The 144,179-nt window shown below is 36.4% G+C and overlaps 3 protein-coding genes across 3 annotated transcripts; 2 read left to right on the plus strand and 1 right to left on the minus strand.

The window, feature by feature from the left end:
• The first annotated feature begins 15,453 nt into the window (after positions 1-15,453).
• Positions 15,454-110,819, plus strand: LOC144447117 (uncharacterized). Its single transcript, XM_078137023.1, has 58 exons — positions 15,454-15,571; positions 50,835-51,373; positions 54,035-54,247; positions 57,194-57,396; positions 59,105-59,208; positions 60,927-61,166; positions 61,934-62,056; positions 62,358-62,480; positions 63,115-63,240; positions 63,566-63,676; positions 64,476-64,586; positions 65,121-65,231; positions 66,476-66,613; positions 67,062-67,202; positions 68,171-68,302; positions 68,917-69,068; positions 69,713-69,880; positions 71,491-71,664; positions 72,469-72,955; positions 73,487-73,681; positions 74,283-74,402; positions 75,325-75,542; positions 76,008-76,092; positions 78,275-78,469; positions 78,960-79,061; positions 79,522-79,773; positions 80,403-80,558; positions 80,886-81,094; positions 82,001-82,193; positions 82,929-83,066; positions 83,653-83,775; positions 85,426-85,551; positions 85,862-86,119; positions 86,668-86,796; positions 87,314-87,436; positions 87,840-87,959; positions 88,763-88,894; positions 89,562-89,696; positions 90,449-90,571; positions 90,928-91,056; positions 92,006-92,131; positions 92,471-92,596; positions 93,305-93,442; positions 94,319-94,444; positions 95,497-95,619; positions 96,670-96,927; positions 97,459-97,599; positions 98,377-98,508; positions 99,308-99,430; positions 100,192-100,322; positions 100,788-101,028; positions 103,610-103,747; positions 105,458-105,588; positions 105,930-106,164; positions 107,633-107,818; positions 108,701-109,038; positions 109,905-110,012; positions 110,682-110,819. Exons 1-58 carry the CDS (start codon positions 15,454-15,456, stop codon positions 110,817-110,819), a joined length of 9,714 nt encoding a protein of 3,237 aa, XP_077993149.1.
• Positions 110,820-120,581: 9,762 nt separating this feature from the next.
• LOC144447322 (rho-related protein racA-like) lies at positions 120,582-131,051 on the minus strand. The gene is made up of 12 exons (XM_078137281.1): positions 130,943-131,051; positions 130,261-130,367; positions 129,525-129,731; positions 128,918-129,086; positions 128,019-128,176; positions 127,264-127,381; positions 125,489-125,679; positions 123,937-124,141; positions 123,213-123,443; positions 122,312-122,409; positions 121,838-122,077; positions 120,582-121,164 (listed from the first exon to the last, which is right to left on the minus strand). Exons 3-12 carry the CDS (start codon positions 129,705-129,707, stop codon positions 120,952-120,954), a joined length of 1,806 nt encoding a protein of 601 aa, XP_077993407.1. The 5' UTR covers positions 129,708-129,731; positions 130,261-130,367; positions 130,943-131,051; the 3' UTR covers positions 120,582-120,951.
• LOC144447321 (protein zer-1 homolog) lies at positions 130,700-136,191 on the plus strand. Its single transcript, XM_078137280.1, has 2 exons — positions 130,700-130,734; positions 133,812-136,191. The coding sequence occupies exon 2, from the start codon at positions 133,843-133,845 to the stop codon at positions 136,093-136,095; it is 2,253 nt and encodes a 750-aa protein (XP_077993406.1). The 5' UTR covers positions 130,700-130,734; positions 133,812-133,842; the 3' UTR covers positions 136,096-136,191.
• Positions 136,192-144,179: the final 7,988 nt, after the last annotated feature.

Below are 144,179 nucleotides of genomic sequence, written 5' to 3' on the forward strand. Positions count from 1 at the left end.
ATCCTCTGAAATTCCTAGAGACCCATGGCAATGACTATGGCAACAGCTAACTGAACTACTGACCAATCATAGTTTCAACATGAACAAAACTAATTTACTAACATTAGTAATGTTATAGTTCCCGAGTTGTTGTTTTCTGCAAATGTTATGTATAGTATAAACGATGCACAACTGTGCATTGGAAATGATTAATCAGAAAAGATACAAGGTGACTATACTGAATACACAATTGAGGTTAGAGACCTGACTGAACTAAATGTTGGACGGTGTCGTAGGTTCAAATTTCCCATTGTAGTCAGGGGGGCAATCGACTAATATCCAGGTTGCGTGTTGGATAGGCAGTGCTCTGAAACTGCACCACTCGATCTGCCTTTATTAAGATTTTATATAGGGTACATTAATTTATTTAGATTTGTTTGCGGCGCACTTGATGATAAATTAGGTAAGTAAAGCTTGTCTTTTACCTAATTGGTTGTCTACAAGGTGTAAATGCTTGCATTAATCAATCAGTGGACATGCACATGGGAAGATATTGACCCCAGTGTATATTTAAAAAAATTACCATGCATGCAATACATGTGTGATGCAATGATACTACCAAACCAGAGTGACTATAGAGTTTCAATTAGGCGGTATGATGAAACGTACAAGGTTTTCCTTTACAAATTACATAAAACAAAATACAGGCACTGATAGTGCGCAAGCACATGGAATGATACATTTTGAGAATCAACAACACTGTTGGATGAATCAAGGAAGATTCAGACACAAAACTGTTTATTTGTGTTCACAGTGAGATAAAATAGGACATTTCATGTGCTTGAGCACTACCAGTGCCTGTATGATGTTCGAGTAATTCATAACAAAAAACGATGTGTGAGATGTAATATAACATAATACCGCCTACTTAAAAGTCAATAGTCTATAGTCACTCTAGTTTGGTAGTACGCAAGATAAAGAAGACACATATGTACATGACGCAAGGATAATTCATTTGCTGGATTTTAGAGGTCCATATATTGTATCTCAGTCTGTACCAGCTATTAAATGCCACTTTGGGAAAGGGTTCTCTGTATTTGTGGTGACATTTTTATCAAATAAGGGTTTTCTCACTAGGGCTTTGGGTGCTTATTTTACTTTCATGCCCATAACCCACGAATACACCTTGCCTGTGCACTTGGGAGATTTAGTCAGATCTATATCACCCCAACTGGTATTGATAAACCCACATCTGGTGAATTTTAACAAAGACATTATTGACTGAAGAATGAGCTGACCTTCTGGTTTAACTTAATAAGGATTACTTATGTGATGAAGTAGACTAGATATATTAGACACATATTGTAATCAAGCGTACCTAAAACTTCTTATTGTAACCTAGGTACACATCATTCTATATTGAGCTGAAATTGTGTCAACCGGGTTTTTCAAAGTAGTAATGTTATGTGATTTATATTGTGGTCTCCGCTACGAACAACATATTAGTCTGAACATTAATTATCTTTCAAAGTGCCATACATTTTGTATGATACAGGACATGAACAATGGAATAATAAATTCAAGTCAATTTCAAAAACAGTATACAAATCATTATTTCATCATGTTTATCTAAAAACATTACTGTATGCATGTTACACAGCCAATCTTTACCCTGTGTCCTGGCCTGTTCAGACTCTTGCAATGCAAACATCTGCCATATAAAATAATTTGATATCACAAACTCGATGGCTTTGCATCATAACTCGTGGTCAAGGGCATTGCCATGTCAAAACAGGCACTTGTAACATTAATCATAATGTAATTAATTTTACATTGAAGAGTGACCAGGGGTCATGAATCGAATAGATATCGGATCGATTATACATTATATAACTTATAGCTGGTTAATGTGTGGTGCTAGCTTCACTTCTGATTGCAATTGGGTAAAGTATAGATACATAATCATAATTCATGTTTGTTCAAGTGGAGAAGTTGGGGGGGGGGGGGGTTTTCTGACTGCCTTCTCAACTCTGATGGTTATAAACGTCTAGTTTACGAAAATATTTGTGAGTCTTCTGTATCTCGATCGAGGAGGGAGATACAACATCGAGGAGAGCAATTATGGCTGATATATATAGAGAAGGAGGAATAAATCACGCAGGATCAGTTTCTTATCGATAAACATGAAAAGTACCGAAGGCATGGGAAGAATTCAACTACTACAGAGACCGTAAATTAGCCTTGGTTGATACAAATAGGTCGATAACACTACCGATATGTATGTCATAAATTTTCCATTCTCATCTAACATGTCAGCACGTACAGTTTAATATTTGTCTTCTTTTCTTTTATCTATTCTGCTGGCTATTTAGAGTTGTTGACTGATGTTAGGTATCTAGTAGTGTATTTAGCATCTGAAGACGTCGAACTCGCACACTCCTACACGGCAGCGAATCCGAATCATGTCACGAAAAAAAATAGTTTACAAAAGCTATGAATTGCGTGCATGGACTATTTGACTTGTAGCCTTGGTTTTCAACGTATAAGTGTTTGCAAGGCGAGCCACCTGACAACGGAGAGTTTTAAATAAGTTAGCGTCAGAAACTCTACAAGGTTGGCGTCCGTGTCTTGTTTAGCGTAGTCATTTGATCAGTTATCATAAATGACAAACCGTTGCTACTGTCATGCGTTGCTGCGTGACATGCAGCGTGGTGTTAAATGACTGTAGAAAGTCAAACTCTTAGCCTAGACATCACTGACAACGTGAATGACTATCAATATTTGATGCGATTTGACGTTCCCATTACAGTTTCAGCGGCACCGGCACTGGTAGATTCACAGAATCTCCGAAATAATCATGACTTTTATAAATGTTTGTCGCGCAGGCTTTCAGCTGAGAATTTCCCAAGTTCGTTCTACAGGTACGCAATCAAAAGAGAACACAATATCACACTGTAAAGATCATAGTAAATATCATTTGAGAACTATACCGATAGCCTACTTTTATATTGTGAGGGGCGTCCCCCCCACCCCCGCTCTACTCCAGAAAGTGTGAAACTATCGAATCAGGTTATTGTTGTACAACGAATGGTTACAAAACTCCTGATACTTTCACGAATTTCTGTCAAACAACGTATGTAGTAACCGTGCTTAAAATGTCTACACTTTTAATTTCGACTTGATTTACTGCCACAGGTGTATGGAACTGTAAACTGCTGTGAACAACCAGCCTTTTTTGGGACCATTTTAATTATGTTTCTCAATTAATACTTTAAAGTTGCCTACATAGCCCTTATGGCGGAAAACGTGGGCTTACAGTGGTGATTTAACATTGTCATTGGCGATTTCGAATTATGCCTATAGTTAAAAAAAAGAAGGAACGAATTACATGTAAAATGATGAAATGACACAAGTGGTTCATTTATATGGTCAGTCTAATCACATAGTGATCAAGCGGATGATAAGTACAAGAATGTACGGCAGTTGACTGTACAAAAGATACATGTCAGTTTGAGTCAAAGCTAGGGCGAGGTCACAATAGATCATGGGCAGAGAGAGAACGGGACCGAAGGTGGGTGTGTGTATAATGTAATGAAAACTTCTGAATGGCGGGTTTACGGTATAATATAGGAGTACGGCTATATCTACTCGTTGGTATCGTCGACAACGAGTAACTACGTTTGCCCCCAAAATAAACTCCTCTCAGAAGAATTAAACACCGCTTGATATAGATTCAAAAACCTAAAGCAATTGGTCACTACAGTATAACATTGTTTTTCACTAAGCATGTTAGTTGCGTGTTTTTTTCTTGTCTGGAACAGAGATAACATAGTGCATCTATATTTACGTAATTCTGTCACACAGTATTACAAGAACTACAAATAATTCACAAGCTAAATTTAAGCTTTTAAAGCAAATGGAAATACTTGGGTAAAACTCCGATTAAACTGTTCTAGTATGTTAATATCGATGCTTCTAAGACATTACGACTGCCGTTAGAACGGTTGATTGTTTGGTAGGACTTCCTCCACATTTTTATACGCACGATAAAGTACGTCATCGGATCCTAAGCATGCTTGGTTTGTGTAATTATTCAAAATTGAGAATTAGATGATGTAAATTCACCAACAACGTACACGGGGAAGGGTGTAGGTACATGAAAGTGTCACAGACAAGAAATCCACTCTTTACTGTAGAGTTGACTATCGTATGCAAATATAGCTCTAGTAGGTGTGCCAAGTCTAGATTCAGATCATCCCTGTTATCAACACGTTAAAGCATCACCTGATCGATGTCATAACCTGCAAACAGCGACTTCATAGGTTATCAAATTAATATTATGTATGACATATTAACTTATAAAACGTTGGAGCACACGTGATCTCCATGTACAATGTGAAACCTTCCGACTTAAATGTAAAAAATAAAACGAAATTTTAAATTAAAAAAGTGTTGATTTGTTAAATGACTTTCGATTTAGTAATTAAACGCGTGCTACTGGTTGGTTACCTTGAAACATTAGAGTGACCAAGTTGTTCTGTTTACTTTCGTTTCTGTAATCAGATGACACTTACTCACATAAATCATGTTTATCGATAACATAAAACACATCAAAACCATAAATATGGACCCCCTAAGTTGTTTGAAACTCTTACCAAAGAATAAAGTTGTATTTCTTCCGCCCTTGATCAATTCTACTAAATACTTCAAAAACTGGATTCTCTACTTGTTATTGCATATTAGCCTTTAGAGGGGTATAGAAAACTAACTTTAACAAGTGTTCAAGATCTATTATAGTATTACATTGACTTCCACACTCAATGGCTAGTCGTTTATCTATTGAATGTTGGTTTTAAAATTTACACTGTTCGCATAGCAAACATGTATTCAAAATGGCCTGTGTGTTGCTTACTTAGCTATAGGACTACTTAACTTGATATGTAGCCAGTGAATATATTCTAAAAGGTCAATTGTCAGTGGGAGGGGAGCAAAGATAGCAATTGTGGATGGGCAAACTGCATTTTAGTTCAGCGAGTAGGAAAAACACTGAAAATGGGTCAGCGGGGAGGTAAAAAACCTATGAGGAAAGTGTAGAAAATTTGAACATGAATATTGGCAGGGAGCTTTATGTTCTAAATCAATAAAATGTGTAGAGGGGAGTAGACATCGGGAGGGACCTGAAAAGGGGCTGGTGAGTATGTTTAAAGCTGATGGGAGGGTGGAGGGGTAGTTTTGCTTTACCACAGGAGGGAGGACACATGGAAATAGCTCTCATCCATCCCTCAGTTTTTAGATGGGTAGTTTTACATCTGTATTGTTCGTTTGGTCTTTAAACCGACATTGGCGATTAAAACAACATGTTCGTTATAATTTGTATGTTCACCACGGAAGCACTAAGATTTATACACAAGTTCTCTTCTTCCAGTTTTGATTGAGAAGCAGGCATATTTCGAACAAATCACCTGTCTGCTTCATATATTGAAGTTAATCTTTTCACACCTCTAGTTTTCAACACCTAAAGCAAATTTGACCCAGCTAAACACTGAAGAAAGACAATTTGTTCGCAACATGTCTGTTTCTCAATTAGAAGTGGCAGAAGAGAACATGTGTATGAACATGTTCGTTGGCTTGACTGTAATATTTTCAAAGTGATGTTTAACTGATATGAATCACTAGCGTCTTAGTCATATGATGAATTATGTCTTTCGATTTAGTGCAGCATTGAAGTCACTGACCCTCCACAAACAGTTTTGGAGGGTCTATGAGCAAGTCAACTAAAAAGCACTTGTATTTCTCGATAAGGAATTTCCTGATTCATGTAGACATACGCTTATAGTTAAAGTATATGTATTATCAAGTATTCGTGGAATCAGACAAACAACTAAATGCAAGGTTGACAACCTCTCCACCGCAAGTGTCATTAAATAGAAATAAGTCAGTGGCACTTGGTATCAGGCAGTGCTTACATCTTACATGCCATTGGTACTCACTCAATGGCAGTCAGGCCAGGTCAGTCGTCTGCTTATGTTGAGATAGACAGATAAAATATTACGAATGACAACTTAGACTTACATGAACGTAATACATACATATGCCAACAAAAATTGAACAGTAGCGCATTTCTTATCGGGAAGAACATGACTAAATCTAAATAACTGGAAACAATCGAATTTGAATGTTTGCTTCAGTGCTTAGGCTCTTCAGACCCTGTCTAATTTCTCAATGTTCTCGTCAATATTACCAACATAAGATAATTTGCAGATTCAATTCAACATTTTAAACTAAATGTTCACCCTTGATGATACCATTGCATAATGTATTAAACTTTAGATGAAAACCTCAACTACCATAATAACATTACAACACACGGGGGTTTTTTTAAAGAGAGAGATGACGTTAAAAATTATGAATGCTGCAAACAAATATTTCTATACTGAGATAAACTATTTTGTAGCATTGTGGATCAAATTGAAATGCACAATCACGAAAGTTCAAGACAACCGTGGGAAAAATATGAAAAAGTAATAGATGTTCAGGACGACCGCAAATTTAACATATCGATCAAATATCTGTAGGTGAGACACAGTTCACGAAAATTAACTTGTTTTTTTATTTAAATACCATGCTTGTGCAGCTTTGCATATACCCCTATATAACCAATGGTGTTACTAGGCGACAAGGTGGATTCGTTCACAACATGTACTCTGACAGTGTCAATTAGAAACACTTTAGGACAGTCACCAAACTATCAAAATCATTTTGTTACACCAATATCAGAATGGTCTTGTTGGCTAAAATAACGATAATCATGTATCTAATTGTCACAAAAATCCTTATCATGAGGTTATATCGACAGATTTCAATAACACACAGGTGTTGCTATGATAACCAATACACCTTACAAAAGAAGTCAAACCTACTGCACACACTGTTCCATTTGGAGAGAGAAAAGGTCAGGCAGGTTCATGAGCTAAAATAAATAAAAACACAGCAACAGCTGATATAGTTAATGTTATCACGTGCACGCTTTATCTATACCATTACTGACTAATTGACTAATCATATGCATCTAAGCACACAAATTACAAAATAATTTATCTATGTTATCTCTGTCACATCATTTCGACGAAAGATTAGCATTTTCTTTCTTGAAGGGAAACGCCAATGGAGAATTGATGATGGCCAGAAGTTGACTGGGACAGACGGACGGACAGAGTCCATTGTAAACGCCCCCCCCCCCCCACCTTCAGGGGGCTACTAACATAACACTTTAAGACTGTCTATATTTCCTAGAGTAGCATGAGTACTGTCCCCCTTTTACAACATGACTTGCATAACAGCTGAGTAAACATCACGAAACTGTCCAACGAACAAAGCTTGTAGATTTACAGTTTGTCAGTGTTTCTTTGAAATATGCGGACTGGCAAAAGTAAAAATGTGATGATTTGAAGTAAAACCAATAAAATTGTATGCATGACTTGGTCAGCAGCTATTAATATTGATAGTGCAAGTAATACTGCAATATGGCATTTGATTATGGCTTATTTCTCTTGAAAGAATAATGCCGACGACAGTAGTCGTCATACTGAACATGATTGCGTATAGTATCTTGGTGTACGATGAAAGGAAACCATGGGAAAAACGATGACTTACAAACCTATACACCGAAGTCATAAAGGTAGACTTCATTGGTTATTGCTGATAATTATAAATCATCTACAAATAGTAGTGAGAATCATGCGTTGATCAAATTATCAATATACCTAGATCGCTTAACACAGCAGCCATACTGCAAAGAATATGTAATATATTCAATTTTCTCACACACATATATATAAGAGCTGTATTTCACTGCCCACAGTATTTGTTAATGTACTTATCTGCAGGAATGCCAATGATTATAGCCATTTTCAGTAATGTAAGCCTTTTAAGCCCTGTTCTTTTATAATTGTTGACTCACATTGCGCAGAAATATATATAGCATTATCATTTACATAAGCCAGATTTATGGAATAGATTTAAACTTCCACATTTTTTATTTGCATATGAACGCCATCTTGAAAACACACTAAGCTTACTCTGTCCTCTGAACAGAATGAGAAAAGCAGAAATTAAAAAAATAAGTTTTACGAATGTGTTCACTTTTCAAAAAATTAATATTACATATGTTTTGTGACTAGGGGGCAGAATTGGATTGTCATATCCTAATTCAAGTCAATGTTACGCCATATATCGTTGTTTTACACATATGGAAGTTTTCATTTGGTAAATGAGAGATTTCTCTATATTTTGTTGTTGTGCATGTCAAAGATTGATAGTCATCTGGGCGCTATTAGACCTCAACAGGCAGAGCTAGTAAGGTTTATAAGAATGTGTTCAGTCCGTCCGTGCGTGCATGTGTATATTAGGTATTGGTGTCAAACCGTATTCTTTGTGCGCACAAACACATTACTTCCAAACATGGCACAAAGATGACACGTGTGGCAAATTAATGCATGTTACTTGTTTTCACGGTCTTATCAAATTTTTACTGAATTTCAGCCATAATTGTACAAAGCTCACAAACTATAACTAAGAACGACTCAGTTAAAGTGTCTGTTCATTCAGTCTCACATATAATCCTTTCTGCTTTCTCATCAAAACCACATTGTGCAAGGGTGTTTCAGGATATGGGGCCTATTGTCAGCTATGACTGAATAGCGGCCATATTCATCATCACAAAACACAGAATTGTGGCTTCAGTGCACATTTCTTCAGTAAATGTCAAACTCATCGCATTGTTTAAAGGTACCATACCTGTATTATGTCATTTTACTTATACTTGTCAATTACCCTAAATAGGAAAGAGTATCTAACAGAAAATTAGGCGTATGATATAACTGTCTAATATTAAATCATTAGATTAAAAAGTGGACAAATGAGTTTTTATTTGGATTTTTAATTTATGAAGTAACTTTACCATGCGTTTTCGAAATATTAGTGTGAAACAGTGTCCACCAAGGCCAAGTTTGTACATCAGTAATCACAAAAAAGTGTATAAAAAGTTTGTTATTGTACCTACAATAAACATTTTACTCACTTTTTATATTTTTTACTATCTGTTGCGTTACATACAAGGGTTTGGTATATTATATATATATCTATATATATATATATCACATTATTTATGTTCAAGTTGAAAACACTAAGAGTTGCTTTATTGACTAAATATTCAAAATAAATATCTAATTTTCATTCACATCGTCACCTTAAAGATAGTGACTGTGAATAACACAAGGGTAGCTAAGTGTAAATTTGTTTAAAGGCGCTGTGTCTCTCCCACGAACACACATTAGGATCCATAATTGAACCTTCTTCAAATTCCAACCCAATTTGCATACAATACAATCATAAATACTATAACGTGATTAACCGTTGTATAGTTCGATATTGACCTGTGCTTTGTGTCTGTCAAAATGAGAGTGTTTACCAGTATAAAGGATCTAGAGATGGCTGTGAGTCTCTCAATATCCACTTAACATTCCATGTTGTAAATACAATTGCCTGTTTTGCACAAACACCATTGCAATTTTGAATAGTTATCATTAAAAGGTCTAAAACACCTTTCACATATTAACAAATTATTTCCACTTTTCCACTACATTACCAAATATGAAGCGCACTAACCGTTTATTTCTAAATCGAATATTCTGATTCCTAAGCATCACTGTCATGTATTTTTTAAAAAGAAATTTAAGATGAAGATGTAACATCCTGTTTAATTTTTTCCTGGCTGTGGTGACTAGATAGACCAGCTTTAGTAAGGCCTAAAAAAGTTGTGTGGTTCCGGTTACCCGATCCCACCTAGTTTTTCACTGCCAACCCTAAACCTTTTCTTTTATATTCGAGAGAAAAAATGATAAAATCACGAAAATTGTGCATTCTCGCTAGAAATAGTGGATACGGAAACTGGAAACTTAAAAAGTCAATATAAAACTGTTCTTCCAAAATGTAATGGCTGTATATCTGATGAGAAGTAACCAAAAACACAGACAATTTGAAAAACAACGGAAAACGTAACTACCTGAACTTGACTCTTACACATAAAAATATATAATAATACGATAAAACATAAAAAAATCTACCTACCCCACCTATTCTAGAAATTGAGTGTAATCGGAACCACACAATTATTTTTATCAGGCATAAATAGTGTAGGTGATACTCGATGTGAGGAGATATTAACACTGTTTTAAAAAAGAGCAAAATCTTTATCAAACTAGCTTGTTATGCAATTTGCTGCCTGCTATATCATAAACTATCAATCATAACGTGTACACATGCCCAGACAGGTTATTTAAAGTATATACAATGTCATGTCAATTTTAAAACAATCAAACGTTCTTAGAAATTCTGCTTTATCATCATTTTGAAATTTGTTTTAAGTGGGCATGTTGGTGAAAATCCCTAACCCTGATTAATGACGCCCTTTCACTTCATTCAATTTATATAATAAAGGTGAATAGTTTATCACCAGTTAATCAGCCGATATGTTTGAACCAGTTCGAAGGTATTTACAGCTGTCGTGTTTGGCAAAGACGTCGCTAGTTGTGAATACATTTTGACTGCAACTAAAACTAAATCTAATTTACAGTTCTAAACGCAATTGTATCATATTTTGGACTAGATGTATACCATATGGTATAAATCTTAAAACCAGTATAAAAACAACAAGATAGAGTTATTATGATAAATTAGAACAAACATTTGCTTTCCCTTTCGAATCCTTTAGACATTATTAGACATTAAGAGCAGGTTATGAAGATCACAGTGGTATATTTAAATCTAATTACGAGTAGATTTATTCAGTAAGTAGGCTTAATTATTTGTATTTCTCTCAAAAGAAAGATAGTGATGGTTGTACCAGTCGCTGGATTGTTATGTCAAGGGATATCTAAAATCCAGCTGTGGAGATGAAATCAGTCAAGTACCTCCCCCACATCAATCATGATAAACTACCCCCATGGGGCACAGTTCAAAATAGTTTTATCATATGATCATCATTCATCCATTGCCACAGCACTACTTTAAATATTTACAACATCACAATAATAAATAAAGGTGAAATATACGTGCTATCTGATGAAAATAATTCTCAGACATGTTACATGTACTAAGAAATATATTTAGGGTTCTAAAGTATTCATTAGTGTTCCTTTGTGTTAACTAGATACAGATCTAGACTCGTGGACTATGTCCATCTAGCCAGTCAGCCGGGCATTCATTCATCAATTCACCTATCTATCCGTCCAACCATTTCTCAGCTCACTATCCATCCATACATCCACACAGATAATCAGCTAGCCATTCATTCACTCTTTCATCCATCCATCCATCCATCCAACAACCAACCAACCAACAAACAAACAAACAAACAAACAAACAAACAAACACACAACCAACTATCCATTTATCAATTTATCCCATCCACTATCCACGCACCCACCCATTCACCAATCCAGGTATATCAACTATCTATCAACTCGCATTCATTCATCCATCCATCCATCCATCCATCCATCCATACATACATACATACATACATACATACATACATACATACATACATACATACATACATACGTACATACATACATACATACACACACATACATACATACATACATACATACATACATACATTCATCTATAATTCGTTCATCCATTTATGTATGTATTCATTAATTCATTAATTCATTAATTCATTCATTCATCCATCTATTCGTGTATGTATGTATTCATTCGTATAGCGGTTTTCTTCATTTCTGTTATCTCTAGTCATCCATGTGTTTATTTCCCATTCACTGAATACTGGATATTAAGATATATAATACAACTATTTCAATTACCTATTTTCCTGATTTCCTATGTTTAACTGACTGTTCATGATTCCTTTATCGTTATCAATTGGCTAGTGATTATGTTATACAAAGGTTTATAAAGCAACGATTATTATGTTTGTAATACAATATAAGTTTGCAACGAGTCGTGATAGCTACATTGAGAGCATACACACCATAGAGCAAAGTTCTTGAACCCAGCTTGGGGATTTCCCCACAGCTTGAATATGTTTATCGCTCTCCAACTAATGTAACGATTTTGAATTCGAGGCATGAACATATATATACATGTATGTGTAACGTATTTCACAGGATAAGTTGTGTCTGGAAATCAGTCACAAGCAGCTGTATTGATGAGTTATTCGATTTTCAACATCGTAAATCATTATATTATGTCGGGTAGTGTTTAACTATAACTACGCTATAAGTACGTGTCTTACATTTCGTCAACAGCGTTCAAACATACTCAATCATCATGTACGACGTGGAAAAATGAACTGTCTGGAGGTACTGCAGGGAGTAGAAAGGTTTAAAATGAACACTGACAAGACGTGTCACAAACTGACATGTTTCGTAGACAGGTGAATGGAATTCCACGTAAATGCAGATACGATCCATATCTTTGCTATGTCTGTCGATGACAAACACATTAAACAAGTCAGTATATGTTTTACAACTTTGGATGGGTTTTACTGTCTTCTCAGCAATATTTAAATAAACTCGGCCATACACTTGTTCATTGACGACAAGAGTGAAAAAAAACGCCTTACTCGTTTCCTTTCAAAAGGTATATTGGTAACCAAATATCAATTTGGAAAGTTACAGTGATGTCAGCTGGTTCACCTTTTTGTTAATTATTTACTCCAATGTATTTGAATTTTGTAACTTGTGCACTTATATATTTTCAACATCCTATCATATTTTACTAAAAAGTCTCTAATTATTTTAATCTTCATTTTTCTTGCTCTGAAAATACCCAATCACTACTTAAAGATATTGTCTTCAGTATTATATAAAGGTTTGAATGTGTTTACTCAGTTACCAAGGCCACGGTTAACCTTTGCTTCTTTAGTTAGCAAATAACTCGGTTTTTCTGATGTCAGTGTGGGCAAAAGGTTATGTGAGGTCAAAATGGCACGTTTGCCAGGCTGTGTTTACCTGTTGTCGTTACCCCGGGCGATTCTACATATTCTGTGTCTAATTCTTATCAGACATTTTATGTGAAAATGTTGTTGGTAAATGTTGGTGTATCTTATGTCAATAAAGTGGAGATTTTCGAGTTATTTAGATATTACCGTTGAATATGCCAATAGAAATTGTACTCGTAAAGCTAATAACGTGGAGGTATACCTCCATGCTAATAAGTAGCAAGTTTTCCTTTGCACTAAAATTGAACGTATTATAACAAAGTGGTCAAAATTAGTCACTACGTCTTGTTGTTTATCTTTCCAATGGTGTTTGTTGTGTACTTATGGTTTAACGTTTTCGAGAGTTTCATTTTTTCCACGGTGGCTGAACTTGTTCTCTTCACTCCCTCGTAAATTAAAAATCAATCGCATCTGTGTATTCTGAATTCAGCAACTATACATCCAAGCGACACACGTTATCTTTCTGCACATTTTCGGTACTAATATTTGCTTTTGCCACTTGTATGGTCACTATATTAGTTTGTTTTGTCAACTACTGAACTATTTCATCTAAATGCTTAGATGTGATCAAATGATACTGTCTTGTAGGGGATTTCCCGGTATAAGTTGGTGTAAATGTAATAGTGGACTTGTGTATACCTATTGCTTATCAACCAGAGGTGATCTATTATCGCGGTGAACCTACTAGTTCCACACATAAATTTCCCCAGCTATGTAACGAACTGGTGGCAGTGCACTCGTGTCACGTTGTCCCCTCCTGTAATGATGTATCTAATGTTATACCTAGTGTAGAGCGCAACTCGCCTATAACTTTAATATTGAGACTCCGTTACAAATACATTTTATGTACATTGCATTGAGTATAAACGGTTGTTTGTTTATTGTGTGTACTTATAGTGTGGAGTCAGTGGTAGCGTACCATCAATGGTATGTTAACCCTACAGTAAATTGTACACACTGGTATAGTACCAATAGTACCTATAAAATTCTAGGTATATCAATAAAGTAGCAAATATCTAAGTAACGCTGTTGGTACACAGGCGCTCGGTAGAATCACACTGATGGGGCTTTGTGTGTTTCGTTGTGGAACATCAAGCCCCTATTTGGAAGGGAAAAGCCAAAGCGAGGATTTCCAGTGTAACACCTAAGTGCAAACTTTTCGACAGCAGTGTATAGGTGTTGGAGTCAGCACAGAGTTGTGCATTTATGTACAACTGGCTTGGTAACCACGGCTCGATGCAGGTCTGAGCAAGCGGTTCAGTGCCATACAGTACAAAAGAAAAATAAAGTATAGTTCCGTTCATCACATTACATTACATTACAGTTCCAGGCCTACATTTTCACCACTGTGCACAACTGTTACAGTATACTGCACTACATTGTCACCACCGTAGAGTATACTAATGATACATTATATTACAGTGATCACACCTACTGAGACTACAAACAGGAGCTGCATTGTATGGTAAAGGAAACACACGCTCTGAATTTTAACTTAAATAACAATTTATATCTTATTTGTCTCCGCAACAGAATATAGTACCATTCAGTAATCCATTGCTATTACGTATTTCAAATAAGTGCATAAATTGCCATTCTTGCTGGGTGAGAGCTGATATATATTTTTCGTATCAATTTCTGCATAAAGCGGAACGTCAAAACTCACATGCTGCCTTTGTGACAATTTTTTGTAAGTTTGTTCCCTTCAATGTTTCAAATAGCGTCGCGACATTCCTCATCCTTGATCAGTTGGAATCACTTACACGATAAAAGTAGACAGGTAGATCAGAATCGACTACAGCCAGTTCCCTGCTGGTATTAGTATCATCGAAATGAACAAAATGTTGCCATTTTCAATCCAAAAAGAAAGAATTGTAACCGCCAAACTTACCTCTACCATCCTCGACACAGGTAGGAAAACCTAACACCGCAAAGTGGGGGTAAGCTGAGTGGTCACCTAAGCAACATCGGTGACGGATGAATCGGTTCGACGTTGACACATGATGGGCGGGGACTAGTTTCGGAGAATCATTGTGCAATTTAATATGACTTTTGTGCTGGTATACCGTACCCAAGGTGCTGTGCGTCTAGTTTACAGCTCAGAGACCAGTATCTGTGTGTATGTGTGTATGTGTGCTACTCTTCCATACCGAGGATTCAATAGGTGGTGAATTTCAAAGTTATCAAGGCGATCTTTACCAGTGTTATTTACACAGAGGGTTTTCTTAGCGGAAACGTTCTACCGGACACCGTTTATCAGGACACACTAGACGTGATGGTAGATGTCCATCAACGAACACCGTTAGGAAAGACGGATCTCTCTTAAGGTCAGCATACAGGTGGTATTCAAAACAATGCGTTACGCTATGAGTACTAACTATCTGTGTCTATTATATTTGATGACTTTCTACATCTACACTTCTCATGGCGCTGTTTACGATGAAACCATGGCAAGAGACACGATTGAAGTATCCTTCATGTCGTTGCCAAGGAAAATTAGCTTTTTCGTGGAGGAAAATGAAAGACCAACGCCCTTTGTCCCAGAACGAACAGACATCGATTCAGGTAAGTTTATCTTTCGTTTTAATGTTCAATCGACGTTGACATCACATTCCTGGCTCACGTCTGTAACTGATATGCAATGCAAAATAAATTTCCTGTCTAGCTACATGCTTGTGTACAAAGACTTTCTAAACATGACAAAATACTGTAGATATGGAGTCAGTAACATGATTTTGTGTCTCATGGTGACAAACAACCTGTCGTTGTTATTTCGCATGGGTGTGGTGAGTATGGAATCTAGGGCCATATAAATCAATATAAACCACTGTGCTGAGAGTTCAGTGTTGCCGCGTTAAATGATAAAAAGGGAAACGGACTCGTCTAAAATAAAACACTTTAGCCACTACCACGGCGATAATTGATTTCTCGCTGGTCTAAACGTTCATGACCTAAAAATCGAGACAAAATTATACAGATACATTTAGATACATTTTTGTTGGGATATCATGCATGGGATGGACACAGTAGCCTAGGTCAACGATTATGCCCTTGATTTGAAGTGTAGTCACCAATCCAATTTTCTTTAGAGACAAATTTAACATTTTCAGTTAACATTTTCAATGCTTCGGTATATCATAGTACGAACTGCGCATGTCACTATATTGTAGTGCTAAGATGAGTGCTCTTGCTGAAACGCAATCTCAGGGGACAAAAATACCAAGGCGTTGTGTGTTTTCGTGGAATCAAATGTTAGCCGGGCATATCGCCGTACAACTACACCACTCTGCGGGTGCAAACACAACCGATGGACCTAAATGGATACGGTGTCAATCCAACTGGTTAAGCCATAATAAGAACTTAGAGCATGGATAAGTGGAACATTTGCTCAATCAATTATTGTAGTTGAGAAAAGCCGTACTTTGAACACTAAAAGTCCTAACTTTGATTAGACTGTTTATTTTTCACTTGTACAATTTGTTCAATGTCTTCACTGTCAGAATAGAACACTATATTCGCCATCTTGTTTCCGAAGTAACGTTTGATATATGAGACACGTGTAATTAACATTAGCTATTAAACGAATACCATACAATACCGCGATATCCAACATCACAATCTAAGGATAAACCCTAAATACATTTTCATACTCAGATGTTGAACCCCCCCCCCCCCTAGTTTTTGACATCTTTGACTGCCCAGTTCCGTTCAAACCATAACAATTATACCATATTATCAGTAAGCCATAAATTCCTGGGTAATACAACCAAACCAGAGTGACTTTACAGTTTCAATTTATGTAACACGGTATTTGCGCTACCAGTCTCTTATGTTGTTGGTCTCGCCTAACTCTATAGTCTTTCTGGTTTAGTAGTGAAATGGGTGAAATTGAATCTCCTGTTTATCACTTTTTTACTTGCGGAAGGACGTAAGAATTTGGCTCTCCTGAAGACCACACGGTTCTTTCCACCGTGGAGCATGTTTGCACGTGGTCATTTCACCAAACACTGTTATTTTAAGTATACACAGCTGACAAGGTCTCAATAATCTCCGTTAATCTTAACCTATAAATGGGATTCCACGTGCAGTTCATGTGTAAAAGACAGAACGATTCATTTCGGGACCCTCCTACAGAATTACATACCCACTCACACTGTGTTTTCACCGATCGGGATGAACGTTTTATGATAACCCTCTAATTTATAAAGCTATAAAGTCGGGTAGTGAGAAGCATAGAATTAAATAGGTCCACCAGTTGGTAAATCAGTGCTTTTATGACATAGTTAAATGTGAGTGAAAGTTGTTTCTCGACCGGTCATACTGGAGTCATTTAAATAAAGCTTGTATGTAGGTCACGTCGATATGTTGGTGGCATTGAATCTTTAGATCCAGACAAACCAACAAATATGTAACCTAATAACAGGAAGATATATTTTTGAAATGCCAATGTTTGATTAGTGTCACGATCAACGCGATGACCCGTACGCTGAAAGTTTGACCGTCCAACCCGAAGTGGGAGTAAGGTGCACCTAACATATACAAAGGTGTAAATGGATAATTATTGCCAGCAGTATATTTATGGCTTGTGAAACCAAAGCTGTATGTGAATGGGAATTAAATAAACACGGATGTACATGTATAATGATAAGATTACGGCTGTTACCTGTGTATTTTGTTATACGTGTACTACACCACCTATGTATTGCAGCAATGTCACTTTATGGCTGTAAAGCATGGACCCAATTACAATGTACAAGCCCTGAAAAAAATACAATAATTGCGTTTAGATTGAGCTGCTAATAGAAGACTGCTTGACGTCACCTTTAAACAGCACCACACTAATGAATAAGGTTATCAAAGAAATCAAGTAGAAAAGCTGGAGAATATGAACCTCTAATTTAAATAATTACCCGATGAAGGAAGCTACAGTACTAGTAGTTTGGTTATGTCACCCACCAATCTAGTTCATTTGCATACGTAATTGGGCATGGACATATGGAGGGAAGTAGGAGCAAAGTGAGTCTGCGTGCCAACATGTGCTATAGATGACATACATATGTCAAGAAGTGGGCTAACCACAGCATGATAGAGTGTATTTAAGAAGTGCAGAGGATCGTGATGAGTGGAGGGGATGTGGTGGAGTTGTCATCAAAGTGGCCCAACGACCTAACGGCTACGAGAGTGACCTGTCGTGACCTAATACATTTCTGCGACCTTGACATCGCAAGACCATTCCACAAAGTAATTTTCTCGTTATTCAACAAGTTTTTACCTGGCTTTAAAATGAGTCAGGAAATGCAATTGTGGTGCGCTTTCTTATATACCACGTTTCTAACAAGGTCACACCGATTGGTTTAGGCTCTTGTACTAGGATCGTCTATCTCCCTCTTTCAATGCGATGTGTACTGACACTCGTTGAACCAGGAAAGGGATATACTCAATATATAGTTGCCCAGTTACTTGAATACGTTGGTTGGTGTGATCAGCCAAGTTTGGTAGATTGTTAATTCTTTCACTCCTTTTATTCAAACATACATTTTAAATCATGTCTGTTAAATGACGTTCCAGTCGAAATTTGCAAGCAGGTTACATACCTTTCAACACAAGACAGGGTTTTGGTGCGTAAATTAAACACTGTGTAAACCGTTACTCCAGGCGAAGAACAAAACCGACGGTTGCCTTAGTATACATTTGGTTGATATGGCGAACGGAAAATCCTGTGTAATTACTAAGTCTCACTCACAGAAATTTAAAAACTGGATTTTCAAGGAGAGGATATATAGACTTGTTCAAAGCACAGGAACACGTATTATTATTTTCCTAAAAAATATCACACGAATCCTGCCACCAAACTGTATCAAAACACGTCCTATAGTGTTTTTTTCTATAAATACTACGCGTCCCTATGGTTCGAAGTATCTTTTATACAGGGAAAATTTCCTCGTGATTATCTTCTGACTGATTATTAGCATATACAAGCTCTATAGTGAGGATAATTCAGGTGGTTTCTGGTTGTTAACAGTGCTCGCGTGATAATTAATTGACGATCGATGACTTATCAACGAACTCATGATGGAATGCAAGGTTGTATGAAGTAGTACCCGATGATACATCAAGGTGTCAAGGCAGAGATAACGGATTACGTTTGAATTTCAACGTATTCCCTTTATGTCCATGACAAACATCTCACTGACAATAGCAATATTGTGTGTTCTGTGTAATAAATGTGTGGTACGTATTGTGTATTCTGTGTACTGTGTGGTGCGTATTTTCGGACAAAGACTATTGCCCCCATAACATGGTTCAAGGTTTGTCTTAGTGCCGTTACCTGCCGTATCGCCACTGTACATGTCTGGTGCATGGTGTTTGTTGGTTATCAGTGATACCTGTCATCTACCCATCACTATCCCTGTCTGTCTGTCTGTTTGGTCTGACTGTTTGCCTGTCTGTCTGTCTGCCTGCCTGTCTGTCTGTCTGTCTGTCTGTCTGTCTGTTCGATATGACTGTTTGCCTGCCTGTCTGTATGTCTAGCTGGTTGGCTGGCTGTCTACGCATACGTACGTGTGTTCGTGTGAACGTGTTCATATACATGCGGTTATTACTTCACTCAAATTATTCTTTAAAATTCCAAACATTGCAAACATACCTAATAGAAAGATTGAAGTTTTTTACAGCCTCTTGATGCCCTAATATTACATTACGTACAATATTGAGTGTGTGCTTCGTTACCAGTAAATTTGAAAAATAAACATTGAGAATTAGGCCATTCTTTTATTCAGTCCGCGGAACTGAGAATGTTCGCATCTTTAGTAAAGAAACGGCCTTTCTGAGAATATACTAGTTGCGGAAACAAACTATGTACTAATAATTGCTTTTTTACGAAACCTGTTTGTCATTATGTTTTGCAGCAGCTTTCAGTACGTGATTTTGATGGTACTTTATTAAGCTATAATAGATTGCAATTTTTTAACATCTGGAATCAGGCAGGTTTGTGAAGCGTGGCTATGAATTAGAAGGCTGCTTTTAGAAAGAAAACAGACAAATATACAAACAGGATGTGATCTTTAGACAGGCATGGATTGGTTGAATCATGTGACGTGAGCTACATATTCATCACTGAATCATGCGAGCTTCATATTCACTCATAACTTTATCGTGAGACCCATCCCTTGGTTGAGGTGACTAGAGAGTAATCGTAAGTAACTGGTACTAAAACAATTCTAAAGAGACTTAGATCGCTCGATGCCAATCAAATGAGTTAGTATACTCGAGTGCAATACACGTTGCCTTATATCATGTATTTGTTTGTTTGTTTGTTTGTTTGTCTGTCTGTCTGTCTGTCTGTCTGTCTGTCTGTCTGTCTGTCTGTCTGTGTGTCTGTCTGTGTGTATGTATGTATGTATGTATGTATGTATGTATGTATGTATGTATGTATGTATGTATGGATGGATGGATGGATGCATGCATGCATGCAAGCATGTACGCACGCACGCACGCACGTACGTACGTACGTGTGTGTGTATGTATGTATGTATGTATGTATGTATGTATGTATGTATGTATGTATGTGTATGTGTATGTATGTATGTTATCTTAATTCACCATGGATTATACAGTAACAGACTGAAGTTCACTAGCATGCATGTGTGTGTGTGTATGTGCGCGCGCGCGAGTGTGTGTGTGTGCGCGCGCGTGCGTGTGTGTGTGTGTGTGTGTGTGTGTGTGTGTGTGTGTGTGACATTTAATTGGGCATGGGTGGAGTATCTGTATGTTACAGACATAGGGGATTGTTTGTGTATCCTACTAGGTATGCGAGTGTATGTTGTTGGTAACCATGTGAGCATTCATGGCTGCTATTTCACGCAACGATAAGAGAAAAAACTTCCCACTCCCAGACTACACGCCCAGCAAATGTAATTTGTTACCCGTCGGTAGTATTGATCGCATTGCGCCTGAGTTCAGATATCGTTACTATGGAGATGCGATCACTCGGGAACAGAGGTAAAAGATTGACTAGCACATCTACACTGGACTGCACATGAAGCTTCATGTCCTATACAGCCAACCCCATCTCCATCACAGAACCAGTGATAGGATCTCACCTTAGTACAAAAACTTGCATTAATAAAGGTTTCTCAATTTGATAACCTATTGGGAAACTTACAGAGCTAAGGGCAAAGGGACACACGGCAATGGTAACACACATTATGGCAAGGATGTGGTTAACCAAACCGCCCCCCCAACCGTACCACTGATACGCTACAGACCAATGTTTGCACGTAGGTGAAGACCAAAGTACGATGCTTCATTAGGCAACGCCTCTCTGGAGACGTTTTCATTTCAGTATGTATTGCATTTGAACTAGCGCCACCAGACAATAGGATCTGCAATATGCCTCAATCGAGGCGCGTTTCCTTCTATATTTCCGCTCAGAAAAAATATGTAAGAAACTGAGAACAGCGAGATATCTGCAGCACCTCCATTGTACTAAGTTTTAAAACTATTACGACAATGCAAAGATCTCATTGTCCAATGAATTCATATCACGTGATACTGTAGACCACAATGGGATGTTAAAGGTATAGATAATACAGCCCCTAACAGTTATGTAGCAGTACTGACATTTCGAATACAATTCTTTAACAACATGAAGGCAAGAAAATCGTTAGTATACTTGTAGACTTGCTATTAATCAACCAGTACACAACACGATAGAAAGTGTTGGAGTGAGATTGCAGCCCTTTTCTATTAAGATTCATGGAAAAAAATCCTTCCAAATTATGGTGATAGGGCTTTTACTGTATACACATCAAAACTGTGGAACCATCTTCCATCTGATCTTCGGTTTAATATTATTAGAGAATTTTGAAGCATTCAAGGCAAGTCTTAAAACATTCATATTTCGTCAATGTTATTGTTGAAGTGGCCCAACAATTCAATAATAATCTTGATGTCTGAAGAACCGTTAATTTCATAGCTATCAAAGTTTTAAAGATGCACTAACACCGTTTTTTTAGAACTGTTTATATGGCGACTTATTCGTAATAATACATCTTGAACAGTATTAAATCAACTATTTGTAAAGGTATTGTGTAGCGGTGCACATGATAGTGCAATAAATCCAATCAAATTAATATTTGAGTCCTCATCCTAAAATCAGCGCCCTCAGCGGCGATCACGACTTCAACCTAAAGTGTACTACTTATGGATAAAATAGACACTAATTAACATGTAAAATATTTAAGTATTGGTAAATTTTCAGTGAATATATTCAACTTGTTGGTTGTCCAATCGCAAACAATACAGCTATTGCAGGTTTACAATACTTCATCTTCGCGTAAGTGTTCGTATTTACGAAAATAGGATTGTCATTACTAATAACTTACATTCAAGGTAGAATTTCCCTACAATTCAAAGTTGTCCAAATCTCTTCAAACTATGCTATGTGTAAACTTCTTAGTCATTTCGGGGTAATAAAAGAAACTTGGCCACCGTCTCGTCAAAGAAACTAACAATCCTTTCTTGATCTTTTCCTATCCAGTTAACACAGTTGTAAAATGGACGTCAATATGACCAATATGATCTTCAAACTTTGTACGATTAACACTTAATTTTTCTATTTAATTTTAACTGAGAAAGGGGTTGAATTTTCTTGACCAAAGTATTGGCGGCAGTGTAAGATTTTTTTTTTATCTTAGAGGCGCTACACAACAGTATATAACTATACACAACTGTATAAAACTATAACCATTGTCGACATTGCTATTTGAGAACATAAATGATCTCAAGCATTTTTGTTTTGAATTTCAAAACACTAGAGTCAGATATTTCTTTTTCACTTTTAGTACGAGTCACCTTCTTGTACAAAAAAAACTTTTCGCAACTTCTCCTCACAAACAAGAGCCTTTATCTAGGTATTAAAATCTTAAAGTAAACACCTATATAACTCTCCAGCTGAAATTAAACAAATATCCTAAATCTTCTAAAAAAATTCCATATAAGTTTACTAGTTGGCAGAATAGCCCGTCAACCAGTGGATAAAATAGTCATTGTAGAGATTAATATCTAGGTGTGGTACCGGTACATAAGGGTAGAGTCCAGAGAAAAGTACCCGAGTTTGGTATTTCAATTCGTAATAATGCATATCTTGAATAGTAGTAAATCACCTGTTTGTAAAGGAATTTATGTAGCGGTGCACGTGATAGTGCAATCAATCCAATCAAATTAAGTTTGGGTCCTCACCCTTAAATCAGCGCCCTCAACGGCGATCACGACTTCAACCGAAAGTGTACTACTTATGGATAAAATAGACATCTAATTAACATGTAAAATTTAAGTATTGGTATTTAGAAATTTTCAGTGAATATATTCAAGTTTTTGGTTGTCTGATCGAAAAAATTCAGCTATTGCAGGTTTACTGGTTTATAAGACTTACACTTCACATAAGTGTTCGTATTTACAAAAAAAAAACAGGATCGCCACTTACTAATAACTCACATTCAAGCAAGGTAGGATGTGCCTCGGTACGAATTTCCCTACAATTCAAAGTTGTCCAAATCTCTTCAAACTTTGCTATGTGTAAACTTATTCCTGGTCCTTAAAAGAAACTTGGCCATCATCTTGTCAAAGAAATCAAAAATCCTTTATTTTCCTATCCGGTTAACACAGTATTTATTGGTCATATTGGATTCTAAACTGATCGATATCCTTTTCACCTCTCTTTCACAACTTTGTATGTTAACCCTTATTTTTCTTCTTAATTGTAACCGAGAAAGTGTTTTTTTTAGCAAACTATTGACAGAAGTTCGGGATTTTTATTTTGGAGGCATATTCATACAACTGTATATAAGTTATAACTGTAACCATTGTCGACATTGATATTTGACAATGTGAGATTAAACATGAATGATCTCAAGCATTTTTTTAAAATTAGTTATAGATATTTCTTTTCGCCTTTAGTATGGGTCACTTTCTTGTACAAAAAACGTTTCGCAACATCTCCTCGCAAACAAGAGCATTTATCCAGGTATTGAAATCTTAAAGTAAACACCAATAACTCTCCGGCTGAAATTAAACAAATATCCCACATAATATATCTTCTAAAAAAATTCCATACAAGTTTGCTAGTTGGCAGAGTAGCCATCAATCAATGGGTAAAATAGTCATTGCAGCGATTAATATCTAGGTGTGGTACAGGTATATAAGGGTAAAGTCCAGAGAAAAGTACTACAGTTCTGACCATCACAATGCAATAAATCAAGTTTGGTATTTGAATGATTACATTGGATACAAGTAAACAATGGTGAACATTGTGAACTGCATCCAGACAATGGTGGGAATGTGTGTAACCGCAAATAATACATGATGGATTTTGATTATGATGGAAATCTTGAGAAATTTATAGGCAACTCAGAAGTACTTGACAATTGACAAAGCGCTGCATTTATTGAAAAAATATATTAAAACAGTCTATTTTAGACACATAAATATACAAACAAGAAACAGATCTAGACATTTCGAGAAAAAGTAATCTTCTGCCACTTCCAATTTCTGCTGGGCCGACATACATCGCCACGTGAGTATCATTTAATTCATAAACATTCTCATAGTTTTTTCTCTAGAAATTGCAATTTGGTAACGTTACATTTGCAAAATGAAAAAGTGCTATGCAATTTTTTAAACTAAAAGTTGCACCATTATTGGTATAATGACGTCACTTAACACCACCCTCTGGATTTAATGCCTTGCGATCGATTCAAAAATGCATGGTTGGGTATGTTGTACAACAGACTCTTCATACGGGAAAATGGTTGTACTCCCGACCGCCCAAGCCAGCTCTCCTCCTTTCCGACATTTGGCGACAATGTAATCTGATGTTGGGATATTATTAACAGAATAGTGCGGTATCATTTGCATGACAGGCAGTGTAAAACACAAACAAAATAAACTATGTGGGATATGAGACAGTTTCCTTTTTAAGTTGAATTAATTGCAACTACAAGCAGGTTAATAAACGTTCCTTTATCATATTGACGAATTGCGCAACTCCACCATACCACAGTCGTTCATAGTTATAGGGACAGTGAACGGAGATTACTTGTTTCTCTCGTTGTTTGACTGCTGTGCAAATGTCAAATAAAACGACTAACAAGAGAAAATAATTTGACATAACGTTATTATCTAGTCTTTATTACATGTGTTTGTTTTACTTATTGTTTGTTTATTTGTTTTATTTATTTATTTACGTGTCCTATGTGGGTTTACCAAGTGAACATTTCGTTCAATACAAGTACGTGTACCGTATAAATTAAAGAGTTGCCACATCCAGCCCACTGGGCTTATAAGACACAAAAGAGCAGTATAAATATACATATTGAAAATTGTTATACATTGATTGCCTCATACAATCATCGCGCACTCTATTGTATTATTTTAATCATCACCAGGAGAAAGCACTGTTGAAGTAGCAGTCAGAATAGTTCGGTCCTTGCTGAAATCAACCCGTATCTGTTTTGTACCTGGCCAAAAGCAACCAGGAACTATTTTTGAGTAGACTTTTATTAGTTTTGTTCACATGAAAATCAAACGTTATTTATGGGCTACCTTATGGTGTGCTGGTAGAGTGAAACACATGGAAACTTCTATCGAAACCCATATAGCACACCAAGCATAAATTTTGAATAATATATATGTAACCTGTACGAAAAATTGATTTATCATCCTTTACTTAACCTTAATTTAACCATAGACAGTGGGAGGGGGTGAGCTAGTATATATCCATACAATATGTTACAATAAAACATGTACGTGTTCATATGAAATGCAAAATAAAAGCAAGGTAAGGTATGGTGCTGCAAATATGATGTGATAGAGTGTGATACAATAAGTAGGACACGATACTATGAAAACTCCTTCCCTCTTGATACATAGTTGGCATTCCCCTAGATCACACCAATTTCAGCTGTACGAGGGACCAGCCGAACGGCCCAGTCCAGCTTTTGGGATATGCCATTCTGCATGGCAAATTAAACTTTCAGGTTTATCAAAGGAGATAGAGATAGTGGTATGATTTATTCAACTGTGTTTGCTGTATGAGGGGTATCTTGACTAGATTTGTATTCAACACCACGAGTCTCAACTTTAGACTCAGCATGTCATTGTGTAGGGATGTTGGGACAGCAGATTTTTTCACACATACAGATTGTTTGGTTCCGGCTACCCAACCCCATCGACGTCGGTGATACTCACAATGCATCAAACAAGCACTGACGTTTACTTGTGGACAATCATAACCACCCCCCCCCCCCCTCCCGCCCTCCATAAGTAATAGTCCAGTTATTTGACCTCCATCTTATTAATATTTTGTGATTGTGATTTTGCTACTTTACGGACTTACCTACAACTTTTGCACCGTTAAACAATTAACCCACCCCCTCTACTCATGAATACAATGTACAAATTTCTGACCAAATCCCAATCACATCTATGGAATTGTCACGGCTTTCCCGGTCAGACTGCTTGTCCCGAGCTCTATAACCACTACGCTACAGGGAGCCGCGGCAACCACACTTCCAGAGAACCAAACAGATCTAGATGTTGATTTCTGTACATAATTGCAGTAGGATAGAGAGCAAAGATTAATATACTCACCGTCACGAACAAAGCCAAACATTTATGTCTTCCAAACAATTGAACGTTTATGGACGTAAAAGATAAGAATGCGCATTTTAATTCTAGCTTGGAAAAGTTCTGGTTCGAATATCTAACAATTACCCGAAACACCTTTTGTAAGATTCAAGCCAAAGTGCATATCGTTTCGTTAGTGTACTGACTAGCATCGACATAAAAATAAAATGTGAGCAATTCCTGTTACAGTATTATATTCTATTTTTGCTACCAACAATCCGTGGAAACCATGTGGTATATGTTGTCTCACGTGCTTTTCTCAACGTATCTTGCATCCCTAAGTCTGTTCATTCGGTTACCAAACAATTCTCTGTTCAAAGGACTTCAGTGTTATTTCAAGGAACACAACCATTCACTAGTGGTTGCATTTGTCAACTCTTTGATCATATTTCACCGTATTAAAAAAATAATCTAAAAAAAATCAACATACTCTTGAGAGGGCAAGGGGCAAAGCAAGAAATGTTATGTTAAAACAAGCAACAGTAGTCAGTTTGTTTATCTTTCTGGCTTACTATTTATTATCAAAAGTACTATTTATCTATTAAAATTAGCACCAATGGCGTTGTAGCACAACTGTACAGTTTTTAAAAATGTTTATCCACATGTTGATCCATGCTAGGTATAGGTGTTCATTTGCTGAATGACTTTCCAGTTCCCTATCCAACCATATTGTTATCTTTGCAATACACGCGATCATTTGGCTGTTGGTATGGGTGTGGTCCTGTTGTTTTTGAATGTTTACTCACTTGCCTACCAGATGATATTGTTATTTGACCAAAATATACTGTCATGTGGTTGTTGCTAAGGGCGTGGTCATGGTTGCTAGGGCCAATTGTGTCAAAATAGTTTGAAGAAAATGTGCAGAATAACACTTCTGGAAACATCTCACCAAGTTTCAGTCTCATTGACCAAGTACTTTTTGAGATATAAATTTTGACCAAAATTCACATTTTTACACCTAATTTGCCTATTACTGATGAGATCATGAAACGCTTAATATTTCTTCATCTATACACTCCCAGATACATCCACATTAAATTTCGGCCCAATCTGCAGAGTAGTTTTGGAATTAAAGAGTTTTGACCAAAAAGGGCACATTTTTAGCCCTAATTTGCATATTACTAATGGAATCATCATGTCACGAACAAATCGTAATTTATTCACCACTAAGAACGTTCCCACCAAATTTCAGGCCAATCTGCCCAGTAGTTTTTGACTTTAAGTTTTTAGACCAAAATCACATTTTCTGACCCAAAACGCACATCTCTGATGCGATCATTTTGATTTGAACAATTTCCCAACTAGACCCCTAAAGTTTTTTACTTTAAGTTGTTTATACACACACACACACACACATACACACACACACACACACACACACACACACACATACATACATACATACATACATACATACATACATAAATACATACATACATACAGACAGACAGACAGACAGACAGACAATTTGCCTTATCAGTTCATTTGTGCTAAAAATGGTAATATATGTTCGTATCAAATTTGTCCTCAGATTTCAAGACCTTGAAGATTGCATCAACATATACTTTGATACAAACACATCATGTAAACGAGTCCAAAGAACAGTCGAACAAAATAGGTATTCGATGTGTTCATATCATGGCCATGGAAGGCACGTATAAAGAACAAAACAAAGAATCTGTCATCAAAGCCAGTTCTGCCGGGACTTACAAGTTGAAAGAAATACTCAAGACAGTATTTCAACAAGTAATTTTACTATGTGTAAATGGCATACCAATTCTACTCTTTCAGTTCCTAAAGCTCACCAATCAATATCAAATAAAAATGTGTATGTTTGTTCTCTGTATAATGTTACAACTTACATTGCGGGCGGGATATATAAATGCTCAAAATAACACTCTGGAACAGACAACAACATACACTGTAACTACCAATGAAGAACCAACAACTACAGAGTCTGTAACTAGTACTGAGGAACCTACAACAACAGACACTGTAACTACCACAGAGGAACCAACAACTAAAGAAACTATTACTACCTCTGAGGAACCAACAACTACAGAAACTATAACTACAACCGAGGAACCAACAACAACAGACACTGTAACTACCACAGAGGAACCAACAACAACAGACACTTTAACTACCGCTGAGGAACCAACAACAACAGACACTGTAACTACCACTGAGGAACCAACAACAACAGACACATTAACTACCACAGAGGAACCAACAACTACAGAAACTGTAACTACCTCTGAGGAACCAACAACTACAGAGTCTGTAACTACCACTGAGGAACCTACGACAACAGAAACTGTAACTACCACTGAGGAACCAACAACAACAGACACTGTAACTACCACTGAGGAACCAACAACTACAGAGTCTGTAACTACCACTGAGGAACCTACGACAACAGAAACTGTAACTACCACAGAGGAACCAACAACTACAGAGTCTGTAACTACCACTGAAGAACCTACGACAACAGAAACTGTAACTACCACTGAGGAACCAACAACAACAGACACTGTAACTACCACAGAGGAACCAACAACTACAGAAACTATTACTACCTCTGAGGAACCAACAACTACAGAAACTATAACTACAACCGAGGAACCAACAACAACAGACACTGTAACTACCACTGAGGAACCAACAACAACAGACACTTTAACTACCACAGAGGAACCAACAACTACAGAAACTGTAACTACCACAGAGGAACCAACAACAACAGACACTATAACTAACACTGGGGAACCAACAACAACAGACACTGTAACTACCACAGAGGAACCAACAACTACAGAAACTATAACTACCACTGAGGAACCAACAACAACAGACACTGTAACTACCACAGAGGAACCAACAACAACAGACACTGTAACTACCACTGAGGAACCAACAACAACAGACACTGTAACTACCACAGAGGAACCAACAACTACAGAAACTGTAACTACCACTGTGGAACCAACAACAACAGACACTGTAACTACCACAGAGGAACCAACAACAACAGACACTGTAACTACCTCTGAGGAACCAACAACAACAGACTCTGTAACTACCACTGAGGAACCAACAACTACAGACACTGTAACTACCACAGAGGAACCAACAACTACAGAAACTGTAACTACCTCTGAGGAACCAACAACTACAGAGTCTGTAACTACCACTGAGGAACCTACGACAACAGAAACTGTAACTACCACTGAGGAACCAACAACAACAGACACATTAACTACCACAGAGGAACCAACAACTACAGAAACTATTACTACCTCTGAGGAACCAACAACTACAGAAACTATAACTACAACCGAGGAACCAACAACAACAGACACAGTAACTACCACTGAGGAACCAACAACTACAGAAACTGTAACTACCACTGGGGAACCAACAACTACAGAGTTTGTAACTACCACTGAGGAACCTACGACAACAGAAACTGTAACTACTACTGAGGAACCAACAACAACAACAGACACTTTAACTACCACAGAGGAACCAACAACTACAGAAACTGTAACTACCACTGAGGAACCAACAACAACAGAAACTGTAACTACCACTGAGGAACCAACAACAATAGACACATTAACTACCACAGAGGAACCAACAAAAACAGAAACTGTAACTACCTCTGAGGAACCAACAACTACAGAGTCTGTAACTACCACTGAGGAACCTACGACAACAGAAACTGTAACTACTACTGAGGAACCAACAACTACAGAATCTGTAACTACCACTAAGGAACCTACGACAACAGAAACTGTAACTACCACTGAGGAACCAACAACAACAGACACTGTAACTACCACAGAGGAACCAACAACTACAGAAACTATTACTACCTCTGAGGAACCAAAAACTACAGAAACTATAACTACAACCGAGGAACCAACAACAACAGACACTGTAACTACCACTGAGGAACCAACAACAACAGACACTTTAACTACCACAGAGGAACCAACAACTACAGAAACTGTAACTACCACAGAGGAATCAACAACAACAGACACTATAACTAACACTGGGGAACCAACAACAACAGACACTGTAACTACCACAGAGGAACCAACAACAACAGAAACTATAACTACCACTGAGGAACCAACAACAACAGACACTGTAACTACCACACAGGAACCAACAACAACAGACACTGTAACTACCACTGAGGAACCAACAACAACAGACACTGTAACTACCACAGAGGAACCAACAACTACAGACACTGTAACTACCTCTGAGGAACCAACAACAACAGACTCTGTAACTACCACTGAGGAACCAACAACTACAGACACTGTAACTACCACAGAGGAACCAACAACTACAGAAACTGTAACTACCTCTGAGGAACCAACAACTACTGAGTCTGTAACTACCACTGAGGAACCAACAACTACAGACACTGTAACTACCACAGAGGAACCAACAACAACAGACACTGTAACTACCTCTGAGGAACCAACAACAACAGACTCTGTAACTACCACTGAGGAACCAACAACTACAGACACTGTAACTACCACTGAGGAACCAACAACAACAGACACTGTAACTACCACTGAGGAACCAACAACAACAGACTCTGTAACTAACACAGAGGAACCAACAACAACAGACACTGTAACTACCACTGCGGAACCAACAACAACAGACACTGTAACTACCACAGAGGAACCAACAACTACAGAAACTGTAACTACCACTGTGGAACCAACAACTACAGACACTGTAACTACCACACAGGAACCAACAACAACAGACACTGTAACTACCACTGAGGAACCAACAACAACAGACACTGTAACTACCACAGAGGAACCAACAACTACAGACACTGTAACTACCTCTGAGGAACCAACAACAACAGACTCTGTAACTACCACTGAGGAACCAACAACTACAGACACTGTAACTACCACAGAGGAACCAACAACTACAGAAACTGTAACTACCTCTGAGGAACCAACAACTACTGAGTCTGTAACTACCACTGAGGAACCTACGACAACAGAAACTGTAACTACCACTGAGGAACCAACAACTACAGACACTGTAACTACCACAGAGGAACCAACAACAACAGACACTGTAACTACCTCTGAGGAACCAACAACAACAGACTCTGTAATTACCACTGAGGAACCAACAACTACAGACACTGTAACTACCACTGAGGAACCAACAACAACAGACACTGTAACTACCACTGAGGAACCAACAACAACAGACTCTGTAACTAACACAGAGGAACCAACAACAACAGACACTGTAACTACCACTGCGGAACCAACAACAACAGACACTGTAACTACCACAGAGGAACCAACAACTACAGAAACTGTAACTACCACTGTGGAACCAACAACTACAGACACTGTAACTACCAGAGAGGAACCAACAACTACAGAAACTGTAACTACCACTGTGGAACCAACAACAACAGACACTATAACTACCACAGAGAAACCAACAACAACAGACACTGTAACTACCACAGAGGAACCAACAACAACAGACACTGTAACTACCACTGAGGAACCAACAACAACAGACATTGTAACTACCACAGAGGAACCAACAACAACAGAAACTATAACTACCACTGAGGAACCAACAACAACAGACACTGTAACTACCACACAGGAACCAACAACAACAGACACTGTAACTACCACTGAGGAACCAACAACAACAGATACTGTAACTACCACAGAGGAACCAACAACTACAGACACTGTAACTACCTCTGAGGAACCAACAACAACAGACTCTGTAACTACCACTGAGGAACCAACAACTACAGACACTGTAACTACCACAGAGGAACCAACAACTACAGAAACTGTAACTACCTCTGAGGAACCAACAACTACTGAGTCTGTAACTACCACTGAGGAACCTACGACAACAGAAACTGTAACTACCACTGAGGAACCAACAACTACAGACACTGTAACTACCACAGAGGAACCAACAACAACAGACACTGTAACTACCTCTGAGGAACCAACAACAACAGACTCTGTAACTACCACTGAGGAACCAACAACTACAGACACTGTAACTACCACTGAGGAACCAACAACAACAGACACTGTAACTACCACTGAGGAACCAACAACAACAGACTCTGTAACTAACACAGAGGAACCAACAACAACAGACACTGTAAATACCACTGCGGAACCAACAACAACAGACACTGTAACTACCACAGAGGAACCAACAACTACAGAAACTGTAACTACCACTGTGGAACCAACAACTACAGACACTGTAACTACCAGAGAGGAACCAACAACTACAGAAACTGTAACTACCACTGTGGAACCAACAACAACTGACACTGTAACTACCACAGAGAAACCAACAACAACAGACACTGTAACTACCACAGAGGAACCAACAACAACAGACACTGTAACTACCACTGAGGAACCAACAACAACAGACATTGTAACTACCACAGAGGAACCAATAACTACAGAAACTGTAACTACCACTGTGGAACCAACAACAACAGACACTGTAACTACCACAGAGGAACCAACAACAACAGACACTGTAACTACCTCTGAGGAATCAACAACAACAGACTCTGTAACTACCACTGAGGAACCAACAACTACAGACACTGTAACTACCACTGAGGAACCAACAACAACAGAAACTGTAACTACCACTGAGGAACCAACAACAACAGACTCTGTAACTACCACAGAGGAACCAACAACAACAGACACTGTAACTACCACTGCGGAACCAACAACAACAGACACTGTAACTACCACAGAGGAACCAACAACTACAGAAACTGTAACTACCACTGTGGAACAAACAACAACAGACACTGTAACTACCACAGCGGAACCAACAACTACAGAAACTGTAACTACCACTGTGGAACCAACAACAACAGACACTGTAACTACCACAGAGAAACCAACAACAACAGACACTGTAACTACCTCTGAGGAACCAACAACAACAGACTCTGTAACTACCACTGAGGAACCAACAACTACAGACACTATAACTACAACAGAGGAACCAACAACAACAGACACAGTAACTACCACTGAGGAACCAACAACAACAGACACTTTAACTACCACAGAGGAACCAACAACTACAGAAACTGTAACTACCTCTGAGGAACCAACAACTACAGAGTCTGTAACTACCACTGAGGAACCTACGACAACAGAAACTGTAACTACCACTGAGGAACCAACAACTACAGAGTCTGTAACTACCACTGAGGAACCTACGACAACAGAAACTGTAACTACCACAGAGGAACCAACAACAACAGACACTATAACTACCTCTGAGGAACCAACAACAACATACTCTGTAACTACCACTGAGGAACCAACAACTACAGAAACTGTAACTACCACTGTGGAACCAACAACAACAGACACTGTAACTACCTCTGAGGAACCAACAACAACAGACTCTGTAACTACCATTGAGGAACCAACAACTACAGACACTGTAACTACCACTGAGGAACCAACAACAACAGACACTGTAACTACCTCTGAGGAACCAACAACTACAGAGTCTGTAACTACCACTGAGGAACCTACGACAACAGAAACTGTAACTACCACAGAGGAACCAACAACTACAGAGTCTGTAACTACCACTGAGGAACCTACGACAACAGAAACTGTAACTACCACTGAGGAACCAACAACTACAGAAACTATAACTACAACCGAGGAACCAACAACAACAGACACTGTAACTACCACTGAGGAACCAACAACAACAGACACTTTAACTACCACAGAGGAACCAACAACTACAGAAACTGTAACTACCACTGGGGAACCAACAACAACAGACACTTTAACTACCACAGAGGAACCAACAACTACAGAAACTGTAACTACCACAGTGGAACCAACAACAACAGACACAATAACTACCACTGGGGAACCAACAACTACAGAAACTATAACTACAACAGAGGAACCAACAACAACAGACACTATAACTACCACTGAGAAATCAACAACAACAGACACTTTAACTACCACAGAGGAACCAACAACTACAGAAACTGTAACTACCTCTGAGGAACCAACAACTACAGAAACTATAACTACAACCGAGGAACCAACAACAACAGACACTTTAACTACCACAGATGAACCAACAACTACAGAAACTGTAACTACCACTGAGGAACCAACAACAACAGACACTGTAACTACCACTGAGGAACCAACAAAAACAGACACATTAACTACCACAGAGGAACCAACAACTACAGAAACTGTAACTACCTCTGAGGAACCAACAACTACAGAGTCTGTAACTACCACTGAGGAACCTACGACAACAGAAACTGTAACTACCACTGAGGAACCAACAACTACAGAGTCTGTAACTACCACTGCGGAACCTATGACAACAGAAACTGTAACTACCACAGAGGAACCAACAACAACAGACACTATAACTACCTCTGAGGAACCAACAACAACATACTCTGTAACTACCACTGAGGAACCAACAACTACAGAGTATGTAACTACCACTGAGGAATCTACGACAACAGAAACTGTAACTACCACTGAGGAACCAACAACTACAGAGTCTGTAACTACCACTGAGGAACCTACGACAACAGAAACTGTAACTACCACAGAGGAACCAACAACAACAGACACTATAACTACCTCTGAGGAACCAACAACAACATACTCTGTAACTACCACTGAGGAACCAACAACTACAGAAACTGTAACTACCACTGTGGAACCAACAACAATAGACACTGTAACTACCACAGAGGAACCAACAACAACAGACACTATAACTAACTCTGAGCAACCAACAACAACAGACTCTGTAACTACCACTGAGGAACCAACAACTACAGACACTGTAACTACCACTGAGGAACCAACAACAACATACACTGTAACTACCTCTGAGGAAACAACAACTACAGAGTCTGTAACTACCACTGAGGAACCTACGACAACAGAAACTGTAACTACCACTGAGGAACCAACAACTACAGAGTCTGTAACTACCACTGAGGAACCTACGACAACAGAAACTGTAACTACCACTGAGGAACCAACAACAACAGACACTGTAACTATCACAGAGGAACCAACAACTACAGAAACTGTAACTACCACTGTGGAACCAACAACAACAGACACTGTAACTACCACAGAGGAATCAACAACAACAGACACTGTAACTACCTCTGAGGAACCAACAACAACAGACTCTGTAACTACCACTGAGGAACCAACAACTACAGACACTGTAACTACCTCTGAGGAACCAACAACAACAGACTCTGTAACTACCACTGAGGAACCAACAACTACAGAGTCTGTAACTACCACTGAGGAACCTACGACAACAGAAACTGTAACTACCACTGAGGAACCAACAACAACAGACACTGTAACTACCACAGAGGAACCAACAACTACAGAAACTATTACTACCTCTGAGGAACCAACAACTACAGAAACTATAACTACAACCGAGGAACCAACAACAACAGACACTGTAACTACCACTGAGGAACCAACAACAACAGACACTTTAACTACCACAGAGGAACCACCAACTACAGAAACTGTAACTACCACTGGGGAACCAACAACAACAGACACTTTAACTACCACAGAGGAACCAACAACTACAGAAACTGTAACTACCACAGTGGAACCAACAACAAAAGACACAATAACTACCACTGAGGAACCTACGACAACAGAAACTGTAACTACCACTGAGGAACCAACAACTACAGAGTCTGTAACTACCACTGAGGAACCTACGACAACAGAAACTGTAACTACCACAGAGGAACCAACAACAACAGACACTATAACTACCTCTGAGGAACCAACAACAACATACTCTGTAACTACCACTGAGGAACCAACAACTACAGAAACTGTAACTACCACTGTGGAACCAACAACAACAGACACTGTAACTACCACAGAGGAATCAACAACAACAGACACTGTAACTACCTCTGAGGAACCAACAACAACAGACTCTGTAACTACCACTGAGGAACCAACAACTACAGACACTGTAACTACCTCTGAGGAACCAACAACAACAGACTCTGTAACTACCACTGAGGAACCAACAACTACAGAGTCTGTAACTACCACTGAGGAACCTACGACAACAGAAACTGTAACTACCACTGAGGAACCAACAACAACAGACACTGTAACTACCACAGAGGAACCAACAACTACAGAAACTATTACTACCTCTGAGGAACCAACAACTACAGAAACTATAACTACAACCGAGGAACCAACAACAACAGACACTGTAACTACCACTGAGGAACCAACAACAACAGACACTTTAACTACCACAGAGGAACCAACAACTACAGAAACTGTAACTACAACTGGGGAACCAACAACAACAGACACTTTAACTACCACAGAGGAACCAACAACTACAGAAACTGTAACTACCACAGTGGAACCAACAACAACAGACACTATAACTACCACTGGGGAACCAACAACTACAGAAACTATAACTACAACAGAGGAACCAACAACAACAGACACAGTAACTACCACTGAGGAACCAACAACAACAGACACTTTAACTACCACAGAGGAACCAACAACTACAGAAACTGTAACTACCTCTGAGGAACCAACAACTACAGAAACTATAACTACAACCGAGGAACCAACAACAACAGACACTTTAACTACCACAGATGAACCAACAACTACAGAAACGGTAACTACCACTGAGGAACCAACAACAACAGACACTGTAACTACCACTGAGGAACCAACAACAACAGACACATTAACTACCACAGAGGAACCAACAACTACAGACACTGTAACTACCACTGAGGAACCAACAACAACAGACACTGTAACTACCTCTGAGGAACCAACAACTACAGAGTCTGTAACTACCACTGAGGAACCTACGACAACAGAAACTGTAACTACCACTGAGGAACCAACAACTACAGAGTCTGTAACTACCACTGAGGAACCTACGACAACAGAAACTGTAACTACCACTGAGGAACCATTAACAACAGACACTGTAACTATCACAGAGGAACCAACAACTACAGAAACTGTAACTACCACTGCGGAACCAACAACAACAGACACTGTAACTACCACAGAGGATTCAACAACAACAGACACTGTAACTACCTCTGAGGAACCAACAACAACAGACTCTGTAACTACCACTGAGGAACCAACAACTACAGACACTGTAACTACCTCTGAGGAACCAACAACAACAGACTCTGTAACTACCACTGAGGAACCAACAACTACAGATTCTGTAACTACCACTGAGGAACCTACGACAACAGAAACTGTAACTACCACTGAGGAACCAACAACAACAGACACTGTAACTACCACAGAGGAACCAACAACTACAGAAACTATTACTACCTCTGAGGAACCAACAACTACAGAAACTATAACTACAACCGAGGAACCAACAACAACAGACACTGTAACTACCACTGAGGAACCAACAACTACAGAAACTGTAACTACCTCTGAGGAACCAACAACTACAGAAACTATAACTACAACCGAGGAACCAACAACAACAGACACTTTAACTACCACAGATGAACCAACAACTACAGAAACTGTAACTACCACTGAGGAACCAACAACAACAGACACTGTAACTACCACTGAGGAACCAACAACAACAGACACATTAACTACCACAGAGGAACCAACAACTACAGACACTGTAACTACCACTGAGGAACCAACAACAACAGACACTGTAACTACCTCTGAGGAACCAACAACTACAGAGTCTGTAACTACCACTGAGGAACCTACGACAACAGAAACTGTAACTACCACTGAGGAACCAACAACTACAGAGTCTGTAACTACCACTGAGGAACCTACGACAACAGAAACTGTAACTACCACTGAGGAACCATTAACAACAGACACTGTAACTATCACAGAGGAACCAACAACTACAGAAACTGTAACTACCACTGCGGAACCAACAACAACAGACACTGTAACTACCACAGAGGATTCAACAACAACAGACACTGTAACTACCTCTGAGGAACCAACAACAACAGACTCTGTAACTACCACTGAGGAACCAACAACTACAGACACTGTAACTACCTCTGAGGAACCAACAACAACAGACTCTGTAACTACCACTGAGGAACCAACAACTACAGATTCTGTAACTACCACTGAGGAACCTACGACAACAGAAACTGTAACTACCACTGAGGAACCAACAACAACAGACACTGTAACTACCACAGAGGAACCAACAACTACAGAAACTATTACTACCTCTGAGGAACCAACAACTACAGAAACTATAACTACAACCGAGGAACCAACAACAACAGACACTGTAACTACCACTGAGGAACCAACAACAACAGACACTTTAACTACCACAGAGGAACCAACAACTACAGAAACTGTAACTACCACTGGGGAACCAACAACAACAGACACTTTAACTACCACAGAGGAACCAACAACTACAGAAACTGTAACTACCACAGTGGAACCAACAACAACAGACACTATAACTACCACTGGGGAACCAACAACTACAGAAACTACAACTACAACAGAGGAACCAACAACAACAGACACAGTAACTACCACTGAGGAACCAACAACAACAGACACTTTAACTACCACAGAGGAACCAACAACTACAGAAACTGTAACTACCTCTGAGGAACCAACAACTACAGAAACTATAACTACAACCGAGGAACCAACAACAACAGACACTTTAACTACCACAGATGAACCAACAACTACAGAAACTGTAACTACCACTGAGGAACCAACAACAACATACTCTGTAACTACCACTGAGGAACCAACAACTACAGACACTGTAACTACCACTGAGGAACCAACAACAACAGACACTGTAACTACCTCTGAGGAACCAACAACTACAGAGTCTGTAACTACCACTGAGGAACCTACGACAACAGAAACTGTAACTACCACTGAGGAACCAACAACTACAGAGTCTGTAACTACCACTGAGGAACCTACGACAACAGAAACTGTAACTACCACTGAGGAACCAACAACTACAGAAACTATAACTACAACCGAGGAACCAACAACAACAGACACTGTAACTACCACTGAGGAACCAACAACAGACACTTTAACTACCACAGAGGAACCAACAACTACAGAAACTGTAACTACCACTGGGGAACCAACAACAACAGACACTTTAACTACCACAGAGGAACCAACAACTACAGAAACTGTAACTACCACAGTGGAACCAACAACAACAGACACTATAACTACCACTGGGGAACCAACAACTACAGAAACTATAACTACAACAGAGGAACCAACAACAACAGACACTGTAACTACCACTGAGGAACCAACAACAACAGACACTTTAACTACCACAGAGGAACCAACAACTACAGAAACTGTAACTACCTCTGAGGAACCAACAACTACAGAAACTATAACAACAACCGAGGAACCAACAACAACAGACACTGTAACTACCACTGAGGAACCAACAACAATAGACACTGTAACTACCACTGAGGAACCAACAACAACAGACACTTTAACTACCACAGATGAACCAACAACTACAGAAACTGTAACTACCACTGAGGAACCAACAACAACAGACACTGTAACTACCACTGAGGAACCAACAACAACAGACACATTAACTACCACAGAGGAACCAACAACTACAGAAACTGTAACTACCTCTCAGGAACCAACAACTACAGAGTCTGTAACTACCACTGAGGAACCTACGACAACAGAAACTGTAACTACCACTGAGGAACCAACAACTACAGAGTCTGTAACTACCACTAAGGAACCTACGACAACAGAAACTGTAACTACCACTGAGGAACCAACAACAACAGACACTATAACTACCTCTGAGGAACCAACAACAACATACTCTGTAACTACCACTGAGGAACCAACAACTACAGAGTATGTAACTACCACTGAGGAATCTACGACAACAGAAACTGTAACTACCACTGAGGAACCAACAACTACAGAGTCTGTAACTACCACTGAGGAACCTACGACAACAGAAACTGTAACTACCACTGAGGAACCATTAACAACAGACACTGTAACTATCACAGAGGAACCAACAACTACAGAAACTGTAACTACCACTGCGGAACCAACAACAACAGACACTGTAACTACCACAGAGGATTCAACAACAACAGACACTGTAACTACCTCTGAGGAACCAACAACAACAGACTCTGTAACTACCACTGAGGAACCAACAACTACAGACACTGTAACTACCTCTGAGGAACCAACAACAACAGACTCTGTAACTACCACTGAGGAACCAACAACTACAGATTCTGTAACTACCACTGAGGAACCTACGACAACAGAAACTGTAACTACCACTGAGGAACCAACAACAACAGACACTGTAACTACCACAGAGGAACCAACAACTACAGAAACTATTACTACCTCTGAGGAACCAACAACTACAGAAACTATAACTACAACCGAGGAACCAACAACAACAGACACTGTAACTACCACTGAGGAACCAACAACAACAGACACTTTAACTACCACAGAGGAACCAACAACTACAGAAACTGTAACTACCACTGGGGAACCAACAACAACAGACACTTTAACTACCACAGAGGAACCAACAACTACAGAAACTGTAACTACCACAGTGGAACCAACAACAACAGACACTATAACTACCACTGGGGAACCAACAACTACAGAAACTACAACTACAACAGAGGAACCAACAACAACAGACACAGTAACTACCACTGAGGAACCAACAACAACAGACACTTTAACTACCACAGAGGAACCAACAACTACAGAAACTGTAACTACCTCTGAGGAACCAACAACTACAGAAACTATAACTACAACCGAGGAACCAACAACAACAGACACTTTAACTACCACAGATGAACCAACAACTACAGAAACTGTAACTACCACTGAGGAACCAACAACAACATACTCTGTAACTACCACTGAGGAACCAACAACTACAGACACTGTAACTACCACTGAGGAACCAACAACAACAGACACTGTAACTACCTCTGAGGAACCAACAACTACAGAGTCTGTAACTACCACTGAGGAACCTACGACAACAGAAACTGTAACTACCACTGAGGAACCAACAACTACAGAGTCTGTAACTACCACTGAGGAACCTACGACAACAGAAACTGTAACTACCACTGAGGAACCAACAACTACAGAAACTATAACTACAACCGAGGAACCAACAACAACAGACACTGTAACTACCACTGAGGAACCAACAACAGACACTTTAACTACCACAGAGGAACCAACAACTACAGAAACTGTAACTACCACTGGGGAACCAACAACAACAGACACTTTAACTACCACAGAGGAACCAACAACTACAGAAACTGTAACTACCACAGTGGAACCAACAACAACAGACACTATAACTACCACTGGGGAACCAACAACTACAGAAACTATAACTACAACAGAGGAACCAACAACAACAGACACTGTAACTACCACTGAGGAACCAACAACAACAGACACTTTAACTACCACAGAGGAACCAACAACTACAGAAACTGTAACTACCTCTGAGGAACCAACAACTACAGAAACTATAACAACAACCGAGGAACCAACAACAACAGACACTGTAACTACCACTGAGGAACCAACAACAATAGACACTGTAACTACCACTGAGGAACCAACAACAACAGACACTTTAACTACCACAGATGAACCAACAACTACAGAAACTGTAACTACCACTGAGGAACCAACAACAACAGACACTGTAACTACCACTGAGGAACCAACAACAACAGACACATTAACTACCACAGAGGAACCAACAACTACAGAAACTGTAACTACCTCTCAGGAACCAACAACTACAGAGTCTGTAACTACCACTGAGGAACCTACGACAACAGAAACTGTAACTACCACTGAGGAACCAACAACTACAGAGTCTGTAACTACCACTAAGGAACCTACGACAACAGAAACTGTAACTACCACTGAGGAACCAACAACAACAGACACTATAACTACCTCTGAGGAACCAACAACAACATACTCTGTAACTACCACTGAGGAACCAACAACTACAGAAACTGTAACTACCACTGTGGAACCAACAACAACAGACACTGTAACTACCACAGAGGAACCAACAACAACAGACACTATAACTACCTCTGAGGAACCAACAACAACAGACTCTGTAACTACCACTGAGGAACCAACAACTACAGACACTGTAACTACCACTGAGGAACCAACAACAACAGACACTGTAACTACCTCTGAGGAACCAACAACTACAGAGTCTGTAACTACCACTGAGGAACCTACGACAACAGAAACTATAACTACCACTGAGGAACCAACAACAACAGACACTGTAACTATCACAGAGGAACCAACAACTACAGAAACTGTAACTACCACTGTGGAACCAACAACAACAGACACTGTAACTACCACAGAGGAATCAACAACAACAGACACTGTAACTACCTCTGAGGAACCAACAACAACAGACTCTGTAACTACCACTGAGGAACCAACAACTACAGAGTCTGTAACTACCACTGAGGAACCTACGACAACAGAAACTGTAACTACCACTGAGGAACCAACAACAACAGACACTGTAACTACCACAGAGGAACCAACAACTACAGAAACTATTACTACCTCTGAGGAACCAACAACTACAGAAACTATAACTACAACCGAGGAACCAACAACAACAGACACTGTAACTACCACTGAGGAACCAACAACAACAGACACTTTAACTACCACAGAGGAACCAACAACTACAGAAACTGTAACTACCACTGGGGAACCAACAACAACAGACACTTTAACTACCACAGAGGAACCAACAACTACAGAAACTGTAACTACCACAGTGGAACCAACAACAACAGACACTATAACTACCACTGGGGAACCAACAACTACAGAAACTATAACTACAACAGAGGAACCAACAACAACAGACACTGTAACTACCACTGAGGAACCAACAACAACATACTCTGTAACTACCACTGAGGAACCAACAACAACAGACACTTTAACTACCACAGAGGAACCAACAACTACAGAAACTGTAACTACCTCTGAGGAACCAACAACTACAGAAACTATAACTACAACCGAGGAACCAACAACAAAAGACACTTTAACTACCACAGATGAACCAACAACTACAGAAACTGTAACTACCACTGAGGAACCAACAACAACAGACACTGTAACTACCACTGAGGAACCAACAACAACAGACACATTAACTACCACAGAGGAACCAACAACTACAGAAACTGTAACTACCTCTGAGGAACCAACAACTACAGAGTCTGTAACTACCACTGAGGAACCTACGACAACAGGAACTGTAACCACCACTGAGGAACCAACAACAACAGACTCTGTAACTACCACAGAGGAACCAACAACTACAGAAACTATTACTACCTCTGAGGAACCAACAACTACAGAAACTATAACTACAACCGAGGAACCAACAACAACAGACACTGTAACTACCACTGGGGAACCAACAACAACAGACACTTTAACTACCACAGAGGAACCAACAACTACAGAAACTGTAACTACCACTGTGGAACCAACAACAACAGCCACTGTAACTACCACAGAGGAACCAACAACAACAGACACTATAACTACCTCTGAGGAACCAACAACAACATACTCTGTAACTACCACTGAGGAACCAACAACTACAGAAACTGTAACTACCACTGTGGAACCAACAACAACAGACACTGTAACTACCACAGAGGAACCAACAACAACAGACACTATAACTACCTCTGAGGAACCAACAACAACAGACTCTGTAACTACCACTGAGGAACCAACAACTACAGACACTGTAACTACCACTGAGGAACCAACAACAACAGACACTGTAACTACCTCTGAGGAACCAACAACTACAGAGTCTGTAACTACCACTGAGGAACCTACGACAACAGAAACTATAACTACCACTGAGGAACCAACAACAACAGACACTGTAACTATCACAGAGGAACCAACAACTACAGAAACTGTAACTACCACTGTGGAACCAACAACAACAGACACTGTAACTACCACAGAGGAATCAACAACAACAGACACTGTAACTACCTCTGAGGAACCAACAACAACAGACTCTGTAACTACCACTGAGGAACCAACAACTACAGAGTCTGTAACTACCACTGAGGAACCTACGACAACAGAAACTGTAACTACCACTGAGGAACCAACAACAACAGACACTGTAACTACCACAGAGGAACCAACAACTACAGAAACTATTACTACCTCTGAGGAACCAACAACTACAGAAACTATAACTACAACCGAGGAACCAACAACAACAGACACTGTAACTACCACTGAGGAACCAACAACAACAGACACTTTAACTACCACAGAGGAACCAACAACTACAGAAACTGTAACTACCACTGGGGAACCAACAACAACAGACACTTTAACTACCACAGAGGAACCAACAACTACAGAAACTGTAACTACCACAGTGGAACCAACAACAACAGACACTATAACTACCACTGGGGAACCAACAACTACAGAAACTATAACTACAACAGAGGAACCAACAACAACAGACACTGTAACTACCACTGAGGAACCAACAACAACATACTCTGTAACTACCACTGAGGAACCAACAACAACAGACACTTTAACTACCACAGAGGAACCAACAACTACAGAAACTGTAACTACCTCTGAGGAACCAACAACTACAGAAACTATAACTACAACCGAGGAACCAACAACAAAAGACACTTTAACTACCACAGATGAACCAACAACTACAGAAACTGTAACTACCACTGAGGAACCAACAACAACAGACACTGTAACTACCACTGAGGAACCAACAACAACAGACACATTAACTACCACAGAGGAACCAACAACTACAGAAACTGTAACTACCTCTGAGGAACCAACAACTACAGAGTCTGTAACTACCACTGAGGAACCTACGACAACAGGAACTGTAACTACCACTGAGGAACCAACAACAACAGACTCTGTAACTACCACAGAGGAACCAACAACTACAGAAACTATTACTACCTCTGAGGAACCAACAACTACAGAAACTATAACTACAACCGAGGAACCAACAACAACAGACACTGTAACTACCACTGGGGAACCAACAACAACAGACACTTTAACTACCACAGAGGAACCAACAACTACAGAAACTGTAACTACCACTGTGGAACCAACAACAACAGACACTGTAACTACCACAGAGGAACCAACAACAACAGACACTATAACTACCTCTGAGGAACCAACAACAACAGACTCTGTAACTACCACTGAGGAACCAACAACTACAGACACTGTAACTACCACTGAGGAACCAACAACAACAGACACTGTAACTACCTCTGAGGAACCAACAACTACAGAGTCTGTAACTACCACTGAGGAACCTACGACAACAGAAACTGTAACTACCACTGAGGAACCAACAACAACAGACACTGTAACTATCACAGAGGAACCAACAACTACAGAAACTGTAACTACCACTGTGGAACCAACAACAACAGACACTGTAACTACCACAGAGGAATCAACAACAACAGACACTGTAACTACCTCTGAGGAACCAACAACAACAGACTCTGTAACTACCACTGAGGAACCAACAACTACAGACACTGTAACTACCTCTGAGGAACCAACAACAACAGACTCTGTAACTACCACTGAGGAACCAACAACTACAGAGTCTGTTACTACCACTGAGGAACCTACGACAACAGAAACTGTAACTACCACTGAGGAACCAACAACAACAGACACTGTAACTACCACAGAGGAACCAACAACTACAGAAACTATAACTACAACTGAGGAACCAAAAACAACAGACACTGTAACTACCACTGAGGAACCAACAACAACAGACACTTTAACTACCACAGAGGAACCAACAACTACAGAAAGTGTAACTACCACTGGGGAACCAACAACAACAGACACTTTAACTACCACAGAGGAACCAACAACTACAGAAACTGTAACTACCACAGTGGAACCAACAACAACAGACACTATAATTACCACTGGGGAACCAACAACTACAGAAACTATAACTACAACAGAGGAACCAACAATTACAGAAACTGTAACTACAACTGAGGAACCAACAACAACAGACACTTTAACTACCACAGAGGAACCAACAATTACAGAAACTGTAACTACCACTGAGGAACCAACAACAACAGACAGTGTAACTACCACTGAGGAACCAACAACAACAGACACATTAACTACCACAGAGGAACCAACAACTACAGAAACTGTAACTACCTCTGAGGAACCAACAACTACAGAGTCTGTAACTACCACTGAGGAACCTACGACAACAGAAACTGTAACTACCACTGAGGAAACAACAACAACAGACACTGTAACTACCACAGAGGAACCAACAACTACAGAAACTATTACTACCACTGAGGAACAAACAACTACAGAAAATGTAACTACCACAGTGGAACCAACAACAATAGACACTATAACTACCACTGGGGAACAAACAACAACAGACACTGTAACTACCACAGAGGAACCAACAACTACAGAAACTATAACTACCACTGAGAAACCAACAACAACAGACACTGTAACTACCACAGAGGAACCAACAACAACAGACACTGTAACTACCACTGAGGAACCAACAACAACAGACACTGTAACTAACACAGAGGAACCAACAACTACAGAAACTGTAACTACCACTGTGGAACCAACAACAACAGACACTGTAACTACCACAGAGGAACCAACAACAACAGACACTTTAACTACCACAGAGGAACCAACAACTACAGAAACAGTAACTACCACTGAGGAACCAACAACAACAGACACTGTAACTACCACTGAGGAACCAACAACAACAGACACTTTAACTACCACAGAGGAACCAACAACAACAGACACTGTAACTACCTCTGAGGAACCAACAACTACAGAGTCTGTAACTACCACTGAGGAACCTACGACAATAGAAACTGTAACTACCACTGAGGAACCAACAACTACAGAGTCTGTAACTACCACTGAGGAACCTACGACAATAGAAACTGTAACTACCACTGAGGAACCAACAACTACAGAGTCTGTAACTACCACTGAGAAACCTACGGCAACAGAAACTGTAACTACCACTGAGGAACCAACAACTACAGAGTCTGTAACTACCACTAAGGAACCTACGACAACAGAAACTGTAACTACCACTGAGGAACCAACAACTACAGAAACTATTACTACCTCTGAGGAACCAACAACTACAGAAACTATAACTACAACCGAGGAACCAACAACAACAGACACTGTAACTACCACTGGGGAACTAACAACAACAGACACTTTAACTACCACAGAGGAACCAGCAACTACAGAAACTGTAACTACCACTGTGGAACCAACAACAACAGACACTGTAACTACCACAGAGGAACCAACAACAACAAACACTATAACTACCTCTGAGGAACCAACAACTACAGAGTCTGTAACTACCACTGAGGAACCTACGACAACAGAAACTGTAACTACCACTGAGGAACCAACAACAACAGACACTATAATTACCACTGGGGAACCAACAACTACAGAAACTATAACTACAACAGAGGAACCAACAATTACAGAAACTGTAACTACAACTGAGGAACCAACAACAACAGACACTTTAACTACCACAGAGGAACCAACAATTACAGAAACTGTAACTACCACTGAGGAACCAACAACAACAGACAGTGTAACTACCACTGAGGAACCAACAACAACAGACACATTAACTACCACAGAGGAACCAACAACTACAGAAACTGTAACTACCTCTGAGGAACCAACAACTACAGAGTCTGTAACTACCACTGAGGAACCTACGACAACAGAAACTGTAACTACCACTGAGGAACCAACAACAACAGACACTGTAACTACCACAGAGGAACCAACAACTACAGAAACTATTACTACCACTGAGGAACCAACAACTACAGAAAATGTAACTACCACAGTGGAATCAACAACAATAGACACTATAACTACCACTGGGGAACAAACAACAACAGACACTGTAACTACCACAGAGGAACCAACAACTACAGAAACTATAACTACCACTGAGAAACCAACAACAACAGACACTGTAACTACCACAGAGGAACCAACAACAACAGACACTGTAACTACCACTGAGGAACCAACAACAACAGACACTGTAACTAACACAGAGGAACCAACAACTACAGAAACTGTAACTACCACTGTGGAACCAACAACAACAGACACTGTAACTACCACAGAGGAACCAACAACAACAGACACTTTAACTACCACAGAGGAACCAACAACTACAGAAACAGTAACTACCACTGAGGAACCAACAACAACAGACACTGTAACTACCACTGAGGAACCAACAACAACAGACACTTTAACTACCACAGAGGAACCAACAACAACAGACACTGTAACTACCTCTGAGGAATCAACAACTACAGAGTCTGTAACTACCACTGAGGAACCTACGACAATAGAAACTGTAACTACCACTGAGGAACCAACAACTACAGAGTCTGTAACTACCACTGAGAAACCTACGGCAACAGAAACTGTAACTACCACTGAGGAACCAACAACTACAGAGTCTGTAACTACCACTAAGGAACCTACGACAACAGAAACTGTAACTACCACTGAGGAACCAACAACTACAGAAACTATTACTACCTCTGAGGAACCAACAACTACAGAAACTATAACTACAACCGAGGAACCAACAACAACAGACACTGTAACTACCACTGGGGAACTAACAACAACAGACACTTTAACTACCACAGAGGAACCAGCAACTACAGAAACTGTAACTACCACTGTGGAACCAACAACAACAGACACTGTAACTACCACAGAGGAACCAACAACAACAAACACTATAACTACCTCTGAGGAATCAACAACTACAGAGTCTGTAACTACCACTGAGGAACCTACGACAACAGAAACTGTAACTACCACTGAGGAACCAACAACAACAGACACTGTAACTATCACAGAGGAACCAACAACTACAGAAACTGTAACTACCACTGTGGAACCAACAACAACAGACACTGTAACTACCACAGAGGAATCAACAACAACAGACACTGTAACTACCTTTGAGGAACCAACAACAACAGACTCTGTAACTACCACTGAGGAACCAACAACTACAGACACTGTAACTACCTCTGAGGAACCAACAACAACAGACTCTGTAACTACCACTGAGGAACCAACAACTACAGAGTCTGTAACTACCACTGAGGAACCTACAACAACAGAAACTGTAACTACCACTGAGGAACCAACAACAACAGACACTGTAACTACCACAGAGGAACCAACAACTACAGAATCTATTACTACCTCTGAGGAACCAACAACTACAGAAACTATAACTACAACCGAGGAACCAACAACAACAGACACTGTAACTACCACTGAGGAACCAACAACAACAGACACTTTAACTACCACAGAGGAACCAACAACTACAGAAACTGAAACTACCACTGGGGAACCAACAACAACAGACACTTTAACTACCACAGAGGAACCACCAACTACAGAAACTGTAACTACCACAGTGGAACCAACAACAACAGACACTATAACTACAACAGAGGAACCAACAACAACAGACACTGTAACTACCACTGAGGAACCGACAACAGACACTTTAACTACCACAGAGGAACCAACAACTACAGAAACTGTAATTACCTCTGAGGAACCAACAACTACAGAAACTATAACTACAACCGAGGAACCAACAACAACAGACACTTTAACTACCACAGAGGAACCAACAACTACAGAAACTGTAACTACCACTGAGGAACCAACAACAACAGACAGTGTAACTACCACTGAGGAACCAACAACAACAGACATATTAACTACCACAGAGGAACCAACAACTACAGAAACTGTAACTACCACTGAGGAACCTACGACAACAGAAACTGTAACTACCACAGAGGAACCAACAACTACAGCGTCTATAACTACCACTGAGGAACCTACGACAACAGAAACTGTAACTACCACTGAGGAACCAACAACTACAGAGTCTGTAACTACCACTGAGGAACCTACGACAACAGAAACTGTAACTACCACTGAGGAACCAACAACAACAGACACTGTAACTACCACTGAGGAACCAACAACTACAGAAACTATTACTACCTCTGAGGAACCAACAACTACAGAAACTATAACTACAACCGAGGAACCAACAACAACAGACACTGTAACTACCACTGGTGAACCAACAACAACAGACACTTTAACTACCACAGAGGAACCAACAACTACAGAAACTGTAACTACCACAGTGGAACCAACAACAATAGACACTATAACTACCACTGGGGAACAAACAACAACAGACACTGTAACTACCACAGAGGAACCAACAACTACAGAAACTATAACTACCACTGAGAAACCAACAACAACAGAAACTATAACTAACACCGAGGAACCAACAACAACAGACACTTTAACTACCACAGAGGAACCAACAACTACAGAAACTGTAACTACCACTGAGGAACCAACAACAACAGTCACCTTAACTACCACTGAGGAACCAACAACAACAGACATATTAACTACCACAGAGGAACCAACAACAACAGAAACTGTAACTACCTCTGAGGAACCAACAACTACAGAGTCTGTAACTACCACTGAGGAACCTACGACAACAGAAACTGTAACTACCACTGAGGAAACAACAACTACAGAGTCTGTAACTACCACTGAGGAACCTACGACAACAGAAACTGTAACTACCACTGAGGCACCAACAACAACAGACACTGTAACTACCACAGAGGAACCAACAACTATAGAAAATATTACTACCTCTGAGGAACCAACAACTACAGAAACTATAACTACAACCGAGGAACCAACAACAGACACTGTAACTACCACTGGGGAACCAACAACAACAGACACTTTAACTACCACAGAGGAACCAACAACTACAGAAACTGTAACTACCACTGTGGAACCAACAACAACAGACACTGTAACTACCACAGAGGAACCAACAACAACAGATACTATAACTACCTCTGAGGAACCAACAACAACAGACTCTGTAACTACCACTGAGGAACCAACAACTACAGACACTGTAACTACCACTGAGGAACAAACAACAACAGACACTGTAACTACCTCTGAGGAACCAACAACTACAGAGTCTGTAACTACCACTGAGGAACCAACAACAACAGAAACTGTAACTACCACTGAGGAACCAACAACTACAGAGTCCGTAACTACCACTGAGGAACCTACGACAACAGAAACTGTAACTACCACTGAGGAACCAACACCAACAGACACTGTAACTATCACAGAGGAACCAACATCTACAGAAACTGTAACTACCACTGTGGAACCAACAACAACAGACACTGTAACTACCACAGAGGAATCAACAACAACAGACACTGTAACTACCTCTGAGGAACCAACAACAACAGACTCTGTAACTACCACTGAGGAACCAACAACTACAGACACTGTAACTACCTCTGCGGAACCAACAACAACAGACTCTGTAACTACCACTGAGGAACCAACAACTACAGAGTCTGTAACTACCACTGAGGAACCTACGACAACAGAAACTGTAACTACCACTGAGGCACCAACAACAACAGACACTGTAACTACCACAGAGGAACCAACAACTATAGAAAATATTACTACCTCTGAGGAACCAACAACTACAGAAACTATAACTACAACCGAGGAACCAACAACAGACACTGTAACTACCACTGGGGAACCAACAACAACAGACACTTTAACTACCACAGAGGAACCAACAACTACAGAAACTGTAACTACCACTGTGGAACCAACAACAACAGACACTGTAACTACCACAGAGGAACCAACAACAACAGATACTATAACTACCTCTGAGGAACCAACAACAACAGACTCTGTAACTACCACTGAGGAACCAACAACTACAGACACTGTAACTACCACTGAGGAACAAACAACAACAGACACTGTAACTACCTCTGAGGAACCAACAACTACAGAGTCTGTAACTACCACTGAGGAACCAACAACAACAGAAACTGTAACTACCACTGAGGAACCAACAACTACAGAGTCCGTAACTACCACTGAGGAACCTACGACAACAGAAACTGTAACTACCACTGAGGAACCAACACCAACAGACACTGTAACTATCACAGAGGAACCAACATCTACAGAAACTGTAACTACCACTGTGGAACCAACAACAACAGACACTGTAACTACCACAGAGGAATCAACAACAACAGACACTGTAACTACCTCTGAGGAACCAACAACTACAGACACTGTAACTACCTCTGCGGAACCAACAACAACAGACTCTGTAACTACCACTGAGGAACCAACAACTACAGAGTCTGTAACTACCACTGAGGAACCTACGACAACAGAAACTGTAACTACCACTGAGGAACCAACAACAACAGACACTGTAACTACCACAGAGGAACCAACAACTACAGAAACTATTACTACCTCTGAGGAACCAACAACTACAGAACCTATAACTACAACCGAGGAACCAACAACTACAGACACTGTAACTACCACTGAGGAACCAACAACAACAGACACTTTAACTACCACAGAGGAACCAACAACTACAGAAACTGTAACTACCACTGGGGAACCAACAACAACAGACACTGTAACTACCTCTGAGGAACCAACAACAACAGACTCTGTAACTACCACTGAGGAACAAACAACTACAGACACTGTAACTACCTCTGAGGAACCAACAACAACAGACTCTGTAACTACCACTGAGGAACCAACAACTACAGAGTCTGCAACTACCACTGAGGAACCTACGACAACAGAAACTGTAACTACCACTGAGGAACTAACAACAACAGACACTGTAACTACCACAGAGGAACCAACAACTACAGAAACTATTACTACCTCTGAGGAACAAACAACTACAGAAACTATAACTACAACCGAGGAACCAACAACAACAGACACTGTAACTACCACTGAGGAACCAACAACAACAGACATTTTAACTACCACAGAGGAACCAACAACTACAGAAACTGTAACTACCACTGGGGAACCAACAACAACAGACACTTTAACTACCACAGAGGAACCAACAACTACAGAAACTGTAACTACCACAGTGGAACCAACAACAACAGACACTATAACTACTACTGGGGAACCAACAACTACAGAAATTATAACTACAACAGAGGAACCAACAACAACAGACACTGTAACTACCACTGAGGAACCAACAACAACAGACACTTTAACTACCACAGAGGAACCAACAACTACAGAGTCTGTAACTACCACTGAGGAACCTACGACAACAGAAACTGTAACTACCACTGAGGAACCAACAACAACAGACACTGTAGCTACCACTGAGGAACCAACAACAACAGACACTGTAACTACCACAGAGGAACCAACAACTACAGAAACTATTACTACCTCTGAGGAACCAACAACTACAGAAACTATAACTACAACCGAGGAACCAACAACAACAGACACTGTAACTACCACTGGGGAACCAACAATAACAGACACTGTAACTACCACAAAGGAGCCAACAACAACAGACACTGTAACTACCACTGAGGAACCAACAACAACAGACACTGTAACTACCACAGAGGAACCAACAACTACAGAAACTGTAACTATCACTGAGGAACCAACAACAACAGACACTGTAACTACCACAGAGGAACCAACAACAACAGACACTTTAACTACCACAGAGGAACCAACAACTACAGAAACAGTAACTACCACTGAGGAACCAACAACAAAAGATACTGTAACTACCACTGAGGAACCAACAACTACAGCGTCTGTAACTACTTCTGAGGAACCTACGACAACAGAAACTGTAACTACCTCTGAGGAACCAACAACAACAGACACTGTAACTACCACTGAGGAACCAACAACAACAGACACTGTAACTACCTCTGAGGAACCAACAACAACAGATACTGTAACTACCACTGAGGAACAAACAACAACAGACACTGTAACTACGTCTGAGGAACCAACAACAACACACACTGTAACTACCACAGAGGAACCAACAACTACAGAAACTATTACTACCTCTGAGGAACCAACAACTACAGAAACTATAACTACAACCGAGGAACCAACAACAGACACTGTAGCTACCACTGAGGAACCAACAACAACAGACACTATTACTACCTCTGAGGAACCAACAACTACAGAAACTATAACTACAACCGAGGAACCAACAACAGACACTGTAGCTACCACTGAGGAACCAACAACAACATACACTGTAACTACCTCTGAGGAACAAACAACAACAGATACTGTAACTACCACAGAGGAACCAACAACAACAGACACTGTGACTACCTCTGAGGAACCAACAACAACAGACTCTGTAACTATCACTGAGGAACCAACAACTACAGCGTCTGTAACTACCTCTGAGGAACCAACAACAACAGACACTGTAACTACCTCTGAGGAACAAACAACAACAGATACTGTAACTACCTCTGAGGAACCAACAACAACAGACTCTGTAACTACCACTGAGGAACCAACAACAACAGACACTGTAACTACCACTGATGAACCAACAACAACAGACACTGTAACTACCTCTGAGGAACAAACAACAACAGATACTGTAACTACCTCTGAGGAACCAACAACAACAGACACTGTAACTACCTCTGAGGAACCAACAACAACAGACTCTGTAACTACCACTGAGGAACCAACAACTACAGCGTCTGTAACTACCTCTGAGGAACCTACGACAACAGAAACTGTAACTACCACTGAGGAACCAACACCAACAGACACTTTAACTACCACAGAGGAACCAACAACTACAGAAACAGTAACTATCACTGAGGAACCAACAACAACAGACACTGTAACTACCACTGAGGAACCAACAACTACAGCGTCTGTAACTACTTCTGAGGAACCTACGACAACAGAAACTGTAACTACCTCTGAGGAACCAACAACAACAGACACTGTAACTACCACTGAGGAACCAACAACAACAGACACTGTAACTACCTCTGAGGAACCAACAACAACAGATACTGTAACTACCACTGAGGAACAAACAACAGACACTGTAACTACCTCTGAGGAACCAACAACAACACACACTGTAACTACCACTGAGGAACCAACAACTACAGCGTCTTTAACTACCTCTGAGGAACCTACGACAACAGACACTGTAACTACCTCTGAGAAACCAACAACAACAGACACTGTAACTACCTCTGAGGAACCAACAACAACAGATACTGTAACTACCTCTGAGGAACCAACAACAACAGACACTGTAACTACCTCTGAGGAACAAACAACAACAGATACTGTAACTACCTCTGAGGAACCAACAACAACAGACACTGTAACTACCTCTGAGGAACCAACAACAACATACACTGTAACTACCACTGAGGAACCAACAACAACAGACACTGTAACTACCTCTGAGGACCCAACAACAACAGACACTGTAAATACCACTGAGGAACCAACAACTACAGCGTCTGTAACTACTTCTGAGGAACCTACGACAACAGAAACTGTAACTACCTCTGAGGAACCAACAACAACAGAAACTGTAACTACCACTGAGGAACCAACAACAACACACACTGTAACTACCTCTGAGGAACCAACAACAACAGATACTGTAACTACCACTGAGGAACCAACAACAACAGACACTGTAACTACCTCTGGGGAACAAACAACAACAGATACTGTAACTACCTCTGAGGAACCAACAACAACACACACTGTAACTACCACTGAGGAACCAACAACAACAGACACTGTAACTACCTCTGAGGAACCAACAACAACAGACTCTGTAACTACCACTGAGGAACCAACAACTACAGCGTCGATAACTACCTCTGAGGAACCTACGACAACAGCCACTGTAACTACCACTGAGGAACCAACAACAACAGCGTCTGTAACTACCTCTGAAGAACCAACAACAACAGACTCTGTAACTACCACTGAGGAACCAACAACTACAGCGTCTGTAACTACCTCCGAGGAAGTAACAACAGATACTGTAACTACCACTGAGGAACCTACAACTACAGAGTCTGTAACTACCTCTGAGGAACCTACGACAACAGACACTGTAACTACCTCTGAGGAACCAACAACAACAGATACTGTAACTACCTCTGAGGAACCTACGACAACAGAAACTGTAACTACCTCTGAGGAACAAACAATAACAGACACTGTAACTACCACTGAGGAACAAACAACAACAGATACTGTAACTACCACAGAGGAACCAACAACAACAGACACTGTAACTACCTCTGAGGAACCAACAACAACAGACTCTGTAACTACCACAGAGGAACCAACAACAACAGACACTGTAACTACCTCTGAGGAACCAACAACAACAGACTCTGTAACTACCACTGAGGAACCAATAACTACAGTGTCTTTAACTACCTCTGAGGAACCTACGACAACAGAAACTGTAAGTACCACTGAGGAACCAACAACAACAGACACTGTAACTACCTCTGAGGAACAAACAACAACAGATACTGTAACTACCACTGAGGAACCAACAACAACAGACTCTGTAACAACCTCTGAGGAACCAACAACAACAGACTCTGTAACTACCACTGAGGAACCAACAACTACAGCGTCGATAACTACCTCTGAGGAACCTACAACAACAGCCACTGTAACTACCACTGAGGAACCAACAACAACAGCGTCTGTAACTACCTCTGAGGAACCAACAACAACAGACTCTGTAACTACCACTGAGGAACCAACAACTACAGCGTCTGTAACTACCTCTGAGGAACCTATGACAACAGAAACGGTAGCTACCTCTGAGGAACCAACAACAACAGACACTGTAACTACCACTGAGGAACCAACAACAATAGACACTGTAACTACCTCTGAGGAACAAACAACAACAGATACTGTAACTACCTCTGAGGAACCAACAACAACAGACACTGTAACTACCACTGAGGAACCAACAACTACAGCGTCTGTAACTACCTCTGAGGAACCTACGACAACAGAAACGGTAACTACCTCTGAGGAACCAACAACAACAGTCACTGTAACTACCACAGAGGAACCAACAACTACAGATGTTCCGTGTCTAAATGGTAAATAATTACTTTGCATAACATTGATTGATTGTGTTATAATGATTAGATTGTAGACCTCTAAATGAAATAGTACATGTTGTAACTTTTTTTGAGAAGTGACATGAGAAGTAGAGAACCAAAGTTAAATGATGTAGTCAATGATGTAGTTACTAGAAGTGTTATAAATTATGTTATATGTATATCTACTATAATAATGTTGATGGTTTGAGTCTGCATGATTGTAATTTGAGTTGTTAGAAGTTGGTGATAGTTAATTTAAAATTGGTGAACTGTAATCTATAACATATTTTATTACATGAGTATGTAGTGGAATTTAATTTGAATATACAGGTGTCATGTATTAACTGGGTATACCATAGTGTATGGCATAGCACACATGAACACAGCATGACCAAACTAAACATAACACAACAGAGTCTATAGTAGTGGTATGTATAGCATAACATACGAATGATACAATCGCCTTAATATAACTTATAAGTAGAGCCCAGGGGTGTACTATCTCAGAAGCGGGTGAAGTGTGCAGCTCAAACCATCAATTTTCTTAAACTTTGAGAAAAGCAATTTAAGCCCTTTTCCACAATACAGACAAATTTTGACACCCCTTTGCAGCTTAACTAGGAAATATCAGCACTCCTTTCAGGAAATCATATTAAAAACTAACACCCTTTCCTAAAACAATGTTTTATTAACCTTAGGCTCATGTAATGATACAAAGCATTCACATATAATTTGTTTTAATAACAGGATGTAAACTGACTGACCACGTTCTGTTGTACTTTACTTATAGTTACTGTCTGTAATCCTGAATGTCAAAATGGTGGAACCTGTGAGCAGTGTGGTGATGATGACCCTTACTGTAAATGTCCAAGTAACTGGCAAGGAAATACATGTGGAAATGGTATGTACAAGACATGAATCGTTATTAAAACTATTTATTATAATTGCATTTACATATGTCCAAATATGGAATCGATTGTTGCTTTTGTGACCATGTGACACTTGCCAAGGCCTTTGCTAATATCACTGCTGTAATTGTGTTTTATGGCCACATTCAATCTGCAGTAGCTGCAACTGCAGGGGACATACCGTTTCATGAAATGACCAAATATATGTTAGTATAATAATTAGTTAATTGCATATGAAAAGACGAGATCCTATTCTGTTAATTAGTGGTCAATATTATCAGTAGGCAGTGTAGTGACAAATTAAATTTGAGTGAAAGCTCTGGTTTGAATCTGTCACAAGCTATATTCACTGAAAATTGTAAAATACTAACAATTATACATTGTACATGTTAATCAGTGGTCGATATTATCTATATTCAGTACAGAAACAGGTTGAATATCATTGTTGAGGGTGCTGACTTGGGTGCGGACCAAAAAAATTAAGTTAATATGACATAGTATGTATATAGCTACAAAAAATATGTTTATCCACAGGCGATACAATACTGTATCTATATTACGATATTATGAGTGAGTTATTGCACCTAAGAAACATTTTTAACACGTTCTAGTCACAGTAAATCTGCTGTATTCTTCTTATAACCTATAACATGAACATTTTGTTGTTATCCAGAATATATAACCTGCCCTTTTAAATACTGGTATCATGTATGTTCTAAGACATGTATGTTGCATATGGCGTGTTTGTTATTAAAGGAAGCAACAACTGATCTAAATATGAGAGAATATGTGATTATGCAATGTGCTGGAAATATAAGGATTAAGACCAGATGAATCAGATAGTATGACTGTCCTAAAAGAGACATTGCAAGTGTTATAGTTGTGGATCATATTTACCTTCATGGGTTTATAATATCCTGTTTACATAGCGATCTGATTTTGCTTCGCTGCCTCACTAACCGCTTGTAATTCTAGTTATGACAAACGATTAATGCGGCCACGCCCCCAATGGCAGTTATCAACATACCTGTTTGTAGATATTTACATAATATTTGCTATATGTCGCTCCTGTGCTCATGCCAGAGAAGGCATATTTACATATTGACTTCCCTTGAATATAGTAAAGTAGGATGGTGTACATTATCATCCCTATTGCAACAGATTTTTCTTTAAACAAATCAGTTTGAACGTACCATTTTCAAACAACATTATTCATTTGATGTTGCTAACAATATAAGAGGGCGGTGAGACAACGATCCAAAACATGTCGATGTAAACAGACTAGGTTTATTATAGATCAAAGAAGAAATACATTTACATTGAAAAAATATTACTTAAGTGGCAGAAGCTGAGTTAATAAGCTTTCTACTAATTTAAAGTGAAAACACTTGCATAAAACCTTGATTAAACTATTCTAGAATATGGTCAATTTGAACGCATGCGTTCTATGTCTTTTGGCTTTGTTGTAACAGTTGACTGTATAATAAATTAAGTCATTGGACAGTTTATAAGTTTTATCTTAATGCCAGGCTTAATTACAAGTGATGGTTAACAATGATTCAGTAACTTAAAATAGGATTAAACTGTGTGTACCTTTCGAATGTGCAGCAAAGTTGACACCAAAAGAGTGTAAACTCAGTTTGTGCCCCTTCAAAGGAAGATATTGGCAGTGAAAGAATATTACTTTCCTTCTCTATTTTTACCTAAATAGATGTGGATGAATGTCAGAATGATGACTTAAATGATTGTCACGAGGTAGCCACATGTACAAATACCATAGGTTCATTTGAATGTACCTGTCCAAGTGTTGGTTACCGTGGAGACGGTAAACATTGTGAAGATATTGATGAGTGCGCAGAAGGTACAGATGAATGCTTTGGAAACTCAACATGTGAAAACACAGATGGTTCATATGAATGTATCTGTTTGGATGGCAGTGAAATTTGTAAAGGTGAGATACGGCTCCTTTATTTGTGTTACGAGTGCTATTCATATAGTGTAGTAACACCTCTTTTGTAAAAGTAAGAGTACGAAGGTAGGTAGTGACAATCACAATAACATCAGAGTTCGCAGGACTAATGAACAAAAAATACACAATTATTTTTGGATTCATGAACTGCAAAACAACAAATGTAATCTATGGTATTCACTTTGCGAAATGTGGGCTGATGTTGGAGAAACAGGACAAGAGATGCCATCTACACCCTCATGGACAACCACATATCACTTATAAGGAATAAAAACAAAACAGACCAAATCATTCCAACTCGGTCAACCACTCCCTTGTCGAGTTCAAAATAATATGACTTGAACAGATATGAAAAAAGAAATCATATTATTAAGCTTACGGACTAACACGCGAAAGCTTCTAGATAAAAATGCTTACGACATACGTAAAAATTGGAATAAACCGCAAACACTAGTATAGTAACTGTTCCGATTAACTGATCACGTGATTCAACATAAGTGATAATTGGAATGGGATTACTGAGACGTAGACATCTCAGCAAAGCCAGGGCAGAACTTTAAATATTAGTCAGAAACACTTTACTGTTTAATGTATATATAATGTTCATGTCAAACTGTTTGGCCTGGTATCAAAATGATGTAAGCTTATATGTCTGAATCTCGTCCAATTATGAGATATCAGTAAATTGTCATTGTCAAATGTATTACCCTCTACTCTCTTCTTTTTTGTAAATATCTATTAATATACAGATATTGATGAATGTGCCCTGAATCTTGATGACTGTCACCAACTCTGTAACAACACACTGGGAAGTTTTGTATGCTATTGTGAAGACGGTTTCGTTTTAGGTGAAGATGGAAAAACTTGTGAACGTGAGTTAAATTGTGCTCTAAATACATTCACCTAACGTTTGTCAATAGGCGAAATAGGTTCTAAAGTGGAAAAGTTAGGAGATAATACTTGGAAAGAATGGTTTCTTTTGAAGATCCTAATGAAATCAAACATGATTTACACTCGGTCTTCAATATGAATAATCGAAGCTCTGCACGTTATTGGCAATGCTTTGTCCCAAAAAGATCTTTCGTTTAAATTAATGATGGATATGGTAAAGAATTCTACAGTATAAGTTTTGCCTGGTAGTCTAGTTTTTCTAAATTCTAATTTCGTTTACAGCTGATACCACATGCAATAAAAACTGTCAACATGGAACGTGTTATTTGGATGAGCATTATCAGCAACGTTGTCAGTGTGATCGTGGATATGAACTCAACCCGGACAATGATGAACTCTGCGAAGGTATGGATCAAATATAAAATAATATAATTTATACAACAAATCGTTTAAAATGATGACAGCGAGACGATTGAAAAACAAACAAACAAACAAACAGACAGACAAACAAACAAACAAACAAACATGATAAATAAACAAATTATTTTCAATATTAATACAAAGTTTTACAAAGAAAAAGTATGAACAGTGAGATGGCGGAAAGTAATAGGGGGCATAGTATATATGTTACATATACATCGACGACTAGCAAACGTACAACATTTAATGCACACAGGTGCCTAATAGTATTGGTACCAGTCAATAGATTAAGGTGCTATTATTGGTTACCTCTGATAATGAAACATGGTTTCTGTCATTGCAAAAACCACAATACCTCTTTGTAGCAATGGTAGTATACGATTAATTTTGTTTTCGCGAGGATGAATACTCGGTGGCTCGCTAGAACGAGTTGCACTGGATTACTTCAAACATGTTGAGACCATTCAAACTTTACATATGTGCTGGGGCTTTTTATAATACTTTCTAACTTCTTAAACTAACAATGATGGTATTCAATTACCTGTACACAACAATCTAATGGCAATGTTAGACATTTTGTTTCAAATAGCGTTAAACAATCTCTCTCTCTCTCTCACAGATATTAACGAATGTCTAAGTGATGACACAAATCTTTGCCAGCAAAGATGTACAAACACTGAAGGAAGCTACGTATGTTCATGTGATCCTGGTTACTCATTAAACCCGGATAGTCGGACGTGTAGTAGTAAGTATTACACTTATTGCATTCACTTCAGCAGTCGATTGGCATCTTGTGGTTTTCGATCTGTACTATGGTAATTATAAAGTGATTTCATCTATACAACATCAAATATCAAATAATTAAATAATTATGTTGAATTTATATTTAAAAATATAATTAATAATGTTTTGGCACAATTGATGAATGGAGAAATCAATATTTTCACAAATCAAACTTAGGAACAATATGATAATAGACCCACAACCAAAGAAAAACGCAATAAAGAGTGCACAAACGACTTACCACTGTACATAATATTATTATTATGTTTTCGAATTCTTTTCTCCAGATATCGATGAATGTGATCCAGATCCTTGTGTACACGGTACATGTGTAGATGGAATCAATTCTTACACTTGTGACTGTGATGATGGATGGACAGGAACAATCTGTGATATAGGTAAAATATTGGTTTGATATAATCACTGACAATATAATAATAAACATGATCACATATATCACAAATGAAGCTGTTGGTTTGTACACGTACAAGGTTTTAATGCAGCAAAGCTAAGCTACTCTAGATCTATACTTGATATGGAAGACAAGCTACATAAATTACATTAACGTTGGTAAAACAAATCCTTAGTCATACTGCAATTAGAAAGAACAAATAAATCATTGTGCTGTTCAAGAAGGCGTTAAAATAAAAGAGTCTGAGTTGCAAAAAGTTACATCATTTGCTATATCTATCTGATATATACAAAGTCATCTAGAGAATGCTTCGATACCATTACTTTACCTGAGCATATATTGTATCTATCCATTCTTTTGCAATTGTGTAAAACTCGTTGACACCAACCTCATGCTATGTATGGGATATTTAGTTTATAGTTAAAGTTACTTTTTGCTATATGAAATAAAGTATTCCAAAGCACGACAAGCAACTTCTCTCTTCTATCTACTGTTACCACCTACCTCACAGTACATGTACATGTACTAATCTACCTGCTTTCTAATGTGCTTTAATAGCCAAAATATCCCTTGTTATGTAGTCAAGATGTATAGATGATCCTTGTCGTCTATTAAAAACTGTATGTGTCAAGCAAAACCTCATATTGCCCATTTTGTCTTTCTATCTGTCTGTCACACCCATACACATAGATGCAAAACATACAGGTAAACAAATATCCTCTGTTGTGTAGAATTTTGCAATATTTTGACTGATTTTTTGTGTTTTGTTTTAATCTTCAAAACAGATATTGACGAATGTGCTAGTGGTCCGTGTATTAATGGAGATTGTGAAGATAAAGTGAATGGTTATGAATGTCATTGTGATCCTGGCTGGGAAGGAAATAATTGCAATATAGGTAAAATACATTTTCCACTGAACACTCAGAGTTAAGAAAGTAGAACATCACAATATTTGTATTTTCATATGAACTTTTTGAATTACAATGTACACAATTTAGATAGTTAAACTTTTATTTTTTAAATGTTTATATTAAGTTTTAAAAAAACCATACAGATTGATTTGAGTGCCGGTGGTATAATAGTAGAATTTGTTAAAATCATACAGATTCTCTGATTGATTCAAGTGCCTGTGGTTTGGCTGTCCATCTCACAAAATTGTTTCACAAAATTTGTGTTCCTTGATTTTGAAAGGATGCTTCCCTCAAATGCCATCCATTATCTCACAGACAAGGAAGAAATTTCCATCTTTTCTGTGAGTAATTTCAAGTTTCTACAACTATAAAGTGTACTTAGGGGCTGCATGGGGGGGGGGGGGGTAAAGTTAAATGTAATACTATATTACTGTTACAATAACAAATATCATTTGGATATATACATGTAATATTGACTATTTTAATTGTTTTGATTTTATTTTTTTATGATTTTTGCAGACATTGATGAATGTTTATCCGACCCATGTTTCTATGGTAACTGTATTGATGGCGTCAATAGATATACATGTGAATGCTTCACAGGATGGACTGGAACACATTGTGATGAAGGTATTTTTCTTTTCCTCTTTTCTACATATTTAATATAGATTGTGCCTCAGGAACCAATTGATATGAAAATCAATTTCTTCAAATCACTCCAAACTCCAGCAAGATCTGTTTGTATAAGACATCAATCATAGGCCTGCCATATGGGATTCATCAAATATAACAGTCTTTGCAACAGACTTTTAACTTCAATATAAGTAACATATACTATGACTACAGACCTCTGTGAGTGCAATGTGGTGTACTCTGGGTATTTGCACGAGTGCTTGCAACTGTCTGTGGCAGTACTTCATGAGTGTTATTATAGCAATTGAGTGAAAGAGCAGCAGAAAACAGTGCAAGCTAGTATGTACCTACATGCACTTACATTTGTACACTAACACGGCACAGGATTGTTATTATTATATTATGTATGATTGTTTATAATTATCAGAAACAACAAATTCCCCCAACAATGTGATCACAGTACACTTTCGCATAGAATGATCAATGCTCATGTCCTTATTTGCATACAATTTGCATGCAGTATACAACGTTTTTGGTATTGCACTGCAGTGCAAATGCCACTAGTATGAACATACACTAGTGCAAGTAATCTCTGATATAATAAATCAGAATAAAAGTACTAAGAATATCTCCAATTGTTTAATTCAAACAAATCTGCATTTGATAACCCAATACCTATGTTATGAATGGTACAATCTGCCAAAGGATGTATGTAACCTGTATACATGTTATACAATGTGTCCTCTAAGCCAATCTGATGTACTACTATGGTACTACATGATAGATGCACACAATTTTAGTGATGCACAAAAGATTTGATGTCCACCTATCTCTTACCATGTGATGACCAGTCTCCCCTTTAAGCCAATATGACACACCACTGATGCACACAAGTTCTTTTAATACATAAGAGTTGGTATTCTCCAATCTCTTACTATGTTATAACCATGCCCTTGCCCCTCTAAGTCAATTTGACATGCCACTGCAGATATACAAATGTACTACACTCAATTTCTAATAATGCACGACACCAAGTTTAGCATTTTCCTTTACAATGTATAGAAACTTACAATGTGGTGACTCTCAAGAAATTGCCAGTTTTTTTTTTTATCATGTTGACTCACAACAACAAAAATTGGCTATCATTAGAAGGCATGATACTGATGTTATATGTTGTAACTTCCAAATGATGATTACATGTAATTCACCTAATGATCACTATCATTTGATTTTAATCACAGATGTTAATGAATGTAACATTAACCATGAGTGTGAACAAATCTGTGTCAATGTTAACCGTACTGTAAATCCAGAGAATGGATATAAATGTGAATGTAATGATGGTTATGAACTCGAGAATGATGACAAATCCTGTGAAGGTAATTACAACTTTTTCTGAAGTAGTTTGCTGGTTACTTATTAGTAAAAATGAGGAAACATATAAAAAGATATTGTTATGAAGTGTACAGTAGATATTTGATGATGCAGGTACCAATGTTTTGATGTTTCTATGGTTACACATTAGTTTATTTCATTTACATGTAGACAAAATATCTCAAGAAACTATTCATTCAATCTTACTATCTTCAAGTGTAACTGTTTCTTATTGGATTCTGTGTGGTTGTATCAAACACTGAGCCTGTGAATTGTAACTTGAAATGGATTGTCACAAATGACAAACACAGAAGTCAACAATAATGAATTTTTCTGCCTATCTTTGCCAATTTAGGGACCTTTCAATCTTCCTCACTATTCTTAGACCACTAACAACACTTAAGGATGCAATCATTCAGAAATTAAGACATTTATTTCTCTCCAACTGTGTAGATATTGATGAATGTGCAAGAGAAACAGATGAATGTGAACATAACTGTCATAATACAGTTGGTGGTTATACATGTAGTTGTTATGATGGCTATGAACTTGAAGAAGAAGATGATGATGATATTGGTGGTAAAAACTGTAATGGTAAGTTATAACAAACTCTTTATGTGTGGTAAAAACTGTGTACTGGTAATTAGTTAAAATGTGTAATTATGTACCAATTATGGTGGTATAAACTGTACTGGTAATTAAGTTATGATAACTTTATGTGTAATTATGTACCAATTATGGTGGTATAAACTGTACCAGTAAGCTGAATGTGTCATTTCGGTATACAACATGTGTAGTGAAGCAATCCTGACCCAGAAATGTTATGAAATGCAAATGGAATGAATGGTAATATAAACAATTGACAATATTATATAGGGTTATAACAGATATGTGTCTATGCCCATAACTTTGAAGATATAGTTCTAGATGAATAACGAGTTCTCTCAAAGTTTTTAAAATGGTTAATACTTTGACATATAGATGACCATTTCCATCCAATGATAGACAGTGTACTATACAGATAAAGTGGAGATATGATATGTACCTATACAGTTTAGTTAAGAATTTGTAAATGGATTTAACATACTATATGATTGTAATTCAACATAGTATCATTGGGGTATGAATATTTTAGTCATATGATCTTTGTAGTGTTGACAGATGTTCCATTTCATAAGTTATAAGTGATATTATCGATGGCCAAGATCAGCCACTTTTTGTTTGGTATCATTATGTCTTGTCCAATATGAACACAAGCAGTTACTTTTACATATAAGGAAACACACAAATGATGATGATTGCAGAAGTTATTTATATGTGGTGATGTTTCAATATATGGAGAAGTAACACTGTTACATGCAGACTGGACATGATGTAGTGATTACTTTTGTTTTTTTACCAATTTTGTTTGCAAATCACTTCCTTGATATTTGCATAGGTATATCACTATATGACATATTTGGCATTGGGTTATATTTCAGACATTGATGAATGTGAAGAAGATAATGGTAGTAAAAGTAGTGAAGAAGATGGTAGTGGTAGTAAAAGTAGGGAAAATGAAGATGATGATGGTATTGATGATGATGGTGAAAAAAAGCATAAATGTGATGATAATGCTATCTGTACTAATACTCCTGGGAGTTATAACTGCACCTGTAAGGATGGTTACTATGGTGATGGCTTCAAATGCAAAGGTAAGGTTAAGAAAATAACTCAATGTGTTTGTTTCAAGATGATAATGATTTACAGGTAGTGCTTTCATGGATGTTGATTGAAGTAAAAAGTTATTGATATCATGGCTTTCTCAAAGTGTTGACATTATTATATTATTAAACCTTGTCCTGGCCATCTTGCATTATTACAGGTTCTCTATCCTGTTTATCTCTGTTCCAGACTTTGAAAGCATTTTAAAACGTTCTGACACTTGCATATATGTACATGTATGTAGCATGCCCTCACATGGCCAAAATATGCTATTTATGCTGCAACTTATTGACCAATCAGAAAGATTCCGTTGTGCCAGCCACTCTAGAGAAATTATTGTACCAGGTTCGCACATACTCATTGTTTAGCAGTGGCCGTGCACATCCATCTTCAATGGAAGCCCACATAACAAATCACCTTATTGGGTAATGTTTGTTGATTGCCACCAATCACACTCGGCCATATGGAGGCATGCTAAATAATCAATGACATGCAATGATGCTGTCTCTTCAAAGTGTATTTGATAATTTAAGCAGTCCTGATATTTGATATGATGGCGCTATTAACCCAAATTATTTATCAACTGCACTTTATCCTTGCACAGAAATCATACTATTTTCATATGGCGTTGAGAATGGTGACACTAGATTGAGAGACCAGTATGATTCTAGACATCAATGGCATGATGTGATCTCAAAAACTCTACATCCACCAGCTGGCTTTCCTTTCTGGGGAACATTTTACTACAGTCTCTATGTAAGTATATAAATTAGAGAGTTTTTTCTCTGAAGGTGTTTTATTGCTGATTTATCATTTTGTTGGAAATTTATTCACAAAAAAATCAGCTGATGACCAAACTCATATCAGTAAATTTATCATGTACATTTTGGATTCAAGAATACTTCAGTCAAGGAAAAATCTACCTTTATTGCAATGTCTTTGCTTCATAATTAAGAAGTATAATACTGTGCAGTCAAACCAGGTTCAACAAAAACAATGGAATATGGTTCTGCTGTGTTTCGAGTCAAAACATTCATGATTCCCATAATTTTCCCTGATTATTACTGGTACTGGTATGATTATGTTATTCTCCAATATTTGACTTCATTCAGCCGGAAAATATTCATGACCAAAGTGTTGTCGACTCATAGTGACAAAGGCCCCTTAGGTCACTAATAGTAATAGTATTTTCTTTGACTGAACAAAGAAAAATATTGGGTAATAACATCCAAATATTACTCACTTAATTAAAGACCCAGTTCTGAAATCAAATTTAGGTGTGGAAATAGTTGCCTTGTAGAGCTATAGAAAGGTTGGTCCTGATAAAAAAAAGACCCTCCTATCTCCCAATTTCACCTTCTAGTTCACAGACAATATAATCTCCTAATTTCATTTTCCAGTTCACAGACAATGGCCTGTTTGTATTCACATATGAAACTGCTGACAAGTATGCCTACCCAAACCCTTATCCAGAAGGTTTTACAACAAAACATGGTGTTGCCATGGCAGCAATCTTCTGGGATGATGTAGATCTAAATGTAAAAGATGCAGGAGAAGTCTACTATCAGGTATTTCAATGTTTTAGATTACAGATTAGTAATTATTATGTGTATGTAAAGCTTACAAATTTCACTGATACATGTTTAGTAATAGCACATAGTCTGCAGTTTAAATGCTAGCTGCCAGAATGTCATCAGACCACAAAGCCGAGGCAGCTGGTTTCAGTATAAATTATCTTGTAAACAGATGAAACTATTCATCAAGAATCATTATGCAAGAATGTCTACCTGCCACAAAATACCCTGAAATAACCTTGTAATAGTTGTATAATGGAATCAGTTACAGACACAATCTTGCCAATAGGGAACTTGCAAACCCACCATGTTAAATGTTGCATCATGGGAAATGTGATAATAAATACTAATCAATTAGCATCGTAAACAATAATGTTACATTGTTTTTAACCACAAATGATCACTTCATAGTCGCCCTGACCATTGTGGGAGGTTTATTTTATCAGTCTATAGCTCCTGATTACGTATTACGATAGCCTCAGATAATCCCATATTATAGTCGGCCTTCGCATCTGAGCATGGTCAGTCTGGATTGCAAGTTCCCTATTATTGAAACAGGCTGTCAGTGTTTATAATGTAGTTATATCTTTGGTATATTAGTTTTTTTGCATTTCATGTACAAGAATCATGTGAATGTATTTTTTGCCAAACTTAACCCCTTTCTCAATTATTATCTTGTACAATGTACCAACATAATTACTTGTTAAAGACTTTACACAACTTTCCCTTTACCCTACAAGTGGCTATAAAGCAACCATAATAATTTGTTCTTTCAAAACTAGGCTAATGCTTACATTATAGTACCACAATACTGCTTGTGCGTCTTTCCTTACTTGTGATTTTGAAAAATCAGAAATAATGTATTATCCCAAAGTGCAATTAAATTACTGATAATTGTTGACAGAGAAAGAATGAGCAAGATAAGTTTTTACATCAAAAGTAATTTGGCAATTGGAAAATATGAATAGTTCATTCAATTCTTACATTTTACCATCATTCTCAAATCTTTGGCATCAAATTTAATTCTTACCTTCAAGAATTTGTGGGAACAAATCGAGAATTCTGTTACTCAGAAACTTATGTTCTATTGTAATCACAAGTAAATAAAAGTTTTATGCATCCTTTCTGCAAGAACATGAACCAATCTTCAACCAATTTGCATTCTTGCATCATTTCTCAAAAATGTTCTCTAACACTGCATGAAAAGGTGGCGTTTCTGGTTCTGTGTACAAGATGGTAACACAATGGAATTGTAGCAAATCCAGAATTGCCACAATGCCATTGTGCAGTGAAAGGTTTTAGGATTTCTCAACTTTTCTCTATATCAAGATAAAAATTCACACAAGTAAAGTAAGAATTAAATGCATTTTCTACTTTGGTAGGAAATGTAATGAACTGTATACACTTATCAATGATTAACAATATAGCAACATATTTTGTATTATACAACAATTCTTAGACTTGTGATTCAGATCTATACAACTTACGGTATGTTGGTGACCCACACTCACAAAAAATGAAAAAAGTACAAACCTTTACTGTAGGTAAAACCAGTGACAGTATAGTAACATGCCATCACAACCCTCATGTGTTTATTGTTGTAGGTATATGATAACACTAAAGGTGAATTGGATCCTGAAAAACAAGAAATCATTGATTCTGTGAATGAAAGAATTGAGGATCAGTATGAACCAGACTTTGAATTTATAGCTAACTGGGTTACCATAGTAACATGGGTGGATGTCCCTTGCTTTTATGCAAAATACTCAAAGAACACGGTAAGTGACATTCTTGGCAGTCTTTAATACAACTGATAAAAAAAAAGTGTGCTTGATGAGTTAAGTGAGAGAGAAAACTACATACAAAGTTATATTTTGTAAAGACAAGATAAATGATTCAAGATAGTGCAATTGATGCATCGATGTAGGCTGACATGATGCTTTTATCATTTATAGAAATTAATCATGTTGTAAATAAACTTTCTGTTTACAATATTAACTGTAACTGTTACACTTGATTGTTCTGACATATAGCACTCTAATCAGTAAATGTGGTTATGGGATCCAGGATAAATGGTTAATGCTTTACTAAGTTACAAACACTATTAAACTGCACAGTATATCTTTATGTGAACCTTGTCTCATTTCTGAATGCTACGACCAAGAAAAAGCATCGGTTATTTCATGAGTTATATATTTGCTTGACAATATTATCTCATTCGTAGAGATACATGTATATGAAAAGTGTGTAAAATTGTTCATCAATGATAGGTATCACATTCATAACAACTACAATATGAACATTTGTTTATCTTTTATCTGTCTGTCTGTCTGTATGTCTGTCTGTCTGTCGCTGGCTAGCTGGCTGTCTGCCTGTCTGTCTGTCTGTCTACATGTCTCAACCTGCCTGCCAGTCTGTCTGTCTGTCTGTCTGTCTTTCTGTTGCTGGCAGTGCTGTCTGTCTGTCTCTGTCTGTCTCTACCTGCCTGCCAGCCTGTCTGTCTGTCTGTCTGTCTGTCTGTCTGTCTGTTTGTTTGTCTATCTAATAATTCTGTGTATTGAATTTCATTAAATTTCTTCTAGCCAAACACATTCCAAGGTGTCCTTGCTACAGATGGTAGATACGGATTTATTCTTGCAAACTATAAGGAAGATGAAATGTTATGGAATACTGAAGCCCGAAATACTAACAATGCTATCATAGGTTATAATAGTGGTCAAGGGAACCAAGATGAAATTGAAAATGCTCATACAGAATTAGATAACCGATACAGACCTGATAAGGAGAAGGGAAATACAAAACTTAAAGGACGCTGGATATTTAGAGTTGAGGACAACAATGAGGACACATATAATGTGAAACAGGAATGTTTAAATTGGTACAATCGACAACCTGACCCGTTTACATGGAATTGGGGATTGGGAATATGCCCATGTGCATTTAGTCAAGGGAAAAGTGACAATTCATTTGGAAGAGGATCTTCAGCTAATAGAGACTTAGCTGATAATCTCCCACCAATGGCACGTTCACAGAATCGAGATTTGTTGGAACAAATTAATAACCTTGAAGGTAAGCAGGTACAAACCTTAGGGTAGTATCAATATTTATGTGACTTGCGCTGTATGAAATGATAACATGTAAAATGCCATTCTCTCCTTACTTATTCTTGCCCTACTAACTTTGCTGTCCTTTGTTAGAATATATATATAGTTGCTGTCATTAAAAAGACTACCAAAGAAATGATGCCAGAAGAACTTAATCAGATTATCTAATTACAACATATACTATAAACAACAATTATTTCACATATTGTCACTTCAGCTTTTGCAGGAATTTTTGTGCATCCATGCTTCTTATAAGTAAATGAGAAAAAGGATTAACTTTGCTATGCCTTTTTACTAGGTCATGCAATTGAATTGCCAAAGTATGTATTGAGATTGCACACAAAAAAAGAAGCGCACCCCAAGAAGAAGCAAATATTTGCATAAAATGATTATTTTTTTTAGAACTAAAACAAAAATCATACAGGGATTATGTTCTTTATAACTAGCATTGTCTGTTGCTTCTGTTCAGATTGTCTTTTATTCAATATTTTTCCAGGTACGGCCTTTTGTTTACAAACAGCCTTCCCAAACTTGTTTGGTGCTGGTCAAAGATGTTGTTACAGAGAAGATCATTCATTTATTGAAGGTTATTCTACTACCTGGGACAGTAGTTTTACAGAACGCCATCAATTTGTAATAAGCTGGGGAGGATGGACCGCCTTTAACTGGGACGAATACGAGAATTATCTAAGTAAGTACAATCATACACAGTGGTACAATGTTGTTTTCATAATGGGTTATAATCATAGACTGTCTATGGTTTAATACTAACATTGCTCTATACAACTTTTTACAAGCAATGCGTACAGTCCATCCCACTGTCTCTATACATTCATAAATGTGTGGAGACACCAGTATTTCAACTAGTGTGAGACAGTGAATTTTGCCAAAACCTGGTCATAGATAGAAAGCAGATTCTGTTCACATTAATAGCTCTCATCTAGTTTATATCCTTCTAGTACAAATAAGACAGAGATTAAGAGGACTTTAAGGATGGTCGATTCCTACAAACACTGGTTGACTAGATCAGACAGTGTACCTTAAACATGTACATGTATGCAGTGTGTGTCAGTGGCCATGGGTATAGACATAATGACAACAGTTGGCCTGCAACAACCATACAGCAACTACAGCATTTCGTCTAGATTATTTTGGTAAACAATCATTATAGTTATGGGTTGTTGTGAGAACAGAACAAAATAGAAATATTTCACGTCAGTCCTAAGTGATAATCTTGCAATACATGTATTTCTGCACACAACACTAAATTGATATTTTTTTCTTCCATTCAGATGAAGACTTGTATCCAAGATACTGGTGTTGTGAATTGTCACAGGATCCAGAATTTTGTGAAAAATATGAAGAAAAAAGACCTAGTGGTACTTGTTCCCGATATTTACCTCCCACTACTGGTAAAATACATTTTGTATTTGTATTCAATGTTTTGGGAAACAATTAAATCATTGAATGTGTATAGTCCTTACTAGCTAAACAATAATGCATCTTGTGAATCAAACTCCACAAAGACATATAGTTTCTGCTATGTAACAGAGACTTTTCTGAACACCACTCATGACTGTATTTCACAGTCTAACATGTTAAGGTGTAGATATTAAAGTTTGCCTGAAAATCAAAGATTCAAATCTTTCAAAACTTGCTGTATTATACTATAGGTAGCTGTTATGGGTCTTGAGATTCACCATCTTGTTTTCAAGAAAATCAATAATCCTTTATTTTCATATAGAGTTATTAGAATGTATTTCGCAATGCTAGCCAGTTTGGATTCTAAATTGGAAACTTCCCCATTATAATGTGTCAACTTTTGTGGGGTGTTCTTGTCAAAGAACAATAGATAACAGAAAAAGCTGGATGCCCTTTAATTATGTATGAAGTGAACATTCGAAAACACTAAAGAAATTTCTGGTGACAGATGATCTTATCTTGATATCAAGACACTTCTATTCATACCTGAAACACACTGTCACTTTCAGTCAATGACAGTAGAAAACACAATGGCATTGTAGCGGAGAGAAAAACCTTTCAGAAAATGTTTGGGTTGATGGTGTAAACTTTGTTCATTGATGGGAAACAATAATTTGAAAATATGTCATCTTCAACTCTTACTTTTGTGCATCTCCTCCCCCCGTAACATAATTTTGACATCACTAAGAAAATTGTGAAGTGATTCCTGATTTTATATTTATTTTAACCGAGAATAGGTTGACTTTTATTGAGCACAAAACAGCACAGTTTAAGAGTTTTTCTTTGCAAGGCACATATTACCGTTAATATCCACATAATTATTAATTCTACAATTCTTATTTCTTTCTTTAGGTTGGATGTTTGGTGATCCCCATTTAGTGACATTAGATGGAGCCAACTATACATTCAATGGACTTGGTGAATATACTTTGGTTAATGTAACTCAGATGTTCTTTCAGCTACAAGGGCGTACTGACAGACCAGCTGAAGAAGTACAAACAGATGATGACGTGTTAGCAAATGCTACCATATTTGTTGCCTTTGCTGCCCAACAAGAAAACTCATCTTTGGTATGAATTCACTATCACTTTCATGGATACTTGTGTTACTAGAAATTGTACCATTTGTGAGTTTATATGTGCTTGTATTTACTTATAACAGTAAATATACAACATTTGCATCTTTGATAAATATAGCATTCACTGAATCTGCAGACTGTAAGATATTTTGTGTTGCTCCAAGAGGTTGACCAATGTGTGAGGCGAATCTGATGATATTTGAAATATGACATTTGAAATATTTTGAAAAACTGATCTACCTAATCAAAGAATAAAATCTTGTGAAATGGACATTTATTGATTAGTGACTGGACCATTCCAATACATGGACACGAATGTAGTGACTTTTTTTCTTTTTTTTAAAAAAATGGTATCTTTAATTGTTGGCTTTTAAATCCATTTTTATATGTAATATGTCATATCAATGAAATCGCTTTAATCATATACAGACTGTCTATTTTTGTCTTACTTTTATAGGTCCAGATGACATTGAATGAAGACAGAACAGACTTTGAAATCCTTCTTGATGGAGAATACTTTGACAAGTCTATCCTTACTCTAGGTATGCTATACATTAGGATATTAATCTTAGTTGCTATCTTCTACAAACCAAGTCAATTCCAAGAAAAATACTATTGCTCAAACCAGGGCAATTTGTGCATTGCTATTTGCTTAAAAATAGATATTCTAGAAAAGCAATTTCAGTAAAAGTCAGGACAATTTTAAAAAGGATAATTTGACAAGAAAGTATTTTGTACTAAACACCAGGACAATTTCCATGGACTGAGCTGCTTGTTTAATATAAGCAACTTCTGGCGAGTTATTTCTTTAACTAAGACCCATACCAATTTTGGGTTTATCTATTTGTAATGATGTCATACTTATTGTAAGCAACTTTGCTGATACAGTGTATATTGTATAGATGATGAATGTGTAGATATAGTGTACACTGTAGAGTCATACATGTACATGTATATGAGCAATCAGAACATCTACATCCTTTCCAAATCCATAATATTGGCACATTTACTGCAACACATATGCATAAAAACTACCATATAATACCATTCATTAGCCATGAACAAAAAATATGGAATATCTGTACTCTGGTCACAGGGTAAAGGACAAATAATCAATTTTGTACTCACGATTTTCCATATTTCTAATATTATTTTCTGTATATTTCAAATAAAGTTTTAAATACTTTTTCCTCTCACTGTTTTTTTTCTATTTCCTACCTGATATCAATGTCTTATCTGAGTTTATCAGCTTTGCATTAATTAGTAGCTTGCTAGAACAAACTCACTATTTGCCCAAATTAACGCATTATGCCGTGAGTGTAATCATCTACTGATCCGACTAATGGTAGTACTGTGAGAAGAAAACAGTGCGAGGAAAAAGTATTTAAAACTTTATTTGAAATATACAGAAAATAATATTAGAAATCTGGAAAATTGCGAGTACAAAATTGATTATTTGTCCTTTACCCTGTGCTCTGGTCACAATGTGGTCTACATCACTAGATCTGGTGTGTTCAAAATATGAGTCTAAACGGTCAAAAGTGCCATTACTTTCCTCGATTTTTCTTTGGTATTACTATCCCTGGTATAATTATATTATTCTCCAATATTTTTCTTCATTCAGCTGGAAAATACTTATGACCTAAGTGTCGTCACTAGTCATCTAGCAACTCGTAGTGAAAAGGCCCCTTAGGTCACTCATATTTTCCTTGGCTGAATGAAGAAAAATGGGAATAATATCTAATTATTTATTACAGCAGATTCTTTGACAGCATTTATCCAGAGAACATCTTCACCAATATTTCATCATTCAGCCAATACATCTAGTGTCAGATGAGGCGCCAGCTTAGATAAATGTCATCGATAACTGCATCATAAAAGCATTTACATCACTTCATGAGACATCTCAGTATCAAGCATATACTGAAGTTCATAGATCATGGTAAAGTGTCTAGTTTGCATTCATACAGTACATATATCTGTGAATTCCTTTATATAAGGTTCAACCTGATTAGTTAGAAAACCATAGAAAAAGTTTGTACATTTTTCCTGCATTGTTAATGATTGTAATTATGAATATCTGTGTAATGCTATATTGTTTCCCAATCAGTTGGAACCTTGTAATGGCTCTATATTTGCTCCTGCACCATGTCATTCTAAATTAGCTCTGTCTCATCTCCATTTCACAAGAGAATGACTTCATTTGTTATCTCACTAAAGCCATCCACACCATTGATTACTAAAAGATACACAACCACAAAGCAGATCTCAACAATCAGAATGTACTTTTCCCCATATTCACTCCTTACTAACTTTATGTTGGATATCCCATGTGTGTAGTGTAAACCTTAGTGCATATTTTGTGTACATGTATGACATGTTTTTTTGGATATTTGTATGCAGATAGCATGTAATTTTGTGTAAGTAACATATCCTTATTATCATATTATGGGTTTTCATCACAATTTTTAAGCAAATGGTATTTAATTATTCCTAATTAAGTATTTGTAATGCGAATATCTGTGAAAATTATCATTGATATATATCTGAACATTTTGAATGAAATTCCTACCAATTTGAACTACCTTGCATTATTTCAAAAAATGTGATCTTTGCAGAACAACCTCATTAAACACCTGTCTTTGCTTATTCATCCATTATTTATGTATCATCTAACTTTAACACATGTTATTTTATACACTTAGTTCTGCTCCTACATTTCAGATCTCATAGCTTATAACACGACAGATCTAAAGATAGCAACACAGCCTGAAGTTGTCAATGGTACAGCAGTTCGTAATAGAACAGTGGCCACGTTTGCCTCTGGTATCTCAATCTCTGTTGGTGTTGTGGAAAATGTGTTAGATGTCGTGTTCAGTGCTCCTGAAGAGTTCAAAGGTCAAACAGTTGGTCTTCTTGGTAAGTTAAACAGTCATATACAAGATGATGTGATCACAAGTTAACATTTAAACAGTCATGTTTCTTGCAATAATACAATAAGAAACTTGCGAGCTGTCTTGAATATCTTGAATGGTGCATTGTGGGAAATGTGGTATCATGTTATTGATACTTATTAAACATGCTACATTGCAAACAATGTGTCACATTGTTTCTAACTACAAATAATCTAGTCTTGCAATCGGTTGCCTAGACCCGTGCAGAAGAGCTATAACCCTTCATATTACCTCAGATGGATATTACAGTGAATGTAACAATAATAGAAATAATCCCACTGTGGGACAGTCCTTGGCATTTGAACATGTTCAGTGTAGATTACAAGTTGACTAGTTTATTTCATAGCATTATATTTTTTAAACCAAACTTATAAAACATCACAGCCTGTATAACCTCTGTGATACAAAACAGAAGTACTTCTAACTTGTACAAAATTATTCTTTTCTAATTCCAGGGGTCTGGGATGGAGATCCAGACAATGATTTTCAAAGACGTGATGGTACACTACAAGATCCTTTACACAATGAGAGGGATTACTTTGAATTTGGTGAAACATGTAAGTGAAGTTTGCAAATGTAGCAGATATCAAAACACATTTACATTATGCACAAGTGAAAATTGGATGGTCTCAACAAAACTCGCATCAGCGCAATAAGTAGGTCATATCTGCTATACAATACAATAGCAGACATGACCTTATTGCATGGATGTGACACAATGGTTTCCAAAAGTTCTGACTGCTTTTTCCCTGTAAACTTTTACATTATGTATTATAAGTGTTTGAAAGTCAATTTACATGTATGTGTGTGTGTAGAGTGGATGTCATATGGTCTCAACCAAGACAATGAATGATCATTATTGTTGCTATTCTATTGCAGGTATATATATGGCTAGAATTCAATTCAATTCATTAAATGTTTAATTCTGCACTAGTTGAAATATGTCAAGTACACTATTTAGCAAACTGACATTTAGTGATATCACAATAACTAATTTCTGTACTTTATATATATCAGGGAGAGTCTCAGAGGAAGAATCACTCTTCACGTATGAGGATGGAACTACATGGGAAGACTTCAATGATTTAGAATTTGTGCCATTGTTCACTGAAGACCTTGAAGAAGATAAAGACCGAGTACGACTTGCTGAAAATACTTGTGGAGCTGATACAGAATGTTACTATGATGTCCTTGCTACTGGCAATGCAGCTTTGGGTACAGCTACCCTGTCTACATCAGCAGCATTTCAACAAGATGCTGACGACCTAGGTAGGAAAATCAGTCAGTCAATCAATCAATCAATCAATCAATCGAACAATCAATCAATCAGACAATCAATCAATCAATCAATCTACAGTCAGTCAGTCAGTCAATCAATCAATCAATCAATCAATCAATCAACAGTCAGTCAGTCAGTCAGTTAATTGATCAATCATTCATTCAATCAATCAATCAATCAGTCATTTAATCAATCAATCAATCAGTCAATCAATCAATCAATCAATCAACAGTCAGTCAGTCAGTCAGTCAGTCAGTCAATCAATCAATCAATCAAATTTAATCTTCATAATGAAACTCTAAAATCATTATAGTTCTGTAAACAGTTCAATTAAGCACTGAAATGGCCAAGCCACACTGAATTTTTATTTAAAGATGCATGAACTGTCTTCAGTTTACTACTATGAAATAGCTGAATATTGGAAATACTTCATGTGTATGTTTTATAGTAGGCCACAGAGATAAGTTTATTCTACATGTATATACCTTAATTTGAACTCCTTGTTTGCATTACTTAAACAGCCACTTTCCCACCCAACATAACAGCAAACACAGCAATCAATGCTACAGTATATTCCATATACCTTATATTGAATTTATCATTTGCATTACTTCAACAGCTAATTTCCCACCCAACATAACAGCAAACACAGTCATCAATGCTACAGTAGGTGTGGAAGTAGTCGAATGTGTTATTGCTACAGACCCTAATGGCGATGATGTCAAATACAGTCTACAGGAAGATGTACCTGGTGGGGATATATTTGTTGATAAAGGTATGTGTCTACTTCTCAATGGCTGTCCTGAGAAGTATAAGCATGTAGAGATTCTGGACTCGAAGTTGTGACTACTACTCACCTATTTTGCTTGTGTTGACACTTCAATAATCATCATCCATAGGTGTTGCATCACATTGTATTGCAATGCATACAGCTGGGTAAAGTAGTTGGAGACGCATGTAAATTTTCATGCAACAGTATTTAGCATCGCATTAGTAATTCTACCCCAATGACGAAAACAGTTATGATAACTAAATGATAGTGATAAAATATACTATTAATTGGGTAAGTTTTTGTGTTTAATCAATCTCATTGTCCTTCCAGTTGGCTCATCACCATGTTATACCTATGGACGATTTGAATGGACACCAAAAGACACAAATAAAGTGAAAGTGGCATACATTGCTTCAGACGATAAAGATGCTTCTACAACATTTGTAGTTGTAGTAAGGTTGTGTGATTGTAAGAATAATGGCGTTTGTGATTTTATGGGTTCAACTAATGGAAGTGATGTTGTCAATGATAATTTTAAGGTGAGTCATAAGGTTTCCATGACAACATGTTGAATGTTTTAAAGATGCCAGAAGGATGAGGATTGGGCATTTATTTTAGATATTTAATTGATGGAACACCTTTATTTAATTTATGTTTTTGTACATTTGTTGTACACAAAAAAAAACAATGTTGAATATCATATACCAAGTCCATTTTCGTAGCTCAATAAATTACAAAACTTTAAATAAATGTCTATAAAAATGGTTGCTATTGTACATAAAATAACAAACTTTTTACACACTTTTTATTTGTTTACAATTTATTGACTCAGAGTTAGAAACATGGATCCTGTCAATGCTGTTTCACATTGGGTTTTTTTTCAAAATTTCAAGTGAGAAAAGATGGTAAAGTTGTTTTACTGATTAAAAATACAAAATAGATATTACCCATTGCTCACCCATGTGGCTTCTTTCTTTAAGCTTGAGATATTAGGAATCCATTAATAATTAGCTGCAATATATGCATATTATACATTGGCTAACTCAGGGTTATATAATATAGAGTACAAATTGCATGTATTCAGTTGCCTAAATACATTATTTTTGTACTCAATCTCTCAATCGTGCTCTTATTAACTTTAAAATATACAGGTTCATGTTAGTTTTGATATCTGAATATCAATCTCTCTAGAGTCTAGCAGTTGCACCCTGACAGCTGCAAGGGAATGTTTGAGTAAGAGTACCATACTACATTGTACATATAAAGAAGTACAGACTACAGTTATGTTTAATAATTATGTCAAGAAATACTTTTCATTATCCCGCCAATCCATAATTTAATTATTTGATACATTGTCAAAATATTAGTCTTCATAAAAAATGTAGGACTATCTGAAATCTAAGTTCTACATTATAAGATCAAATGGTGTTTTTGACATGATACAGGTTGTTCCATGTATCTGTGCCAATGGTTGGACTGGTGACTTCTGTGAAGCAGATTATGATGGATGTCAGGATGGACCTTGTTATACCGATGTGTTGTGTTTTGATGAAGTAGCTCCACATGATGATTCTCATGATGGGTTTACATGTGGATCCTGTCCATCTGGACTAGATGGTGATGGCATCAAATGTGCAGGTTTGTAAAATGTATTTGCTGAAATCTTCTTTATATATTCATGTAAGAAATGATGTTTATTATTTCCTTTGGAATTGTATATGCCATGTGCTAGCTAACATTGTACTACTGGTAATATTGCCTAATGGTTGATATATATTATTCTATACAAAAAGTCTGTGATTGTACATATAACTATAAATTCTAGATTACTTATTAAATCAAGTTGTCAAGTGTGGATACCAAACAAAGTGGACACTCACAAGTTAAGTCTTTGGAGAAAATAATAATATCAAAACATTTATCATGGACCATTGTATCATGACCACAACAGAGTGGATGAATTTAATGTGAAAAATAATTTGCTTCCTAAACCAAGGCACATTACTGCATCACTGACTAAGTCTGAATACTGGAGTGATAATTGCATATACAGTGATGAAGAAATCTTTTAAAAAAATAGTCTGTAAAATGTGAAAAGAGGGTGGTGATGTCTGTGATTGAGACCCATGAATCCTCCCAACAACAGAAATTTACTAGTTGAAACAAAGAATTTTTAATCAAATTAATGAAAAAGTAGCTGGCAAAACATTGCAGAGTAAGTGGTTAATGTTGCCAGCTACTAGCCTTTCTATATACATCCCTGATATAGTTACATAAGTTTTATACCTGTCAATACTGTTTTAAAAGTGTTTTAATTTCACCTTTGGAAATATTTACTCATCATGAACATTTCTATATTTTTTCTCAATATAGATTTTGATGAATGCTTTGAAGGGAGAGACTACTTAAATGGGACATTTTGCAATCAAGTTTGCCATAATACAGTTGGTAGTTACTATTGTGGTTGTCACGCAGGATATGAACTACACAGCGATAAAAAAACATGCATAGGTAGGACTTATAATTATTATTTAGCCTTGATTATTATTAAATTTTGTTAAAGCTGTATTTGCTGCAACTTGGTATTATTTTTATGATCAGACAACAACAATATATTACCACACCCCCCCCCCACCCCCCCGCCAAAAAAAAATTAAAAAAATTATTAAAATATCAATAATTAGACATTGTACATGTCAATGAAAGGTCTATTTTATCTATAAGTAGTATAGTAATAATTTGAAATTATGCTTCATCTGAATCAATTTAGACTTAAGAATAATTTCATTACTGCAACATGTGGGATTACAGTGGGTGCTGTAATTGATGCTCTAATGAAAGACAATATTTTGTGGGTCAAATGATCAAATTAGAATTTAGATCCTCCTTCACACTGTATTTAACAGAGGAACATCAAATTTGGTGTCTCACAAGAAATTGCTGTGAATCAAATTGGCTTACAAGGCACACTGCTATGAATAAATCCTTTAGATATACATGTATAACAAGCAACCATTTTTCACACTTAAACTGGCCTTTAAGACAATAGTCCCTAATCAGAATATTTAATTTATTAAGTTAATTTTCATATTTTCAGATATTGATGAATGTGACCGAAATTATCACCTTTGTGATACTGTTGCTACTTGTACAAACACAATCGGTAGTTATAATTGTACATGTAATGCTGGATATAGAGGAGATGGTTTTAGCTGTACAAGTGAGTATATCATAATTACAATAGATAGTTATAACTGTACATGTAATGCTGGATATAGAGGAGATGGTTTTAGCTGTACAAGTGAGTATATCATAATTGCAATAGATAGTTATAATTGTACATGTAATGCTGGATATAGAGGAGATGGTTTAAGCTGTACAAGTGAGTATATCATAATTACAATAGATAGTTATAATTGTACATGTAATGCTGGATATAGAGGAGATGGTTTTAGCTGTACAAGTGAGTATATCATAATTACAATAGATAGTTATAATTGTACATGTAATGCTGGATATAGAGGAGATGGTTTTTTAGCTGTACAAGTGAGTATATCATAATTACAATAGATAGTTATAATTGTACATGTAATGCTGGATATAAAGGAGATGGTTTTAGCTGTACAAGTGAGTATATCATAATTACAATAGATAGTTATAATTGTACATGTAATGCTGGATATAGGGGAGATGGTTTTAGCTGTACAAGTGAGTATATCATAATTACAATAGATAGTTATAATTGTACATGTAATGCTGAATATAGAGGAGATGGTTTTAGCTGTACAAGTGAGTATATCATAATTACAAGTCTAAGAACAATATTTATGTATCAACTTTTTGACGTATGCTGTTGCAGCAGGTATCGGAAATGACGATCTGTAATTTTAAACACCTTTCAAGCAAAACACTCTTTATTGATGTTTAGAAGAGTGTATCAGCATGTATAGTTATTATATTACTGTAACAGCAAGATTTATATAATGAATTTTAGGATTACCTTCAACTAAATTTACTTCATCTTTGTTTCTCACCAATATTTATATCAGTCTACAATTTGTTGAAGTAAAGTCTGTAGCAGTGATATACACATTTTTTAAAAGAATATTATTACTGTGCATTCAAGTATAACTAAATTAAGTCTCAACCTCCATCATTTGTTGCCAAGCCAACCACACCAATTATAGCATATCCAGTATTGGTCCCTCTCTGCTACTAATATGCCATCTAATGGCAACAAGTGAACCAAGGCGAGAGGTTCTAATTAAAAGGTTGTGGTAATATTTTCATGTTTTCAGCTGTGTGATCATGAAATGGGTTATAACAAGCCAAACAGCTTTCTAAATGATACTAAAATTTTGACCAATCACACAACATATTATTGATAAGCTGAGAGCTTTCGACTGCAAACAGTCAGTCTTGTTCTCTCATGATAGAGGGCGCTGTTGATAATCTGAGCGCTTTCAACTGCAAACAGTCTTTAGCTTTCCAAATGTATGTAACTATATGTTAGTCTTTGTTTGTGATATGAACATTAGACAATGTTTAGTTACTAAGGATCAGTTGAACAACAACATATAAATCTTTGAGATATACATTTTACTATAAACGTAGACATTTTCACCACTAGTCCAAGGACTTTTTGTGATTTACAGTCTTCACTTGTCAAAGTGTAATTTTGACTCTTCAGCAGAATTGTACATTGTGTTCATACATGAGAAGGCATTTTAGTCACTACTTATTTTTGTGTTTTTATTTTTTCAGCAAAAAGCAAAATATGTCTTAACTTAAACAAAAATGTCCAGGTTTACAGTATAGTGGTACACATAATAAATAATGTTCTACCTGAATGTTTCTAAACCTATGACAGATATTAATGAATGTGATGAAGAAAGGCCATGTGATACCAGAGCTAACTGCACAGACACTATAGGATCCTTTACTTGTAATTGTCATGATGGATATGAAGGAACTGGTCTAAAGGAAGGATGTCAAGGTAAAGAGTTTGTGTATGGTTTGGACAATCTAATACTTCATATCTGTCTTATCAGCCCCTCTCTAAACCTCTGAATGAATTATGTTTACAATCTTTGTTAGAAGCAACCATGAGTAACTTATATATTGAATTTAAGTATGTAGATGGTTAATCTGTATGCAATTGTCAGGAATAACTTACTGGAAAATAATGTTTCAATTTTCTTCCAAAACATGTTCTTTTACTTGCTACTTGTAGAGAAACCCATTATTTTTTATATATCTTTATTCTTTAATTATAATCTAGGGTATAACCTTACTTTATTATGTAGATATTGATGAATGTGTTCGTAATCTTCATGATTGCAATGCCACCCTGGGATTGTGTACAAACACCCAAGGATCCTATATATGTTCATGTATTGATGGATATGATGGAGATGGGATAACATGTGATGATGTGGATGAGTGTAATGAAACTAACATTTACCCCAACGACTGTCATAGAGATGCAGACTGTACAAACACAATTGGTAGTTATCAATGTCAATGTAAAGATGGATTTGTAGGAAATGGAGTTGACTGTGTTGGTAAGTATTAACAATACAAAATAATGATTGTTTATTATTGTACGTACTATAGCATCAATATATACTCTACAGTTAAAAAACATTTTCATTTATTAAAAAGTATACATCAGATAATTGAAAAACTGCACGAAAATTACTAAAATACAATCAGTATGGATAAAAAAATTAAAAGAATAATAAGATACGTGGAAAAAGTAAATAAAAAACTTATTCTAAAAAGGTGATTTTTACGTTCAGATTAAAAAATTGTTAGGTTTGGCAAAAGACGAATTTTGAGAGGGAGGGTGTTACATAGAACAGGAGAGTACAGGTCTGAAATTAAAAATATTATTTTAGCTGAATATATAGTTATTACCAAGGAACCTCACACCTAGCTGCTCAGAGTAGGAATTTTGAAGGTGATTTGACTTTGTATTTAGGATTGGAGCTATTATAGTTAAAGCATTCTGTATGTATGACCTGATGTTTAGGGAATTTTCAGATGGTCAAATGGACACATGTTTCGAGATTTTTGTGAAAAAGAAACAATTTCAATTTTGAACCTGTAGATACTGATGAGTGTGCAACTGGTGCACATACCTGTGATGAGAATGCTGCATGTATCAATACACCAGGATCATACAGTTGTGTATGTAATACTGGATATGACGGTGGTGGTCACACTGATAATTGTACAGGTATGTTTAATCATATGATACTGGAGAAATGAAGATGACTTTGTGTTTTACTCATACCATCACTACTAGAATTGGTGAGAATGATCCTCGGCATATCAAGTTTGAAAAATTGTTTCAGTCAAAAATATTAATCTCTTAATTAAACTTAAAAGTAGAAAAATATAAAATTTGTGAAAATGTTTAAAATGAATTGATTTTAAAAGCAAAACCTAATACCTCCATATCTTTGATATTATATACTAAATGTAGTCTAGTTACCGTCAATATTTCATCTTTTCAAGACAAATATAGCCAGGTAATTAATATGTAAAAGTATGGAAAACATGAAAATGCCTCCTTCATTTCATATTTTGGATTACTTTAAGTTGTTATAATTCAATAAAAATAGTGTATTGTCAATATGGCTCTTGAGGCACAGATGTAAAAATGTCCAGTATGATTTCGAAAAGCGAAGTTTGAATCTTTTGATCTTTGTGGGGTTTTTTTATTTCTAATTTGATTTGCTCTGATGTTTTAGATATCAATGAGTGTGAAGATGGAAGTCATCGATGTGATGCAAATGCAGATTGTAAAAATACACCAGGTTCATATGCATGTCAGTGTCATGAAGGTTTCACAGGAAATGGTTTATCCTGTACAGGTAAACATAAATTTATCTTCACTTTATTTTCCAAGATTTCAGATTCAAAGGAAAAAAAGCAAACTTTGGAAATAAAGACATTGTGATCAATTTTAGAACCATATAGTTGAACTAAAAGCAATGTGAAGGGTATGACTGTTATATAGTTAGAACAGTTATGAAAAGAAGAAAATTATTGAATCAAAGCGACATTTTATTTTTTCATTAGATCCTCAAACTGACCAATTATTGTTTTTGTTGATACTTTTCCCATGGAAGTATCTCAATGAACAGTAGAAATACATATCAATTTGTAGGCATGTGATACTGATGGACATTATTTATACAAATTTAAATGTGTATGGAACTTGTAACGTTAATTGTGGATGTAATTGAAATACATTGTAATATGATTACTTTTAAGATATCAATGAATGTTTGGGTGATGTTGAATGCCATGAAAAAGCCACCTGTATCAATGAGATTGGAAGTTATCAATGTGTATGTAGAAATGGGTATAGAGGAGATGGTATAAATTGTACAGGTAAGATACTAGATCAGTGTGATATGTCTAATAAATGAAAAACAGCAGTTTCTGTGGATCAAAATGATTAAAGATGGGATTTCTTGCAAGATCCAAATTTTGGGGCATCACAAGAAATTACTGTGTGTCAATGACACATCAAATTGCTTGTGAGTCAACCATAATAAGGGATAGGAGAACTCCAAATTTTGGTATAATGCAAGAAATTGCTGTTTATCAGTAGCACATTAGAATGGCTTAGAAGGCAAACTGCTTGCATGTGCACCACCATTATAAGTGTAAAGGAATATGGGAACACCAAATTTATGTGAAATTTAATTTATCAAAGGAAATGGTTGCTTGTTAGTGACACATCAAATTGACTTAGAATTTAGAGGGCATGTTGTGAGTCACCAATAGCAATGAATAGGGGGACTCCAAACATACAATTTTAGTACATCAGAGATTGCTGTTTGTCAGTGACATGTCACATTCAGCTTTGAAGGCACACTGCGCATGGAACAACATAAAAATACTGCAATGCATAATTGTGCAATATTACATGACAATGTATATTACTATAAGTTAGAATTTGTTTTGTTTCTTTCAGATGTACATATAAATTAATATGTCTCTTCATCTGTGGATTAATATTATATTTATTAGTTAAGAACTAATATCGTCTGTTAAATTGTACAGTTCTACATGACTATAGACAACTTTTTATTAGAGTGAAAATATACGTTGCATATTTTCATTTACATGATTTGAAGAACAATGGATATATTGCTGTTGTTGTTGATATGAATTATTTATATTTGTAGATATTGATGAATGTGATGAAGGTGATAAGGTCATTCATGAATGTGAACACAATTGTGAAAATCTTGATGGTGGTTACAGTTGTTCCTGTTGGTCAGGATACCAATTACAGCCTGATGGACTATTATGTCAAGGTAAATCATAGTGTTATACATTATTGGTGATGTTTCAAGTACATGTATTGTAATTCTATCCATATTATCAACTGATCTTAATGTTAGATAGTACATCTACATCATATTCGCCAGTAGAAAAACATTCAAAATCTACCTTTAATCACAGTATAATTAGATATTCCCAATATTTTTCTCCCTTCAGCTGAGGAAAATACAAGTGACCTGAGGGGCCTTGTCACTATGAGTCATTAAACTTGTTGTACTGAACAAATCTTGGGTTAAGTATTTTCTGACTGAATGAAGAAAATTTTGTGGAAATTACAAGTATTCAAGCATAATTTATGAAAAATCAAGAGTAATAATGGTGATTTGTAATGTTTTGACTGATATTTCATGTACCACAGCACCATATGACACAGGTTGTCATGATGTAGAACAACCAAGGTATATAATCCATATTTTCTGTTCAAAGACAAAAGGCAAAGAGTCCATGTCAAAATGTCAGTTTCTCTCCTCTTTTCTGCATCAACCCAAACTTAGTGTTATGTGGCCAGTGCATGGTGTGATATACTGAATGTCTTTTAGTGACAGTCTGCGTAAGTGTCTTAGTCATTATCTCCCCTGATTAACAATATTTATATGATGCTAAATATGTACATATTTACTAACTTTATGAATCTTACAGATATTGATGAATGTGACCTGAATATAGATGACTGTGAACAAGAGTGTATAAATAGAAGTCCAAATGAAACATATCCACAAGGATACACATGTGAATGTTATGCAGGCTTTCATCTTGTAAATGACAGCTGTGAATGTAAGTGTCTACCTTCAAGTTGATATGTTTGTTTTTCAATTTATTTATATCTTAACCCCTTAAGGTAAAGTTATGCTCTTACAAACTCTCTGATTAAACTCTCACATTCACAGCCCACAATATAGCCATTACAAATATTACCCGGTAGTTACAAGCTCAAATTGAAACGATTGAAAAATAGAAGGCTACCTTATAATAAAAGTGAATTAACATCGTTGATCAGCTTCTGAAAGGCATGAACAATCACCCATTCTAATTAATAATTGAAATTAGATAGAAAGAAATTTTAACTACTTATTGGAAATGATAAATTGTTAATACAGTCCCTGTAGTCATATAGTTAAAAACAGCCATGTCAAGCATAATAGTCGCGTTGTCAATATTTGTATGGTTGTGTTTGCACAGGTATGTAAGGGTTTCAAAATTGACAAAGTGTACATAAAAGTGCCCAATACTCACTTTGTCGAAAATGGCAAAGTGAGCGTCAAACTGCATGTGGAAGTGGCCAATGCTCACTTTGTCGGAAATAGCAAAGTACACTCATTGTCGCAGACTCTGTTTTTTGGACATGCAGATACCAACTCTGAACTAGACAAAGCACAATAGTCAATGCAGTGCAGTGCTTATAAATGTTTAATTGCAATTGCCAAACACCTTCGTATGTGTTCATTTTAAATTATGTGGTGAATGATGTAGATTATTCAATTATTATACTGTACCTAATGGATGGATGATATTCTACTTCATAACAGCCATTGTTGATTGTTCAACTACAACTTGTATTAATGGTTTATGCTATGTCAATGTGACTGAAGAGACATGTACCTGTAATTCTGGTTATCAGTTTGAAGAGGGTAGTGATACGGATTGTGAAGGTAGGTTAATATCTCTCTCTCTCTCTTTCTCTCTCTCTCTCTCTCTCTCTCTCTCTCTCTCTCTCTCTCTCTCTCTCTCTCTCTCTCTCTCTCTCTCTCTCTCTCTCTCTCTCTCTCTCTCTCTCTCTCTCTCTTAGGAGGAAATGAGTGGAACAACATTGAATCTTTGACTATAGTTACACCTCAGTGTTCTTTTCTAAGGCATTTTATATCCAAAATATTGTTTATGGTAATTGGTTGTTGGTATTTGCTTATTAAAACTTTTTTAGGACTTCTTATAACAGTACTTCATTACTTTAGATCCAATTTTCTGTTAATGCAAGAATTGTCAAAAAAAATTGTCATTATTATTTCAGACATTGATGAATGTGATGATGGAAGTCACCAGTGTGGCATGAACAGTAACTGTACAAACACAGTACCAGGTTATAACTGTACATGTAAATCTGGGTATGAACTTGCAGATGACCAGAGGACTTGTCAAGGTAATTGCATAATTATAAAATTTGCATAAGAAGTAGTTCTATCCATTCTGAATTTTATGTAAATCTTTATAGTATACTTTGTATTAATTTTGAAATATTGATCATATTTTGAACAGCGGTAATACTACACAAATAAAAGAAATCTGATTATTTCAATCATCAGACTTATCGATTTGGTAAATAAAAACCAAGCTTCAGGCTCAAGTAGATGGATAAACTTTACATTATTGAATTATGTACATAGAGTGTATGCATATATTTGTGTGCGTGTGTGTGTGTGTGTGTGTTTGCATGTAGGCTGAGTACTTTTGTTATATATACTTTTCTTCTGAAAGTTCATTGCATGCCATTATCGATTTGAAGTGCAGAGAAATTTACAGGCCATGGAAAAGACTATAATAGTTCCACTTGACTATTTCCATACTCCACATCAGATAACAATTGACTGTATTTCTTTTGTATTCATTTTGTACATTTGTATCATGTGTTTCTTTGAAAGTGTCAATATTTTTGTTATCTGGTGAAATAAATTTCATTCTTTCATCAAATAAAAACACTTTAATTCTGATCAACATTTTGGTATTACATGGAAGACCTCCTCAATTGACAGACATATTTCGAACAAATCACTTGGTAACATCCACTTTTGAATGAAAAACAGACAGGGTACTTATTATAATTGTCCTTTGATGTTCAATGTGTAACTGAATCTGACAGAATAATCCAAATTTGGTGGAGGTGTTGTGAAATCTTGACTTTTTTATACCAGTCCTCCAGTTTAAACACCACCTCCAGCAAATTTAGATCATTCTGTCAGATCCAGTTTATTTGATTGAAACATGTCAGACTCTGTTTCTCAATCAAAAGTAGTAGAGAACTTTTGTCTGAATACATGTACATGATATTTCTTATCTAAGGGTTAATACTGAATCTAATGATTTGTTTACAGATATTAATGAGTGTAGTGATGGCTCAGCCAATGACTGTATGGAGTTGGAAACATGTACTAATCTACCTGGTGATTATGAGTGCAACTGTAAAGCAGGATATGAAAAAAATGGTATAACGTGTGAAGGTATGTGAGCATGCATGTATGTTCTTGGACTCTGGGTTTACAGATATACTAAATGGAAATTTCTACTCACAAACTCCCAGATCTGCATGCAGTTATCATTCTCAACTAGTGTAGACCTAAGCTAGGACTCACAAATTTTCACTTATTTTTGATCGATTTTAAGACAAAAATAAAGCACAGTTATAGCTACATTGTACATTAGGACATCAAACAAAAAAGTCTTTGTACTATTAGTGACCATAAGACTTACATTATGCTAGACCTTGAGAGCCATGTGACGTTTTGTTCATAACATCAAACCAATGTGGTTAATTTTTGTCATAAACTTGAATTTTACAGACATAGATGAATGTGCAGATGGTATTTCAAATGCTTGCCATAAGTATGCCAATTGTACCAATATACCAGGTTCATATCAATGTGACTGTGCAGAAGGGTTTGTAGGAGATGGATTTACTTGTGACGGTACGTTTTAAAGAAACATGTCTAAAATATATTTTCAAATTTGACTTTTCAGTTATTATAATGAGTATAGTAAGAGTAATCATTCATGCACAATATTGGTGTCTCTTTTGAGAAAACATAAAAATTCAAGTTCAAGTTCACTTTGTGATTTTCAATGACATTTTGTGAATGAAGTTTAATAAATACCAAACTAATAGATATACATTTTGTGAAGAGTAATGATTTTTTACTCAATTTTACTCAGTGTGGATTGACTTCCTCCTTGAGATGCTGACAATGTAGAATTCCCACTATGACAATGAGGCATGGAATGTTGACGATGTGTACACTTTGTAGATAATTTTACATGGGAGCTGTCTCAAATCAACTAACTAAAAAAATATCAGAAGTTGTACTCCCAAAACTTGAAATAATTAACCGGTGCTGTTTCCATATTGGAAATCTGACCAATAGTTCCGATATTATCTCAAAATAAACATTGAAATTAAAATGTCTCCATATGTGAAAATCCTGTTTTGTTCAGTACAGTTTCAAGTGACTAATATGTCACAAAAAACTTGATTGTTCTGCTTTGGTACCTTCTATGTATAACTGGATATAAATGAATTGATCATCCCATTTGTAAGGTAATTGTAATATTTTTAATATTAGAATTCAACTGTAGAAATTGTATACCATGGCGTATTGATTGTCTTTGATTCATTTCAGATATGAATGAATGTACACAAATACCTGATGCATGTCCTGAGAATTCTAAATGTGACAATTACTATGGATCCTATGAGTGTACCTGTAATGCTGGTTATGACAGTACTTTACTTGACCAATCAATTGTCTCATGTGAAAGTAAGTGAAATGTTTGATATTTGTCAAAGGAATTACTCAGAGTATCAGTACATACTCATTCAGTAATTGCTAAAAATGTGTTGTAGCATGTTTTTGACTCTTTTTAAACAAAACTGTATTAACATACATTGTTACGGTGTCACGCCACCCTCACTGGCCTGCTATATCACAGTTTGATGCAGACATGAAAAGGGTTGACCGATGTGTGAGGGCGCCCTCCCTGTCATGGCATACCTTCAAGACTAGCATGATGCAAACATGTATGTGAAGTTCAAGTAGAACATCAACATATTAATAATAGAATACATGTCCTAGATTAAATGAAGGAATTAAAGGAGAAAAATAAATAATCTGACAACTAAGTGTAAAACTATATCCACTACTAACAAAAGGAATAGTATCAGGTAATAATGGCATTTGATTATTTGACAAGCTCATTTCACAGGATCAACCATGGGGTTGGCAGAAAGGTAGAGGTAGCTTTCAGCTTACTATACAAACTAATTGTTTAATATGATTTTACTAGTTTAAACAATTAGGTGTGTGGATGAAACTTGTGCTTTGGTTGTTTGGAAATTGAATATATTCACCATGTTATCAAGATACATGACTTTTTTGTGTAGTGTTAAAAGTTAATGAGGTTGAGTAAGCTACAACTTGAGAAGAACTTCAATTACTCTATTGTGAATGTAATTACACCAATCAACATGTTATATATAATATTAAGTTTTAGTTTTGTATCTTACTTAGCTGAAACCTGCCTTTCAACTGTAATACATTTAATTTATTGTATTTATGTTATAATAGATATATTATGCAAAAGGTGACAGTAATATGATTTCAATGTGATTAATTTGTTCCTGATATTTTTGTGTGTAGATATTGATGAGTGTAAATCAGGAAGTCATAATTGTGCCAAAAATGCAACCTGCACTGACACAGAGGGATCATACAGATGTACTTGTAATGAAGGTTATACTGGAGATGGATGGAATTGTATAGGTATGTATGTCATATTGTACCAGGTATTTGAAATTATCACCAATCAGTGTTTTTGATAATGGTGGTATTTAAGTAGGTAAAATCTACCAGGGTTCCCATGTCATTTTACCTGGGTTTCCAAACAAAATTACCATACCGGTAGAGTCCATGGGGAAACACTACCATTTTTCCCCTTTCTCCCTTTCTGTTACCGGATTCCCATAACCTTAGCGAAAACACTGACCACTGTAAATCCATTACTGTAGTTTGATGCACACATCCAAATACAGTACACATGTCTAATATGGAGAAAAATAAAAACATTAATACAACATAAACAAAATAAGTAATGCAAAAATAACTACACATAAAAAAGACACACCAAATAAAGCAGTAAACACTTTGGGCAAAGGGCACTATACTGATTTGGTCAATGGCAGAGAAGGGATGAATATGAAACATGGTGTAAGTTGAGGCCGGGTTGAGTCTGTTTGAGGCAGAGTGATGCCAGTTGGAGGTGAAGTATGGTCCCCAAGACTGAAGGGTGGAAATGCCATGACCAGACCGAAGTCACCCCCACCCCACTTCCCAACATGTTCACTGGATAGAAATTGTGATATATATTAATTTTGATCTTTATCCTCTCTATGGCAAATCATAAGTTGAAGTAGAGCCATTTTTCTGAACAAAAATTAACTTTCCACAAAACTTAATTAATTACTGTTTATCTACCCATATATGTCTTTAATGTGGTTTCTGTTTTGAACAAGTCTTTGTGAATCAAATCAATGCCGACCCATAAAAAATATGAAGGTGGGGCTTTGAATTACAGATTCTAAGGTAGCCAATTGACCCATTCAACTATCATGACATAAACATACACACACAGAATGGCATAATGCAAGTGAAAAACTGAGATACCCAGATCAATGTTAGAAACTCTTCACACTTTTAATTTATCACATGAACATTAATTATTGATTTTACTAAATTAAATAACTTTTCACTTGTTTATTCTGATGACTGGATTTATGACATTTTGTATAATTGTCAAAATCTGTTTTTTTCACCAGATATTGATGAGTGTAGGACTGATGAAGCTAGTTGTCATACTAGAGCTGACTGTAAGAATACTGAAGGATCCTATCTCTGTACTTGTCAGTCTGGATATCGAGGTGATGGATTTAGTTGTACAAGTAAGTTGTCAATACAAGAATTTGTGAAGGGATACATGGAAGTCAGATTGCCAAAGAGTGAATACTATGACAGAACCCCATGACACATGAGTGCAAGTGTGGATGACTTGGTATATTTGCATGCTCATGTCAAGTGCTTGCAGTGTTCTCTCAGTGTTACTTTCACAAGCACAGCGAATGTCACAAGTGCAGCAGAAAACACATAATACTCCTGAGTAGGCGCACTGACTCTCACGTGGTATTGGGTTCTGCTAGTATTGCATGTAAATATCCAAAAGACCAGATGTCAATCTGTAATAATCACATTGTGTGATCATAAATTCTGTGTGCAAGGAACGATTGCACCCTCATTTACATATTATTTGCATGCAGGTATGCAATATAATGTTTTCAGTATTGCACTGCAGTGCCAATACCACTGAGTATGTGAACGCAACAGTGCAAGTAATAAGTACATAATATGTAATATGTAATATTATAATGACCATGATTAATAATTTGCAGTCATAATTAAATGAAACACAATATTCTGGTATAAGGTAGACAAATGATAGAGAGTTAATTTTTGCTTACTAGAAGTGCTATTTGAAGGCAGCTTTTACGTCAAGTGGGTGTCATAGTAGTTTCTTATAGCTGTCTTGGAAAAAATCATTAAATTTTCAGTGTTTCACAGCACAAATTGATGGCATTCTCAACCAGTTAAACTCATCCTTTGTTTCAAATCTAGTACTTTTCAGGAACTCAAAGTACTAGTAGTTGTTTTAGATACAGTTTGTTGGCTGCTTCTTGTACAGCCATGTTTGCCCTCAAATTACATTACAATATGGGACACCTCCTTTTGACATATACATGTACTTTGAAAAATGACTGCATGATAGTTCAACCTGAAAAATTTGGTTCAAATTTGGGGTAACTGAAATTGGCATATTCAACCATAAGGTTTTTTCCAAGTGCATGCCAAAACACTCATATCAATGTAACATATATTGTTTTCTCGGAGGCTAGTAGCTATTAAGCAATTTTGTCCTCATGCCTGTTGTTTTCTTTTAGATATTGATGAATGTTCTGAAGGTATCCATGACTGTGAAGAAGACACTGCAGTCTGTACTGACCTAGAGGGTTCATATCAATGTACATGTATTGATGGTTACCGTGGTGATGGATTTTACTGTACTGACATTGACGAATGCGTTGAAACTCCAAATAACTGTACAGGGTCACAGAATGCAGACTGTATCAATACACCAGGATCATATTATTGCCAATGTAAAAGTGGTTATGAAGGAGATGCAACAAAGAATTGTACAGGTAGATGTTGTAATATCATATTGTTCATTATAGTACTATTTTGAAATAAAAACTTATATTTCTATAGATACCATCGTTTCTAAGGCTGCACTTACATCCTCTTCATCGAAAGACTTTAAACTTAAGGTCTCATGGCATTCACTGATGATGGATTATGTTCCAATCTCTAATAAGATGTAATTTTCATTTCTTCTAAATACCTGTAATATTTACCCTGAATTAAAACTGTGGTCATTGGTTGTTATATATCTGTGCATATACACACATACCCATAGGGTAGCTGGGAATACACTGAAATTCATCTCTAGTGCTGAATCTTGAAGGCTGCAGTATTATCTGTCGTATTGTAAACACTTATTCAGAAATATATTATTCTTTGGTATATGTAGTCATACACTGACAAGAGTAAATTATGACAGAGTATGGTATGTGTTGTTTCTAAGGAAACCAGAAACTGAATTTTCCTTGCTGTAAATTCCACCAGTATTGATTTCATCACCCTGCAATCACATTTTTTGTTTTATTTACTAGACATCAATGAATGTGAAGGTGAGAATACATGTCATGAACTACGAGCTACTTGTAATAACACTCAAGGTTCATACACTTGTACATGTAATCAAGGATTTGAAGACAAGGATCCACAAATACTAAAGGGTCGCCAATGCATTGGTAGGTATTTGTTCTGTTTGTAGATCACAAGTTGCTTCGATCTCTCAACTATTTTTAATTTTGTAAGTCACTCTTCGCTCTTAATGCTGTAATGATCTGATTTCCATTTTAATTTCCTTGAACAGATACAGTGACTTTAAGTTCAGGGTTGACAAATATTTTGCATACATTGTATTTTTATCAAGATAAAGTACAATATTTTGAAAATAATCTATAAGCCTTAAGTTATCAAAACGTATTTGAAACCTTAGAATCGTCCATGTATTCCCCAGTTTTGTATCATGTCTTTTCACTCAATAATTGTAAACTTACTATATATTCCTAACAAAAGAACTTTTAACCCAGATGTACATTCTCAAACATTGTTATACCAAAATGTGAGCAAGACTTAGAGTTCATTGTAATTGCTGTGTGTTGTGATAGTTAAAAGACTAACATGGCACCACAGTTGAAATTGTCATGGTAACACTTTGTCTACCATTGGCATTATAACTAAGCATTTAAACAGTGTTGCTTGATCACTGATCAGTATACAGGTTACTTCAAGAACTTAAAAATAAAAGTGCATATGTCTGTCCAATAAGTCTAATATGAAAGTAAAAAATATCTGGTTATTTTTGGCGAAACATATTTGCTTCAAGCTAAATATCAAATTACAGTAAGTCTATGTTTTGAACTTGTAAAAAAATAACAATTTTGTTGTTGTATGGTGTTTACCCTTCATATGGTAGATACATGTAGTTAATGTGATTTTCATTCTTCAACATTTTCCATCAGATATTGATGAATGTGACTATGGAATTGATAGTTGTGATCCAGAAGGAGGTCTCTGTATAAATACTTATGGTTCCTATATGTGTGGATGTAAAAATGGTTACACTAAGTCTGATAATGGTATAGATTGTACAGGTAAGCAATTGTGACTCAACATTAACTATGGCTATATACACAGTGATACGCTATGAAAATGTTCACTTTCTAGACAACTGTAACTACGTGTACATGTAATAGTTCATCAATCAGTGTCTTCTGCATTCTCCCTCTCCTCTCGGTGTTCAATATTGTTGCATAATTTAGTATCTGTCAAATAAAAATCTGTATTTGTATTTGTTATATTTTGCAATTGCATGAAAACCCATATAATGGATGCATTGCTGTTTATAAATAAATAAATAAATAAATAAATAAATAAATAAACAAATAAATGAATAAATATATATAATGAATAAATTAATTAATTAATAAATAAATGAATACACAAATAAATAAATGAATAGATAAATAAATATAATGAATAAATAAATATGTCATCACCTGATTCTTAATATTACCAATATGACCACACTGCATGAAAGCTTAGATCTTTCTGCAAATCTCAATCAAGAATGAGATTATGATTGTTACAGTTAAAACTACACTAGCTGTAACTGGAGTACATGTATTATTTTTAAAAGATGATCGATACAACCAACGTGTTCACTGAAAATTGTTAAAATACCAGTAATTAGACATTGTATAAAATATGTTAATTACTAATTAGGGGTATCCGTATATAGTACAGTAACCGATGGAAATCATGATCACATTTGAGAGCTGATATTCGGGTGCTGAGATTTTTATCTCAAAAAATTAATGTTAATTTTACATCATAATGCTCCCAGTTTATACTATCCACAGATGAAAATACCTTGCGTTTTCATTTCAACAGATATCAATGAGTGTATCAGCAACCCATGTCCTGCAGACACTGACACACGTTGTTTGAATCAACCTGGTAACTATACATGTGAATGTATTACTAACCATGTAATGATAAATGGGACATGCAAAGGTAAGTGAAATTTATTTGACTGTCTTGTATATTAATGCATGCCAAGTAGTACCCCGGTCGCTCCATGTAATGACATGACACACGACTATGTCATTGGTTCTGGTGTACTTGAAATATGTAAAAATGTTTAAAATGATAATAAAATCATAATATTTTTTCTCTGATTTTTCATAAATTTCAGTCACGTGTTGAGGTATTGTTATAATATTTCCCAATATTTATCTTTTTATTCGACTTGAAAATACTTGATGTGAAATAAAGGCTTGTGACTAGCATAGTACCCAACTACATCTGATTCAGTACATGACTCAGAGTCACACTCAATTATTATGTCACATGTAGTTTTCCTAAATATTGGGGAATATCAGCTGACCACTACAGGTGGTGATATGATTAGTACCCTGCTGATCATACTGCCACCTAGTGGTCAACTGTATAACTATTCTAATAAGGATCTTCAACCTACACAGATTGAAAGCTCAATGCTAAAAAAGTTTGAAATGCTTGACTGCACATTATAACCTGGGTAAGTCACTTGATCTACACAGCTGATGGAAGTTTTTGGTCGCTGTAATATACATTATACTATAGCCTTTATAAGTTTGTATACCCCCCCCCCCCCCCCCACACACACACACACACACACACTTCCCCTAAATACATTGCACACTGTTTTGTACTTTGATGTAATGCAGGCAAAAAAAAAAAAAAAAATGTAATTAATGGATTTTCAACCCATACGTATATTTTTGTACTTTCAGAGGCATTGACATTTAATTCCACTTTGGTGTTCAAGGGAGGTGCTGGTGCAATTAGTTGGACATACAATGAAGAACTTAGTGATCCATCTAACATAGCTTATCATGAAAATAAAGTACAAATCCAGGAAGATGTAAGTTTATATAACCAAATTGGATACTAATTTGTATTTTAATGTCAAAGATTCACTTTTTTTATTGACTTTTTGGGTAATGAATGCCATATACAATGTATAGTGAATGGAAATAGCAAATCACATGGTGATTTCTTGAGTCCCAGGCCTGCAGTATTGTTTTACGGTGTAATTTTCTCGGTATGCCACACTTTTTTCCTTGAAAACATGCCCAACTTGTAAGTTTCAATCAGCAAATTTTAACAGAATTTTCAAAAGTACACAGAGAACATGATTACTGGAATTTGCATATTAAGATATAGAAAATTGCAACTGTTAAATTTCACTTATTCTTGATGAAAAATATTTTTTTAAAAGTTTTATGACATATTGCTGGCTGAATATTGACATTAAATGATGACTGTGACGTACGGGTAGTATTTTTCCATTTTGACCTAATTACATCATTTTCCGTTTTTTTTTCAGTTTGATGACACATTCAGTAAAAGTAGCATAGCTGATGATTACATAGATAGTATAGTACTACAATTTCAAAACTATACTTCTGGTGAAGTCCTCACTGTTTTCTATGTCAACACCAACCCTGATTCAGGTTTAGAAATTGACGACGTTATTGATGCTTTCAAAGAAGCTACACCAGATACTGGTGTGCTTGGTAAACACAAGTATGTTGTTTACTCAGATACCATTACAGCTGATGCACCAAGTAAGTTATATTGGTCTCTTTACGCCCTATGCTTTTTGAGCTGCATGTATTTTTAGGAATCACAGTGTTACTCATCTTCTGACCACAAGGGGGGAGGCTTCGATGTAAACTCCTTTCCTCTCCGTTAGGTACTGGGAAGTGAAGATGAGTGTTACTGATACCTATATGAGCATGCTGATCATCTTTGTGATATTGTAAATAGAGGATATCAGAAATTTCAATTCTATATCCTTCATCTATGGTTGTTGACAATCCATCAATCAGTAGTCAGTTTTCCAGTTTCAAGCTGTGTTGTGTGAGATGACATGAATTACATGGTTTTCTTCGGTTTGTTTTTTCTGTATTACATTTGGAAGAATATTTTCATCATAAAATGATGGAAAGACATAGTTTTCAGCTGCACTTCTTTAATTTTGAGTGGTTTCATAGAACTATGAATAATCTATATACACCAGCAAACACAGACCCAATAAATTTAGAGTAGAGTCAAGTGACAGTTACCAATGCATCACTCAGTGGCACATGCAAAATCCTTTAACTTAAGTGCATACAGAATACTGTACATGGTGTTGTATGGGTTGTCATGGAATGCTTGGAACTGGTAACAGCTCCATCGAAATATTTGTGAACATGTATAAGTGTCAAAATCCTGTACAAAGTAATACTCTATGGTCCTGAATAAAAGTAAATAGTGGCTTCAGATGAATGATTAGAAAGGTCTAAGATCTTCATTTCACTCTTAGACTTAGAGCAGAACCACGTTCATGTACATGTAGTTCAAGGTACAGATTGTACAATAACAAGTATGTGTTTGGTGATTTATCAAACAGCAGATAGGACATGTTGGTTTACGGTCTAGTTGCTGCAAGCATTTTCAAAAGTTGTTCAGAAAAGCTGTACGGAACCAGCATGTTGAATTCTCTGTACCTACAATTATAGTATTTTACCTCATACTAGAGGGTCAAACTAGAACAAGAGGGTTGACGAAATGAAACAATTATCATTGAGAAGATTGGATGATACAACCGCCGACATCAGACCGTGGACAAACAGAACATATTACAAACAGGGCAAGTAAACAACTGAATTGGATTAATAACACTTTGCACAGCATGTTGGAAGTACAGAGACTTGTATTACATTTCATCATTTGATAAGAACAGTTTTATGGCCACTTTACATATAGTAATGCAGGTTCACAAACAAATTTCAAGTTCACTGGCATTTCATGTACACATACAGAGGCCATACAAAACTGTTCTTATCAAACCATGGTGTGTAATACAAGTCTCTGCTGTTCCAACATACTGTGCCAAGAGATATTAATCCAATTCATATGTTTACTTTCCCTGTTTGCAATAGCTTCAGTTTGTCTTAGTCTCATCTTGGCAGTTGTACTTGTTTTGATTACCCTTACAAAACTGAACTGCTTATTAAACAGTTCATAAACATGTGGGAAGCATGTCACATGCTTATTTTAGTAAAAATAAGCATTTCATAGCATGTGTATTGCTGGCATGCTTATTTCTGAATGTTCCACATGCTAACTATAACATGTACATGGTTAATCCTAGAAATGTACAAGGTTATTACCACATGCTTAGCAAATATTAACATGGTAAATCCTAGAAATGTACAAGTGTTACTACCACATGCTTAGGAAATATTACCATGGCATGTACATGGTAAATTCAAGAAATTTACATGCTTCCTACAACTTGTTCAGGTGATATTAACTCATCAATTGCAGTAGTCTGTAAGGTATGCCATGATGGGTACATGCGTGGCCTCACACATTAGTCAACCCCTCTCAGAGAGGAGGGTGGTGGGGGCAGAGTGACAGGACGTATCTTATAGTCTACTCATTGCAGCATATTAAAGATAAAAGAATTGCATGCAATGTTTCTCACCCTTCTAATTGAAATATTCACTATTCTATCATTGTCAGGTATCAACCACTGCTTAGATAACACCCATGATTGTGATATATACGCTACATGTAGTCATAAAGGGAATGATTTGTATGATTGTACCTGTCTATCTGGTTTTACTACTAATGGCACTGGACTGTCTGGTGAATGTATTGGTAGGTACTGTTTAATCATTTGTAATTGTGGAACATAGATTGAATATAAAACACCATAATTCATTTACTTCTATGTAGTACGTAACATTTTCATGTTAATATTATACACACACACACACACAGCGTAAATCCTAATTTGAATCCATGGAAGAATAATTTATAAAAAAAAACACATGATATACACATGCACACACACGCATGCATGCACACAAACAAACACAACTTAAATTCTAATTTGAATCCATGGAAGAATAATTTACAAAACACATGATACAAGGCTAAGGTTACATGGCTGTCTCATTGTTTAGCATAGAGACTAAAGTTTTTAAATATCTACTTTCATGAAGATAAATACAGTGTCCACTAATGTTGTTTCTGAGGTTTAAATGACTGATTATGAGTGTGTTTTTGATGATTGTTATTCATTGTACACATAAACTTAATCACGGTATGAAAAAAGAACATGTACTTAGCATTTCTATTTTTCTGACTTAGATATTGATGAGTGTCTAACAGAATCCATTTGTGGTGATATTACAACAACTAAGTGTACCAATCGACCTGGTACATATAATTGTGAATGTCGACCTGGATACTATGAGGAATCATCTGGAAATGATCTATCCTGTAAAGGTAAGTAAAGGATACAATGAAGTAAATGAGCTCCTGGAAGCTCTATATCCTGCTAATACCAGCTCCTTTTCTGGTGATACTTGATATATTGCCCAATATTTTGCTTCGTTCAGCCATGGAAATTATGAGTGACCCAAGGGGCTTTGTCGCTAAGAGTCAAGATGAATAGAGACAAACCCTTAGGTCAGGAGTATTTTCCGGCTGAATGAAGAAAATTTTGGGGGAATAATATAATTATACCTCCTCAAGTATAATTCATGAAAAATTGGAAAAAATAATGGTGATTTAAAATGTTTTGACTCACGACAGAACCACAGAAGCAATGACATAGACACAGGTTGTTGTGATGTAAAACGACAAGGGTGTATAATCCATATTTTCTGTTCAAAGACAATAATTAACTTGGTTGTGCATGGTATAATTAAACAATAATGTACGTCCTCCCAGCCCATAATGGACGAAAGCAAACTTTGAACGACATATAATGGGCGAGGCGAGAGCCGAGCCCATTATGGAGTGCAAAGTTTGCTTGAGTCCATTATGGACTTGGAGGGCGTACATTATTGTTATTATTTTATAGTTTTGCCAATTCCAGTGAATTTGTAGACCGAGAAACGCAAAACAACGTATAATAATTTTAATATACACAGCGCTGAACATCGTCCGCCATGTTTTGGCCCGGAACCTGAATACTAATCATAGCGACACATGTACGTATACGTACACACACATATACACTTCAATGAACTGCTGTGAACACAAATTTGTTTCATGAATGCGTTGTATTTTTAAACAGTAGAAATGACAATCATAAGTAACAACATATATTTCGAAAAAATACCTAGTCGTATGAAGAAACAGAACAAATCTCATCTCCATGTAGTACATATATGCCATGTACGACGAAACGTCCCGACACAGCCAAGTAACTCAGTAACACTGACAGTGGGTACAATCAACTGATCATATATGAATATATTTGATAACATGCGTGTGTAGCGCAACATTCAAAAAAATTCTTATGGTGTTTACCCCATAATTTCCCTGTCCTTAAATACCCACACCTTTATTGCCTTACGGACATAAGCTTGTATTGTTATGCTCGTTCCGGGGCCGCGATGCCCAATAATGGAGTACATTATCAGTAATAATGTACAGCGATGACGTCACAAAATTCACTGGAATTGGTAATGCTATAATATAATATTCATTATATAATTGCATCCCCATCTTTTATTTTCACATGTACACCTACGTTCACACACAAGCCAGGTGACACTCAGTCTGATCGTTTGTCAGAGGCAATGTGGTATTATAACAATTATTCACACAGTGAACTCAAAATAATTTGGTTTTTTTTAAATGTAAATGAAAGTAAAGATTGCATGAAAGGTTATACAGGCATGTATCATAAATATACAAATTATTATTTCCTAGCCAAGTTTTTTTTCCACTTTCGGCTTCTCAATATAAAGATCAAATTAATACATTTTTAGTTATTTCTTTATAAATGAACAATTGTGTATTCTTGTTTTTTAATAGTTTAAAATCTTGTTAGGAATTTTACTCAAATAGTGTTACAACTTCTCAAAAAAGTTACTACTATTTACATGAATAAAATAAGTTCATTTGATTTTGATTCGGAAAATAGATTTTTTGTGATAATTATGTACACATACATGAAGAAGTAATCACTCATTTCTTTTACAGCTGCAAAGCTGACTGAAGGTCTGTTTTACATCGTGGAGATAGATAGTACTGCACCTAGTTACTACAGAGATAGATACAATGACTCGGAATCTGACAACTATAAATCACTGGAACGAGAAATAATACTAGCGGTGAGTGTCAAGGCCAAGTGAGATTATGCAATTCAGCGAGCATTAATTCATTGCATGTGATGAGGCAATTATATGTCAATTCAACAAACTGTGAAAAATCCAAAAATTGCATTGTATTGTATTGTATTGTATTGTAATTGTATTGCATTGCATTGCATTGTATTGTATCACATTGTACTGTATCACACTGTACAGTACTGTACTGCACTGTACTGTACATGCACTGTACTGTACTGTACTGTACTGTACTGTACTGTACTGTACGATGGGGATCAAGTTGTTTTTTTCATTTGAGAATTATCTGCTGACTAATTGTTGCTATCTTTGGGTTCTCTTTCTAGATGAATGCAGTATATGGATATGATATAAGGACCAGAGAGAACTACCAGACTACACAAGTACTTGGTTTCAGTCCTGGTAGTGTTATTGCTGAATATGTTTTGATATTTGACAATGATGCAGACATAGATCATGATGTACTTGCTGACATACTGACCGATGAATTGGATGCAGAAGGGGACCTTAACAAAGGGCGATCAGTTTTGACATTAATTGAAAAGTCAGTTAGCTATAAAGGTATGTAATTCATGTGACACATCATTTCTTGCCACGCTATTCTGAAAAAAACAAAACAAAACATTTTTCTCATCTTTCTTCATTGTACATGTACATATAATATCAACTTGAAATTGTGCTCACTATGTATAAATATCATTGTCAGGTTTGTTAGAAAAGTATTCATGGATAATGAGATTGTTTGACTACAAAAAGAAAGAAATTGACATGTCTCTGCGCAGTGTGATATGCAAAGTAGTTTTCAAAAGTCAGAAGTTAATGAGCAGATTAGTTTCATGTGTAGTTGGGATGTTCTTAGGGTCTAAATTACAGCTTAACCAAAACAGATAATCTGATCCTTGTCATGTATACAGTCAGATTAGGTGACTGTGAAAATAAGAGTTTTGGTCATAATTCATAAGCTCTCACTTGTAACCAGATGATGCATAAATGTGAGAATATAATGTCTTATTTATTTAACTGTCATGTCTTGATGGTCAAATGGCTAATGGTTGAAGTGACTGGCTTGGAGTCACCGTGTTGTGGGTTAAAACCTGCTGTTTGTTTCTGAATGGCTAAAGTCCTTGCGGAAGATTTGAATCATGATTGTGCCTCAGTCCACTCAGCTGTATAATTGGGGAACCTGATAGGATAGAAGTTCCAGTATGAATGCTTTAATCTTATCCATTTAGAGCTGCATTGGAGCGACTTGAAGTATAAATTAAGGTCCATTGTACTAGTATAGGTCCTTGCCAGGGGTAATAATTGTAAAGCATGCTATATAAAAACCAACATTATTATAATATATTAACTTAAAGGCAAGAGGATCTGATCGTTGCCAACTGAATTTGAAAAAACAAAAATGTGATTTCCGGTCTGAAACAGAAAAGTCAGTGAATTGATTCATATTATCGTAAATGGATTATAAATATAATTAGTTGTGCTTCAACTCCATTGGCTTGGCTTTTCTAAGTTATCACAGAATGGATCCTGAGTGTACTTGTTTACCTATTATTATTTATATTTATGCTACATGTATACTGCCATGTGGTGTACCAGTATTTCACATGATAGGAAAACTATGACAACTTGTATCTTTCAAATCTTTGAAAGAGGAGGAAATTATTTTATGCCTAGGAACACTATAAACCCAGTGGAGTGAATAAATTAATTATGTCACCCCCTATCACCTAACTACACCCATTCTATCTTCCAGGGCACATGTTTGGGTTTCTATGTATATTTTACTGTTTATTTGAACTTTATTTTTCAGTACACAGGTATCGACGTCTTGCCTATGCCTTTAGTCAAAGAATTGTTATTCAAAACATCAAAGACAATATACTTATTGATAAGGACTATTTTACTTGTTACTTTTGCACTCCTATGGTTGTATCTTGATTTATAAAAAATTATGAAGTTTTGAATTTTGACAATTATGATATGATAATTATAATATTGGATTATGTTCTGACCGTTTAATTAACAGACTTCAAAGCTTGTGAGCATCCTGACTATAACGACTGTCATAAGTATGCTGAATGTGATGAAGAAGAAGATGGCAAATTTACCTGTAAATGTGAAGATGAATACATAGATCCATATGAAGATGTATTACCAGGAAGAATGTGTGAGAAGGAAGTAGTTGAGGAACCAGTAGCGGATGATCCACCAGGTAAGATTCATGTTCAAGAGAATAATCCAAAGTCTTCAGTAAGCACAATTTGTTAATTATACCAAGCATGAGTTATTTAGAACAAAAAATATGGAATACAAAATACTCTGGTCGTTTTACATCACGATAACATGAGTCTATGTCATGACAACCCATGTCTACATCACTGGTTCTACTGTGTTCGAAATATGAGTCAAAATGTTTAAAATTGCCATTACTTTCTATGATTTTTCTTTGACATAACTGCCACTGCCATTATATTATTCTCCAATATTTTTCTTCATTCAGCTGGAAAATAAGAGTGACCTAAGGCTTGTCACTACTTGTGTAGCGACTCGTAGTGACAAAGGCCCCTTAGGTCACTCATATATTCCTTGGCTGAACAAAGAAAAATATTGGGGAATAACATCTAAATGTACCTCATTTTGCAAGGAGACCCAATTGAAAAAAACATACTTGGTAAATTATTACATTGACACAATGATTTCTTAGTATTAACACTTCAGATCATAACATGAACTAATTTCCCATATTAACCTAGAAAATTTGCATACAGTTACTGGTAGCACTAATCTGTTTGCAATACTATAATCCTTATTGGTCCAAATGAATGCACTAGTATTTATTAAATTGTCACCACTGAGCAGCACCTCAGTGCCAAAGGAGAAAGCTGAAGTACTAGTGGGAAAAACGGACACTGTTTGATTCAAAACTTAGTCAGGCAATGTACAGTTTCAAACACCGACTGCTATGGTAAGAGGCATATATATATGAGTACTCAGACACCAACAAAATACAGTTGTTTGTTTTTAGTCAAGTGGTCAGGTAAACTTTTGAGTAATAAATCACTCATTACAATACACTTTTTTACTCCTATTTCAGATAACACCCTTATTATCGTCATGGGCGTTGTGTCTGGTATGGTTGTGGTAGCCATCATAATCATCATAATGATAGCTATTGTTAAAAACAGGAGGAAAAGAAAAGGAAACAATGAACAATACAATATCTCACACTATCTTGGAAATAATGTACTCCAAAATGACTATTTCCAAGGACCTTCTGATATCGATATATTGGGTAGAGGAGACGATGATTTCAGTCGTTCATTTGATGATGATGGCAGGTTATCCATAGCGTCCTGGCATACACTGACTTCAGAGGATGAAAGACGAATGGAACACATCGCACAAGTCTTACATGCTGCACACCCGTTAAGTGTAAGTAATACTCTTTGCTTTTGAGGGGGAGTTCAAAACTTCAATTATGATCCTCATCTTGTATATACTAAGTCAGATCTTTCACAGTCAAGGTAAGGTATGTGGTGATGGGGCATCCTCACACATCGGTCAACTCCTTTCACAGGCCAGTGAGAGCACAGCAACATCACATATCTTACAGTCTAAGTCAAGATGACTTTGTCTGCAAGCCGATCAGCAAAATTAATTAATGGATCTTGTATGTTTTACTATATACCCACATATATGAAAATATCCACAATCAAATTTTAAAATGAAATTTTAGATTTCTCAGAGATCTGTGAATTTAACTTTCCTATGTGAACATTTTAAAAAGTATTTACATCAAATGTAATCTACAAATTAAACAGCTGTTTATGTATAAGATTTTACCAAACACCAAAAAACTGTCATGACGGATTCTTTGCATTAGCAGTTCAAGTGCAACTCCCCCCCCCCCCCCACTTGGTGAGCAAGCAAGTGAGGTGTCATAAAAATTGTTTGCATCTGTAAAGCTATTTGCAATGTCACGTCAGTACAACTGATATGACATTGAGCTTAGCTTTGCCTGATGTGTTATAGCTTTGCCTGATGTGTTATGTAATAGTGCTTTATCACATTTGTAAATATTGCCAACAAACATTATTCAGTGATAAGAAAGATAAGAAACCCCACTTCCTTAGCTAATGGCTTGATTCTGTAATGAGTGAAATTATCTCCCTATGTTGTGTTATTACTGTCATTTGTACCTTATGCAAAACTACTTTAAAAGCATTTTTACAATGGATTGCTTTGAAGTGTCTAGTGCAGCTTTATATGATATACTGATAAATGTTTATATTTTTCAGACCCATATGAGAGCTAGTATAAAGGCACCAGTTACTAGGGTACCAGAAACTAGACTGACACAACCACAAACTGAACATGATGATGATGAATTTAATGATTGGGATGAGGTGAGTTTCAAAATAATAATCCTACAGGCATACTGGAAATAGAGCATTCAGTAAATTAAGCTACAAAAATTACCAATGACCCTTTCCATGCATTAGCTCAGTATTTTGAGATGCTTTCCTCAGGATGCAGCCAATACTTAACCAGAGAGAATGTAAGAAGTATAAAGGAAGTGTGGGTCTGTTTTTATATACTCTTCTACTGAGTTTTCAATGTCTTTGTACATTTGTTTAATGTTGTTTATGTATCTTTCTGTGTGTATGTATCTTTTTTCTTGCAAAGCATGTTTTCCCTTGAAGAATAATAAAAGTTAAGTAACTACATGTAACTGATGGAAAAAAAACCTAAGATACACTCTAAGATTACTGGATGACATAGTCCGTATGTGACACTCGATCAGACAGCATCGATTTATACACAAATAGAGCTTTAATTGAAAATTAGAAAAATATTTAATTGACAAGACAGGTGGAACTCAAGCTTGAAAATACCTTACACAGAAAAAAAAACTGTTTAACAAAATATTTGAGCAAAGAAAGAAACATGTTGTCAGCAATTGCTGATGAAAATTCTACATGTGTACACGTGATTTACATGTTTCATAACTGTCACTATTGTGTTTAATAATTCCTATTGTGTAAATAATTTTTGGATATTTCTGACTATTCCAGGATGGATCTGTAACAATGAGTGAACACACGTTCAGGCCAGATCTTGAAAGTGCTGCTGCAATGGCACCCACACAACCCTTCCGTATTCCCAAAATACGGTCTATTTACGAACAGGAACAGGAACCTGAAGATTGGTGATCACTTGAATAATTAACACAAATATGGTAAGTCTTTGTGTCTAGTGATGAACTTCATCATAACACAGGTGTGGGTTACGCCGTTATCAAGTACTATCACTTTAAAAATCCCTTATATATAATATTAGTCTGTTATTGTTGCTTTTGGGGTTGACCAATCATATCATTATCAGTGATCAGGGAACAAGAACCATAATAATCCCTACAGGTATAATGGACCATACCAATCTAGACTGAAAGGTTGGTCACTGTGAATGTTGCTGACAAACTCTTGCTCAGTGTGTGTAGTGATTGATTAAGATATAATGCTCCTTGGGACCAATTTCCATGAAAATAACAGTTCTTAAAATCTCTCCAAACTTTGCCATGTGAAAGCTTTAGCTTGTTCTTGGGAAATATAAAATAAATCTCGGGATCCATCAGCTGTATACAAGGAAATTGATAATCTTTTATTTTTAGACATGTTATGTAATCCCAAACCTGAATGGATTTCTGTAGAAATATGTGTGTATATGTCTGCATAAAAAGAAAAGCACTGGGAGCAATTCTCAACACAAAATACTGTTCTAGCAAACCAAACACTTTTAGCCAATAACACATGATAGAGAAACTGGTAGGCTTACGATCAGTCATCTCTTTGTAACAATGACATTGGTACCCCAGTATGCAATGTGGAGTAATGAATCGTTAGAGTGGCTGCAGCTTTGAAACTGCAGGATGCAGGTTCAAGCCCCATCACTGCCATTTGCTTCTGAATGGCTAAAGTCCTTGGGCAAGATTTAAACCATGATTGTGCTTCAGTCAACCCAGCTGTATAAATGGGGACCTGGTAGGATAGAGGTTACAATGTGAATACTTTAATCCTATGCGCTTATAGAGTCTGCAATGGACTGTATGCTCCCTAGGGAGTTAAGCCAGTAAAAGGCCATTGTGCCACTATAGATCTGTGCAAGGGGTAATTATTGTAAAGTTTTTTGAGCACAGAGTGAGAAAGCATTATATACACGAAAACCAACATTCTTATTATCATTTGAACAACCGCTCCATTATGATACTTATGTATATGATTAATCATTTATATTCATTTTCTTGTTTATTCCAGATGTATATTCTGATGGGTTCTTGAAAAAAAAAATATTACAACTCATCGAGATAGGAAGAAGTTGCATGCAATAATTGCAACTAAATATTAATATGGAGATGGAGATGAAAAAACATCTTGTAAACTCACAATTTGATCGCATTACGGTCCCTCTGTGATTGCATATTTAATCACAGCATGGACATGAATACCAGCTGCAATTTGTGTACAATTTCTGCTTCCATGCAGTGTTGTCAGAAACAATCTCCCAACACTGACTTTTGCTTTCGGTCGATTGGTGTTCGAAGCAACACTGCCTTCAGTAGCGGCCATATTGGATTTATCACAAATATTATGTCATAAACTTGACTATGCGCAATTTACTGTTGTCAGACAATCTAAAAATAATCCATGAGAAGGAATACAACATTATGGTTTGCCCATCATCTCTGATAACAATAAGTTCAAGTTTATGGGGAAAAAGAAGTGCTGCATAAGTTTACACAATAAAATGAGACATAGCAACGAGGGGTAAAAAGTATCAGGTTATATACTACCATGATCACATTTACAAAAATTTTACAGTAATATATATTTACATTACTGATCCATATATACGGTACTTAATAGTTTGAATCCTTTAGAATTACTCCTCATAATCCATATTTATTTTAGAGTAGCATTTATTAACCATGAAATGGGTTTAAAACTTCATCTATTCTTACTTACTTAGCTCTTTGTCTAAGACTAATATTTCTTGTTCAAAGCAATAACCACTTTATTTTACATAAGCAGTAAGATACATCATTATGTATATATGACAAATAATTTGATGCAATTCTTTGTATATTATACATTGGCATACGGCTGACAGCAATACGCCACATTCCAGTTACTAGAAAAACAAAAGATTGTATAGTTTGGCCACTAGGAGTGCTGTTTGACAGTAACTATTGGACCAGAAATGAGGAACATTGTTTTCAAAAGATCATCATTTCCCAGTGTTTCACACACAATGTTGGTCACATTCTTAACCAGTGAAAACATTCTGCTAAATTTGTTTCTGGTGACAAAATTCTTAGGAAGTCACAGAGTTGTTTTAAACTTTGTGATTTTAGCCTTGACGTTTCCTCATATGGGGTGCCTCCTTGTGACACTTCTCTGAAAAAGTCTGCAAAGTGGATAACCAGAATATGGCGTGTTCTTACACATTGTTTTTGAATTTAAATGGCATGGATTTATTGCAATTACTGTGATACTTATATGGATGATTGCTTGAAAGAATTTAGTAATACTTCTTTGATATGTGTACAGATTGCTGCTTGTCAGTAAAACAAACTATTTTAAGACTTAAAATGTAGATATTTATTCTTCATACTGTTTGAAAATTGAAATTGTTGATAATTCCAACCTTCTTTAAATTCATTGTACTCGAACTTTTTCATAGCTGTGAACTGCAATATCAGTATACTTCTTGTTCACATTTACTCATAACTTTAAACAAAAATGAGAGGGTGCTATTCATGTTAATTCTGTGAGATGGGACATACAAAAAGTATGGTTAACTTTTTATCAAACAGTAAATAAGTACAAAAACAGCTTGAATTTTCAAAAACTCACACTTCAGTGAGGTTTTACAAGAAGTTTGGACACAATTTTTAAAATTTTAATAACACATTTCTGAATTTGGAACAACATTTGAAATTTCTATTAAGCAACATTTTTCACCTTTCACTTGTAGACACAACAGAAGCCATTACACAAAATATCAGAATTGTTTACAGAAACACCCAAGTTGATACATGTAGTTTTAGGTTCACTTCAGTTCAGATTTATTCTGCTTAAAATTGCAAAATCTTGGCCTTCTTTATTCAGATTATTCATAATATGCTATATAATAATATCCAATACTAAATAAAGTTCAGAGGCGCTGTACAATTATGTATACATATTGAAAGCTTTGCTGAAAGGATATGTTTTAAAGGGTCTTCCTAAAAGAACAAACTGTGGGGCTTTTGACGTATTTACTGGGGCAAAGTGTTCCAGAGGCGGGGGCTGCATGTGGATCCATGAGGTGTTCTTTTGTATAATCATTCCACTATTTACATAGAATAAAATTAATGTAGTACAATGTCATATGTATGCATGTTATGTACAAAACCTACAAACAAGAAAATAAAATGTACTTATAAATAAGTTAAACAATGCAATATCCAATATTTGACAATATTAAAACATACATTGGTGCTAGGGAATGGTAATAATAATTCATTTTATTCAAGCAATATGGGAAGTTGGGCAAATGAGACAATTCAATGTATTTTAGGGTTATTTTTTGTAAAGTTTTGGTGAAATGGATTTCCATGAATAAAATGAAATGTAAATTTACAATCATAACATTTTTATGTAAGGTCACAATGAACTTTTACAACATTCTATCATACATGTATATTGATATTGTATATTGGAAAGTTTTTGATAAATGATTCAACACATGAATTAATATCATAAAAATTGTTGGTTTACAGATATTTAAAGTTAAAAGAAAGAAAGAATTCTTTATGAGGGATTCAAACATACATATCTTAAATGGTGGGCACTTTCATTGATTTGAATATTTTCCTTCTTTACACATTATTTTCTTGTAAAATTGAACAACAAAGATATACATTGATGTTCATCTTCTGTTTTATCATATAAAACGTTTTAATTGAAATATGATGATAAAATTTGAAGAAGACTTTAATATCATACAAATTCAAATTCTGAATTACTGTAGGGAAAGTGTATATTTGTATCTATGTATTATCAAGGAAATGTACTTTTAAAAGAACGGCATTTTTTATTATTAAAGATATTCATTCACATTACCAAATGAAGTGCTGTTTTCATTTTAACATGGCATGAGTGTTAAGGCCTAGAATAAGAAATTGTGTGGATCTGATTACCCTCAATTTGAGAATAGGTGGGTAGGTAGACTTTTTATTTCAGTGTTGCAGCCAGCCTTTTGAAAGAGTGGGACATAGTGTCCCAAGACTTTCAGTTTTCTGGGTTATTATCAATTTTGGGGACATCATAAAAAAAGTGCCAATGACGTTAAAGCACAACTGTACAGCATTTAAAAATATTTACCCATAAGAGTATACATGCTAGATATTTGCAGTTGCCTATCCAACCCTGTTGTTACCTATGCAATATTGGCGATCATGTGGCTGTTGTTATAGGCGTGGTCATGTTGCTAAACATATTTGCATACAATTTTAGTGTGGGACATCTATGACCCATCACTTCCAAAATTGTGGGTAAGGTCCAAAAAATGTGTCTCAAATGACCCAAAAACACCCTCTGGCTGCAACACTATTTAATTTTATTTTTTTATTTTTTTTCATGTGTGAGTGTCTAGTTCAGGTAGTTATGTTTTCCGTTGATTTCCAAATGGTCTATGTATTATTGGTTTCTTCTCATCAGATGTACAGCCATTACAGATTGGAAGTATAGTTTTATATTGTCTTTGTAAGTTGATGCCAGTTTCCGTATCCACTATTTCTGGCGAGACTGCATAATTTTCGTGATTTTATTTTTTTTTTTTCTCGAATATGTAAAAAAAAAAGGTTTACAATTTCCGCATCCACTATTTCTCGTGAGACTTCAGAATTTTTGCTATTTTATTATATTTTTATCGAATTCGTAAAAAAGTTTAGCGTCGGCAGTGAAAAACTACAGTAGTTGGGGTCGGGTGACATGAACAAAACCATTTTTTGATATGTCCAAAGTTGCACCACTATCACAACCTGACTAACTAGTCCGACACTCGCGACATCAGCTTGCAATTCGCTTGTCACCAGCAGTGCGTGATACTCAGTATTGGGACGGACTCAAGTGTTTTTGAAAAAGACGCACTGATTCCCTGTACTGGTTACATTTGTGGAAATGGCTGCCCCCGACCAGTAGCTTATCAATATCAACTTCACAAAGCTGGTGAAATATACGTAGAGCTTTGGACTAGGCAGGGTTTTTACATAAAATCAAGACAGTTTCAAAGAACGTTACTAGATCTTTATAGGTAACACCATCCACCCCAGGGGCCCAACTTGGGTATCCCCTACTCGCAAGGCTTGTGGCCACCATGATCCCTTTTACATCCATGTTTACAGACACCTATGTTGTTTATAATTCCTTGGCGCCACAGTGTAGTAGAGGGACTGTGGATAGACACAATAATTTTACTTGAAAGATTAAGTGGTGATGCATCTCATCTCAGACCCCTCTCAGACCACCAGAAAATTGGTCTGACATCTATCAGTCCCGGATATTACGTTTTACTAGACTCAGACAATTGTAAAGGGAAAAGAATCGACTTGAAAAGTAATTATTTCTGTAATTTTTTACGAAATTAAAATTAGAACCAGGTTCTGTAATATTTCATCAACGTCTGCTGTGTAATAACTATACGTACCATTACAATTTACAAGTCATATGACGCCAAAACACACCGAAAATTACCAGTTTCAGACTGCATAAGCTTATTTTTCAGTTTGGTGTCATGTTTGGAATCGTACATGGAGGCATAATTTGAAATAACAACTTTAAAGTATCTTAATTATTTCACGCAAATTACGTATCCCTCACCTTCATTGTGCACCATACCATAGCCACCAAGTCCGGATCCACAAATGAGCAGACGACAGAATCTGTCTGGCGGGTAGTGTGACGTCACGTCTCTTAATAGACTATTTCCGGTTCCAAGATGCATTGCGTGAAACGACGTCGCATATATGTTCAGAAATGTGATGCCGAATGTAGAAGACAAACAAACAAACAAATAAATAAATAAATAAATACTGACGAACAACAACGTGAACAGATTTATCAGTAATATTTCTACACACAGTGGGGTATCGCACAGGCATTTGTTTCCCGGGTTATGGCTCAGAATATTTCTATCAGAATACAATAAAATGAGGATAATATCGTTAATAGTGACGTATTAAACCAACACTATATGAAAGTGGTAAAATTACACATGTTTCTGTGATCGCGCAGTTTCACTAAATGCGAAGGAAGAGTGTCTTCCTTCGCATTTAGTGAAACTGCGCGATCACAGAAACATGTGTAATTTTACCCCTTTCATATAGTGTTGGTTTAATACGTCACTATTAACGATATTATCCTCATTTTATTGTATTCTGATAGAAATATTCTGAGTCATAACCCGGGAAACAAATGCCTGTGGGGTATCGGTACAATTGTGACCATTTCGTATATAGGTAAACATAATAAATTTTTATAGCAATTCTTGTTGCATAGAAACATTGTTGATACTTTAAGTACTCTGTTGTTGATGTTTGTCAGTATTTGTTTTGTTTCTTTCTTTGTTTCTTTTCGAAAACACAACTAAGCCTTAGCCCAAGTCTGTGCAAACTTGCCATTTTCAAGTGTTTCTAGATGTAAAAGTGAGTGAGTTTACAGTGAGTGTCAGTGAAAACATCCACTGATCCAGTGGATGATGTTTACATTCACTGCATAATGTGTTAATTTGCTTTCTAGTCAATTGGACCCCTCGTCAATTGGACCCTAGTCAATTGGACCCCTAACCAAATGAACCCTCGCCGTAACCAATGTAAGTTGTTCAGGGATATTTGACACAATCCAGAAACATTATTATTAAGAAATAGATAGCACAAATACGAGTGTAGTCTGTTTGCAGTTTGGGTGTGGGAAAGGTATCCACTGTAACATTAACAAGAGTAAAGTGTAGAACGAGAGCAGTCTTGCGCTGGAGTCTTGTGAACCATGCATCCATGTGGGTTAAACCATAGACCCTACACGTAGGATTCACGGAGTGCATTAAATGAGACCAAACTTTTATCAACCGTCGGAAGCAATGAAATTCACCAGTTGCAATTGATAACTTTCCTTGCCTCAGACATAATCCCTACACTCGGCGAGGGTTCATTTGGTTAGGGGTCCAATTGACCTGTTTCCGTTAATTTGGGCAAATAACTAGTGAGTTTGTTCTCGCAAGCTACTAATTAATGCAAAGCTGATAAACTCAGATAAGACAATGATATCAGGTAGCTAGGAAATAAAAAAAAAAGTGAGGAAACATTTAAAACTTTATTTGAAATATACAGAAAATAATATTAGAAATCTGGAAAATCACGAGAACAAAGTGATAACAAAGTCTTTAAATGTACAACATGATGGTTCGTGGCAGGCAAGAATGCTCCAGCAAGTGATTGATTGCAAGACAGCGTTTCCTGAGAAGCTCTGTACACCCTCACTGGTTATATCTCTCATTGATGCTATCCAGGCCTGCAACATATGTTTCGGCAATCCTGATGAGAAATTTGCTGTCCTTGCAAAGTGAACAAAGACAGATGTGGTCCTTGTAATCAGTTTCGAAGGAAGTTTTTTGTTTGGCTAAGCAGACATGAAAGTTGTACTAATAACAATGAAGACATGGTGAGTGAGAAACTTCAGGCCACTAGTACGATGCCTTTGTCAAGTCTGACTTTAGATGAACTGATTTAAGAGCGAAAAGACAAGCAGAACTCAAGGCTGCGATACAGGCTACAAGAGGATATGAAAAAAGGAGGAGAAACTTGGCCGAGCAGACAAGGAAGTACATCTACTATCAATAATGAAGACAGCATGGTAGAGAAACGTCAGGCCAAAAGTTGTGTGCCTTTGTCAAGACTGACTCGGGATGACTTGACTGTAAGAACTCAGAACATAATCAAAGGAAAAAGACGAGCAGAACTCAGTGAGGGAAGGCTGCCATACAGACTATAAGGGCTACAAGATAGTGTGAAAGAAGGAGAAACTATGCATGATTAGTCTTCAGAGAGCATGAAATAAGCCACTGAGGAATTTGATGGTGTAGTGGGGAAGAAAATGAACAGGGGAGCTGTCTATGGAAAAACATTATGACATCTTGACATGAGATTTTTAAATTGTAATTCAATTTATTTAGGATTATACAACTTATAGGTGTAACTCATATGCTGAAAAGTGTAAAAAGCAAAAGAAGAAAACTTATTTCTCTGTCACAAACTACAGCCTCTTTTATGGCACCATCTAAACATGCCATCTTTATTTCGGAGTGTAGCGGAAGAAATAACATCTCTGGTTTGCGAGAATGTATTTCTCAATTACTGTATTATGTATGTAAAACCTGTTGAATTCTAGTAATAACACAACATAATACTGAATGGTAAACTCATTGCACATAAAACAATTTTCAACTCTTTAGGTAACAAATGACTAAAAGGCAATATAAAATATATTTACAAACTTAAGTGCATAAACATATACATTTAAAAAAAAAACATATCATACCTATATCTATCAATGAGATTTTTAAATTGTCATTCAATTTATTTAGGATTATACAACTTATAGGTGTACTCATATACTGAAAAGTTCACAAAGCAAAAGAAGAAAACGCTTTAAATCTTAAACAAAAATGTTGACATACAAGCTATGTTTCTTTAGTTCTCCGTCACAAACCACAGTCTCTTTTATGGCACCATATATAGAAACATGTCGTCTTTATTTCGGAGTGTAGCGGAAGAAATAACAGCTCTGGTTTGTGAGAATGTATTTCTCAATTACTGTATTATGTATGTAAAACCTGTTGAATTCTAGTAATAACACAACATAATACTGAATGGTAAACTCATTGCACACAAAACAATTTTCAACTCTTTAGGTAACAAATGACTAAAAGGTAATATAAAATATATTTACAAACGTGCATAAACATATACAGTTTTAAAAAAAAAACTATCATATCTATATCTATCAAAGTAACATCCACAAAGGATAGAAGAGATTATCTGCAATCTATAAACTTGTTTTCACAGAAGTAATTACTTTGTCAATGTCATATATTCAAATCAATTTTCAAATAGGATAAACTTAAGACAAAGTCTTTCGAAATATTAATATAACTTGTGTCGAAGCACTCTTTTAATTATAGGAACATAGCATGCCAAGATTGTTTTTGTGACTTTAGGTCAAGTGAAGGCAAGGCTGTTGGTGTACAATCAGGTGGTGAACAAAACATTTTTATCACTGGTAATGTACTAGGAGTCTACATTCACTATTTCAAAAGCAAAATGAATGTTACTGAAAAGTTTGTGTTTCTGTCAGCATTATCAGAGCATTCTGTATAGATACAAATGTAGGTAGAACTTATAAAAATACATACATTTGAGATTTTCACATTTGTCACTTTTTTCAACTTCCTAAATACATGTGTTGAAAGCTATACAACAATGTAGCTGAATAAGATGTATCCATTATGTTGCTCACATATAGATATGCTACATGCAAGTGTTCAGTATAATGTTAACACATGAATCTAACCATGCGGTTGATTGTCCATGTTTCTATAAACTCAAATAACTTTATTTTTTAGTAAAATTTGATTTATTATCGTATATAAACATTAATGCTAGCTGTTCAACACCCATGCTAGACTGTCGACAGTCGCTCGCGGCTTTTTTTCCTACGTTTTATCTAAACTCCGATCCGGCGCAACACTAGTCTAATCGCAAACTGACATCGAGGGCCGAAGGCCCGAGCGGGCCTTTGGCCCTTGACCACTCGGACCTTCGGTCCTCGATATCAGTTTTTGATTATACTAGTGTTGCGCCGGATCAGAGTTTAGATAAAACGTAGGAAAAAAAGGCGCGAGCGACTGTTGACAGTCTACACCCATGCTATACTGGTACAGATAGTAAGCAACAGTGTGTCCTCTAATTAAGCCAATTTGACATGCCACTGAAACATACAATTTCTAGTGGTGCACCAAAATTTGGTGTCCCTTATCTCTTACTATGTGGCGACTCACAAGAACAAAATTTGGCTATGATTAGAGGGCACATTGGTAAGCAATTATATAATGTCCTCTCCATCTAATGGCATACCTCTGAAGAGCGCTATCAATTCACATTTAATGTGGATCTCTCTTGAGAGACTTTGGTGTTCATGTTGACACTAACCCACAACACACTGATTTCGATTTGTAGAACATGTATCAACTTCACATAACAACACATTTTTCTCCTCTCTTTTCCATCAACTTTTCATACTCTTTCACTTCTTTCAAGTATTCAACAGGTGGCCATTGATTTACGGTGACATGATCCAACTCGTCTGCTTCAAGCTTGTTAAAGTCTGACTTGTTACTGAAGACAAGGTAGTTGGTTGATATGAAATGAAGACACCACTTGTGCAGTTGTTCTGCATTGTGTACCTGGAGTAAGATAATACAGACATATTGAAGAAAGGGATTTAGAAAATTCTGTTTATTAATTCAATGCACTATCCAATATAATTATAAATTAGTAAATAATTGAGAGCTAGATTTTACAAAAAAGGATTTCATTTCACATTGTGAGATCTAAAGTCACGTGGAAGTCAGTTACAAAATATGAAATGAAATTCTTAAAATAAGGAAAAAAAATTAAGCCTCTCAAATTGCATTGTAGTAATCATGATGCATATATAGGTTATCAGTTTGAAACTATTGCTAATTTATAAATCTGTTATTTTGTTAGGAAGAGAGACAAGTACAACAATGTAGCATTGCTCTTATATACTTTGCCATGAGATCACACCATGAAATCTTTATAAAAATTATTTGATTGTCAGTTACAAACTAAGAAGATGGGAATGAGAAAAAGGTCACCAGCTTGAAATTATTCATAATTTCCTTGTAGGATCGGAACTCTGATTTAACTTGAAAGAGACAAATAGCTCTGTTGTGGTGGCATTATATATATACCTTTATAAGATCTTCAAAATTATGAGGAAGTCAGTTACAAAAAACCAGGGAAAGGTCACCAGCTTATAATTATTTCTAATGTCCTTGTTCGAGCAAAAATTTAAGATATAGCTTGGAAGAGAGACAAGCTGTGATGATATACCTTAGCTGTACGCAGGAGACCTATCACATCAATATCAGCTTCAGCAATGTTGTCTTTAGTTGACCTTTCAACTTCCTTGGTGATGTAGAGTTCGCATAAATTAATCAATCTCTCTTGACAGAATTGATTGGCAACCACCACTATGCCAACTGAGTCGCTGTCTTCAATTGGTGAATGGTCTGTGTACAGGTATTCCAATAAAGCCAAGAAACATTCCAAACTTGTGTCTTTTATTTCAACCTGTAAAATATCATTTCACAATAAATTATAAAGTAGGAATGGATTATTATGAATTTTTAAGTGTGGAAATAAAGACAAAACATAAAGAAATGAAAAGAATGGGAATAAAAGGCATATTGTTGATCATTTTCCCTTGAACAATAGCCCATGTACAATGCAAACTGGAAGTTGGAAATTTAGCACCCTCTTGTTAACACTTGTCACTAGGGTTATGATAACTATTACTATGCTTACCTTTGTGTTCAAACTCTCTGAAAAGTGACCACTAAACATGGCTGACATGACTTCACATCTTGCAGTGAGCACTGCTTTGTGGGCATACACTGTTGTATCTGTTGAAAAATGAAAAATATCAAATATGCAGTCTTTCAGACCATGAAAAAGATATGATCATCATGCATGCAGTCAAAGTGGGGAAAGGAGTGGTAAATACAAAGAAATCGAAAATCAGACTTGAATATTTACCATGGTATCATTCTAACTTAAGCCTTATCTGTAGGCCAAACAATATGAGTAATACAGATTATACCACTGTCAGAGTATGAAGAAAAGATACCTAGAAAGTACCGTAAACTAAAAAAGCAGGCAAATAGGGAACTTGCAATCCAGACTGAGCATGCTCAGATGCAAAGGACCATGAGATTATCTGTGGTTATCGTAATACCTAATCTGGAGCTACCGATAAAATAATCCACCCAGAATGGTCAGGGTGACTATGATTTAATTATTTGTGGTTACAAACAATGTAACATTATTGTTTACAATGCTAATTGATCAGTATTTATTATCACATTTCCCATGATGCAACATTCAACATGGTGGGTTTGCAAGTTCTCTATTGAACAAAAATAAAGTATTACAGTATGTATTGTCATTGTTGAGGGTGTTGCATAGTCATAGTTGAGGGCGCTGTGAAGTATAGTGTCTTACAAGTTTAAATTCCTTTTGGCATTTCGTGTTGAAAAATAAAGAAAATGACCACGAATTTTAAAGAAAATTATGATCAGCCATTAAATCTAAACTATTTGCATGTGTTGACTTGAAACTTTCTAAGCATTTATTAGACAGCTGTCAGCAAGATGTGATCATTATATAAATCTTGGTCTCTTCAAAGCTTACTCAAGCTCAGCCTTACCTTCTATGTTAAATCTGATATCAGAGAGGTGAGGTTTATTTAGAAAAAGTTTCTTGGCATCTGCACCCATACAGTCATTGAGGTATGTCCCAATACTAGGATTAAGAAACTCTTCATCATTGGTGATATTCTTACATACTTCTGTAAGTCTTGGCAAATTGAATATTTTAGCAGCTTTGGTTACACTGTCGAGGAGCTCATCTGATGGGTTGAATGGTAGTCTAGGTAAACCTAAAATAGGGCATTAAAATAAGGAATACTTTAAATGTGAAGTTTATCACTTACAACTGTAATAAAAGTGTAACGTTTGCAATAACTTTTAGCATAGCTGTACTACAAATAGTCTTGCTGCTTGAACCCTCGGGCTATTCTGCTTACTCTAAAAGTGACCACAGGTCCCCACTGAGGGTGCTAGGCCAAAGGGCACCCAGACAGAGGTACTCACTACCTTTGAGCTTTATTCAGCAACAACCACAATGCAAATCCAAAGTCTTACTACAAGACTATCCTGTAAACACCGAAATTCACAAGACCAGCTAAACGCTTGTCTTGTCAATATTTTATCGTAAATGCTGTTGATTTTTGATTTTTGCCTTGGAAAGCATTATTTTTTCAAAATTTGATAATCAGTTTCAACAAATATAAGGTCACGTAAAACACAAAAGTAAATAAAGCCACCTTTATACAGACACATGACAAAGTGTTTGGTAAAATAATATCTTACCTGAGTAGAGGAATTCAAGCACATGTTTAAATGCTTCTGATGTAATATCAGCACTAATATTCACAATTGTCCTGACGCTATTTTTACTGATGTCATTACAGTCCCCAGCTTCATCTATGATTCCAGCTAGTCCCAGAACCTTTCCATCATTGATATCATTCCTGGAAAAAGGCTTCTTTGTGTTGTGATCTTTCAGCTGGTTGTTCTGTGAGAATAAAATTAGAAAGAAAAAAAATTGTTAAGTACTGACTACTGGTACCTTTCTTTGCAAAGACTGTCAGTGCATGACTGGGTAAAAGTGTTGATGAAAATAGATATTGTATTGGGAAGACAATTGTAACCAGGATGGAGGAAGATTGCAAATCTGTGAGGGACAAAACTGTAGTATCATCTTTAGCTGAACACTAACTCCCATAGATAACATCAACTGTGACTCTGTTCCCATTATTGATACATCCCCAAATGATTTCCAAGAAATATCAGGAAGGCTATCAACATCAGACACTACAATTCCAACATAAACAGAGACAGGGGCATCAAACTACCTAACATATATAAATGGCTCAGATCAAACCACCACCTAGTGGTCAGTTGTAACTATGGAATTTGTCATTTTGATGAAGGTCGTCGCCCAAGACAGCTAGAAAACTCAACACTAAAAACTTTCAACAACTTACCAGTTTAGGTGGTTCTACACCAAACACCTTATAAAATTTAGCAACTACAAAATTACCAGTTTTAATAGGTGGTTCTACTCCAAACACCTTGTAAAATTTAGTAACTACAACTTACCAGTTTAGGTGGTTCTACTCCAAACACCTTGTAAAATTTAGGTGGTTCTACTCCAAACACCTTGTAAAATTTAGTAACTACAACTTACCAGTTTAGGTGGTTCTACTCCAAACACCTTGTAAAATTTAGCAACTACAAAATTACCAGTTTTAATAGGTGGTTCTACTCCAAACACCTTATGAAATTTAGCAACTACAACTTATACCAGTTTAGGTGGTTCTACTCCAAACACCTTGTAAAATTTAGCAACTACAAAATTACCAGTTTTAATAGGTGGTTCTACTCCAAACACCTTATAAAATTTAGCAACTACAAAATTACCAGTTTGGTGGTTATACTCCAAACACCTTATAAAATTTAGCAACTACAACTTACCAGTTTAGGTGGTTCTACTCCAAACACCTTATAAAATTTAGCAACTACAACTTACCAGTTTAGGTGGTTCTACTCCAAACACCTTATAAAATTTAGCAACTACAACTTACCAGTTTAGGTGGTTCTACTCCAAACACCTTATACAATTTAGCAACTACAACTTACCAGTTTAGGTGGTTCTACTCCAAACACCTCATAAAATTTAGCAACTACAACTTACCAGTTTAGGTGGTTCTACTCCAAACACCTTATACAATTTAGCAACTACAACTTACCAGTTTAGGTCATTCTACTCCAAACACCTTGTAAAATTTAGCAACTACAACTTACCAGTTTAGGTGGTTCTACTCCAAACACCTTGTAAAATTTAGCAACTACAACTTACCAGTTTAGGTGGTTCTACTCCAAACACCTTACAAAAGTAAGTTGAAGTACTACAAAGGACCAGTTTGTGAGCTTGGAATTGTCTGGAGTCTTCAAGAATGAAAGTTACATCTGAATGGACTGGGTTTTCTAACATCTTATACCAGTGATCAGCAAATGTAGATGTTTGAATCTCTATCCAAGGAGCCTGACCTGCGTACATGATGATAACGTACAAAACTGATGTGTTAGAAAAGATAAGACTTGATCAGATTTGTACTTTGTTAAGTTGTATTCGTGAGCCATTTGTTTCTAAAACATAAAAAATACTAAGAATGAAAGAAAATATATGAATTGATTCTTGTAGAAGGGATTGGTTAGGACATCAGCTGTTATTTTTCAAAATGCTAAGCTTCAAAAAAATATACTCAATCCATCAGAATCTCACATGAAAGACTATAGGAATTGCAATGTTTGGCATAAAAAAATTTTAAGGACCAAAATTTCAAACATATCATATCTATAATAGAAAGGCAGCTACACATTGAAAAACATATGATGTAATACAAGGTACACAAGTATAGATATATGGCCAGTGAGTAAGGGAGCATTCGTTTTTTACGGGGAGGGGTCGGTGGAATTCGGGGGGGGGGGGGGGGGGGGGGGGGGGGGGTTGACTTTTACAAAGCAGTTTTATGGGGGGGGGGTCAAATTTTATATCCAATGGTTTGGGGGGGGGGGTCAATTTTTACAACAGATTTGTATGGAATCATAGCAAAAAACAACAGAATTGACAAAAAAATGTACAAAACAGAATACAAACATGTCTTTATTCTGTCTGATCAGGTGATAACAAGTAAAAAAAAGAAAACACAGAATCACAAAAATAAAACTTTCGGGCTGTGGCAATATAATGACATACCTCACTTTTAAAACTCTTTAAAAACTCTTTAAAAACAACAGAACTCATTCAAATTAATTTTTGAGTCTAAGTGAACCATGAGAGGGATAAAGAGGAGGAGGAGAGCGATGAAGAGGATGAGATGGACGAAGACAGTGAATCAGAAGATGGACATGTAGTGATACATGAATTGGGTGAATCAGAGGAAAGTGACTCGGAAAGTGACTCTGAAAGTGATAGCAGTGACATTGAAAATGAACTCTTTCACACAACAAGATCAGGCAGACAGTGTACTACTTGGAAGTCACGGAACTACATGGACTAGGTTTCATGGTCCATTATGTGATATGTCGAACAAACACTCATATAAGTCAAGTGTTTCATAAATCTATTATAAATCAAGTGAAAAATTTTTATAGGGGGGGGGGGTCACATTTTACAATTGATGGATTTAGGGGGGGTCAAATTTTAGAAAAGTAATTTTTAGGGGGGGGTTGCTTTTTACATTTAATCAAATTCCACCGACCCCCCCCCCCTCCCCGTAAAAAACGAATGCTCCCTAAGTTACCAAGTTACTTTACTAGGCTGTCTATGACAGGGTACCCTATACAAGGAACTATGTTATTTTGACCTGCTTTCTCCCTTTCTGTTACCAACTTTCACCAACTTTAGTAAATACATTGCATAGCTACTCATGTAAAGTAAACTCTCTTGAATGTATTTTTAACTTCAGTTACATGTTCTCAACATTCGGGATGGGGGGGGGGGGCTAAATTATGGGGTATACTACCAGTTACCTAAAGATGATATCCACAATTTTCTCCCTAAACCAAACTACAATCAGTATATCACAGCAGTATAACCCATGTTATACTTTGATGAATATATAGACATACCTGCTGGTGGCATCACTGGTGGAAGTGGAGTGTTTTGTTTACTTTTACTACCAAATCCAAATCCAAAACCTTTCTTCTTTGATTTCCGACAATCAGACTCTCTAATCGCCACTTTCACCTACAACACAATATCAACAAATGTTGTTAATGAAGAGACTAAAATATACAGTTTGTCTCAACATGGCATGGTTTGCGTTACAGTATATCTATAATAACATGCTACTCTGATCAACATCAAAAATGCAAGAAATTTATCAACTGGTGATTTCTCATATCCAGGAGGGCCAAATTTTCAAGTTAACAAATTCCAGCATTGTATCAAGTTTATTGGATCCTTTCACTGAGAATCAAGTTTTAGTCAAATTTGATTACTGATTGTCATCCTTTACAATAAAATTTCACAGTAAGTGACTTCAAAGAATTTCCTAGGATTTGTTAATGATAATATTCTCAAACTATCCAGGTATACAGCAGTATTTACCTATCCTATAGTACTAGACCTGCTGTTGTTGTGAATGGCAACAGTTTCATGCCCTATCCTGGACACTACTTCAGGTCGACTGATGATCTAGTGTCATAATAATATTGTTATGACAAATTCATAAATTTGGTGTCAAGTCTATTTTCAGAGTTTTTCACAGCAAAACATGTCATATGTAATGCAATAATTATTTCCTTTGGCAAAATCTGTTAATTAACAGTCATTATTGTGGTGTTTTTGGTGAATTTACTGATCATTATATACATGTACTCACTGCATTATCAAAGAGATCTTTTAGTCCTTTTAATGTGAGGGCACTCGTCTCAAAGTAGTGTAATCCATGTTTTTTTGCAACTTGCTTTCCATCTTCATAAGTTGATATCTTTAATCCAGGCCTGCTATGAGTCAATTCTGCTGATCTGCTTCTAAGATCTATGGTAACAAAAGTCAGTGTACAAAATGATGAAAAAGAACATAAATAAAACTCACTAAAATAATTACAACGGAGAAGCAAATATTCAAATAGACACAGTATAATAGCAGTGGATGCAGAAAGAACCTTGCAATTCAGACTAAGTGTTTTAGGAATGTACTGATACAAGTGTGTTTGCTAAAATCTGTGAACCATGGTAAATAATAAGGGGGGGGGGGGTCTGGAAAAACTGGCATCATTTTGGTGGGGAACCCTGGTAAAAAATTACTTGGGAGCTCAGATAAATTGACATCATTTTGGTGGGGAACCAGGTAAAATTACTTGGGAGCTCAGTACCTACAAACCCTTTGGTATACCAAATAAATTGCCATTTTTTTGTCACTTCGCGAACTATGGTGAGAGCTCTAATCTTCTAGTTACTTACACATTATACAACATATTTTAGGTGTTTGAATATCACAAGTATATTTCAACATGAACCAAGTAACCATCAAAACTCACAAAGTTAGACAGCAGTCTCTGTTTGTCCCCTTAAACATAAAACCTAATAGAGTAAACATATTCTGTTGTTCTAAAATTAAGATTGTTGGCCGTGTATTCCTAAAATCAAGTTGTCATTGCTGTTTGTTCTCTATATAGTAATATCACATAGGAAGACTTAGGTTCACTTCTATGCTATGCTAAACTTCTACTTCTTCTACACTAAATCTTGTCAAAGCCTAATTAGCAATTTGACTTACCGATTTTGTTGGCAACAAGAATAATTGGAGTATCTGGCATGTGGTGTCTGATTTCTGGAACCCATTTCTCTTCAACATTCATCAGTGAAGCCTCAGAATCAACTGAGAAGCATAGAAAGAAGACATCTGTTTGTGGGTAAGACAATGGACGTAATCTATCATAGTCTTCCTGAGAGATAAAAATAAATGCAAATACATCAGAATGTAGGAAACATAGAGCACTAGCTGTCAAACATCTGTTTATTAAAACAAGAAATCAGCCCAGCTAGATCAAGAAACGTTATGAATCCATAATGCAAATTGCACTGTGTTGCCAGCTTAGGAAGTTTCAAACCAGTATCAGGTCGAAATGGTGACTCCCACTGTCCCGGGTGATAATACAGGCCAACTTCGGTATGTAAACCTTTAAAGGCCAATATCGCAATAGGATTATTTGGGTTTGGAAAATAGTAGTCTTACAGCACTGTAGAAAAAGTTGATTCTGAACAGAAGAATTATCCTTGGCCTAGTAAATCCCTTTGAATAATCATAATCCAGAATTCAAACATTGGGGTTTAAGCACTTCTGTCAATCAAATAAGGAACTCTAAATGACAATGAAAACGTACCTGTCCTGCTGTATCAAAGAATGAAAGTGAGTATGGTTTGCCATCAACCATTACATTGGCTGCATAGTTGTCAAACACTGTAGGTACATACTCTGCTGGGAAGGAGTTAGTATTGTATGCTATCAGTAGACAACTTTTACCAACAGCACCATCTCCAACTACTGTTAACTTTAGATTCTGCATTGCTATTATGCTGGTAATTAGATACTGTAAAATATAGTAAAAATATCATGAAATGGAGTATGAAATAATTAATGGCTTTATGAAATATGGTCACCCAAACATACATGTATATATTTATCTTATTTTATCTTATCTGATTTACATACTTTATAAAGATTACTGTTGATGATGTCTCAATCAGTATTTTATACATAAGAAGTCAAGAAGCTATTCATTTATCTATCTAATAGTATTACACACTATGAAATGTGGGGGGGGGGGGTGTAATATTTGAAATTAGTGATGGGTCATCCTATTTTGGGTTTTAGCACTGTTACTTACTTATAAATCAATCTGTATTTTTTTTAAATATTGCTGCTACGTATATACTATCGGGGACAAATACACGCTAACGCCGCCCCCCCCCCCCCACGTCGAAGAAACTGACCAGTCCCTAGTAGTTGCTTCCGCGATATCAACTTCATTGTCTTTAACTTGGTGTCAAACTTTGTAAAGTAATTGTACAAGTACTAGGTATGACACTTTCTTTACAATAATCAAAGATTGTTCTTACCTTTTCGATAGACACTTCTGTGCACAGCTACAAACTCGGCTACCTCGACAGATCTGTATGTCGTTCGTTCGTCCTGCATGTTGTTTAATTTATACCATGGTCTGTGTCTAAAAATAACAACCAATCATATTCGAGTTTTGAGGACATCCCTAGTTCCGGTTCCCGATTTACGGATTACCTCATTTTGTATAGTTATTAGAATGTGGACTAATATTCGTCAAACAATGGAAGTATTTTGTTATAGAAAACTATAATTGTACCGTTTTGATAAATTTCCAAAATCATTGTATAATTATTCAATTTTTTTTAAAGTTACGTACAGAAGATATTTGCTGCAAAATTTCAATTTAAAAATAATATATTTTCGTATTTGCATCTCTTGATAATACGATTATCATTTAGTATTGTTTATCCAGTGACTCCCTGCCTTGTTGTGAAATCCCCTATCAAAGCATACGACGAGCAGTGACACAGGTATGGATGCCCAATTTTTACGTGACCTGTATTGAAATCAGCTTTACAAAGACGTCGTTTTGACGTAATATTATGTATGTGACCACTGAGCAGTGTACAATCTCCCGAGCAGTTGAGACACAACATGTAAACGGCTAACGCTTAGCTTGCGCTTGTCTCACACATATTGTACATTGTCAATGTCACTTTGTGTTGACTGTTGACATACTGCTGATCGAATTTATACACCCTTTGGCCTTTTCCGAGAAATTATGTTGATTGTCATGAAATTTGAGTATATGTAATGGTTCATTTTAGACCTGTTAGAGATGGCAATTGTTTTTTAGAAAGGCAAGTCCATGCGTAAACTTGTAGATATTTGATGGATAATTCCAGAAACATATTGTGTAGAGTTCGTTGACCCCACGAGGGCAATATTAAAATTATTAATCTTAGTTTTAGGGCATGACTTGTCATAGACTGTAAGATACGTCGTGACGTTTCGCCCTCACCGGCCTCCTCTCTGTTAGGGGTTGGCCGATGGTTGAGGGCGCACCGTCACGGCGTACCTTACAGACTAGACTTGTCATAGTGACAGTGAGTTTCAATATTATTCACAACACAAAATCACGAGAGGAGATGAATGCGAAAAATATTTGACTGCTGTGAACGTATTTATTTACTCACAAAAAGTTTAGCAGAAAGGAAAATACCATTTTTCACATTTTTGCCTCCACTTTATTTCAGCAGATAAATATTTTTTTTTATTACAAGTTGCTAATAATATAGCCACATCATTTTTGTCAGTTTATGTTTTTATTGCTGCTTTATTAATAGCTTGGCTTTTGTTATATGTTAGTCATACTATAGCTATTAAGAATTATCAGTGAAAGGGATTCTGTTCACTGATTTATTTTGGCACAAAAATAGTTTTAACTAAATAAGGTAAAATGATTTATGAGCCAAAATATATCCATTCACAATGCAGTAATGGTGAAATCTCACAATAACATTCAAATACGTGAATAGATACACTAAAGTTGTGTTGTAAATTACACCAGCAACAATGCTGTAACTATGGATCTCCACAGCATTAATCTATGCTGTACACATAACTTAAACTTCCATTGCTGATGAGTATAGAAGTAAATGTTTTAGATGTGTTTATTCATCACTCTTGAATTCTTTATGCAGTCATTTTTAGCTTGTCGTTCTTCATGAATTTGGAAATTCATAATGTATCTCACAAATATTGTTGAGGTTATTGACCTGGGAAATGTCTAATAGATAAGGCTTGATCAACCAGGGAAGTTTACATAAATATTTTAACTAGACTGAACATACCAGCAGAAAGCTGCATTAATTAAGAGAGTTGGGTGAGGCGAAGTTGGATTTTAATAGCATTTAATATCTTATAATTTTTCAAGTGGTAAACATATGATGTATTAATCTACGCTATTACATTGTATATGTGCCACTGTAATTTGAACACACAACCATGTATGCATGTACATGTATCTTGTTTGACTGTAAGATACGTTGTGACGTTTCGCCCTCACCGGCCTCCTCTGTTAGGGGTTGGCCGATGTTTGAGGGCGCCCCATCACAGTGTACCTTACAGACTGGTATCTTGTTTAACAAGTGCATTCACAGTGTTAGAATGAAGTACTAGTAGCCTGTTCACATTGTGATATTGCTTCCACGTTCACTCTCAGTAACCGCTTGTTATGCGAGCAACAACAAACAATGGGGTTTGAAAAATATACACTCAAACAGATTGGGTGTTTTTTTTAAATCACTCAAACTGATTGGTCACAATGGAGAGTTATACATGTACCTTACACCAGCCTAATTGACTTTATTTAGATGAAGTCAATATGTAAATGTCCCCTTGGTGAGAGCAACATAATTTTCATATAGAGATTATTGTGTAAATGTCTACAGAGAGTAATGAAGCATGCTGATAAATGCCAGTCAGGGTTTGACTAAAGTACTAGTAGTCACCTGTCATTGCTAACATTTCAAGCTGTTAGTGCATTAGTCTATCAGCTAGCCCTCGGATGTTCTTCCGATAAAATACGACACACAGCCGAACAACGCTATCGAGGATGGAACATCCGAGGTCTAGCGAATGTCATCAGGATATAAATAACTGCCAATCAGAGAACCGTATTAGCGACAAGCACAAACAGAGGACAATAGCTAAATTTTCATGCATATTCATCTTAAGGAGGGGCTTGTAAAAATAACCACCAATGCGTTAACTAAAATGTGTGAATGACAACGTCTACACACTCATCAAACACAATTACCATAAACTGATAAGACATAGTAATGACATAAATGTGTTTGTCAACACCTGCATGCAGAGATTGAATATATTAAAGTATATATATGCCCAACCCACCGCTTATCGTAATCTCAATGGAATATCTGGTCTGAAAATGACATTCGCTAGACTGTTCAGCAAGCCCTCACATGCGAACTTCGTTCGCTTATAGTTATAGCATCGAAAGAAAGCCCGAACGTCTAGCAGCAAGACTATTAGTGCATCAGCAAAGCAAAATAATATGTATTTACGTGATCAAACTTTAAATGATGATTAAGAAAAAGTGTTGTATAAATTATAACAACATTACAGTATTACCTATCTGAAATTATTATAATTAAAGTAACTGTTTATCAACACAAAACCATTACCAGGAGCAAATTGCAAAAAGCACACTGTTTTATCTTTCAGATTCAGGGCATCCATCATCTACAATGATCTGTCAATTTAATTATATATCCCAACTCTCACTCATCTTTTAGCTGCACCAGTACCATATGTTCTGTTTTATTTGTACTTTTTCTATTTTATCAATATTTTATTTGTATCTGTTTTATGTATACATGTATGTAATGTATATTATACTCTATGTATTTTATTCCTATGTATGTTAATAATGTATGAACACCTAATAAATTAATTCATTGTGACTATCATAAATATATAAATATTTTAAAAAATCATTCCTTTAGAAACAGTATGAAGATACCATATTGAGGCATGTAGTAATGGACATTTGTAAATAATATTTTTTAATTTTTTTTTCCAGATTGTAACCATATTCCATAAGGAGAGTGCAAATGGATAATTACTTTTATGAGGAAAGAATGAACTGCAAAGACAAACTTTCTACATTATTTCAAACATGTACATTATTTGACTATGCAAAACATGTGTGTTTTACCAACCCAAAGGTGCTTTTCTCAACAGATGACAAAGGTGTTATATCAGGCCTTAGACCTGAAGTATGTTTACCAAGTCTCATCACCGATGAACTCATCTCATATATTGCACAAGATGGACGTATAGATGATACTTTTCTTAATCTTCTAAGTGACACAGAGAAATTTTCTTTGAAACATGCTGGACTACATGGATGTGATTCAATAACAGATGGAGGACTACAGAAACTATTCAAACATAACTTGCAATCATTGGATTTATCTGACTGTTGCCTAGTAACAACTAAAACAATGGAGTACCTATCACAGTGCAAAGACTCTCTGCAACATTTGAATATTGATTTCTGTAAGGGTGTCATCACCAGGGGAGTAATGATGAACTTTCCTTTCACTAACCTTGCAACTCTCAGTGTCAATTCTGTTCAACTTGTCAACTTTGAAACTCATTTAGTAGAGCAATTCTTTGGGCAACTCAAGAACCTGACATCCTTAGACTTATCCAACCAGATTCAAGTCCACTCAACCAAGTCTCTTGATTTTTTGAACCTCATAGCAAAACAGTTGAAATCATTGGTACTGTACAATTGTAAACCAAAGCTGATTACTGATAGTTGGGATATCATCTGTTCAATGAGTAGTTTGAAACTTCTGGATATTTCCCAGGAACCATCGGGAATGGCATTTGGTCACATCCGAGTCCACACCAACATTGTGACCCCACAGATGCTATCAAGACTAATGGATAGTATACCCTCACTGATTTCATTAGACATTTCACGATACAATTTGGGATCTTGGGATGACGAACTCGCAGACAAGGGAGATAGTCAGGTGTATATTAAGAGCTCAATACCAGGACTTAGACGTCTGAAGCAACCGCTGTCATTTCTAGGGATGTGGATGACACGATGGACAGCTGAAAGCCAATCATATGATGATATCGAGAATGGGATGAGGAGTAAAGTGGTTGTTCCTGCATTGAGGGTAGCTGGAGGAGTCAGTAAAGAAGCATTGCTTACTGCTCTGGAGGTTTACACAGCTAGGAGGAGAAGATTCCTCAAAGTCCTCAGTTTGTTCCAGAAGCATCCATCTCTTCTTGAAGATGAAGACACAATGGTGAAAGTTATGCAGTGTATCTTCAAAGCTATGACTTATCATGCATTGAATAGTGATCTTCAGATTCAGTGTACTGAGATGCTTAGTATTATCGTCTCCAAGTGTGCCATAAACAGTCCTAATTTTCCAACGGGAAAGCTGTATCGTGAAATGGTTCAAGCAATCCTTTGCACAGCTGTAAGATCCCACTGTGGCCATTCTGTTGAAGACAGCATTTGTGAACTGTTGTTCTTGCTAAAACCCTGGAGAAGTGAGTTTGAATTTATCTCAATTTTCAAAACTGTATTGAGATTTGCAACGGAGAGTGACACGGCTGATATCAGAGTTCAAATAGAACTTCTGAAGCTCATGATAACTGAAGCTCCTTCGGCAAAGAGACTTGAATTGGTGAATAATGACTGTATCAAAGATACATTAGCAATGATGCACAAAAGTATCATCACATTTGATGACTCCTGTCTGTATCAAAATTTTATCCATGAGGAGATGACAGAGCTTCTGTCAGCTGGATGGCTTATCTTAGGAAAACTGACATCATTCCAAGATGGTAGGGCCAGGTTCATGTCTGCCGGAGGAGTATCCGTTTTCAAGACATGTTGTAAGCGTTTACCAGATAATGGAGAGAGGAGAGCCGGTAATAGTATCATCCAAGGAGATGATACAGTAGTGGTACCTTGGATCATCACACCAGATGTCATCTCTGAGATGGTATCAGTGATCGGAAATCTAGTGTTGGACTCTAACTGCCAACCAAAGATGGGAGATGTTGTAGATCCATTGTTTTCACTAGCCACAACAGCGGAACTACCAGGATTGATATGTCATATTCTTGTGGCATTTTCCTTCTGCATTCTAGCAGCAGAGGCACCGTATCTGTGGAAAAAGGATTCACAAAGACTTTCGATGATCAAGAAGGTAGTGGAAGCTAATCACATTCGATTGGAAATCATCAAAGATGTGGAATTTCTGAAGGATATTGTCCTGTCAGGAGGAGAAACTGGTGTTGGTGGGTTAGTGCAATTTGGGTACTATTAGAGTATTTCTATTTGTGATCTTACATTGCTCAATATTCCTGTGTGTGTGTGTTGGGGGGGGGAGGGGGGTACTCCCCTTATTTGACTATACATATATGTGCCACCCTTTGGAATACATTTTGTAACCCTTTGGTCTAAATGAATGAGGTTTTCTTTTTTTTCAAGCTGCAGAGTCTAAAATGGCGTCCACTCTGCATTATTTCCAATTTTGCTTTGTCTAAAATGTGCTCCATATAATTGTCCTTTACCAACTCATAACTGTCATTAATTGTCAAAACATGTGCTTCCAAAGGGAAATGTATTTTGGTCTAAACTTAATCTTTTCAAAACCTGAAATGATCTAAAATGGCATATTGGTTTTTGGTCGAAATGGGTCTAAAATGGAGTCTGGGGTTGTCAGCCCTGGCCGTACACCCCTATCAGAGCTGGTCACTGGTACCACCCCATCCTCCCTACATCTAGGTACATCACATGACTGCACAAAAACCCTCTAGTAACATTATTAACAGTAAAGAGGTGACTATTTTGAAATAATATAATTTTTCATTCCTGATGCATCTATTCCATATTTATGATGCTAACCTCCATGAGACGGTGCGCAACCACTATAAGGAATGCCACTGAACAATGGACATTCAGTAAGTTTCAATTTGCACGTAATGTAAGTGATGTGAAATCATACAATGATGCTTCACAACCTAAAGACAGTTTATATTTTCTGGAGTTGCATTCCCTTTAATAAGACCACGTTATAGTCATACTTCATACATACACATTGTCACTGCCAAGTGAACAGTGAGTCATTAAACAAAACTGAACAAAACATTTTGACAAAAAAAATGAAACATGAGGGCTTTACCCACAGACACTTCTTACCTAAGATATGTTTCAGAAAAAAATAAAATATTGCTACATTATTCCATATTTGGTCAGTAATACGTGAAAGGAGTAAAATAACACAGGTTTCTAGGATCGTGTAAACTCTACACACTGAAATATACAAGTTTATGTGGTGTGTGGACTTGTGTGATCCTACCAACCCATGTTATTTTACCCCTGTCTGTCCTTTATTCTTATAATGATGCAACAACTGTTTTGACGTCAAAAATTATTTTATTATTGATGTTTTATAATCTCTGGCAAAGTATCATATCATGAATCTATTATGATATAGATTAGTTTGTTTGCATAAGGCTGTAATATAAGAGTTGGGTACAAATCTGATCAAGTGTTTTTGTAAATACGTCTACAATTTCTTTAGTCATGCATTCACATGTTTAGTCACTTTTTTAAATTCAGTTTCTAATGGTACTATACATATTATGTCAGGTACATTTATTACTACATACACAGGTGCAATAGTCCATTTTCTAGTATTTTTTCTACAGGCTGAATTGCTGTCATATACTTTTTACAATTATGGCCATTTGTTGATTTTTTTTACCATAAAGGACTAAAAATTTATTTACATTATTTTCTCAGAAAGGAGGATATAATATATCAATTCTTGTTGTTTGTTGAGTTTAAATGTATATAAAATTTGATACAGTACTGTTCATTTGTGTGCCAGTGGCTGGCTTGTCATCTGCAAGTCCCTAATTTTAAGCCTTACCATGGACAAAATGTTGTAATTTCTTTCTGATTGGCTAAAATCCTTATACAAGATTTGAGCTACCCCAATCAGCCCTGTTGTATAAACGGGGACCTAGTAGGATAGAGGTTACAACGTGAATGATTTAATTGTATGTGCTTACCATGCTTTGCAGAGGCTACAATGTATTATGTGCTCCCAGGGAATTAGTTAAGTTATATCGGGCCCTTGTGCCAATATACATGTAGGTGTGTGTGTGTGTGTGTGTGTGTGTGTGTGTGTGTGTGTGTGTGTGTGTGTGTGTGTGTGTGTGGTGGGGGGGGGGGGGGGGTAATACCGATAATAATTGTACAGTGCTATCACAATGCCATTCATTTATCTAGGCGTTTCAAAAACGTGTCATTAAATGTGTACCATTATGATACTGAAAAATTACCACTTAGAGACTTATACAGCATGTGCAACACTTTCCACCCACCTAGCCCTACCCAAACATGATTATCAACATAATGAAATTCAAGAGACTGTTTAGTATTAAGAGAACATTTCCATACTTACATTGATTTATGAGATCTCATCAATAGTTGTAGTTATCTCAATAAAAATGTATACATATGAGTGACACTTTGTTAGCTCATCTGTATAATTTATACTTGTATATATCATTATGCAATTAACTTCTTTACAGAAATGGATTTATCGTTTTTGCATAATCAGTACAATTTTGAATGGCATTGAAATCCATTGTCATTTTATAAACTTTAAACTTGTGAACTCTTACTCAAGCCAGTTCCAAACAGTGCAGACTTGAAATATGTACATATTTTGGAGTTCTCCCCAGCCCAAAACGAGTTCTGGTCAGTCAGTAGTATTCATAAACATTACTATTCTATGAGGTAATACATGTACATGTACTGCAATAATGTCAATACCCTAAGACAAATGTCAATGATACCAAAGGCATGCATTGACATTAACTTTATACTTGACTATTTTGATCAAGATTAAATAAGTACTTTCACCCAAGTAAAAGGTTATAAACTCAGCTTACACCACTCCAGCTTTTCTTCTTTCACAAAATGTGCAATATCTCTCTGACCTAGACAAACCTATTTACAGTATACATATAATACCATGCAGTTCTTTCTTTTATTTGCATTCAGTATGAAAATGTTGGGAATTTCCACTATTGTTAGATAAACTCTACCATATTTCTATACTAAAATGTTGAAAAAAAAACACTTCTATGCCATCAACTGTATAAACACAAGTGCAATATATCTCAGACATAGACAAATTGTCTACAGTGCACACTAACACTAAGACTTACCATATTTAAAGTATGGTACATTGTCGCAAACCACTGCCTCTTTTACGGTACTGTCCAAAATGTGTCGTTATTTTGCAGTGTCGTGGAAGAAATAATAGCTCTGGTTTGCGAGAAGGGTATGGTAGAGCTTGTATCATTTGAAACCAATGTTTGCATTCGAGATGAAATGTCTTGCAAATTGCCACTATATGTAGATAAAATCCAAAGTTCAAGTTCACTCACTATTTCCAGGGCTATTGTTGAACAGTGGCCACATCAGATGTACGTTATATACGCGTTAATGAACACAGTGTATAAACTCTGTAACACTAACTACCTAGGTTCAATGTAAATGTGTGTATTTTACATTTAGTCCACTGCTACATCTTGCCCCATTTTCATTTTCATTGCCATGTCACTTTTGCTGACTATTGAATTTTCACTTTTTCCAGGTTATAACAAATTTTACATTTTAAAAGATTGAATGATGTAAGAACATAAAGATTGACAAGTTGAATTGTTTTAATCTTGTGACTTTATGTATTGGTTCGTAACATCCATATGTCAATTTAGAAATTGTAAGATTTTATGATAGTGTATAATTACTCTACAATTGTCAATTTAACTACAACTAAAAAACTATAAATATGCTTCACAGGTTTTCTCAAAAGAGGAATTCTTCAAAGTATAATTCTCATAGTGTAAGAAAATAATTCACTCCAACTATCAATTCACTTTTTCATCTTTGTATATTTGCATTTTGTTGTTTTATAAATTGGATAAGGTTTGTTATCAATATCATTTCTCTCAGGATGACATCTTTTCATGACATTTTCTCAATTCTATTGTCATTAAAGCTCTTTCATTAAACTTTTCTAATATTTCTCGCCAATGTCGGGTGAATTGTCTTGATTTATCTCCTGTTTTCAGTAAGTTTTCACTGATACAGTTATGAAGCACACTCAGACCGTTGGTGGCGCTTCGCGTAGTATGGTGCCACCAACGGTGGGAGTGTATCTGTATGGTCTGTGTGTGTGTCAGGATGTACGTACGTACGTATATGTATATTAGAATAGTTATGCGCGATTTATTTATTTTCACATGTATATAGTCAGTTTGTCACCCTTCTGTGCTTCAATATATAGATGAACGTACGAAAGGCATACCTCGGTGAAGGCAAACTCGACGTTGGCAAATTTCGAACCCAGTGCAGTGATCTTTGGGGTTTTGGTGAAATAAATTTGCATACCAAACGAAATAATGCTAAGATGTCATATGTGAATGTTGTTTTCCAGTCATTAATTTACGAATATTTGTCATATTTCGGTTTAAACTTCTTGCAGTCAGTTTCAATATAATTGTTAGAGGAGGATACCGGAAAACTAAAATCACATGCATTGACATGATCGATGCATGTAGTCAACAAAATGTAGCCTGGCTAAACAAAACGAACTTCTTGACTTCCTTAAAATAAAAAAGCGATCTCAAACAAATGAAGTTAGTCGTTTTTTTGGCACTTGTTGAGAATGTCACCAACATGTACATTTACTGTGAAACATTGCGTAATTGGGAAATTACTCGACTATCATGCATTGCTGTCTTTTCTCGTTTCTCGTTGTCCTGAACAGCGCTACGTTACAGTCTGCTACCACCATGGACCTGGTTATGTCATAATTAATTATGCAATTATCGGAAAAACAGACGAACGTACTATACTTTGGCCACTGGTGGTGGGGCTGTTTTGAAGCAGGCAAGATACTACTAGTAGTCCAGCACACGTGATTTAATCGTTACGTACTGTGTTGTTCAGTACTACTCAGCAAAGCCTTGGTGCTTTACATAAACAAATTAAATATTCTCGGTCACTTATATTTCTTTCCAATTTTGATGATTCTATTTTACTGGTGAAATGCTTATTACACAGTCACAGTATTGCCTTAGTCAGGTACTACCGTTACATATCGTTTGCATATGACAAAGACTGTACATCTTCAATAACTCAACCTTCAAAATACACAATCGGTACATTAGCTAAATTTCAGAGCTGTTTTGTTCCTCTGTTGGCATACTAGAACAGTATACCAACATAGGAACAAAACTGCTCTGAAATATTCCCTGTCTGCACATATGTGTATACGTGTTATTTGTGTTAATTTGTGAACTGAGAAATAAGCTTATAATGTATTTTAAAAAATAAGTTGCAGTCATTACATGCAACTATATAGAACTGCACACAAAAGGCCGAGCTTCAAAATTTGCACGCGTACGTAGACTGAGAGATCCGTCGACCGGTGTCGTTGTTTCTGTTTATGCAACCACCATTTCGTGTCGAATGAAAGTACTATAAAACTTCATACAACTTTTCCGTTGAAAACTCGTCTGCGAAATGAGTACTTTAGCTAGACTTGGAAGAATTGTATAAGTCTATGCCGTATGTCTGTGGATTGTTGATACATGTAAAGAATATTCGAACGTTTGTGACGTAGTAGACACCATTCAAACTTACCAAAGTCTCGGAAAACAACGCGAGAGTCGGGAACATACCTGCAGTTCGTCCGCAAGTACATAAGCAACTTGTAGTACAGGCTAGGTATGACCACAGGCTTTGGAGTTCGCTCCAGCGTATATGATGTGATATTTATTTTAGTGATAACAAAACTATGTTAGAGTTGCAGGTGCATAATGAAATCAAAAGTTTGCAATTGGGTTGTAGAATTAAATATACTGCGTAGTAGAGTCAGAGCGTCCTTCACCTGTTATAAGTTTATAGTATTTCATATATGTTGAGTAATGGAGAAATGGTGGCGTCATTTACTTCAGACAAGGGAAGGAGCCGGAAGCAAAGTATCATACGATGTATTAGAACGAGAGGACGAAGTCACGTAAAACAAAACATTATTAATACTAATAACACTCCATCAGTATCTATTGTAACTTAAATGACGTTCATATTATGTATACTGCACGAGCTGCAATTAACTAGAATGGTTTTTTTAAAAATCTGTTTCTGTTATATATAAAGAGTTTATCATAATGTTATACACTCTAGACAATATTGAATCACCTATGGGTAAATATATTATGCAGCTGTTCGCGTAATATAAACAATAAATCCAATCAAATCGGTGCTTTGGGTCCGCATCCACAAAATCAGTGACCACAATACGATCATGATTTCAACTTGTATATGTTGCAGCTGTACTATTTGTCACGTGGATACAGTCGAGTCGACCCCGCCCCCCCCCCCCCCCCCAGTTTAGTGAAGTTGGTTGTCTGATCGAAAAAAATAATACTCCAGTTACAGATAGTGTTGTTGTCGTCAAGTTGGACTATTTGCATATATACACAAAAGTTCGGAACAGATCAAAATGAATTGACAAGGAAAATATTATTTAATTTACCATGGTAACCAATAATACAACCAACGTTCGGAAACAGCCGGAATATACATAACACATTTTCATTACAACTTTCTCTCCGTTGTTATTATTTATGCAGGACGTGAACTTCCGGTAATCAAAGCAACGGTGAACACCTGCCGCGACGAATACGCCTGCAGTGTACCAATGGAACACGTTGTATTAGATTATTAATTGAAACCCTTTTGACTCGCAGTGGAAGGTTGTAAATTATAAATAGGAAGGTGGTTTTCATGTCACTTTGCTTATTTTCTGTTTACTTGTCAACTAGTGTCAATATATTGATCTAAGAATGATAATTCAAAGATGTAGAAACGTTGCCAACAAAATGTGTGAATAGAATCAGACACCTTGTATTTCAAATGTTCAGAAATGAACGTACTTGCGCTATTTCGTGCAGCTGTCCTAGGAAAATCGCGATTTAATTGCTATAATTATGATTTTGAATCTCGTCGATCGGCTTAAATCACAACTTTCAAGTCAATAAAACCAAATTGCATGAATAATTCAACTTATGATAGTTATTGATGAGAAATAAAATTGGACTCTAATAAACAAAGAAATGGTAACAGAAAACAAACAAATTCCTCTAATAAATAAACACAAGTTGTCAATTGCAAGAAGGTTATTTTGATATTAAAAAGATTTAGAAATCAGGCAGATAAGACACTGTGTTGTTGTGTACAATCTCTGTGGGAAACAATGACAAAGTTGACATCTGGGCTGCAGTTTCCTATGCAGGGATTTACGCAGCGTGAGTATGCTGAATGTATCAACCCTGTCAAATCGAGGGCGGAACTCTTACACCAGCTAGGTCACTTCCTTGATGTACCGGTAACTAACGACACTGTATCGTTGCTATGGTCCAGGATTTTATTTCAGCGCAGTTCATATCTACAACAGAACGAGACTTTGAGGCTCCCGTCTGGACTTTCTACCGTGTCACTACTAACTAGATGGAGAACGTGATACTATCGATCCACACGGTCTACGTATCACCGTGAACTTGCGCATCGACTTCTCGGACTTAGTGCGTCGTGTTACCGTGGGAGATTGAATATAATCTCGCCGTCAGATGTCATGCTCAAGAACATCTTTGATTTTGTATTTGTGAGAATTATTTCATCAGTTAAAGTTTGATTCGATACGACTATAAATTGTTACAGTAGAACTACTATATTAAAGTAAATTGATACAGACTATTAAACGAAATTAAGCTCAAAGAACGTCGTCATGTTTCGCTGATACCGAGATTCAACAGCTGTGCTTTTCACCTACTCAACTATGGCAACGTAAATATATACCTAGCACCAAATACGTACGGGATTTTCGTAAACGTAACAACCTCGAGTTCTCTGTAAGTTGTTTGATACGAACCCAACGAGATACTTAATTAACCAGTTATCTCCACGAAAGAAGTGTATATGTAAACACCAGCTATCTCGACAGTACTAGTGGTGAACGATATATCTTGGAATTATGCCAAACAGATTTGGCCTAGCACTATAAGCAGTGGATGTACGATCCGAAGCATATTGTATCCTAACCCACGGCTGGTAAGTAGATATAATTTTACTCGAATTGTGTATTTTTCCACAATGGGGGGATTTTTTTACAAGAAAGGCAAAAATTGTAATCGATAAAACGGCCTTATAATTACTCCAATGACTTTAAGCCTGGTTTACAAATGACTTACAAATGTAAGACGAAAACAAGCAATTGGCCATACGCCTTTTCAGAATTTGAGTTTTCTGTCATCCGCTCCT

The sequence above is a fragment of the Glandiceps talaboti genome, chromosome 16, assembly GCF_964340395.1.
Source record: "Glandiceps talaboti chromosome 16, keGlaTala1.1, whole genome shotgun sequence".
In the NCBI taxonomy this organism is placed as follows: Eukaryota; Metazoa; Hemichordata; class Enteropneusta; family Spengelidae; genus Glandiceps; species Glandiceps talaboti.

Coding starts and splice junctions, on each gene's coding strand:
- LOC144447117 (XM_078137023.1), top strand. CDS start 15,454: ATGGCAAGAGACACGATTGAAGTATCCTTCATGTCGTTGCCAAGGAAA. Junction 99,431..100,191: donor GATAAATGGGACATGCAAAG/GTAAGTGAAATT, acceptor TTGTACTTTCAG/AGGCATTGACATTTAATTCC. Junction 109,039..109,904: donor ATGCTGCACACCCGTTAAGT/GTAAGTAATACT, acceptor TATATTTTTCAG/ACCCATATGAGAGCTAGTAT.
- LOC144447322 (XM_078137281.1), bottom strand. CDS start 129,707: ATGCAGAATCTAAAGTTAACAGTAGTTGGAGATGGTGCTGTTGGTAAA. Junction 125,680..127,263: donor ACCAGTGATGCCACCAGCAG/GTATGTCTATAT, acceptor TCATGTACGCAG/GTCAGGCTCCTTGGATAGAG. Junction 122,410..123,212: donor TATCAGATTTAACATAGAAG/GTAAGGCTGAGC, acceptor ATTTTTCAACAG/ATACAACAGTGTATGCCCAC.
- LOC144447321 (XM_078137280.1), top strand. CDS start 133,843: ATGGATAATTACTTTTATGAGGAAAGAATGAACTGCAAAGACAAACTT.